We start from the raw sequence: 125,322 nt of genomic DNA on the forward strand, positions 1-125,322 counted from the left end.
TGGACTCCCAGTCATATGGGTATCAAGGGAAATGAAATTGCTGATCAAATAGCCAAAAATGCTATTGATAGTGATATCATAGTTAATGTAAAACTGTCGGTTGATGAGGCACTGAATGCAATTAAAACCCAAATAAAAGAAAAATGGTATACCGATTTTTTAGAATTTTCCAACTCGAAACCTAATTTATATGGTCGAATATTTACAAAGATTAAAAAAAGAACTTGGTTTCATAAATGCCCCCTTTCTCCTAAACAAATAAAGTTAATTAACAGAATCCTCACAGGCTTCACTTATGACAAAGCATATTTAATTAAGATTCAAGCTATTAATGACCAGTAATATTAGGAGAGATTTTGAAATCTTTCAAAGTAGCACAAATTTTTATGAAATATTACATGACCAAAGATGTAACAAAATAACTCAACTAGCAGAATTTTTGCAAAAAAATTGATGCTAAATTTTAATTTAAAAAATAACATATACAAATTAATTGTAATTTAAAATTTTATGCGGTTTTCTCATGGTGATAAACCGTCCACCACACTTAATTTTTTTTTTTTTTTTGACAAAATGACGAATCTATCCACGCATACATATGTATACATTTATAAGTACATACACGAAGAAATCTGACAGAAAAGGAACTGTCATCAACATAAAGAAGAACTGCAATTGGACAACCATTGCACCATTGCAGACAATTGACGAAAGCACACAAATTGAGGGATAACCTGGTGTTTTATAAGCTTAAGCTTTAACCATTAATTCTAAAGTTCAAAAAAAAAAAAAAAGAGTAGACTACAAAACTGCATATTCATGAAGTTTCTGAAAATCCGAAGTAAACACTTCCATTTTATTGAAAAAAAAATTCTGAAATTGGTTTGCAGAGTTTTCGTTTCGAAAATAATGCAAGGAAGGAAACAATTACAACAATTTGTTAATAGTTTTTGCTGGCATTTTCGTGTTATTGTTAAATGTATTATTAATGTGTTTAAATGACATATTTGTTTTAAAAATATATGCGCCAGAAATTCTTTTTATAAAGAAATTAATACATATTTTTGCTTGTTTTGTTTTTGCAGTCATTGAGAGGAACTCTTGCACCACAGATATGTATATAATAAGCTTCTGTTTTTGTGTTTTGTTTTATGTGATTCTTTATTGCTTCTTGTTTATAGTTTTTAGAATTAATTACAAAAAAAATGTGGTTATGCATATTTTACAGTATTGAGTTATTTCTTGATTTCTGATTATTGTGCTTGGGAATTTTTTTTGAATTTCGAACATTAAGGTTAGCGGCACTACTGAGTCACTTGATTCGAAAGCTGTATCTAAACGAATTTATTATAAAACTCAACTTATGCAAGCGTTCTGTAATCTTCTGGGATGTGCTTTTGATTTTTGGAAAATTTGAATTCGTTATTCGTTTTTTCAATTTTTCGAATTCGAATTTTTACTATTCGAAATAAGAAAGTGATAGAATATTTTTGTGTTGACTCAATTTGTCTTGGCCTGTTAGATTAGCATTATTTTTTATAAAAGAAAATAACGCTAAATTCTGTTTTTGAAAATCTTATGTAGATTTAGGTGTATAAGTTTTCTCGCTCAGTTGCAGCATACTTGTTCGTGTATTCAACTTAATTCTTTTTAACTTATGTGTGTTCTATTTCCTATTTTTTACAATCAAATTAAGTGTATAATATTATGTATATTAATGATTTGTGGCATATAGTCGTTTGCTTATTTGTGTTTATGCTATATTTATGAAGATATATACCGTTTTATAAATATTAAACTTTTCTGTTTGTGTGTTTATTTTTTGTTTTTGTGTTCTATTATTATATAAACGTATTTTTTTTTTTATTTTTGTTGTTTACGGCCTTTTTTTTAATGTAAAATGTTTTAATGCATATTTTTGTTTTTTTTTTGTAGCTTCATTGAAAATTAAAAAAAAATATTATCTACAATGACGAACAAAACTAAAGTACCTAACAGAAGCCCAAATTCCAAATTTTTCGGTTGTAAAACAAAAGCAAAATTATGAACGCATTTTAACAGATGTTTTCTTCTTATTTAATTTTTGGCATAAAATTTTATATTGGAGCCACGAAAACAACTCAAATCATAAAATCTTACATTATTACGACACTCTTGTTAAATGCCCAATTGTTTTATTATTTATTATTACCAAAAAATTAAAGCAATATATGTGACCCGGTCTATGAAAAGGTGGATTATGACTCAAAAAAAAAAAAACAGCTGTTTACAGCTGTTTCTCGCAAAAAAAAAAACATCTGTTTCTCGCAATTTCTTTTTTGAAGCATAAGCCACCTTTTCATGCTAGCTGAAAATTGCGCGCTTGCGCTTTTCTTTGCAAAATATGTCATTTTGAAATGCGTAAATAAACAATGGTCTCTTGCGATGTTGCTAATTTTACGAAATCTCATTTATTTTTCCCCCATTCCAATTTACGAATTTTCATAACAAATTTACGTTTTCTTATTATTTTGTTGAAAAGGTGTAGAATTTGTTTAGTGACATTTGAACAAGTTTTAGACAGACATACTGGCTGACTAGTTCGCTGGGTATTCAGATTCGTTGTTGGGCAGTTTAAAAGCCCCGACACATAGGCAGTTTTTCATATAGATGAGTTTAACACAAGCTTATGCATTATGAGTACATTGCACGTATTTTTATGGAGAACGGTAGAATGAGCGACACTGGCGCCATCTGATATTGAAAAGTAGCCAACTCCCAAATTTTTTTGCAAACAAATCATAAGAAGAAGAATTTGACATTTGCTTTGGCTAAGGGTGCTGGCACACTTTGCAAGTGAAATTATTTTTCCCACTGGTTGGTAAATTTTTTAACATTTTTCGCAATTAAAAACTGCAATATAACAATCGAATACGACGCAAAATATGTTAGCAAGTATTTTTGTTGTATAGGGAGAATGTTTATCAGTGCTTCGCGAAGTCTTGTATGTGAATGGGCAAGGCGTAATAAACTTCAATTGCCAAGTCTGAAGTTCCCTCTTATTTACAAACGCACCATCTTGGTTGATTGTGGCGATGTTATTGGAATGCATAAGCTTGTGTTAAACGCAGCTATATGAAAAATGTCCTTGTGCCGCGGCCTTAAAGCTAGTTGGTTTGACTGCAGGATATTCATCCGGAAAAAATATGGTCTGAAGGTAATTTCGGTACTTTAGTTTTGTTGATCGACGCTATAAGTCACAACAGAGCTGGTGGATAACGAGTATATATGTTATTGATTGTAGCTACAATAACGATTACTTTAAAGATGCTTTGAAAGTCGAATGACTCATTGTAAATGGAATCTTACAATAATTGAATAGCAAATTTAACCAATTAATCGGTTATCTAACGAGCTGCGATTATAGTAACAGTAAATCCGTTCTTTTAAGATTGCTATAATCGTATAATTGTCTTGTTCCTCTTTGTTTCCTTATCGGCCAGCTCTGGTTAACATTTTTTTTTTAAATATGTGTTTTATGTGTTTTTAAGAACCTCGTTGAAACTTTTAAAACTTGTGTTTAATTTCTGGCGACCTTTTTTTAAATTTAGTTTCCTACAAAAAACAGATTTATGAGAAATTAAATTAATCAATTTTGTGTTTAAAACTTTGGTATTTGACATGAAAGTTATTAAACATGTTTTTTATTAATCACAAGTCTCACCGAATTTGCTAATCACAAAGTGCATTAATTTTAACAAACCAACTGGGCGGTGGGAGTTTAGGGCGGGTAATGGTAATCTGAGATAAGCAGGGGCTGGATTCACTAACTGTGAGTTTTAAAGTATACACAAGAAATTGTGTTAACTTTGAAATTCTGATTCTGTAAAGCAAAACTGTGAACAAGAAAACTCACTGATAAAAACTTTGTTAGTTTTCTTGACGGCCAGTGTACACTATTGTGACATTCAAAACTCATGCGCACTTTTGCAGAATAACTTTTTTGTTTTCATAGCGTTTGATAAACATTTTCTCACTAACATATGACTTTTACATTCAGCGCCCATTCAGCAAAACAATGTGCGGAATACTTTACAGAATCGCATGAAAATGTAAGGTGTACATTTTGTATACAAATGAGTTTTCAATAAGTGTACATTTTTCAGTTTTTCACAGTTAGGGAATCTAACCGCAGTTTCAAGCGACCTCTAATGAAATCACACAATGAGCTAAGGTAATAAAAAAATAATTTATTAAAACACTATTTAAGAATAAGCGGCGGGATTGGTCGATGTTGATTGAAAAACTAATTCGAAGGCCTATTATCATGTGTTCGAAAAATGGAGCAATTTGAGATGTTGAGTTAGGCGCACAAGACTAAAATAGAAATAGTTTATCAATCAATGCGAAGCTTTTCGTGTAATTAAACAATTTTCGTTTTGATTTTAAACAAACAACCCAGCAAACACTCGGAGTCAACAATTTGGCTGAAAGGAGTCCAAACTTTTGATCGTTTGCACTCGCATTTGTTGTGATAAAAAAAACTCCCATGAGGATAAGATAGAAATGAAATAAGTATTAGTTGAATTAATTATTTATTTAGAATAAATTGTCGCAGAAAAATTTCTGAGTTTTTATTCCGGAGCTGTCTAGTTTACTGATTTTAATATTTTTGGTTTGTTCATAATTTCATCAAATTGGAGTCATAAAAGGCTCTAAGGTGATAGCATTTTTGAAGATGATATTTTTCGGACCCATATTGAACTCCAGAACTGTACGAGAATGTTTATAGGGTACACATATTTACGCAAACAAAGCTACCCCTCAAACATGCTCACGGCGCTCATAATTTAAGAATCCGAAACGAGTCCAAAATAAGTGGGCAATGTAGGAATCAGAAAAGCGTCGAAACGCGTAGGAGGGTAAAAGAAAATTTAATTTTTGCCTTTTATTTAACGGCCTCAAAGCTCCTAACCTAGCGTGCAAAAATTATCATTTATCAACTATTCGTCACAGCGAGTTTGGAACAAATTTTGAAACTGTGTTAATACAAAATTAATTACATTTGTACATTAATGTTACCCTTGCTATTCTTTTTTTGTATAAGCATTGATTTTTTTCCGCTCATGGACGCTTCTCGATATTTTTACTGTGACCGCAAAGCTGCCACGCTCTGTCCAGGTGCGTCGAACTATATATGACCCCAATAAGCGCTGACGATCCCTAATAAATAGGCCATATAGGTGTCAGGTAATCAGAGTTTATTAGAGTTAATTACATACAGGCCAAGCTATTAAGAGTGTTAAAAATGACGCCGGAGAGTCGCAGTGGAGTATAATATGAGCTGTTTAAACGCCTTTTAAGACTTACGTCGGACTCTTATTTATGCTCAAATGATATACGTTAAAAGGCTCATGTAGGACGACCATTGCAAGAATGGAAATGCATTGGTTTCGGCTTCGCAAATGAGCACATACCGACTGTAAACGCTCCAATTTAGATATTTTTCCAGATTCTTTTTTGACTTAAAATGTTTACTGGGTAAACTTAATTTTTTGCAACGGCATGCATTACTGGCTAAATATTTTTGAAAAACGCTGGATTACAGATTAAAATTAATTCAACCGATAGCGTGATGGATAACTACCCACCAATATAGGACAAATTGGGTACATTTTTGATTGAATTTGTGTGTTTGTTTCCCATATTTTTCAAAACATTATTTTTACCCTTCTTTTGGGTAAATATTTGGGTATTTACCCCTTTTTAACATATATGTATAACCAATTTACCGGGTATTTACCATTTGGGTATTTGCCCCTTTCCCATCTCTATCTATGATGTTTGCCCTGCGGGTTGGTTATGGAGGCTTAGAATATCCCCGCGGTATATATTGTAGTCTAAACAGCCAACAATTGCAATGCCAACCGGGTAAACAACTTAATGTGCCACCTTGTGACAAAATTAGTCTAAACTTTAATCAACACAAAGCGCCACATTTTCTAATTGTTGCTATTGTGTGATTTGTTGATTTTGTTTTTTTTTTTCTTGCAATGTATTTGTCAAACCGACTTCATTAATTTCTTCCCAATTATCTAGCATCTCATCACCATGGACATTTCTAGCTGGCTAAGGACGTAGATTTGTGTTTAACACCAACTTCCTTTGCTGTGACTCCTTTTGTATACCAATACACTGCAATATGCCTGTCGTAAAAGGTAACTTAAATCCAAATCACGTTCCTGGGTTGTGCACTAGGCTTTGGACCTGCGATGTAAAAATGATTTCGATTGAAAAATATGAATAAGCCTCGAAAAAGGATTTTTACCTTGCCGCCTGTAAACACTCTGTTAGCGCTATGTATTTTATCTATTTTTTTCATGAACAGTTGAGCCTCGTGTGAGTTAGACAAGCTTTTGTAGATATGGTGTGTTCCAGCTGCAGTCTTTGCAGCAGTGTTGCTGTTTATTACAGAGCATCACGTTTTTCGGCAAAGTTTGAGAAGCTCTGGCAGCGTTGCGCGTTCGTTGAATAAAATGTTGACAATGTATTGATCATCACTAGTAAATCAAAGGCAACATAAACGTTTTCACTGCGCTATTGCTGCAATTATCAACTGGAGTATCAGCAACATTCCAACAATTAAGCAGCACTTTAGCAATACTGTTGTTATTATTTGGCGGCTCCAACACAACCATAGGCAGAGCCCTTTTTCGGTTTGGTGAGTTCACGTTGTCGGCTTGAAGGGAATTTGCGAAGGTTCTTTGAGGAATTCTTTCCTAGAGCTGACTCAGTTACTTTCACTAGATGTCGAAAAGCTAGGATATACATTTTCCTGGTTAGCAGTTTTAATGGGTTGAACGAGCCGAGAGTTGTGGGAGTTCATCCCAGAATACTTGTAGCGATACTTCTCAAAAGAGTGGAAGTTAGGGTTGTTGTTCTGTTTCCACGGAAAGTGCTTCAAAAAGTAAAAGAATATTGATAAACTATTCCGATGTATATATCACGCCCATTTCTTGTAATATTCGTATTTTTTCTTTTTTTTTTTTAATTTTAATATAATCTTACATATGTTTAAGAAAAAATAATTAATTTAACTGTAATAGAAAACCAAAGTAGTGACTAGTAACAGCAATGACTAAAGCACTAGTTTTTTAAGAACAATTAATCAGAGAAAATAGGTAAGGCATGAACCAATAAACAGATCCCGCATTAAAAAATGAGAGCAAAAAATCATAGTTAGCTGTGAAATAAATTTTCTCGGCGTGACGTCACGCTTTTGACATGTTTCAGACTTTATTCCAATCGGAGTATTTTGCTCCGCTCTTACCTCCTACGACATTTTTTATCTCAAAGGTTAATTTGGGTCGAGTTGAAAACTAAATGGTATTCTATCTAATGTCTTTTGGTTGAAGTTTTTATTCTATACGTATGAAAAGCTGATTGTTTACAAGTGACGATTGGATGATATGACGTGAATTCATTGTTTGTGTCCTAAGACATGATTGTTCACATTTTACTCAGTTTTTGTAAAATGTAAGCAAAAAATGTGTTCGAGCGCGATCTGTAAATCCTGCCAAAATTCAACATACAGCACTCTTGAAATTTTATATAAAAAAATGACGTGCATTGAGTCAGTGAGGTCAGCTAACTCTGTTTTGCGATAACAGTGGCCAATTGTGGGCACCAAGCGAGGTCAAATCTTCCTCCAACTGTCTCTCCAAACTCAGTGAAAGTTTGCTCTCTTTCCTCTGTTTATAAACCTTCCGGAGAACTTTTCACTCGAATACTTCAGGAGCCATCTCATCTTCTCTCGACTGATGAGTGATTTGTAGAGCGAGAATTTTGTTCGTCGAAAGGCCTTTACTTTTCAATTGCCTAAAGAAGCACTTGTTGGCAAGAGTTATTCTCCATTTGATTTCTAGGCCGACATTATTTTTGCTTTTAATGCTGCTTCCGAAATGAATGAAATCCTTAACGGTCTCGAATATATATATATCCGTCAACAGTGACGTAGCTACAAAGGCCCCGATGACAGCAAGTACTTCGTCTTTGTCCAAGTTAACTGCAAGACGCACTTTTTTTTGCTTCTTTATCTTACCTTAATGTTTGAACAGCCCGGCGGATATCCCGTCATATTACCTTGTGATTTTTTAGCCGTGATTTTGTTTTTTCATCATCGGCGATCGGGGTATCGAGTTCGTCTTCCACCACACTCTGTATGTCAGTTACCAGGTCGCCATTATCGTTCCTACAGGAATCTACCACGGTCTTGGCACCTTCTGTCATCAAAAGAGCATGAAATATGTATGGTAAACCGAAAATAAAAATATTTTTCGCGATATTCGGGGAGATAGAATGTGGTATGTTAATGAGAGCATTAATTGGTCATCCTACTCGTTTTAGGCCGACTCCATGTGCATCTGATAAAGCAGATAACTTTTTTTCCGAGAAACATTTCATAAAAAAACACTATCGAAAGGTTTTCCAAGCCAGCAAATCAATTTGATGGTCCCGCTTTCAGAAAGGAAGAAAAAAAAATACTCCAAAAATTTAAATTTTACTCCGGCGTAGTCGTTTACTCAGGTAACAGTTTTAAATATTCCGAACAGTGGTAGCGAAACATGAGAGAAATGTAATAAATCGAAAATTTTCAAAAGCACTATGTCATCAAACTTTTTTTTCAAATTCGATTACAAATACAACAATTCCGGAATGCGGGATCTTGGCTCATTGGATTAGGCATGTAAGGAGCCGGAACTAACTGCTCATTGTTCAAAGGAGGTTGCTTTAGTTCGAAAATATGATACTGAAATGTTTACCTACATCAAAAAATATATATTTGCAACTAAAAAAAACTTAATTAATATTGTCAAGATTATGTAGATTATACGGGGCAAAATAGCCAAAAAAACATACTTTGTCGATTATCGTTCAATTTGTTAGAAGTAGGTATGTACATATACATTTATGTACCAGTGTAGCAATGATATATTTATTTTAATATTTTCAAAAATTCCTAGTTACACAAATAAAATAGATTGCTTACATGTTAACCCAAAGTTAGTATATGTATATGATTTTTTATTATATCCTATTTATATGTATGTATGTATATATTTATGTAAATGTGTTTTTTTTTTTTCTTGTTATAAGGAATTAAGCTTAGTTATTAAAAAAACGATTATTCACAATTGTAAATGTAAGTTGTAAAATTCTTTTAAGGTAAATAGTCTCGTTTTATTTGCTTCAAATTTGTTTGTTTCGCTTACTTATATATACATATATTATTACATATGTATATATTTAAAATTTTATGCATTTACACCCTACCTACATACTTTTTTCTAAAGATATCTCTTCAATACTATACAACATACAATATTTGCACAAACTTTGGTACAGACATACTTAGTATACATATGTATGTATGAATTTGTGAAGATGGGATCATACCACAGCAGAATGAAATTCCACAATTTAATTGACTAATTAATAATACGTAAAAGCTAACATTGCAAATGCAAAAAAAAAAACATAGGAAAACAAGATTGTATTTTAAATATGATTATACGAGTAGAAGAACATGAAGGTTTGTCGGACACTGACTTAAAAATTAATCACAAGCACAAAACTGAGAAAATTATTTTGTGATTTTATAAATATTTAAATTTTTTGTTTCTTTTGGTTGAATGGTTTTGGGTTAAAGAATCGAATCGATATTTATGGCTCTATACATCCACGAAGAGATTTAGGTTGACCACAGAGTGTAAGCTATATATATGCGATGCTAAATCTATATATATAAAAATCAAATTGTGTGTCTGTGTGTTCACTATGGAAACGTATTTCCCACACTTCAATCATAACCAAATTTTGGCTATAGGTTCCTTTAATCAACAGGAAGGTTTAGGCTAAACATAATTTGGATATATAAAAGGGGCGTGGCACCTCCCATAAAAATTGAATATATGATACTGCATATCTCTGGATGTAGTAATGGTAGGATAATGAAAATTGGTAAGGAGCTTTATGATGTTAAGTCCTAACACCTCCAGTAAAATGTGGAATTGGGAAAAAAGGGGCGTGGCACCTTCCCTACAAATGGGATTTTTCAGAACTATGGCTGCCGTACAATCTTAGGTTATTTTAACACCTAAAGTTTGACTGCATTGTTGAGTTTGGCTATTATTCCTTTTGGACGTTTAGTAATCTGCCGCCGTTAATAAAAACATTTCTTAGCTTCAGTCTATCTACATCTGTATATGTGACCCAGTCTATGAAAAGGTGGCTTATGACTCAAAAAAGAAATTGAGAGAAACAGATGTTAACAGCTGTTTTTTTTTTAGTCATAAGCCACCTTTTCATAGACTGGGTCACATATATAAAAATCAAATTCTGTGTTTGTGTGTTCGCTATGGAAACGTATTTCCCACACTTCAATCATCACCAAATTTTGGCTATAGGTTCCTTCGATCAAGACGAAAGCCTTTCATATTTCAGAATTAAGAATTTTAAATTTAATTTGTTTTTTCTTCTTTTTATTGCATTCAAAAAAAATTTTTTCTAATTGGGGGGAAACAATTATATGCAACCAATTTCAAAAACGTCTGCAAAAATTTAAGATATTTGAAAATTTTCAAAAAACCCCAAGCTTCATACCTGCGAATGCAGTTTTTTTGTTTCGGCAATTTCAATCTTATAAAGTATATGTTTGAGGTATATCGAAATTCGCATTGAATATTGAATGCATTCCAAATTTTCTTCCATATAACAAATTTAATTAATATACACATTACTATCTGTAAAAATGTGTTAAAACTTTTTTTTTCTCTATTTTTGTCCACAACAGTATGTATGATAAATTTTTGAAGTCAGTGTTACACCTCAATATTTAGAATTTAAAAAAATTCTCTTTGTAGGTTTTTTTTGAATTATTATATTCTTTGAATAAAGAACCAATATGATAGAAGATCCATGACCATGATCAATTTTCCTATTTATGCGTTTTTAGAGTTCAAATGTGTTTGGGATACATGGGTCAAGATGGAGCGCGGAAAAATGAGTAATTTGTGTAGTCAGTTCTAGCTACGCACTAAGCGCTTAATTGCATTAAAGGAATATATAATTAAGAGGTCAATACATTTTACAAACTATATGTGCTTATTTATAGGCACATATAACGTTAGTTTAGTTCGAAAATACCCTATAACCAACATATTTTTTGAAATTGCGTTTTTCAAAGATTTATAATGTATTAATATACCAACAGAGTTATTTCACTTTTGAAAAGCCAACTCTGCATGTAGAGAATATGAAATTAAAATGTTTTTTTTTTTTTTTTTGCTTCTCCTGCAAAATTTTAAATTGGTTGGTTGGGGTTTTTGTGAATTAAGCTAACATGTATTTCGCTTTTTCTTAAGTTTCGGGTATGCATACATATGTATATTTATGTGTATACTTTCTGAAAACCACTAAATAGTAAATCTTATTACACTACTTTTATTTAAAATATATATATATTTCTTTTATTTCAATAAAAAGGTAAAAGCACAGCAAAGTGACGTGTTTTGTCGATAATAAATTTTCCAGCACTAATTGAACAATTTATAGATAATTTAAAAATAAATGTTTTTTTATTTTTTATTACTTTTTGTAAACTAGTATTTGTGTAGATTTTGTAAAACTAAATTTTTGTATGTAAACTTGCATTGGAACGTGGAAAAAACGTTCCTACAAAAAACGAAAATAGCGTCAAGTACGAAAGTCTCACTAACACAACAAGGACATAATTAAAAGCGCATTATGTTGATTACTTAATATGTATGTATGTATATGATATATAAAATCCTAATGTGCTTAAAAAAATAATTAAAACTTTTCAGTGTAACATTAAATATATCTTAATCCTCTAAAAAAATATGTTTACATACATATATGCATATGTGTATAGACATTTATATTGAAAAATAAAAATAAAAGCAGGTTATTTAAAGCATAAACTAAACAGAAACAAGTTAAAATCGCCTAAATTTAATTACGCATTAAAAACATTGAAATTAAAAATAAAAAAACAACAAACCATTAACTTTTGTTTTGTAAATGTTGAGTGGATGTGAAAAAAAAAATAATATCAATACGTTTTTTTTTTTGGCATAGAGCGTACCGCTTTTTTTCTACTGTTTCTTTCTCGCCTCATGTTTTTGCTTTCACATGCACGCTTTTCTCACATAATTCAACAAAATTCGTAAACGCATACAACTCACAAAATTTGTATATTTAAAAATTGGTAAACAATAGCACAGTATTCCTAAAGTTTTTTTTAATTAAAGTAATGCTATTAAATGATAAAAAACAAAAGGTTTGTTTGACAAAACCATTTCGAAGTAATAAACACAGCAGCATATATTCAAAAGTTACAATTTAAAAATAAATGTGATATATATTGGATGCCTGTTTATATATTCTAACTAAAAGCTATGAAAATTCAAAGTTTTATAGTATGTACACATATGTAAAAATTTACGAAACATTAAAATTAAGCCACTCATTAAGAACGGTTGGGTCGTGGTTTTATATCCTAGCATGTTATGAAAATGAAGCGTATGCATTTCAATACAGTTGTAGACAAGAAAATAGCAGCAAAAATTATTAACACATTTTTTTTATTTTTTCTATTTATTGTTGTTAATTTAAATTAAACTTAAATGAATTATAAAAGGCAAATTATGCAACTTAGTTACAAAAATGTCTCCATTAATATTGTGAAAAGGAAGTATTAAAGATGTCTCATAAAAACTTCGCCATTTGTGTTAGGACTAGGGCTGGGACTATCCGCATATTCGAATATCCATACGGATATCCGTTGACACGGATAATATCCGGACGGCATGGATATCCGGTTAATATTCGCTTGTGAAACTATCCGGATTTATGAAGATCCGGTTAATAACCGTATTTTTGGATATCCAGTGAAAGCAAAAAATTGATGTACCATATATGTTTATTTAACATTAATAACAACAACAACAGGGACATTTAAATCAATTAACAGCGTTTTTTCACAATATAAACAAATGACACTATTCTTATTTTTGCTTGTTTGTAAAATTGTAGCTTTTTAATTTTTGACGTTAATTTAATAATCTACAAACACATGGCTCAATTATATGGTTGACTCATCTCATCAGCTGATTTTATTTTTATCATTGCATGGTCGATGGGATTGTCAAAAGGAGATGGCAAACTCAAAATGAAACCAACACATTGCCAACATTTTCTTAACACACACTAAAACTGTTATGTTTTATGTTTTCCCTTCATTTTATTCGCCTAATACCAATACACAGATTTTGACAATTTGAACAGACATAATTTGTTGCTGTACAGATGAGCCAACCATATAGTTGAACCATGCTACAAACATATTTTGTGAATAATTTTTCGATGTTTGCTTCATTTAATTCTGATATGCAGATATTCCACTTTTATATTCCAGTATCCAGACATAAAGATATCCGGATTTTCCGTTTACGTATCCGGATAGCCGAACAGCGGATATCCGGATTTCCCATTTATGAATCCGTATATCCGGATAGCCGAATTTTTATCTTAGCTACCCGGTTATTCGAATATCCGGTTTATCCGGATAGTTGAAAAATTCGGATGCAGTTCACAGCCCTGATTAGGACTTTTCAGCAACAATTTGAATGTTATGCCGTATTGTAGTCCAATCAATTTTAGACCAGCATATTACACGTTTAGGGTCAGTCAAAATTGCGTGTATACTTAAATTGAAAAGTTCTAGCTGCGCAATTCTAATGAGTTGACAACGCAAGTCAGATTTTTTATCATGATTTAAAGATATGCGCCGTCTTCTAATGCAGATTTCTAGACGTAAAACGCTTACAACCGTTAAGAATAAAGCATTTTGCTGTAAAAAGTTTGCACTATATATTAGATAATACATTCAAACAGGGTTCTTATTATGTAACTCGATTCGAATGCTAATGTAATATGAAAGCTGTCAAATCACATGTATTTATTTTCAAATCCGAAAGAAATTTCTTGCGAATCGATTTACATAATATGGCCCAAGGCAGTAAATACAAATTTGGCGCTTCTTTTCCCCTAGTAAATAAATAAACTGATAGAATGTGTTAGTAATTTTTGCTGCTATATTCGTGTTCTCAACAATTATTATACAAATCCATACGCATATATCTACGCACATATCATAGTCGCGGTAAATGCTGCAAACTTCATACTTCCCACTAAATACCAATTTGCTACATGCAAAAAAAATTGCATAAGGTGCTAAAGAAAATAATTCATTTAATATTTAGAACGCTTAAAATTGGCAATGAAATTTAGATTAGGGCGCAAACTTCTATCAATTTTCTTTATGTCTGCATTTGCGATGATATGAGCTTACGCTGTAAACTTAAATTGAAAACCACTAAGGCACATTTCACCACCTTCGGTTAACACTAACTGGAACTGAACAAATATTTCAAATAAATTGCCAGTTAGCTTTAACCAAAGATAGTAAAAATGGCCCTAAAATTATATTTGGCGCAAGGTGGCAAGTTTGTATGTGTGTGTGTTTGAGTATGCGAAAAGGCAAATCAACTGTGATTTTCAGTTTTGGTTTAAATCTTGTGTACATAATTATTATGTATAATCTTATATGATTTGTAAATTTAAAATTTTTGAATAAATTTTTTTTTATTATAATTTTAATTATGCTATTTTCCAAAGCTTTGCTTTGATTACCAAGTTCGCTATTTTCATTTTGGTCTTGTCTAAAAGTGAGTGTATACCACAATTGTTAAGTTTAAATAATTTCACATGTTCTTTATTTTAAAATTTTATTTGTTTTTTTTTCATATATATAGTATATGTATAATATATTTATATATATGCAAATATATAGGAATCTACACTTACAATTATTGTAAACATTTTTTAAGTCATCAATACTAAGGCTATTTATAATAGTAATAAAAAATATGTAAATAATAAAATTGAAAAATGACTTGAAAATATGCGATTATTGGTTGTGTTTGTTACTTTTATTATTTGTTAAATTGTTTTATATTTGTATTACTTTTTAGGTTTTTGTTGTGTTGCAATTGTTTATTTCTTATCGATAGCAACTACACACGACCTTAAATTTTGCCACATCATATATTATATATGAATAAACAGATATACTATCACTAAATACATATATGTATATATATATATTTTTTTTTTTTTTTTTTTTTTAATTCTTTTTTACTTCGGTTCATTTCACTTCAAAAAAAGTCTTATACATTTAAAATGTGTAAAATAAAAACAATAAAAATTTTTCAAATTAAAAGTTTAAAAAGGTATAATTAAAAATTGCAATTAAAGTTCTTAGGTAGCTTTTTATATATATATATATTTTTTTTAATTTTAACATATTTGTTATTATTTGTGTTTTACAAGTTTTTTTCGGTTTTATTTGTAAATATACAATAACTTCCAAAATTTATATTTTATCGTTAATACATGTGAAAATAAAATAAAATTAAAAATATTGATAATACAAAAAATGACGAGAAAATATTTGAAAAACACATGTTATGTTTTTAGTAATTAATTCTTTATAATTTAATACATTCATATTAACAATAAAATAACTGCGTAAAAGCTAAAAACAGCAGGGGAAAAGTAAAGTAATAATTATAATATCTAATAAAAATGGCGAGTGCAAAGACAAAAATTCCCAAGAAATTATTAAATTTTTTTTTTTGTTTCTAAAAATATAACTTTTTTCTGGAGTTTTCTCACAATATTTGTATACAAATTAAAAATGTGTGAATTTCATTAACTTTCCGAAACAAATTCGACTAAAAAAAATATTTAAGTGTCGCCTACAAAAAAAAAGTATGTTAATTTATTCGCTTTGTTTTAAAATGTAAAAAGTTACATATTTGTCAGTATAATAACTTATATTTCATTTGTAGATATACATATATATATGTATAATATAATAATAATGTCTTGGAAAACCAGCCTTTATTACATTTGCTTAGTTGTTGTTGATGAATTCGTAGCGATCTGTGTTGTTGTAGTATATAAACATAATATAATATATATATAGTATATATGATATACTGATGCGTATATAAGAAGTTGAATATTGCTTTTTCTCTGCTAAAACTGTTTGAAGAACAAAAAAAGTTTTATTCAAACAAAATACCATTTATGTAAAAAAAATCTTGCGCATCCCCTGCATAAATACAATATATGTACATTCAATTAGTGCATGTATAGCTATTTCTAGTACACAAGACTTTTGTTGAATTAGCGTTTGTGAGTTTGTATATATTTAAAGTCTTAGTTAATACAAGTTTTTTTAGATTATTTAAAATAAAATATGTCAGCGAAAAACGTAATAGTAAAAACTATTTAAAATTAATGTATGTAAACAGTCACAAATTTTACTTGTGGTCGAATAAAATTACATATATATATTTTAATTTTTTAATTTCAGAATTGAAAAATGACTAAAAAGCACCACATAAGGCTGGCACTGTACGCACGCACACTCTAACTGACTTGTTCACTTGTCATTATATCGTAAACGAAAAATAAATAAAAAGTGAAAAGAGCAAATTTTGCTAATTGTAAATGCTTTAATGTTTTATGCTTTTAAAGGTTTTATACTGAATATCATATCCGTTTATGTATTTGGCAAAATTGGCACCCTAACTGTTGCCATTTGATACAAGAAAAATGAATAAAATAATTACTAATTAAATTAATAAAAAAAAATTAAATAACAATAGCAGGTGATCGCTTTATATGCATTTTGTGTACTTATTTATATATATATATAATTTTTAATACGTAATTTTTGACCAACATAAAAACACGATCTCTTGAGTTTATGCAAATTAAAATCGATCGATCTTAAAATTTTATCACAGTATAATTATTGGCAAACATATATAAAATGGTATTTGTGATACTAATTTTTTATTTTCTTTTTTTCTTTTTAATTCATTTTAACACAGAAACTCTTTCGATTTCTAGCAAATATGCATCGGAATGTGATATAATTTCAACAAAAAGCGTGGCATATCAATTTAAACAAGATTAAATGCATATTTATTGCAATCACCTGCTGCTATTTTAGCTTTCCCCTTTTGAATAAAGTGCATCGTAGTAATCTATATGCAATGAATTCTCGTTATAATGATAATTTCTAGCTTTGAGACCAATGTTGCATTATGTCTATAGTATTCGCATTATAACGAGATTTAACTGCAGTTCGTTTTTATTGCCTAAACGTATACATTGCAACAGCTATAAACAAGCGGTATATTAATTGAAAAAGAAAACGAAATTTAGGTAACAGTAGTTGGGCCAAAAGCAACTTACATACAATATTATGTATATTTCATAAAAGTGAACTATGTAGAAGAAAATCGCAAATTAATTTTTTTTAAATAAAATTTGTTCATTCAATACTTGTATGTATATAAAAGCCGTATAGTTTTGAAAAAGCAATAAAACTTAGAGATCAAAAACGATATATAATTTAAGTTAAGGGTATGTTTTAATAAAATTGTTATTTTTTTCTTCTAGTTTTAAAGGCTTCAACAAGCTGTCTATCTTCTTGCTTTTTGGTGTGTTCATAATTTAGTTGTTCTAACTTTTTTTCGACAGTTAAATGTTTTTTTTTTATTTTTTTTTATTTTATTTTTTTTTTTTGAGATTTCAAATTGTCTATGCGCAGCGTGGTGTATTACATTTTTTTACAAGTATTTTTGTTAATATATATGTGTATATTAATATATATATTTTTATATATATACTTATTGTTTTGTTTTACTTGCTATGGTGTTTTTTCACAATTGCATTCATTCATAAAGCAAATATTTTTTTTATTAAGGGGCAACACTCATTTAGTGTAGTATGTAATTGGCATATCGTATTTATCAAATAATTCTTGTTCACTGGTTCATTTGTATAAATTTGTATAATCTTCTTTTATTATTTTAGCTCCTGTAAAGCCATTACCTGCTAAAAGCATTTTTGCAAACCTGCATAAGATGTTTCCATATTTTAATGTTGCACGTTCAACGTTGGTTGTGGAACTAGTGTTCTATCGGCACCAATACAACCATTATTAACTATGGTAACAGAGGTTGCACCACCGATACTATCAGCAGTAGCACCAGCTCCAGCAGCACTGCTATTCATTAATAACCAGAGATTTGATTTATTATCCGCTGAACGTTGTATTGCTACATTGGCAGCACTATAAATAGGATTGTTGCTGGTTTGATTGTTGTTTATGATGTTAGTAATGTTGTTGCTGCTGCTACTACTGATATCGACATTTAAATTGTTTTGTTGTATTTGCTGCTGCTGCTGATAATTCGTTGTAGTGTTATTATGTGGTGGTTGATGAGTATTTGAATGTTGCTGCGTATGATAGGAGTGATGCTGCTGATTGTTTATATTGTTATTATTGCTACTAATACCACATACGCTATTCGATGTGTATCTAATGTTGATGTTGTTTTTTACTATAATGCCAGAAGTGCCACTATCAATGGGGCTGCCACCAGCGCCACCAATGCTCTTAGAAACATTCATTGGGAAATTGTTTATATTGACGTTGGTGCTGTTCTTACTGATGTTGCTGTCGTTGCCAATTGTTGTTTTTATTTGCGATCAGTGAACGTAAAGCGTATTGAGTACTAAAACATGGTGATTATTCTTAGCCAAAGTGACAACATAACCTTCGGAGGTTATCTTCAAACCACAACAGCGTGAGACCTTTCAGTAGAGAAGCAACACAACAAGTTAAAATCAAAATTAACAAGCACAATAGGGCTTGCTTATTACTAACCTTAACATGTGGACACTCAAACTCTGATTGCAAAATTCCATCACGTGAATAGCAAGCAACATGAAAACGATTACCATGTGAATCGCCAATTAAAATATCGCCTGCATTTGATATGTCGATGCCATTAGGAAAGCATGTAACTTTCTCATTGCCAATACGATATTGGAAAGTACCATCCTCGCGAAAGACAGCAACGCAATGACCTTTGAAATCGCACACATAGAAGTCGTTATCTAAAGGTGTAACAAAAAAAAAAACGTTACTATAGATAACATATATATAAATTAATCGATGTATTATTACCTCTTATGGCAATGTCTGATGGCTCACGCATATAGTCACTACAATCGAACCAACGTACCAACTCACCATCTTCAGATATAACAAAAACAGTTGGCGAAACACTATCTACAGCAACAATATGACCCTTTGAGGTTACAGCCAAACCAGCGACTATGTCGATATACCTGAAATAATGATAAGTAAATAAAATTGAACTAAAAACGGCATCTTCGATCAGATGTCGAAAAAACTGGCAAGACTAATTTAACAGCATAGCTCATCAATGGGTGGGCCAGGAGCTGTTGCCATTATCGTTCAGTCATCGGCGTAGGAATTAATGTTTACTTATCTTGTTTGGTTGATTTTCCGACAGGGTGGATAAATGATGTATATTGGAACGATTTTCCGTCATCCCTTGTCAAATTTGGTTTTGAGACAAACCGGTTTCGGCGTTGTGCCATCGTCAGTGTCGATTTTCGTTCTGATCTGTTGTTGTCGTTTGTCCTGTATTTATAGTTCGTAGGTATATGAGCAGGTATTGTCAAATTGATGCTTGTGTATATTTTATGTGTATGTGCTGTGTGTTCATTTAGAACAGAGGGTGGTTTACTAATCGATTTGTGTGACTGACTGGGGTAGGTAGAAATCTGTGATTTTAGTCGTTTGACCTTCTTTGTCGGTTTTTTGTTTTGGTGTGTTAATTGTTTGGTGTTTATTTGTTGTTGTGTGTTTGTCTGTTGTACCTGTGTGATTAAGTTGTTTCCTGTAAACAAGTTTTAGAGGCTCGAATATTGTGTCAGAAATTGTGTTTATCTGTTCGTTTATTATTCTACCGTCGAATGTTTTCTGTTTGTAGATTTCCATGTTTTCGAGTACGTTGAGACGCCGGCCCTTTTCTTGTATGTTTACTCATTTGTGTAGGAAAGGGAGATTCGATATGTAAAGTTACACAAAAGTGGGGATAAGCAACTACGTTCCTGAACTGAACCGATGCCTGCCGAAATGATCCTAGGCCCCGAGATAATTAACGCCTATAATGCTTTTCTTCGCTTTGATGCTTTGACAGAGCCCTATAAGATAACAATGAAAATTTTTTCCGCTTTCTTAGCTTTCACACGACAGAGCTTTCAATTAGCTTTCAATCTGGCCTAAGGTAGTCGCAAATGATTCCAAAGTAATTGCGATACATTCACGAAAGCAACAGCGAAATGATCCGGAAACCCCGAAATGGTTACGAAATAATTGCGAAATTAAACCGAAAACATTATAGAAACTAATTCGATTTGCTTTGTTGATTTTCCGAAAAGGTGGATATATATATAACACTGACACTAAAAATTCCTGGGAAGGCTTACAATTTATCTAGTAGATCTTGAAGATCGCAGGATGACTACATACAAGATTTCCCCCTGACACACCTAAAATCGTGAGTTTCGGGTTTTCGTATCTTTAAACTCTTATGAACCTTTAACTTTGTTGACTAAAGATCGATTTTCAGTTTGTCTCCAGATCACATGAGATGATATACATATTGTAGCGAATTTCGGGGAATTCCGCTTATTTGCAACCTTCTACTAACGTTTGTATCGCTAAACTGTTGAATAAATAACTCCAATATTCAATAATGCAAAATGGTCTTTATTAGGCTACTTTGAAATACTTCACAATAACACTTATACTTCACAACTAATAGCGTGCTTGAACTAAACTGATTGCTGCTTACTCAGCTTTCGCTCCTTTTATACTCTCTGCTGTCTCGTTCGCATACTTTTAGGCGCTTCTTCTTCTAGAATTTACTACTTAGTTACCAGCTATACGCCACCAGGTATAAACTACAGATACACGTTTATAGCCTCTCGCATAGCCATATACGCGTGTATTTGTGAGTAATACTTCCACCGATGATTGCATACTTTTGTGAGTATCTCAGATATATGCATGTGAATTTGTAGTTTATAGTCTCTCGCATAGCCATATGCGCGTGTATATGTGAGTAATACTCCCAACGATTATTGCATACTTTTGTGAGTATATCCTTTATGTACATACATAACGATTGATTTGTTTGTGTACATACAAGTGGCTGCTTAGCATCGGCTTAGAGGTGATAGTATCCCTTAGTGATGATAATATTTGTCACAATATCAACTAGGAAAACATAACACAACTGTGGAAATTTTTCCAATAAACATTTTTTTTTTTTCACTTTTTCCGGATTTGTCAATTTTGGTGCTCTTGGCATACAAAGTTTGTTATCAATTTATTTGTTAAGACTTGGTTTCCTCGAAAGCGGTGCCGCTTTATAGCGGCCCCTACATAGCGTTAGAGTATGTTGTCAAAAATGTTTCAGTGTAAAAGTAATTATGTGGAAACTAAGAAGACCGTGAAGTTCACCGTAACGTAATATAGCAGCAGGGCATAAAATATTACGGCCGTCATGACGGTAGAAACTCGTTCATCACCGTTTTTAGCCACCGCTATTGTCGAAGCGTTGAACATTTTGTGAAATAGTAGTTAAAAAAAAAAAAAACAAGTAAGGAAGGCTAAGTTCGGGTGTAGCCGAACATTACATACTCAGCTGAGAGCTACGGATACAAAATAAGGGAAAATCACCATGTAGGAAAATGAACCTAGGGTAACCCTGGAATGTGTTTGTATGACATGTGTATCAAATGGAGGTATTAAAGAGTATTTTAAGAGGGAGTGGGCCATAGTTCTATAGGTGGACGCCATTTAGGGATATCGCCATAAAGGTGGAAGGGCTGACTCTAGAATTTGTTTGTACGATATGGGTATCAAATTAAAGGTGTTAATGAGTGTTTTAAAGGGCATGGGCTTAGTTCTATAGGTGAACTTCTTTTCGAGATATCGCCATAAAGGTGGACCGGGGGTGACTCTAGAATTAGTTTGTATGATATGGGTATCAAATGAAAGGTGTTAATGAGTATTTTAAAAGGGAGTGGGGCTCAGTTCTATGGGTGGACGCATTTTCGAGATATCGCCATAAAGGTGGACCAGGGGTGACTCTAGAATTTGTTTGTACGATATGGGTATCAAATGAAAGGTGTTAATGAGCATTTTAAAAGGGAGTGGCCTTAGTTCTATAGGTGGACGCCTTTTCGAGATATCGCCATAAAGGTGGACCAGGGTCACTCTAGAATTTGTTTGTACGATATGGGTATCAAATGAAAGGTGTTAATGAGCATTTTAAAAGGGAGTGGGCCTTAGTTCTATAGGTGGACGCCTTTTCGAGATATCGCCATAAGGGTGGACCAGGGGTGACTTTAGAATATGTTTGTACGATATGGGTATCAAATTAAACTTATTAATGAGGGTTTTAAAAGGGAGTGGCCCACAGTTGTATATGTGAAAGCGTTTTCGAGATATCGACCAAAATGTGTACCAGGGTGACCCAGAGCATCATTTGTCGGGTACCGCTAATTTATTTATATATATGCAATACCACGAACAGTATTCCTGCCAAGATTCCAAGGGCTTTTGATATCGCCCTGCAGAACTTTTTCATTTTCTTCTACTTAATATGGTAGGTGTCACACCCATTTTACAAAGTTTTTTTCTAAAGTTATATTTTGCGTCAATAAACCAATCCCATTAGCATGTTTCATTCCTTTTTTCGTATTTGGTATAGAATTATGGCATTTTTTTTCATTTTTCGTAATTTTCGATATCGAAAAAGTGAGCGTGGTCAGTCGGATTTCGGTCATTTTTTATACCAATACAAAGTGAGTTCAGATAAGTACGTGAACTGAGTTTAGTAAAGATATATCGATTTTTGTTCAAGTTATCGTGTTAACGGCCGAGCGGAAGGACAGACTGCCGACTGTGTATAAAAACTGCGCGTGGCTTCAACCGATTTAGCCCTTTTTCACAGAAAAGAGTTATCGTCCTATAATCTAAGCCCCTACCAAATTTCACAAGGATTGGTAAATTTTTGTTCGACTTATGGCATTAAAAAAAGTATCCTAGACAAATTAAATGAAAAAGGGCGGAGCCACGCCCATTTAGAATATTTCTTTTATTTTTGTATTTTGTTGCAACATATCATTACTGGAGTTGAATGTTGACATAATTTACTTATATACTGTAAAGATATTAACTTTTCTTTTAAAATTTCAATTAAAAAAAATTTTGTTTTAAAAAGTGGGCGTGGTCGTTCTCCGATTTTGCTAATTTTTATTAAGCAGACATATAGTAATAAGATTAACGTTCCTGCCAAATTTCATCATGATGTCTTCAACGACTGCCAAATTACAGCTTGCAAAACTTTTAAATAACCTTCTTTTAAAAGTGGGCGGTGCACCGCCCATTGTCCAAATTTTACTAATTTTCTATTCTGCGTCATAAGTTCAACGCACCTACTAAGTTTCATCGCTTTATCGGTCTTTGGTAATGAATTATTGCACTTTTTCGGTTTTTCGAAAATTTCGAAAAACCGAAAAAGTGGGCGTGGTTATAGTCCGATATCGTTCAATTTAAATAGCGATCTGAGACGAGTGCCCAGGAACCTACATACCAAATTTCATCAAGATACAAAATTTACTCAAGTTATCGTGTTTACGGACGGACGGACGGACATGGCTCAATCAAATTTTTTTTCGATACTGATGATTTTGATATATGGAAGTCTATATCTATCTCGATTCCTTTATAGCTGTACAACCAACCGTTATCCAATCAAAGTGAATATACTCTGTGAGCTCTGCTCAACTGAGTATAACAAGCAAAAATGCATAATTATATTTTTCGAATCGTCTGCCGTAACTGTTCGTAGTTTCCAACAAATCGGTGCCGCTGATAACGATGGGTATACCGGCCGCCTTTTAGCGGCCGCTTTTGGAGAAAACCAAACCTTTAGGTAAATGTTCAAAAATTTTCAAATATATCCTAAAATCGGTATGCCATTTTAAATAACGAAATTTTGTCTATCTAAAACTGGTAACAAGTTTAAAATGGGTTAAGAACTACATAAGTTACAGTCGTATTAGTATACAAACAGTGATTCTAATAATGGGCCAAGTTAACATGTCTAAGCCGTTTTGATACATTTTTTTTTTAATTACTTCACTGCGCGTATATAATAATACCGGATGAAGGTCGAATAATATTCGAATTATTTGGCCAGCTCGAAAGCTACAACGCCAACACCAATTCTTGAATGTACTATTATAATTGTAGTTTCAAATTCGTGAATTTCCTTCTATATAAATTGTATTGTTCTCCATATGTGGCTAGACGCCATGTTTTTCACTATCCCGTTTTGTTTAATTTCGAGAATTTTCTTTGTATAAATTTATATTGTGTTCCATATGTGGCTAGACGCCATGCTTTTCAACGAATTTTTGATTCCTGTTAGGAATGCAAGAATACCACCCTAACTCCGGTCAGGGAGGTATCGCATCTCCTAACTCCGCCTATACGCACCGAAACCAACCTTGAGGCCTATTTTAATTTTCCACTCAAGGCAAAAAAGCTCGAAAATTTACGTTGAGCCGAGGATGACGACGTACGACCGCTCGCGAGAAAAGATTGGAATGTGTGATACTTCATTTTGTCTTGGATTCCAAGCTAAAAAAAACTGACGAAACTTTATCGGAACTTCAAAATACAAAAACAATTTCTACCCTTGAGAAAACCAGACCCACTATTCCCCCCAAAATTAGTGAGTTTGACATGTTTTTGTTTATGCTTTAAATTTTATTTTTTAATTAACATTTTTATCAATAAAAACAATGCAAATAACAAGGGAAAATGATTTCGGTCTCTGACGGTTCCCCGTTTTTCACAAGAAAGTTGATTTTAGATGTGTTTTTATACACACAATTTTCAAACTAAAAACAAAATTTTCATTTGTCAGAAAAAATAAAGAAAAACGGCCGAATGTCAAAAAAATCTATCGAAATACAAACCGCGATAACATCCGAAGAGATTTAAGGCCGAGCTTCTCTTCCAATTTGCGTCGTGCTCCTTTTAATTTTTCCTACAAATTGGCGGGACGGGACCTACTTTTTTATGCCGACTCCGAACGGCATCTGCAAGGCTGATGAGTTTTCACAGAGAGCTTTTCATGGCAGAAATACACTCGGAGTGCTTGCCAAACACTGTCGAGGGGCGACCCCGCTTAGAAAACTGTACTTCTAATTGAAAAAACTTGCTTCTAAAATTTTGATGTTGCTTTGTCCGGGGCGTGAACCCAGGGTCTTCGGTGTGGTAGGCGGAGCACGCTACCATCACACCACGGCGGCCGCCATTTACACCAGTACTGAAACCGTATTATGAGGAATGGCGAAAAAAATATAAGAGTTTGTATTTCGATGGTTTCTTTGACATTCGGCCTTTTTTTCTTTATTTTTTCTGACAAATGAAAAATTGGTTTTTAGTTTGAAAATGTTGTGCATATACCATGGTATAAAAAAGAAGGTATTTCCACTAAAAAATTTTTGACGTATTGGGGGATTTTTGAAGTTTCATAATGTTTGATGTTTTGCTAAAAGCGTTGCCATACCGTTACTGTTTAAGGCGAAATTGTGGTTTTCCGGGATTGAAATTTCTTTCAGGATGAAAACGCAATGGTCATCTGAGACAATAATATTATACTTTAGCACGATTTATGTGCATAAATATCGATTGAGAATACAGTAAAACATGCAATTTTATTGAAAAATGGTGGATAATGACTTATATATTTATGGCAGCTTGACCCCTAAACAGAAAAAAATACACGAAAAATTCTGTTGTTCTAGCATGGCCCTATTTATTATCATGCCTCTATAGTGGATATTTCTCAAGGTATGTTGAGAAAAAGTCTACCTCCAAAGTCTGCAGTGAGTGGTAGGTGTTTAATTTGTTACGTTTGTGGGACGCCACATCCATGTTAATGCTAAAAAGGCACAGAATATGTATGGGTAGGGCTTGCCCCAAAGGTGCCCTTGGTACAACGGGCAAAAGAACTCTCATAACTAGTGACTAACCTGCAGAGATACAGGGCAATGTTCTCCTAAAAAAAAAGGTTTAACAGTTCCCTCCTCAAGAGCTACGCTTGAATTATACAATAAATAAAAAATGTGGACTTGTAGCCAATTTATCAAAATTCAATTTCATAAAAATTGCGTTTAAGTATGCTAAACTCTTTAGAAATTGCGGTGTCGGTTTATAAGGATCCCCTTTAGGCAAGCAATTGACAAACGTTTATGTTTTGTCAAAATATTCTGTGCAAACGTACTGTAACGAATTTACTGCAATTCCCCTTATTTGCAATCTTCTGCTAACGTTCGTATCGCTAAACTGTTGAATAAATAACCCCAATATTGAATAATGGAAAAATGGCCTTTATTAAAGTACTTGACAATAACACTTATACTTTGCAACTAGCTTGCTTAATAACCAAACTGACTGATAGCTTAAATGAAACTGATTTCTCGCCTCTACTGTTGTCGTCTTTTTATACTGTCTGATTTCCTCGTTGCATATTTCTAGGCTTTTCTAGAATTTACTTAGTTACTGCCGTATAATTATAACTACAGATGCACGTGAGTAACTTCTCATATGCGCGCGTAATTGTGAGCGATACTTCCACAATTACAATTGCATACTTTCGGCAGCATCTCAGATAAGATATATGCATGTGTTTGTGCACTGTTTCTCCCTGCGTGTAGGTACATATGTGTAGACATAATTTATTGATTCGATTGTGTAGATATATAATCACCCTTATCGCGAGTTTTAATTTCACCCGAAAATATTCAGTTTTTGTTCACCCTATCGCAGAGGGTGGCGAAAAAATAGTTCGTGTTCGAAAAAGATTTCACCTTATCGGCAACTCTTTGTTCGGGCGAAATGAACAGCGAGGAAACCCAAATTTGTTCACTTATATTTTACAGGCGAACGAGAGGAAAACAAAATGTAATTAATTTTTTGTTTTGAAATTTGATACTCTTATAATTATATGTACTTCTATTATTAGAAATAAATCATTAAATAATGCACAATCGGAAGCTGAGTGGAAAAAAGTGAAATTCCTGTATTGCTAAATATGTAAATTCTATTTTTTATGACAACGTATCAGTCAGCCAAGTTATCCATTGTCGGCAAATCAACGGTTCCAAAATGTTGAGCACCTCACTGAAACAAGATTTGCTAAGACCCACTTCATTGTCCTTTCCAACGCCTTTTCCCTATGCGAAAAAACGAAGACATGTACTCAACTTTACAATTGGTGGAACTCCAAATTCTTGCTTAAATGGTGACAAGGAGTTGGTAAGAATATCTAGCAAATATTAGAATGCCGGCTTGTTTAGCGAAGGCTAATTGAAAAAAAATTAACTTGTTATTCAAAAGTGCTGACAATAGTAATTTTTAGTTTACAGTGAATCACTTAGCTCCAAAGGGTTAGAACTGTCCCTTAATTGCCTCCGAATCGCTTTCACATTTATATTCTTATCGCGATCAATCAATACCAACCTAAGTGCTATACAAACATGCTTTTATAAATTTTTTATTTCTATTTTTGTTGTATTTTAAGGAAATATATGCTAGGTTACAAAATTTACAAATTGTAAGCAAATTATTTGTTCACTGCTAATTCACAATAGAGCATCAGCTGTTTCGAAGTGAACTTTTGTTCGCCCGAAATTGCCGATAGGCGGAAAAAGTTCACCGGAACAAAAGAAGTGAAGGCGAACACTTTTCCCCGTGAACTTCGCGATAAGAGTGAATGATTGATTTATGGATGTGCATGCAAGTAACTGTTTTAGCATCGGTTTAGAGATGGCAGTACCCCTTAGTGTTGCTAATATTCGTAACAGTACGAACACTTAAGAAGGCCATATTCCCTTGCTTTGTATACCTCGTCCATGTTTCTTCCACCAAAACAATTTCCGGGAGCTCGAAAAACTTATAAAAACCTTCTTTTCTAGGCTGATATTACGTATTAACTAAAATATTTCCAACACATGCGGCTCATTTTTTTTCTTTTATATTTAAAATAACTATGAAAGTAATTTAGTCCTATTCGTTAATATAAAATCCATCAAAATTAGAAAATTTCGTAACATTTTTCAATCTGGTAGCTTGTTTTTGGTGAAATTGTCATCGTCCCCGCAAAAGTCAAGTGGCTAATGTCACACAAAATGCACCTACCTCTATTTTTTGTATCATGACTAAAATCAACCTTCTTGTGAACCATCAGAGACCGAAATCGGGTTCCCGTGTTATTTGCATTGCTTTTATTGTTAAAAATGTTAATAAAACAAGTAAGGAAGGCTAAGTTCGGGTGTAACCGAACATTACATACTCAGTTGAGAGCTATGGAGACAAAATAAGGAAAATCACCATGTAGGAAAATGAACCTAGGGTAACCCTGGAATGTGGTTGTATGACATGTGTATCAAATGGAAGGTATTAAAGAGTATTTTAAGAGAGAGTAGGCCATAGTTCTATGGATGGACGCCATTTAGGGATATCGCGATAAAGGTGGACCAGGGGTGACTCTAGAATGTGTTTGTACGATATGGGTATCAAATGAAAGGTGTTACTGAGCATTTTAAGAGGGAGTGGGCCTTAGGTCTATCGGTGGACGCCTTTTCGAGATATCGCCATTAAGGTGGACCAGGGGTGACTCTAGAATGTGTTTGTACGATATGGGTATCAAATGAAAGGTGGTAATGAGTATTTTAAAAGGGAATGGGCTTTAGTTCTATAGGTGAACGGCTTTTCGAGAAATCGCCATAAAGGTGGACCAGGGGTGACTCTAGAATGTGTTTGTACGATATGGGTATCAAATGAAAGGTGGTAATGAGTATTTTAAAAGGGAATGGGCTTTAGTTCTATAGGTGAACGCCTTTTCGAGATATCGCCATAAAGGTGGACCAGGGGTGTCTCTAGAATGTGTTTGTACGATATGGGAATCAAATTAAAGGTGTTACTGAGCATTTTAAGAGGGAGTGGGCATTAGGTCTATAGGTGGACGCCTTTTCGAAATGTCGCCATTAGGGTGGGCCAGGGGTGACTCTAGAATGTGTTTGTACGATATGGGTATCAAGCGAAAGGTGTTACTGAGCATTTTAAGAGGGAGTGGGCATTAGGTCTATAGGTGGACGCCTTTACGAGATATCGCCATTAGGGTGGGCCATGGGTGACTCTAGAATGTTTGTACGATATGGGTATCAAACGAAAGGTGTTACTGAGCATTTTAAGAGGGAGTGGGCATTAGGTCTATAGGTGGACGCCTTTTCGAGATATCGCCATTAGGGTGGGCCAGGGGTGACTCTAGAATGTTTGTACGATATGGGTATCAAACGAAAGGTGTTACTGAGCATTTTAAGAGGGAGTGGGCATTAGGTCTATAGGTGGACGCCTTTTCGAGATATCGCCATTCGGGTGGGCCAGGGGTGACTCTAGAATGTGTTTGTACGAGTATCAAATGAAAGATGGTAATGACTATTTTAAAAGGGAGTAATCCTTAGTTCTATAGGTGGACGCCTTTTCGAAATGTCGCCATTAGGGTGGGCCAGGGGTGACTCTAGAATGTTTGTACGATAAGGGTATCAAATGAAAGGTGTTACTGAGCATTTTAAGAGGGAGTGGGCATTAGGTCTATAGGTGGACGCCTTTTCGAGATATCGCCATTAGGGTGGGCCAGGGGTGACTCTAGAATGATACGATATGGATATCAAATTAAAGGTATTAATGAGGGTTTTAAAAGCGAGTGTAGCGTATATGTGAAGGCGTTCTCGCGATATCGACCAAAATGTGGACCAGGTGATCCAGAAAATCATCTGTCGGGTACTGCTAATTTATTTATATATGCAATACCACTAACAGTATTCCTGCCAAGATTCCAAGGGCTGTTGATTTCGCCTTGTAGAACTTTTTCATTTTCTTCTACTTAATATGGTAAGTACGTGGGCTAAGTTTAGTAAAGATATATCGGTTTTTGCTCAAGTTATTGTGTTAACGGCCGAGCGGAAGGACAGACGGTGGTCTGTGTATAAAAATTGGGCGTTGCTTCAACCGATTTCGCCCATTTTCACAGAGAACAGTTACCGTCATAGAATCTATGCCCCTACCAAATTTGAGAAGGATTGGTAAATTTTTGTTCGACTTATGGCATTAAAAGTATTCTAAACAAACTAAATGAAAATGGGCGGAGCCACGCCCATTTTGAAATTTTCTTTTATTTTTGTATTTTGTTGCATCATATCATTACTGGAGTTGAATTTTGACTTAATTTACTTATATACAGTAAAGATATTAAATTTTTTGTTAAAATTTGAATTTAAACATTTTTTTTTTAAAAAAGTGGGCGTGTTCTTCATCAAATTTTACTAATTTTTATTTAGCACATACATAGTAATAGTAGTAACGTTCCTGCCAAATTTATCATGATATCTTCAACGACTGCCAAATTACAGCTTGCAAAACTTTTTAATTACCTTCTTGTAAAAGTGGGCGGTGCCACGCCCATTGTCCAAAATCTTACTAATTTTCTATTCTGCGTCATAACGTCAACCCATCTACCAAGTTTCATCGCTTTAACCGCCTTTGGCAATGAATTATCGCATTTTTTCGGTTTTTCGAAATTTTCGATATCGAAAAAGTGGGCGTGGTTATACTCCGATATCGTTCATTTTAAATAGCGATCTGAGATGAGTGCCCAGGAATCTACATACCAAATTTCATCAAGATACCCCAAAATTTACTCAAGTTATCGTGTTAACGGACAGACGGACGGACGGACGGACATGGCTCAATCAAATTTTTTTTCGATACTGATGATTTTGATATATGGAAGTCGCTTCCCAAGGCAGTCGGTTCTATGTACCGGAGCGACTCGGGATTTTTCCCGACCAAGGACTGTCATTTCAGTGTGACCCCATTTAATTTGTTTCGTCCCTCCCACAAATTGTCATCCTCCCAGCAGCTCCTTGCAGCAGGACTGCTACATATTCTCTTACTACGGGAAGGTATCGAACCCAATCCTGGTCCGTCTCCTGACCCCGGTCATGAGAAATGGTTTTGCTGCATTTGCCAGAAAAGAATCTTTTTAGGACGGTCATACTCTGTTCAGTTTGTCTCGTGCAAGGGATGGTTGCATCGGACAGGTTGTTCTGGGCTTGATCCCAAAACCCGACGTCCACGTAACTTTTATAAATCTTTTGTGGCTCCTTGCTGCTCACGCCCAAGGGCGTCCCGTAGTCTACGCCTAAGCGTATCCCCACTACCTTCCAGCAGCTTCGCTGCTCAGCAAGCCACAACAAGTACCCGCTGCTGCTCGCGCCCCACGGCGCCAACAACTCAAACAGCTGATACCACTCATAACTACTACCTTCGTAGTAGAGCTGGTTGCAATGCTGAGCATCAGCCCCTGCCCCCGTCTTCTTCTCCCCCCCTCTTTTCTGGCAGCAATCGTGCAGGTCAGGGAAACAGACTCTTAGTCCCTGCCTCCGTTTGCACCGTCTGCCAGCACAGAATATATAGGTTTACGACATCCGCTCAATGCAGCTCCTGCCTTGGGTGGTGCCACTTTCCTAGATGTTCTGGTCTCCGCGACGGCAACCCCCCGACGGGTTTCATCGCGCCATGTTGCCAGGTCGTAAACCCAAATCATCCGGGTACCGCAATGCTTGCCCAAGGGCGCCCAGTCCCAAGGCCACAACAGCAATTGCGTCCTGGCCTTCCACAACCTAGGCGTAGTCACCCCTCACTTACCCCTAGAGTGGCGGCGTCACCCCTCATGCACTTCAGAATTCTGCAGTTGAACTGTAATGGACTAACTGGGAAGATTACGGAGATAGTAGATTTCATGAAGCGGCACAACATCCGCATTGCTGCGATTCAAGAGACTAAACTCACAGCAGGATCTGCATTGCAGACCTGCTCTGGTTATAATGTCCACAGGAAAGACCGCGAGAGCGGAAATGGAGGCGGCCTCGCGTTTATTATACACCACTCTGTGCAATATCATATATTTGATCCTGGCATCGACCGCAGTGACAATGTCTTAGAACGTCAAGGCCTATCTGTCCGGTCAGGCGATGCAAATCTAGAAATCATCAACATCTACATCCCTCCTGTCACCTGTTGCGCCAGTGGATACCGCCCTAATATCGAGGCCTTACTCACTGGCAACAATCGCATTATCTTAGGCGATTTCAATGCCCATCACGACCTATGGCATTCAAACTTGCGGGCGGACAGTAGGGGTGAGATGTTGGCGGATCAAATAGACGAAACGACGTTCTGCACAATAAACGGAGACGCCCCCACACGTATGGTAGGAAGCTGTCATAGCTCGCCAGATATCTCAATCGTGAGCGCAGAACTCGTAAACTGCGTCAACTGGTAGCCGATGGTAACATTGGCATCCGACCACCTGCCCATACTTATTTCGTTCGAGCGTATCGCCGACTTTATCGTCACCGAAAAACGCACTTTCATAAACTTCAAAAAAGGAAAGTGGGAAGAATATAAATCTGCAACAGACAGCAGCTTTGCTGCCCTCCCTATCCCGACTGATGTCCTCCAAGGGGAGCGTGCCTTCCGTAAGGTCATTGAATCCGCCTCGGCACATTTCATTCCCGCCGGGAGAATTCCCGAAATCCGGCCCCACTTCCCGGCGGAGGCCGCGAGCTTAGCGAGGGAACGCGACCTTATAAGACAGCTTGATCCAGGCGACCCCCAAATAAGGGATATAAACCAACGCATCAGATTGCTTGTGGACGAACACAAGCGGGCGAAATGGGAAGAGCACCTAAGAGGTTGTAACCTCTCTACCGGTGTAGGTAAACTTTGGTCCACCGTAAAGTCCCTATCGAATCCGACTAAGCACAAAGACAAAGTTTCCATCGCCTTTGGCGATAAGGTGCTGTCGGATGCGAAAAAATGCGCGAGCGCTTTCTGCCGACAATATATAATGCATCCTACGGTCGACAAAGATAGACGGAGAGCCAATAGACACGCACATAAACACAAACTCAGCGCGTCACCAATTACCATCACCGCTAGAGAGGTTGAGGACGCCATTGGTCGCGCTAAACCATCCAAAGCAGTGGGCCCAGACGGCATAGCCATGCCGATGCTTAAAAACCTAGGGAAAGAGGGTTTCAAATATTTAGCGCATGTCTTCAACCTGTCTCTTTCCACCTTTGTCATACCCGAGAAATGGAAAATGGCCAAGGTGGTCCCGCTACTAAAGCCTGGGAAACCAGCTAACGTAGGTGAGTCATATCGTCCGATATCTCTCCTATCGCCAGTGGCAAAGACGCTTGAAGCTATTTTGCTCCCTTATTTCCAAGCACATTTGCAGCTAGCCCCTCATCAGCATGGCTTCAGAAAACTCCATAGCACTACCTCCGCGCTAAATGTCATTAGCACCCAGATAAATTGCGGTTTGAATCAATATCCCCACCATAGAACAGTACTCGTAGCGTTAGACCTATCAAACGCTTTTGATACGGTCAACCATGGCTCGTTACTGCAAGACCTGGAAGGGTCTACCCTTCCCCCATGTCTTAAAAGGTGGACCGCAAATTATCTGGGTGGTCGGCAGGCATCGGTGCAATTCAGAAACGAAACATCAAAACAAAGGAGAATTAAACAAGGGGTGCCACAGGGTGGTGTCCTATCCCCGCTTTTGTTTAATTTCTACATATCTAAGCTATCTTCACCACCGTAAGGAGTCACAATCGTTTCCTACGCCGATGACTGCACGATAATGGCCACAGGCCCAGGCCCAGAGATCGATGAGCTGTGCAATAAAATAAACGGCTATCTCCCTGATCTCTCCAGTTTTTTCGCCTCGCGAAACCTGGCATTGTCACCGACTAAATCTTCCGCGACCTTATTTACAACATGGACGCCCCAAATGTCGACCATATTGAACATCCACGTCGATGGCACTACGCTACCGACTGTCCTACACCCCAAAATCTTGAGTGTGACGTTTGATCAGGATCTACATTTTGGTGCGCACGCAACCGCAATTGTTCCAAGAATTCAGAGCCGTAATAAAATCCTCAAATCCCTTGCTGGCAGTACCTGGGGAAAAGATAAAGAAACGCTCTTGACCACATACAAAGCAATTAGCCAGCCGATTACGTGCTACGCGTCACCCATTTGGTCGCCAAGCCTAAAAACCACCCACTGGAAGAAACTAAAGGCCTGCCAAAATACTGCTCTCAGAATCGCCACGGGCTGTCTTTTTATGTCCCCAGAACACCATCTGCATAATGAGGCGAGAATACTCCCCATCAGGGAGAGAAATGAGATGCTGACCAAACAGTTTCTGTTGAATACCCAGAAACCTGGGCATCCCAACAGACATCTAATTGACGAACCAGTACCGCCTAGGGGCCTAAGGAGTCATCTCCGTAAGCATTTTGAGGAAATACGGCACCTGAGAACCCAGCCGTATGAAGCGAAAAAACACAAGCAGGTCCTTGGTGAACTCCATAGACAGGCGTCGGACCTTTATGTCGGGAATTGCCCGGTGAATCCAGTACTTGAAGAAAAATATCCAGAACTCGCGGAAGAGGAACACATACTCCCCAGGGAAACGCGTGTCACTCTTGCTCAACTTCGTTCTGGATACTGTAACAGGTTAAACTCTTACCTATCCAGAATCAACCCCGACATACAAAATGTATGCCCTGCTTGCAATGTGTCCCCACATGACACCAACCATCTCTTTAATTGTAATGTGGAACCAACGCCTCTAACACCCCTTTCCTTATGGTCCACCCCTGTTGAAACGGCAAGTTTCCTTGGACTCCCGTTAGAGGATATTGATGACAATTTGTGATCGGTCGCGACTATTAGGTGGGGCGAGCATTGCTACAACAACAACAACATATATGGAAGTCTATATCTATCTCGATTCCTTTATACCTGTACAACTAACCGTTATCCAATCAAAGTTAATATACTCTGTGAGCTCTGCTCAACTGAGTATAAAAATATATTCCAAACATAAACAAAAACATCTGAATCTCACTAATTTTGGGGGGAATTGTGGTCTCGTTTTGGTGTTTGTATTTTGAAGTTCCGACAAAGTTTCGTCAGTTTTTCTAGCTTGCAATCCAAGACAAAATAAAGTAGTGTCATATTACGTTAACACAATTGGAAATTATTTAGGCAATTCACAAGGTATCGTATCGTTTTGTCTTACTGAGTATTTTTTTAAACACTACCCTTGCCGTAGTCAGTAAAAAGCATTTAAAATTCTAAATCTATGCAATCATCGTACTTCTATTTTTACCTACCCTGTTTTCTTTGTTTTTTTACATCTTGTAAAAAACGAAAATTCTTTGAAATTTTAAAAATTAATAAATATTTTTTTTGACAATAACTTAGGACGCCCGATATACATAGGCTGCCGAATTATAATTTTGTATACAAATTTTATATGAGAAACAACAACAAAGCATTAATGACAGGTTTAAAATCATAACACATATGTATGTATGTACATTGCGTACAACATGATGAAATAATAAAGGTGATGGCTACAACATGACCTCACTTTTTCGGCAGCTCCATTTGCCAGTATTTACTTGTACTACAAAAGTACTAAATTTTTATACTCAGCGTGCTTTGCACAATGGGCGTGGCACCGCCCACTTGTGATAAAATAAATTTTACAAATATTATTAATCACAAATTAGAAATGGTTAAACCTAAAAAATAAATATAAGGCGCGATAACCTCCGAAGAGATATAACGTCGAGCTTCTCTTCCAATTTGCGTCGTGCTCCTCTTGATTTTCCCTACAGATTGGCCGGATGAGACCTACATACATGTTTTTTTATGCCGACTCCGAACGGCATCTTCAAGGCTGAGTTTTCACTGAGATATTTTCATGGCAAAAATACACTGGGAGCGCTTGCCAAACACTGCCGAGGGGCGACCCCGCTTAGAAAATTTTTTTTCTAATTGAAAAACCTTACTTCTAAAATTTTGATGTTGCTTTGCCCGGGGTGTGAACCCAGAGCATACGGTGTGGTAGGCGGAGCACGCTACCATCACACCACGGTGGTCGCCATCGTTAAACCTATCGTAACAAAATTCAGCAGAGAGGTTGCCTTTACTATAAGGAATGCTTTGAAGAAAAATTAACGAAATCGGTTAAGGACCACTCCCACTTTTATATAAAATATTTTTAAAAGGGTCGTGGGCCAATAAAATAAGCTATATCTTTGCAAAAAAGGGCTTTATATAAATGGTATTTCATTTCCCAAGTGGATTTATAACAATAAATAGGAAAAATTTCAAATTTAAAAAATGGGCGTGGAACCGCCCCTTTTACAACTAAGCAATTTTCTATGTTTCGGGAGCCATGACTCGAAAAATTAACGAATCGTAACAAGATTGGGTGCACATATTTTCCTTATAGCAGAAAACATTTCTAGTAAAAGTGGACGGGATCGGTTAAAGACCACGGCAACTTAGATATAAAAGAAGTTTAAAAGGGTCGTAGACTAGAATAAGCTATAACTTAGCAAAAAATAGTTTTGAATCAATAATACTTCACTTATCATTATTGTAAGAGGAAATGGGGAGACATTTTTATCTTAAACGGGCGGTGCCACGTGTTATGTAGAAAAGTAATTTATCTGAAATTAAATGTACAATTGAAGCTCACTCTGAGTATATAATGTTCGGTTACACCCGAACATAAACACCTTTACTTGTTATTGCTAATTTTTTCGTACAAATTTCCTCAAGAATTAAGTTTTATGGAAAATTTTGTCTATAATCTTTTGGGGAATAAAAAGTTACGTTTATGTTATATTTCTAAACGTATAGTTAGATCTACTACGATCGTAGTAAAATTCAAAGGCAGTTATGTATGATAGACAACCCTCTAAATTATGCATGCCGAACTTGTCAAAATAAGGGAAAACGTCAACGGGATGAGAACACCTGAATATTCATTTCATCATGGCATGCAACAGCTTGTAAATTGTCTAATTAATTCGTATGTAAGAAAGTGAATACTCATTGAACTCATGTTCAAATAAATTAGTGCATGTGATCCGGAGAGAAACTGAAAATTGGTTTATAGCAAACCAAATTATAGGCTCTAGTAAGTGCCCAAAAGAACGAAAAATCGGTGTTTACCCGTAACTCACGATTTTTTGTGTCCGGAGAAAATCTTGTATGCATTATTTCTTAGAATTTCAAGATCTAGTTGAAAAAATTGTATGACTTCCCAGGTATTTTCACTTTTGTCTTTTTTGTAACACTGTAAATGATGTATATTGGAACATTTTTTTTTTTGTATTCCTTTGTCACATTTGGTGTGGAGACAAACCGGTTTCGGCGTTACTCCATTATTAGTGTCAGAACGAAAAATGAAAGATAATGGCGCAATGCCGAAACCAAATTTGATAGGGGAAACTGTTCAAAATAGTCCTGAAAAAGTGCCAAACACATTTCCGAAGCTGCACCTGAATCGTTCTAAAAAATTAGTCCCCAAATAGTGCATTATGATACCAAAATTATATCGAAATGTGCTAAAATAATATTGCAATGATCCCGAAATAGTTCCGAAATTATCTTGATATGTTTCCGAAATTTTACCAAAGTGGGTTTTAAATTAAGGTAAAATGGTCCCAAAGTGTACCGATAGCGAACACCAAATGATTCTAAGTTAATCATTAGGTTGGCACTATCCTGTTGTTTTAGCAATGCGCTCTCATTTTCAACATTGTTAAACTTATTTAAAACCAAATTTGATAGGGGAAACTGTTCAAAATAGTCCTGAAAAAGTGCCAACACATTTCCGAAGCTGCACCTGAATCGTTCTAAAAAATTTGTCCCAAATAGTGCATTATGATACCAAAAATAATCCCAAAATTATATCGAAATGTGCTAAAATAATATTGCAATGATCCCGAAATAGTTCCGAAATTATCTTGATATGTTTCCGAAATTATACCAAAATGGGCCTGAAATTATCGTAAAATGATCCCAAAGTGTACCGATAGCAAACACCAAATGATTTTAAGTTAATCATTAGGTTGGCACTATCCTGTTGTTTTAGCAGTGCGCTCTCATTTTCAACATTGTTAAACTTATTTTAATGTATGTATTTGCTTTAGAAACTTACCTGATAGCAATCTTGCGCATAAAGTGTCCACACTTTGAGAATATTTGCATACGTGAACGTTCATTGCCGCGATCACATACAACGAATTTTCCATTGGTATGCATAACGGCAACTTTGCGTGGATACCATAATTGACCTTCCTCTTTACCAGGTACACCGAATTGAAATTTGAGAGTGCCAGTTTTGTCGAATACTTCGATGCGATGATTATTTGTATCGGCAACAATAATCTCTTCATCAACGCCCAAACAAAAACCGTGTGGTGAATTAAATTGACCTTTTGATGTGCCAAGGGACCCAAATTTACAACGAATTTGCATTGGTGTCGCCTTGTTGCGTCCAGTAACGATATTAGTTGTACCAGGGGCTGTACCAGCATGGAAATTAGCAAGTGACATATCATCGACAGGTCCAGCACCAAGTGGACCACCAAGTGTTGGGTGGCTGGGCGAGGTGGCTGCGGGTAGGCAGAAATCTGGTAATATACAATCAATTCCGGGTGAAGCTCCGCTCGATAAAAGCTGATTCATGTCTGTGTGAAAATCTACTTGTATTATGCCAACAACAAAAAACGAAACGCGCGGTAAATTACGACGTGGTGTGGTGGGTTGGCAAACACAAAGGCGTTTGTATGTTTGCAGTTTTTTTTTTTGGATTTGTGTGGATTTTATGATTATTAGGCAGAGCGAAATCAAGCGGAGCGATGTACAAGGACATTTGACAAATTTGAAGGTTTTGGTGGTAATCATAACAATGGTAGTAGTAATTGTGATAGTGTTTGGTGGTGATGGTGGTTGATGTAAGGCCATTATAAAACAACACATAAAAACAGGTCGCAAAAGATAAAAACGATAAATATAATGTAAATTAAGAAAACATGAGCATAAAAATAACGAATAAATGAATTCTTAATAACTTAAGGTTAATAAACAAAATATTTTAACTGAAACTGGGGAATACAGTCAAATTCTTCCTAACGAATCTAAATTTCGATGAAATTGCATTTGAAGGTCGTTATTATTCCTGCTCTAGGTTCTAAAAATGAAATACTTCACCTGAGAATAAAAACACAGTTTAGCAAAGTTTAGTTCAGTGTGGCTGTCGACGCAGTATGGCTCACCGACCCGGCTGTGATAGTATTTCTGTTGCGGATCAATAACAAGCAAATCACTAAGCGAGAATTGTGTAAAAAATGTAGATGCAGTGTTCATCTCAAGCAGAAAGAAGGCAGGGCAAGTCCTTGTAAAAATAGGCAACCATAGAATCGACACGCGACCAGTTTCCCCTGAGGGTTAGGGTAATTAGAATATACCCGCGGCAGGTATGTCTATCGTAAGAGGCGACTAAAATACCAAATTGATTCAAGAGGTTGTCAGCGCAATATATAGCTTCTCCAACCCAATTGTCAACCTAGCCTATGCGTGGCGAATCCTGTTTCTTTAACAGCCGAGGCTCTGGCTCCTCATGGAACTTGGGGGTTGGGAGGGAGGGATGGCCTGAAGGTTTAATGTGGCCATATAAATCGTTCCCAAAATGGTCGGGCTAGCACCTTAATGGTGCTGTGTTACCGGAGCGTACCGGATCTGTATCCGGCAAAGGACCATCACATCGATAACACTCCCCAAAGCCTTCGGGGAGAAACCTTATCGCTACAACGGAAAAAAAAATTTTTTTTTGATATTTGCTGTTAGGCATTGTTGTGCAGAACTTTGTCTTAACTCACTTATGTACAACTTGCAAAGCAACGATGGATCAGAGGTGAGTATCCCGATTAGAGCTAATGATACTTGGGTATAAAGTATACACGGGTAGTAGAGTACCCGTGAAGGTTACGTGGGTAATAGGGAACCCGGGTACTTCTTACAGTTACTCAAGTATCGCTTGATCACAGCGCGAAAAAAATCGGTAAACTTAAACGAAAACAAAAATTAAGTGAGTATCATCCATGTTATCTTTCGTCAGCCCATCCGCCCTAAGAGTCATCCTCACGCATATTTTTGCAATAACTTTCATTAAATAAAGGCATCGCAATGAAAATTGGCACACAATTTTTTCTCACTATGTATCAAAGATTCCCTAGATATATAATTCCTTGATATCTTAATAACAAATAGAGCTATTCCCTTTAACTCCCCTTTTATTGGCACATTGGTTGGTTCCCAGTATAGAGGACTCGAAATGCATAAAAAAAATTAAAAATGGCCGTGGTAACGCCATTTTATTAAAGGCTTACGATATCGATATCTTGAAAATTGTTTAATGGTACAGCGATGAATGTAAGAACGATTCCTCTGAATCGGTTGATGAACACGCCCCTTTCTATACCAAAATACAAAACCGGGGGAACTATCTCGCCAGGACGACTAAAAATACGGGTATAACAATTTCGAAAATGGGCGTGACTTATGAACCTGGGATTCAAGGGGTTGATAAGCGCAATACAAAGCTTTATAGCTTCAAAGCTTCCGCAACCGAATGGTCAGACTCACCTACGCGAGGGGAATCCTTTTAAAAATATGAATGTATCATACACATATTTAGAAGGCGAGGCTATGGCGGCGCCAAGTTCCTCATGGAACTAGGGCGTGGGGGCGGTATGGCCGAGAAGGTTTGATGTTGTCATATTAATCGTTCCCGAGATGGTCGGGCTAGTACCTTAATGGCGCTTGTTACCGGATCGTACCGGATCTATATCCGGCAAAGGACCGTCAACATCGATAACACTCCCCTTCATCGGTAATACAACAACAACAACACCAACAACAACAACAACTTATGAATCTAAAATACGGTTAAGGCTATAGTGATGAAAGCTTTTCTGACTCTTAGGACAGAAGACTGACGGAAGATAACATAGAAGGTGAAAAATTGTAACGTTTTTTGTTTCGGTCACCGCCTAAGAGCTTAACTTCATACACATTTCCTGGGTAATACCCAGACACCTACCACCCGGATAAAATTATCAGCCCTAGTCCCGATGCAATAACAACAACAAAAACAAGAAGCGACAACAAACACTTTAAGACCGACAAAAAAACCAAAGGTACAAAAACAAGAACACCACTATGCTACATCAGCTCCAACGACAAAAGCAAGAAAAAATGTCAAGTTCTGCATAACAATTCCCATCAGAGCAAGTGCCGATATTTTTTTTTTTTTGCTCCCACTTCATTACAAACAGCATTTCGATTGGAATTTTTATTCTGCTACTTGTTCCGCTATAAAATACAATGACATTTGCAACTACAGATCGATTGTTAAACAGAGTACTCTGGCAAAAATATTCGAACATGTACTTCAACGTAAATTGTTCGATTATATAGGCAAAGCTATAGTGTAGTGTCAGCATGGATTTTTCCCAGATAGGTCTACTTCCACAAATTCAGCTTTAGTCACTAATCAAATTGTCCGTGCTTTAGAGAACTCTGAGCAACTCGACGTCATATACACTGACTTCTCGAAAGCATTTGGCAAGGTTGATCATACTATTCTAGTACGCAAGTTAGCCAAGTATGGAATCAATGGAAACTTGTTGAAATTCTTCACGAGTTTTCTATCGAACCGAAAGCTGTATGTGGCAATTGGAGCCGACAAGTCATCTCTACATATTAACGCCTGGTCAGGTATTCCGCAGGGCACCCATTGTGGTAAATGATTATCCCAGCAATTCAAATTCGCAAAATGTTTGATGTTTGCGGACGATGTCCGTAAAAGCTCTGACTGCACTAACTTGCAATCTGATCTGGACTCTTGCCGGATGGTGCGCAGACAATAATTTATTTTTAAATACAAACAAATGCTGCATTGTGTCTCATTCCAAAAAGACAACTGCGACATATTTTAACTGCAAACTAAATGCTAAACCTTAATCGTTGTCGAGATTAAAGATTTCGGTGTCATTTTTGACTCCAAACACTCTTTTTCCAGTCATATTGACTTCATTGTTGCAGTCTTTTGCAATGGTTGGGTTCAGTAGACGTAACATCAGTGACTTTAAGGACCCTATGACGTTGAAGGCACTTTATATATCCTTGGTCAGAAGTGGTCTTGAATGTTGCTCAATAATATGGAATCCTTTCTATGAATCTAACTCCTATAAAATTGAGAGAGTTCAAAAAATGTTTACGAAAATTGCTTTACGGATGCTTCACTGGCCAGACGGCCTCCCATCATATACCAGCAGGCACAAATTGCTTGGTCTTAAGGCTTTGCATGGCAGAAGAACTTTTATCTCACTCATGCTTGCCTATAATGTAATAGACTTTAACACGAATTGCTCTGATTTATCTAATTTGTTCATTCCATATATTCCACTACGTGATCTTCGGCATACTAAACTATTTATCGAAATAACTCATAAAACGAATTATGCTATGAATAAAGCTATAACTAGGACTATACATCAGCAAACCGATTCAGAAGTGTTCTTAACTTTAATAACAGCTTATAAAGTTTAAGCTTGAATTGTTTTCAATTTTTAACTAGTCTGTAAGAAAGCATTTACTTTTAGACTGAATGAATTAAATAAATGAAAATACGACTTAGCTCGTAGCAGAGCATATTAAATGCTATCACTCTTTTATGTTACAGCTCTGCTCTACGCAAGGCTCATATTCAAAGCCGGAGCAGTAGCAGAGCATATTTTTTGTCGCTGTTGCTGCTCTGGAGTAGCAAATGCAAACACTGCGAAGAATAATAAAGGTTCAACCAGCTTTTTTAATTACGATTCCCTTAAATAATGAAAAATTCGAATATAAATAAAAAATGTTCATTTCGATTTTAAATTCCTTTCATAGCTATTCTAGAAGAAGTTTAAAGTTTTCTGTGAATGAAAAATATAGGCTCTTCGACTAAAATAATGTTAACGAAATTAATTATACATGAAAACATAATATTGGCATAAAGCCTTTCGCTGTTAAAATTAACTTAAATTAACTTAAAATTAACCGAATTTAGATTACATATTATGCCTTATCGAGAATTTTGCGTGAACAAATGTTTCAAAAATCGTTTTTGCTTAACTTTGTTTCCTTAAATCTCCTTCTTAAACATACATATTTTATGTTCGAATTTTAATCTCTAGAATTATAATACACATATGGGCAAATCCCAAAAACTTTTACTTTTTTGGATACTCGGGTTTTACACACGGGCAAAAAACTTAAGGCCAGAAAAAAGTACAAGGACATTAAGTTTGACCTTTTGACTATCCGATGTGATGATTTTAAAAATCAAGAAAGTTGATAGTAAGTTGATATAAGTAAAAAACGTCGATTTTTACACTTTTTCAAGCGATACCCTTCATGTTTTTTTTTTTTTGAATTTTTTCGATAAAGTTTTAAGGCATCGCTGAAACAATATGGAATTTAAACTAAATGTAGTGTTTGAGACGGAGATTCTAAAAGTATGAGCAAAATTAATGCGCCCCTGCAATACTCAAAACTATCATCAATCAAAGTAGCGATACTTTTTTTTGTCATTTTCAATATTGGCAGTTTTTTGTTTACAGATTTTTGGGGCAACTGAGTATTGAAATTTAGATTATGCACGATAATAGCCTGTCAGAGACTAAAAATACCTAGGGCTTCAAATTCGATGTGCCCCTTTCAGTTTTGTTGAAGGTAGAGGCAGAAAATTGGAACCGCTTGGTTGCGTAATTTTTTTTCAGGTGCATGTTTTTTTGTGGGCACAGCTACAATTTTACTTTTATCACTTCATACCCGTTTGGTAATTTTTTCTCTACACCACAATAGTATACCATCAATTGTCTCATCTTGGAGTATTCACGCAAGGAAAGTTATTCATGTTTTAATGAAGTTCTGTGCTTACATTACTTTTTTCATGTAATATCCTTAAGATGTGGGAATATCGATATGACAACTACAGTAAGTTAAATGTTATTTGACGGTTACCCGGTTTCATATTTTTGCCGATATCTCTAAAACCGGGTTTCGGGTATTAAAACTTTTTTACTAAACATACTTCGTTCACATATCTATATGTTTTTAAAGTTTCAAACGAATCGGTAGAAAGGTGTTAAAATAAATTTGTTGCAAACTTTGTAGTAAAAAATATTTGGCGGTTATTCGGTTTTATATTTTTACCGATATCTACAAAACCGGGTCTCGTGTATCAAAAAAATTTTACATAGCTAACAGCTGCATATATCTCCATATTTTGTTAAAATTTTGATATAATCGGTACAGAAGTGTTGAAATAAATGTATTTTTAACATTGCGACCTCAATTTATATATATTTTGCTCGATCTTTTGACTATATCTTTTTGGGGTATTATGTAAGACGAGTAACGGCGATGCACTATAGCTCCAATTTACCCCTCAATGTTTATAACAAAAAGATATTTGCGTGTTACTATGTTTCAAAAAAAAATTTTTTTCTCCAACAAAAAAAAACCAAAGTTTGGCGGATTTCCCCATATGTATTCTCACTATGTACCCAACCGAATATTTTCAATACTTCTCAAACATGATATTGGTATTCGTGTAAACAATACCCCCTTATGAGGCACATACAAGTTTATACGAACTGCCATATAATTTTCTTTGGCAAATTTAAAACTGAATTTTATAAAATTTTTGTAAGCTTTCGTTGGCTTAGGTGGCTACATAGATGCATAATGTATAAAATAAGCTGTGAGCCAATGAATGTGATGTCTAGATCTAGATTATGATGACATTGCAGAATATTTAATTTGACTCGAATTGCATTTGATATTAGTAACACAGAAATTATGTCGAGCGCCTTATTTCGACAAATGTTCCAGTACAAAAAATTACTTACCGTTGTTGAGTCCCATTTTGGCAAGAGCCTGCAAATTATTGAATGCACGCTGGTCACCCGATAATATATCAGCCAAAGAAATTTGTTGATTTTGTGTTGATGCTGACGGTACAACTGACTGATGGTGACTACCTGCGCCAGCGCCAGGAGCCACCAATGCATCATTTAATGTAACATCTGGAGTTGCCTCAGTGAGACTGGCAAGACGTGATAAATTATACTCAAGAATACTGTTGTAAGCACCTGGTGGAGGTGCTGCACCGCCAACAGCGGTGCTGCCATTCGATTGACCATTAAGTGCAGCGTTAAGTGTACCACTGATCCCGCTACCACCGCTGGCTAATCCATTTAGACCTTGGCCGAGGGAAGCATTTAAGCCGTTATTCAATGCACCACCGACATTTATATTATTTCCAGTACCACCGTTAAGTGGATTGGCGCCAGCAGGATTATGACCATGACCATGGCTATGGCTATGAGCATGTCCACCACCTGTAAGAGCATTTAAACTGCCTGCAATTCCTGTAACTGGCAAACCAACTCCATTGACACAATTAACGCCATCAAAGCCTCTTACGCCATTTACTACTGCACCTCCATGCATTGGTGGTTGCACTGCTGGTGGCTGCGGTTGTTGGTGTTGTGAGATTTGATGATGCAATGTTGGCGGTTGATGTGGTGGAGAATCAGGTGTCAAAACATTGGGCATAAGAAAGCCATTCCCCAATACCGAAAAGTCACCATCGAAAGAACTTTGCATAGATGTAGGCAATGATATTGGACTGCTGGCAGTAACTGAACTACCACCACCTGCCAATTGACCTTGTGAGCCGCAATTATTCATACCTCCTCCATTGCGGCTGCCCATCATAGTGGGCGGCATACCGGGCAACGTAGGTGGTGGTGTACTCTCTTTTGGTGACGGTGGTGTTGATTCGGTACGGAATTTTCCAAACGTTTCCCGTGCGACTTGCTCAAATTTTTCAGTTTTTGTGTCAAAAGTAAGCGAGTAATTGATGTCACATTTTGGAGTGCTGTTAATTAGATTTATAAATTGGGAGCTTATTAACTTTTTCATGGAGAGAAATTCAGCTGCGTTGGCTTGCTCGAGAACACGCATTGTAAACTTGCATGTACTATCAATTTTTCCCATAGTATTTTCGATATTTTGTAATAAATCCATAACTTTCAGTTCACGTTCTGAATGAAGTTTGCCCAATTCAGTTAATGATTGATCGCGACACTTTTCTAAAATTTTCTTGTAATTCTGGTAAGTTTCTTCTATTCGTGCACGTGCAGAATCGTGTTGGGTTTGAAGCTCAGTTAAAGCGCTGGAGAGATTTGAGGCAGCAGCATCACAATATTGCACCTAAAATGCAAAAAATTTCATATATCCTGCTTGTCAAAAACATAATAATAGTAAGCATACCTTAGATCTGGCTTCCTTCATCAAGTTTTCAACATCCACACGCACTGACTTCTCAGCCAAAGCGATCACATCGTAATGATGTTCACTACCCTTATGATCGGCAATCAAACAATCATTACAAACTGGAATTTGGCAATTAAAGCAATAATATTTCAAATTTTCAGCGGTATGAACATTGCAAAAAAGGGGTTTATGAATAGTTAATGGCTTATCCGCTGTAGACTTTTGCAAATCTTCGAGCTTTACAACTTCATGATTCTCAAAGCAGCGCATATACTTATGGGCATTATCACAACCGCCGCACAAGAAATTAGCACAATCGCTGCAACGTGAAATAGCATGTTCCTTGCTTTTGCACGAAGTGCACGATAACTGTTCCGACTCGATGGTTGAGAGATCGAGAATATTAGTCAATATGTAATCGCAAGTCAACGATTCGACACCTTTTGAACCAATCTGAAACAAGAAGCTGAATTAGTATAAAAAAAGTAAAAAATACATAAATGAAATATGTAGAACTACTGTTTCCGAATTCGTTGGATTTATAAAGAAATTTCAACGACGAATGTTGAAAGTCTTGAGAATATTGGATTAACTACGGTTCTAACTAGGAATCTGAATATCTTGTTCAGTAAAGATATAAATAAAGACAACAGCGCAGATAGTAATCTGCTTACTGAATATTCGATACTCGAATAAGTAGATAGTCCCTAAGTAACATTCTACATATGGGATCCATCAATCGTCGCTCAATTCTTTCACTCTAATTACTCTGCTGTGGTTGATTCATCACCTACAAATTATCCATATGAGCTCCATTCTAGTAACTCAATATATGCTATATGCAATACGGTCCCGATTTGATCCCGACATGGTTTCTTAAAAAATGTGCGGAATACATTACCAGCCCCTTACTGATCTGTTTAACCTCTCTTTAAAAAATGGCATTTTCCCGACGGCTTGGAAGGAATCTTTTCTTATCCCACTCCATAAAAAAGGAAGCAAGTCTATTGAAAACTATCGTGGAATAGCAAAACTCTCCGCTATCCCTAAGCTTTTCGAAGCTAATCACCTTATATTTTCGATTTCTACATTGATAAATAGTTCTCAGCATGGCTTTTGTACAGCCAAATCAACCACAACCAATTTACAATTCACGTCTTTAATGGGGTTAGAAACAATCATCATACCGACGTTATATACACTGATTTCAGCAAAGCATTCGACAAAGTACGCCACTCATTACTTGTTTATAAACTCCAATTTCTTGGCTTTCAACGTGGCCTAACTCACAGGAGCTCCTCCTATCTTTGCGGTAGAACTCAAAGAGTAATTTTTAAAAACATTTGTTCGAATGTCATCGATGTTCCCTCCTGTGTGCCTCAGGGCAGCCATCTCGGTCTTATTCTGTTTTTGCTCTTTATAAACGATATTTCCACAACTATAAAATATTATAAAATTTTAATGTATGCCGACGACGTAAAACTTTTTAAGTCATACGCGTGGGTTGAAGAACGTTCTGTACTCCAGGCGGATTTAAATTGTTTAGTTACTTGGTGTAATGCGAATTTTATGCCGCTCAACATAGAAAAATGTAAATTCATGCATTTTCACGTGAGAACGTACATCCAACATCTTACACAATTAATGGCCAAACTCTGAAAAGCGTTGATGTTTTTGTAGACTTGGGAGTTACAATGAAATGCAAACTTAGTTTCAACCCTCATATTAATGCCACAGTCAATAAAGCAAGAGTAGTTTTAGCATTTCACCAATAGAGAGTGTATTTATCCGAGGCTTGTTGTTATATTTCATTGGAGTATGGTTTTACGTGGCGGGTCCCAAGCCCAGCGCACAACCCGCTCAGCGGGGGTGAAAATATTACTTGGCACGTTTATATAGCGAACCGCTTGCTCCAAGACAGACGCCCGCTTGCAGCCGCACCTAGAGGTGTACAGACGCTGCCGATGAGATCTCCCCCGGCTAGCCCTTAAACCGATTATGTCAGAGTGGCCTAGCCAGGTTGTCGCCTTCTCACATTAGCTCACCGTTAAACGGGTGTTTAGCGGCTAACCAGAGGATACTTGGCCGCAAGCGACCGGCAGTAGTGAGCTGCTTGAACCGCATGCAAAAGAATCGCTCTGGCCATTCCCAGGTGAATGGCGGTCAGAAGCTTTCCCCACTTTCGTGGACTTCTACACACGGCCCCACCCTCCTGGGAACCAGCATGAACACTAGCAACAACATCAGCACTGAAATCCAGCGAAGAATCAATCTTGCCAATAAATGCTACTTTGGACTAGGTAGGCAACTGAAAAGTAAAGTCCTCTCTCGGCGAACGAAAATCGTACTCTACAAGTCACTTATCGTACCCGTCCTGCTATATGGGGCAGAAGCATGGACCATGACAACAGCAGATGAAGCGGCTTTGGGAGTGTTCGAGAGAAAAGTTCTTCGAAAGATTTATGGACCTCTACGCGTTGGCGATGGCGAGTACCGAAGAAGATTTAATGATGCGCTGTACGAGCTATACGCAGACATCAACATAGTCAAGCGAATTAAAGCGCAGCGGCTGCGCTGGCTAGGCCATGTTATGCGAATGAAAGATGATGCTCCGGCCAAGAAAGTGTTTCTATCGGAACCCGCCTATGGAAGCAGAGGTAGAGGGCGGCCCCCACTCCGTTGGAAGGACCAGGTGGAAAACGATTTAAACTCCCTTGGTGTGACCAATTGGCGCCGGTTGGCGGAGCGAAGGAGCGACTGGCGCGCCTTGTTGGACGGCCATAACCGTTTAGACGGTTAAGCGCCAATTAAGTAAGTAAGTAAGTTTTAGCATTTGCGCAAAGATGGACAAAAGAGTTTAGTGATCCTTACGTTACAAAACCCCTTTTTACATCATTGGTGAGGCCGATTCTAGAATATGGATCGATAATTTGGAATCCGCGTTATCAAGTTAATGTGGATAGACTAGAATCAATTCAAAAACAGTTTTTACTTTTCGCCTTGAGAAATCTTCAAAGGGACTCTCCGTATAATCTTCCTCCTTACACTAATCGGTTAAAACTAATAAATCTTTCTACCCTTGCAAGTCGTAGAGAAATGCTAGGTACTATTTATGGCTAGCCTTTTAAATGGATCGATTTCAAGCCCATTTCTTTTGAACGAAGTAAACTTGAATGTTCCATGCCGAATTTCAAGGCATTTTAAACCTATAATTCTTGAACAATGCAGAAGCAATTTCCAACTAAAAGAACCTCTTCTATGTTTGTGTGAGGATTATAACACTCACTCGAGAATAATTGATGTTTCGGACTCGCTCTATGTCATAAGAAAACGGTTCTATCTTCTCTTAATAATTAAAAAATTATATTTATACTTTTATATCTATTGTATTTTGTGAATCTATATTTCTCAGCTGATGAGTTTCTCTCTAGCTGACCGGTTTTAGATCTCGGCGTTTAAGAAGCCACTGCCTCTCGAAGAATAAGAATTAGCATACATACCAAAAGAAAAAAACTATGTATGAATTAAAAAAAACAAAAACAAAAAAAATAACAGGATTAGCCTGGTTTCATCGGGCCACTTGAGGGCAGTGCGCTGCCACAACGTCCGAGAAAAAAAATTATAACATTATAAGCACTTATTTTAGGCCCATCTACAACGATGGGTTATTATTTTAGCTCAGTTAATTTCAATTGTTTCAATTGTCAAACATGTATGAGTTCAACACCACATGTCAGGTTAACTCTGAGTTAACTTGTCGTTCTGCAAGTGAGCCTAACGACTTTAGTTTACTTCGTTGACTAACTCACTTTGTTACATTCTAACCACAAATAAGAACATAAAGGATTATGATTACAGTTATTTCGACTACGCTAGCTAACCACTGAGAGCACACGCCACTGCATTCTCAATACACTTTGTGTTCTCTTCTCAAATTTTTTTTTTTCGATATGAAAATATGCCTAGAAAAATTAATATATTTTTAGGCGCGTTTTTTTCCAGGAAAAAAAAACTATTAGGAAATTTGGAGGAAGCAGCTTACTTGTGAAAGATTAATTATAAATTATTTTATTGCCATAAAAAACGCGTAAAGGATTAATGAAGCTACCAAGCCAAAGTACTTACCATTGTTACTTGCTTGCAAGTAGGACACTCAATAACCGATTTCAATGGTGGCATTAGCTCCCCAGCAGTTGAAGTGGTAGACGAAGCGGATGATGTGTTACCGCCATTATTCGGCTCATCCGTTAACAATTTAAACAAACAAGATTCGCAAAATACATGTAAACATGAGAGCACACGAGGTGTTACCAAACGTGAACTATGATGCAAACAAATAGAAGAGAAAGCAAACGTAAATAATTTGAAGTTTAACAATCTATTTGTAATAACACAAAAGTTATGCTTACCTGCAAATCTTACAATTCCTATCCATGCCATCAGAGCCTAACGAGCCACATGAGTCTTCAAGCGAACCCGATTCCAATTCGTTTCCTTTATTTTCGAATACCTCACTAAACATATTGCCCGCCAAAGAGGATGCACGTGATGAAACGCTCTTATGTTCTATAGCAGCAATGCCGTTGCCACTATTAAACTCACGTGACATTGTTGAGTTGCCAATAGCGCCGCTACCAACAATAATTGGTGGTTCGATATCCACGTCAAGTGTCAAAGAGCTTACAATATTCTCAACAATCGAATCAACAGCACTATTAGTTGCACTTGCAGTACCAGTAGTTGTAGCGTTAATATTTAGGTTGGATAGTGTACCGTTGGTGTTGCCAACACCAGCTTTAACGCTACCACCACCACCTAAAAAGGCAGTGGCAGAGCTCAATAATTGCTTATCAGCAGCACAGGCAAAATCTCCTTCTAACGATGCCAAATTAACAGCAAGTGCTGCTGAAGTAATATTAGATGCAGTTGTGCTATAGGTGAGATCAACAGCAGTCGAGTTATTGGTGGTGACAGGATCAAAGGTGGAAATGTTGTTGTTATTGGGTGTGGTAGTGGTGAGATTGGTAGAAGATATTGTTTGTTGTTCCTCGCGTGATGCCATAAGTGGCGTTTACTTTTGCACTGATCGACGTTATATATGAAAACAATGAACAACTCGAGCTTAGAGCGTGGTATAGCTTAAAATTTTTGTGAGCGCCCTTTCCTTATGCCTCAGTTGAATAAGCCGTGCTTGGCGCTTGGATAGCGTTGTAAGCGCAAAATTTTATTTCAAATTTATGGTTGAGTGTCAGTTAAAGCTCGTGCAACTAAATTGTTGTTTTAATTTGTAAATATTTGAATATACGGCGGCAGAAAAAACGGAAGTTTAAATTTTCGGTAATAGGTTTGTTTGTTTGTATTAGGCAAATGCGGCTAATGCCGTTTACTCACAAATTTATATAAACCCAGTGGTTTGTTCGTTTTTTTTTAATGATTTTCTTTTATTATTTTAAATTTGCTTGTAATTTGATTTATGTTTGTTCAGGCATTTATATCCTTCTTGTAGAATTTATGAGTGTTAGAAGTTTTCGAAATTCTTTTGTTTAAAGGACTTGCTAGCTTTGGTTTTGAATTTGTGTTTTATTATTATTTTTTTATATTAATTTGTTAAAATAATACAAATATGGCGCTAGTATCTTTCCAATTTATGCGTATATGTATATATATGCAATAGTGTAAATGACCAGTTCGACACGATCTCATAAACTAAAACGATGTATATATAGATATATATATACGTATATAAATTTGTTGGTAAGTAGTAAAAGCGTGATTAACAAGAGTAATGTGCGGCAAAACTTTCGATTCCTTCGTGAGAACAAATAATGCTTCTAAACGGCTTTTTTGCTGAACAAAGAATAAATGTAAAATAACGCTGGAAAAATATTTAACGTAGTTTATAAGTATGTAGTATGTGTATATCGTCAATTAGTAAAAATGGCTTGTTTTGCGAGTAAAGTCTTAATATAAGAATAGCAGAGTTTGATGTATTTTAGTTCACGCTTGCTGGATACGTTGAATGCGTCGAATAGGCGCCAAAGAAGTTATTGCGAAATTCCACTTGATCTTTTGATTTTTGTTTATTTTTTTCCAACTGAGCACTTGGCAATGTTCTTACTGTTTTTTTTTTTTATTTTTATTTAAAAAATGGCGCCTCTTCAGACTTCTTTGTAGCAACCACTGGTGGCACTCGGTTAGTAGTCTGGGTCGGTATGTACGTAAATCCAAAAGCAGATTTAAGCAAAAATTTGAAGCCTCTTATGGGGTGTCGTTGAATTTGAGAATTTTATTTTCAATACGCAGCGCTGGGGTTTTTAACTCACAACTGAATTCACTAATCTCGTTTTACGGCCTTTGCTGGGTGCAAACTTTTCTATGCTTTTTGTTTTAATTTTCTCCAAAAAAAAAAAAAAACGTTAATAAACAAATGTTTGCTTTTTTTCGAGTTTGAACTTATTAGTGTCTTTGTAAATATATATATATGTATATATGATTTAAAATAAAATATTGTAATGTATATTATTTTTAAGTGTATAATTAAAATATTTATTATTTATGTTTAAAACTGGTTTGAATTTGCTTGATTTTTTGTATGTTTTTTTAATTTTTGCGCGCCCCTTTCAACGTCGCACAAAAATTCCCCCTTCGTCGCACTTCTAAATTGCATTCGCCGTCTTTTCTTCCTGATTCAATTTGTTCTATGTTATTTCTAGTTATTATTGATGAATACTATTTCAGTTATTATTGTGTATAAAGAATTGTAGAATTACAATGAGTGTTCTCACACTTAATAATTTTTTTTTGTGGATTTTAGTGTTTGCAGCTGAGCGCTGTTTATCGTTGCACGTTCTTTCGAAGTGGATTTCAAAACAGTTTTTGTATAGATCACTGCTTATAACTTGGTTGATTTATAATGAGAGTCGTTGAAGATATGTGTAGGACCGTAATTTGGGTTGGATGCGCGCTCGTCTGTTTTCAATTTAACTTATTATTGGTAGTATAGAGCTTTACTCACTGCGTCACCAATAAACTCTTTGTGGTCTTCCTTGAAACTTCTCCTTTCACTCCTTTCCTTCTCGCCTGTTCGTATAATAAATACTATCAGTTTTGTTTAGCCAGTTCTGTTTTCGATTTAGAGCTGGGGTCTTTAATGAACAGTCTATTAAACACCCAACTTCTGCAAAAAATATTCAAAAAGAAGGGAAATGCACATTTTTTTAGTTTATCACTCGATTTCAATTGTATTTTATTTATAATTTTCAAAAATTTTATGTAAGTATTAATCTCTTTGTGCTCTATAATATTTTACATTGACTACAGCGTTGGTTAAAATTAATCTTTGCCAAATTAAAATGGCGTATTCGACACACTTGGGGAAAATTTTTTGGATTTTTTAGTGAGTTTCATTGTCAATGTGACAGTTTACTTAATGCTTGCTATGTTTGTTTTACGAATGTTGGAAAATGTTAAGTAACTTTATAGGCGAGTGGAAAATACACGTCAAAAATATAGAGTGGGTGTCAAAAGCCATGTTTAGGATGCTTTTTAATTGATAAGGTGGTAAAAGTCTAGAACAGGGTTGGACTGCTAATACACGTCTAAGAATATCAAGAGAGGTGTCAAAACGCGCGTATTGACCTCGACAACAATAATGCTCTGTCCACAGATATTGCAGTTAAAGGTTGCATTTTCAATTTTAAATAACAACTTTTGACTTTTTTTGGCAGGTGGGACAAGTTAACACTATTCGATAGATTTATTAATAATATAAAATAATTTTGAAAAAATGTTAAGTTAAACGGATTTATTGAAAACAATACTTACCTCAAGTAATAGTAATACTAAAAGCTAGAAAATAATTAGGTAGGTCCTAGGTACTAGTCATAACACTCCTCATCAATCTAGGGCGTTGATCATACAATTAAATAAAATCGTTGGACGCGTAAAATTTCTATTGATAGTCATATATAAGACGAACTGAACCTTAATCAGTTATGGTACGCCTCACATTTTTAGAAAATTCACGCGCCCAACGCCTTTATTTAATTGTCTGATCAACACCCTACATTTATGAGGAGTGTGGTGACTAGTACATAGGACCTTACTTACTTACTTAATTGGCGCTTAATCGTCTAAACTGTTATGGCCGTCCAACAAGGCGCGCCAGTCGCTACTTAGCTCCGCCAACCGGCGCCAATAGTCACACCAAGGGAGTTTAAATCGTTTTCCACCTGGTCCTTCCAACGGAGTGGGGGCCGCCCTCTACCTCTGCTTCCATAGGCGGGTTCCGATAGAAACACTTTCTTAGCCGGAGCATCATCTTTCATTCGTATAACATGGCCTAGCCAGCGCAGCTGCTGCGTTTTAATTCGCTGGACTATGTTGATGTCTGCGTATAGCTCGTACAGCTCATCATTAAATCTTCTTTGGTACTCGCCATCGCCAACGCGTAGGGGTCTATAAATCTTTCGAAGAACTTTTCTCTCGAACACTCCGAAAGCCGCTTCATCTGCTGTTGTCATGGTTCATGCTTCTGCCCCATATAGCAGGACGGGTACGATAAGTGACTTGTAGAGTAAGATTTTCGTTCGCCGAGAGAGGACTTTACTTTTCAATTGCCTACCTAGTCCAAAGTAGCATTTATTGGCAAGATTGATTCTTCGCTGGATTTCAGTGCTGATGTTGTTGCTAGTGTGGATGCTGGAACCAACCAGTACCTAGGACCTACCTAATTATTTTCTAGCTTTTAGTATTACTATTACTTGAGGTAAGTATTGTTTTCAAAAAACCGTTAAACTAAATTTTTTTTTAATTATTTTTTTTTTCAAGTTTTTAGACTAAATTGCCTATTATTTCTCATTCTATTTAGCTCATTTAGTGACTCATTATTACAAGAACTTTTTCCTGACAATTTGTTACAATCTAAGTCCTGGAACTCCAAAGTATTTTGATGTGACTTCTAACGGACTGTATGTAATATTTGTTCCAAATATGAGCCAAATCGGACCACAGATACGATTTTTTGAAATATTTTGATCCAGGCGCCACCTATCGGATTTTTTCTTATTATTGCATTGTCATCGGGTTGTGAACTATATTCCAAGTTTGAAGCTTGCAACTTATCGGGAAGTTACTTAAATTTTAATTACAAAATTCGTGCCGGCCGGCCGGCCTGTCAAGTCAAGCCAAATAAAACCATTTAAAAATAGGGCTTATATAGTTTGGTATTTTAATCAGCTCCATTAAACAATGATGAGTTAGTGCAGTTATTTTTCTTATTAATGTTAAATCACCAAAAATTTTGAGAGCTTTTTCAAATCAAGTTTTACACTTTACTTTAAGAGGAAAGAAAGGTGTTGAAAATACATTTCAAGAATAAATTTAATATTTTTTGGTTAATAGAAGGTTCTAACAACACTTGTTTGTAAGAAAAATTATCTCCGCACCTGGGTCAACGTTCCCGCGGAACCTTCCTTTAGTAGTAATTCTCTACTTTAGCTCACAACTGTTAAAACTCTACAAAAAAATTTAAAAAAAATTTTATTTCTGTCGAGAGATATTTGCAAAAGAATATTCTTTTTGCAGGGAAATTTTAAACTTTCATGCTGTAATTGTCATCATTTCGTAGTACCCACCAAAAAATTTGTGAAGAAAAGTGTTTTGCACGGATATAGTATTGATCTCCAAAGCGATGTTGGACCCAGGGTAATTTTTTTATAACCCAAATAAAATTTTTAATTTCCGCTTTCAGGTTCAAATAGATGTAATTAATTTCTGTTTTTTTAAGACGACCTATTTAATCTTAATATATAAAAAACACGTGTCACAAGTTTGAGGTCAATGGACTCCTAAACTACTGAACCGATTTTGAATTTGTTTTGCACCCCGTGTGTAGTTTGATCTAACTTGAAATATAGGATAGGTTATATCTCAGTTTATAGTCGCAATATTATTTTATTGCAATTTTTTTATTTGTTTATACGTATACGTACGTTACGTATACGCAGTGTCACTAATATTTTCAGGTGGTGCGGCTATACTTCCGTGTAATTGCTTGGTGTTTAATTAAACAACCTTCTTATCAATAAAAAATATTATAGCGAATGATATCAAGTATAGCACATCACCAGGCCCGCCGAGAGGGGGGTTTCTGAGGGGGTCCACGATTTAGAGGTACTATGCCTTTTTTTTTTTAATACAGGAGAGTCTTTAGTTGTTCCATGTGCAATTTTTAAGCCGAATTTCAAAAGCAACGAAAATCTGCATTTCGTTTTAATATTATAGTGAAGTGTGAAAAATAAAAATCTATATATATAAAAAGAAAGGCTAAAATGTGTGTTAGTTGGTCGCCGGTTTGTTCAAACTTTCACACAAGTTGCGTAAACCTCACGCGGTGGTTACTACAGGTACAGGGTCTCGAGATATAGGCCAAAACATGGGCCAGTGAATGCCTAGACAGTGTTTATACAATATGGATATCAAAGGAAAGCTGTTGATGAGTGCTTTGGTACAGAGTAATATATTATCCAGAGGCGGACTGGGACTGAGACTCGGAGTGGGACTGGGACTGAGACTCGGAGTGAGACTGGGACTGGAATAAAATATATACCACCCTCTGGGACAGACAATAAGGGATGCATAAGAGTGAGAAGGAATTGAGAGATAGAATGAGACGTAGATGGAGATAGATGAAGCGAAAAAGACGGAGGGAGGAGTGAATAAAAGGATTAGGAAAAAGTGAAGAGGGGGGAGGGCAGAGTCAGACGGAAAAAGCTTATTAAAATGTATTCAGATAGGCCAAATTTAGGGCAGGACGTCTGCCGGGTCTTCTAGTATTACAATAAAAATTAAGCGGCATTATATACCAAAAGGCAGTAAAGTGTAAAAAGTGCGCTTCCCAAGGCAGTATGTTCTATGTACCAGAGCGACTCGGGATTTTTCCCGACCAAGGGCTGTCATTTCAGTGTAACACCATTTAACCCCAATTTGTAAAAAGTGAAATCAGCGAAATATGAAATGCGAGTTTGACGTTTGAACTAAATAAATTTGGTACACTATGCTAATTAATGAATATCATTGTGGATATGACAAGTGTGATATATTCTGCATAGACGTCAAAATCACAAATAAAATGGATCACCTGATTTTTAAAGTGACCCGCTGAGGATAGCCGACCGTGTGCGTCGCCATATTGAACATCCTGTTAAAACGCTGCCAAAAACGCTTAAAAGTAGCCATCTGAAACATCCTGTCAGGCAGTTGACGAATAAGATGTTACATTTGTTTTGTACACAATGATCAAATTACGTATTAAATGATTTTATGTCGAACCATTATTACTCGGCGTACGTTGTAACGCCCGGGATCGAATGAATGTTGCGTTATTTTTTCTGTTTTGTTTGTAGATAATTTAGTTTATTGTTCTGTAAATTGAATTGAATTGCGTAAGCATATTTAGTGAAATTTTCGTTTGAAACATTTTATTATTGTAGGTAGTATCTTATTATAATGCAAGTGGGTACACAATATTTTTGGTTTTTTCGGTCGGTGCAATGATAAACATATTTTTTAGCGTTCCAACTCGAAAGCAAGCTACATATAGCTGGCCATGGGAAAAGCACCGACTCTCTAAATTTAATGCTGCAACAGTAGGCGGTTGTCCTTGTGCTTTGTTGATTGTAGTTGCAAAAGCAAGGCGTACAGGAAACTGTAAGCGCTTAAAATTGAATGGCAAATCTGTAGGAATCATTCGCATCCGTGGCATCTTCACCTTTGCTTTTACCGCTTTTGATTGTTGCTTCGATTACATTCGGCCTTAATTTCTTAACGCAAAGTCTGGTTCCATTGCACAATTTTGGTGGGTATAAATTCCGAAGAAGCATGGTTGGTGAGCCAATTTTCAAAGTTAATATATACGCAGGCATTCTAGGTGGTTCTATAGAGTTTAGAAATTCAATTGGATAATTCAGAATTTGATCTTCATCTGTAACTGATGATTGAAGTGTGGGAATTACGTTTCCATAGGGAACACACACACTGAATTTGATTTTTATAGAAGATGTAGTTAGACTGAAGCTAACAAATTTTTTTAACGGCGGCAGAAACGTCCAAAAGGAATAACAGCCAAACTCAACAATGCAGTCAAACTTTAGGTGTTAAAATAACCTAAGTTTGTACGGCAGCCATAGTTCTGAAAAATCCCATTTGTAGGGAAGGCTCCACGCCCCTTTTTTCCTAATTCCACACACATTTTACTGGAGGTGTTAGGACTTAACGTCATATAGCTCCTTACAAATTTTTATTATCCTACCATTACTACATCCAGAGATATGCAGTATGATATATTCTATTTGTATAGGAGGTGCCACGCCCCCTTTTTCCCAATTCCACATTTTCTTGGTGGTGTTAGGGACTGACCTCATATAACTCCTTACTGAATTTCAATGTTCTGGCATGTATACCTGGCATGGTTACCTTCAGCGTTATGCAGTACCAAATATTCCATTTGTATGGGAGGTGTCACGCCACTTTTATAATATATCGAACTTATTTTTAGCCTAAAACCTTCCTGTTGATCGAAGGAACCTATAGCCAAAATTTGGTGATGATTGAAGTGTGCGAAATACGTTTCCATAGCGAGCACACACACACACACACACACACACGCACACACACACGCACGCACGCAGAATTTAATTTTTATATATATAGATTTCCCATATACATTTTTCCATCGATTATCGATAATTATGATCAAAATTTAGAGTTTTGGATTTTTTATAGAAAAGTTCAACCTCAAGAGTTTAATCTCTAATTGGAAACACGTAATAAAAAACAAACGACAGATAATAATCTAGTTCCTAGGGATGGAACACATGTAGACACGTAGGTTATCTATTGACAATTTATATGTTTTTGCCGGCTCCAGGTAAAATTTTTTGAATAAAAACACGTAAGTATTTTTCTTTTTTACCAATATATTTCGGTTGCTCTATCTCAATCTAACGGCCACTCACTGAACTTCAACGCAACTCACCGAACATAAAAACACCAACTAACATCAGACTGAACTACAAAACGGACCCAGTAAATTATGCTCACTTGTACAAACATTTATTAACAAACAGACAGTACAGAACTCCACGTCACACGGTACAGACGTGTAAATAAACGTACGTACAGAATATTTATTTTTGTTTGTAAATTAATTGATTTTTGATATATTGTCGAATTTTTGTCAACAGTCGCCTTGAAGACGGTTACCGTTGAGTAACCGAAATATATTGGCAAAAAAGAGAAATACTTACGTGTTTTTATTCAAAAAATGTTACCTTGGAACCGGCAAAAACAGAATTATATGACACAAAAAGGTCGCAAAACACTTTAATTATTGACGATTTATTGTAGATTAGGCCGTATGTAAACGTGGTCTAACACTGTGTTTATGCTTTGAAATCATTCTTACAGTCATATTTTCTTATAATGTTATTTTCATATTGAAATATAACATTTCTATTTAAAACCACAGTTTAATACACGGCAAAGTACGGCACAATGTGCGATCGAACCTTGTTTCCGCCAAGGTGGCCCAAAATTTGTCTGCGCTACGAATAGTGGCATCCAACTCGGAAACAATATCCGGCAATGGACCATCAACATCTATAAAACTCTCCAAAGGTTCCTTATCGCTACAAGAAGATGACCTGTCACTTCTCAATATCATTCTCTTGCTCTGATAGGTCGCACTGTTAACTCCAAAGAAATGGAGAACAAATGCAAGGGGAGACCACGCGAAGGATTCAGCGGTCTAAAAACGTGTTTCTGCGGTAATCATTGTTAAAAAGAATTTCATATCCGCCAAAGGACTGCTATCACCAATAAGTCACATTTGTTCGAACTTGTGAAATATGTATCTAATCCATTAGAATTTATTCCATCAGGTTGAGAGAATGATATCGCCCAAGTAGCCGCCGAGAGTTGATAACCTAGGGTATAATTTTATGGAATTCTCCAAGACTCTTGGCAGCGCTTCAGGCGACAGGTCCTCGAATTCTTGGCGAATATTCATCTCAAGGACTTTTCGAGTCTGGGGCTTGTTGACGGCAGGCAGTGACTTCAAAGACGTGATAGGAAGAAGTATGGAACGGTTAAATCGGGTGATATCGTCCGACAGTGCAATTACCAAAAAAAAACCAAGTCAGGAAGGCTAAGTTCGGGTGTAACCGAAATTTACATACTCAGCTGCCAAATTACAGTTTGCAAAACTTTTAAATTACCTTGTTTTAAAAGTGGGCGGTGCCACGCCCATTGTCCAAAATTTTACTAGTTCTCTATTCTGCGTCATAAGGTCAACCCACCTACCAATTTTCATCGCTTTATCCGTCTTTGCTAATGAATTGTCGCACTTTTTCGGTTTTTCGAAATTTTCGATATCGAAAAAGTGGGCGTGGTTATATTCCGATTTCGTTCATTTTAAAAAGCGATCTGAGATGAGTGCCCAGGAACCTACATACCAAATTTCATCAAGATACCTCAAAATTTAAGTTATCGTGTTTACTGACAGACGGACAGACGGACGGACATGACTAAATGAATTTCTTTTTCGCCCAGATCATTTTGATATATAAAAGTCTATATCTGTCTCGATTTTTTTATGCCGTTACGGGGTACCGTTATGCGAACAAAATTAATATACTCTGTGAGCTCTGCTCAGCTGAGTATAAAAAGACCCGCGAACGATTCCTTCAGAGTATCCGCGTTCTCAAGAAGAAAATCGATTCGTGGCTTGTCGATTTGTATTATGTGTTTATTTACTTTATAAATTTCAAACCCGAACTGACACTTAGCCCATTTTCAAACGTTTTAGCGAATTTCAATAGCGTGATTACTTTTGGTCCGCCCTGTCCAAACATTAAAATTGCACTCAATGTCTTAGAAACTAAAGCAGATATCTAAAAACAGGTAACAAAATTTAAGGGATTGGTTTATTTATAATAGCTGCACTATTGATTGAAATTGGTTTAATTATGACGTACAAAATGTTCCTATCTGAGCAACGCATTCTCTTAAAATATGAGTTTTTATGTACCAATGCAAAAGAAACAAAATTATTGAGATGGTTTGGACAACTAAAAAGTGGCTGCACTCAAAACTTCAATTAAAAATATCTAACGCGTGAAACTTTAATATGTTAAATGTAAATTTAAAAATCTGCACGCAACCAAGGCCACGCAAAGAATTCAAAGTGTATGCACGTTGTACAAAAAATATCACACATGGGCAGTTTTCATTACCATAATCTCTTCAAAAAAAGTTCTGTTTTCAAATATATACGTTGTGTGGGACTAATAAACGTGTAAATAACTTCTATGATACAAAGCTCTTTTTCGCTAAGATATAGCTTATTATTTTCGAACGATTTTCCGTCATCCCTTGTCAAATTTGGTTTCGAGACAAACTGGTTTGTCTCGAAACCAAATTTGACAAGGGATGACGGAAAATCGTTCCAATATACATCATTTATCCACCCAGTCGGAAAATCAACAAAACAAAATAAAGCTTATTATTTTCGTCTAAGACCCTTTTAAAAATCTTTTATATAAAAGTGGGCGTGGTCTTTAAGCGATCGCGTAATTTTTTCCAGAAATATTTCCTGCTATAGGGAAAATTTGTGTACCCAATTTTATTACGATCCGTTAATTTTTCTTCGAGTTATAGCTCCCGAAACATAGAAAATTGCTTAGTCATAGAAGGGGCGGTAGCCACGGCCATTTTTTCAAATTTGAAATTTTTCCTATTTATTGTTATAAATCCGCTTGTAAAATGAAATACCATTGATATAAAGCTCTTTTTTGCAAAGATATAGCTTATTTTATTCGTCCACGACCCTTTTAAAAATCTTTTATATAAAAGTGGTCCTTAACCGATTTCGATAATTTTTCTTCAAAGCATTCCTTGTAGTAAAGACAACCTCTCTGTCGAATTTTGTCACGATAGTTTACCGATTTTTGATTAATGATTAATATTTGTAAAATTGATATTATCACAAGTGGGCGGTGCCACGCCCATTTAAAAAAAGTTTTTCAAATTTTTATCAAGAGTCTCAATATCAGTCCGCATGTCAAATTTCAAAATTATAGGTGTAATTTACTAAATAATCAGGTTTTCCAAAATGTTATATATGTATATAAAAAGTGGGCGTGGTTATCATCCGGTTTTCGCCCATTTTCAATACCAATCTATTCTGGGTCCAGATAAGCTCATGTAACAAATTTGGTGAAGATATCTCAATATTTACTCAAGTTATCGTGTTAAAGGACGGACGGACGGACGAATATGGCTCAATCAATTTTTTTTTTCGATACTGATGATTTTGATATATGGAAGTCTATATCTATCTCGATTCCTTTATACCTGTACAACCAACCGTTATCCAATCAAAGTTATAATACCCTGTGTACAAGTACAGGAGAGTATAAAAATAGCTGTAAATCCATTGCAAGCAGCCTTGAAAAGAACGCTGGGTAGGTTATGAAATTACACATGAAGCATAGAAAAATAAGCTACCCAATTGACATTAGCGATTTGAGCTGAACGCGCTTAAACAATTAGCAACCAGATGTTTTGGGTTGTGCAGCGTTTCAAAGCATAGAATTAGTGTTATTGAGAATTTGGCGCTGGAAAGAGCTTTAAAAATTCCCACTATGCAACAAAACATGAAACATTCCCGCTAAAAGTCAAATCACTGGAAACTTCAGTCAAACAGAAAGTAAAAAATAAAACAAAACAAAATAAATATAGTTTAAAAAAAGTAAGGAAGGCTAAGTTCGGGTGTAACCGAACATTACATACTCAGCTAAGAGCTTATCTGCGTTGCTTTCGTAGATGGTTTATAAGTGGTTTTCAATTCTATATCACATACGTTTGGGTAATATCGACCAAATTGTAGACCAAGGGTGACGTTTTTTGGAAAATCGCCATGTAGGAAAAAGAACTTATCAAATAAAAGGTGTTAATAAATATTTTAAGAGGGAGTGGGCCTTAGCTCTACAGGTCGACGCCTTTTCGAGATATCGCCATAAAGGTGGACCATGGGTGACTCTAGAATTTGTTTGTACGATATGGGTATCAAATGAAAAGTGTTAATTAGTATTTTAAAAGGAAGTCGGCCTTAGTTCTGTAGGTGGACGCCTTTTCGAGATATCGCCATAAAGGTGGACCGGGGGTGACTCTAGAATGTGTTTGTACGATATTGGTATCAAATTAAAGGTATTAATGAGGGTTTTAAAAGGGAGTGGCCCTTGGATGTATGTGTTATCGACCGAAATGTGAACCAGGGTGACCCAGAACATCATCTGTCGGGTACCGCAAATTTATTTATATATGTAATACCACGAACAGTATTCCTGCCATGATTCCAAAGGCTTTTGATTTCGCCCTGCAGAACTTTTTCATTTTCTTCTACTTAATATGGTAGGTGTCACACCCATTTTACAAAGTTTTTGTATTTTGCGTAAAAAAAACCAATCCAATCACCATGTTTCATCCTTTTTTCGTATTTTGTATAGAATTATGGCATTTTTTTAATTTTTCGAAATTTTCGATAACGAAAAAGTGGGCGTGGACATAGTCGGATTTCGGCCATTTTTAATACCAAGATAAAGTGAGTTCAGATAAGTACTTGCACTAAGATTATTAAGGATATATCGATTTTTGCTCAAGTTATCGTGTTAACGGCCGAGCGGAAGGACAGACGGTCGACTGTGTATAAAAAATGGGAGTTGCTTCAACCCATTTCGCCCATTTTCACAAAACACAGCTATCGTCATAGAAGTTATGCCCTTGCCAAATTTCACAAAGGATTGGTAAATTTTTGTTCGACTTATGGCATTAAAAGTATTCTAGACAAATTAAATTAAATTAAAAATGGCGGAGCCAGGCTCATTTTGAAATTTTCTTTTATTTTTGTATTTTGTTGCACCATATCACCAAATTTTTCTAAGCGGGGTCGCCCCTTGGCCGTGTTTAGTAAGCTTTCCGAGTGTATTTCTGCCATGAAAAGGTCTCCGTGAAAACTCATCTGCCTTGCAGATGCCGTTCGGAGTCGGCATAAAACATGTACGTCCCGTCCGGCCAATTTGTAGGGAAAATCAAGAGGAGCACGACGAAAATTGGAAGAGAAGCTCGGGTTTAGATCTCTTCTGAGGTTATCGCGCCTTACATTTATTTTATTTTATATCATTATTGGAGTTGAATGTTGCATTAATTTACTTATATACTTTAAAAATATTTAATTTTTGTTAAAATTAGACTTAAAACAATTTTTTTTTAAGTGGTCGTGTTCTTCATCCGATTTTGCTATTTTGTATTTAACACACATACAGTAATAGGAGTAACGTTCCTGCCAAATTTCATCTTGATATCTTCCACGACTGCCAAATTACAGGTTGTAAAACTTTTAAATTACCTTCTTTTAAAATTGTGCCGTACCACGCCCATTGTCCAAAATTTTACTAATTTTCTATTCTGCATCAACCTACCTACCAAGCTTCATCCCTTTATCCGTCTTTGGTAATGAATTATCGCACTTTTTGGGTTTTTCAAAATTTTCGATATCGAAAAAGTGGGCGTGGTTATAGTCCGATTTCGTTCATTTTAAAAAGCGATCTGATATAAGTGCCCAGGAACCTACATACCAAATTTCATCAAGATACCTCAAAATTTAAGTTATCGTGTTTACGGACAGACGGACGGAATTTCTTTTTTCGCCCAGATCATTTGGATATATAGAAGTCTATATCTATCTCGATTAGTTTATGCCGTTACGGATTACCGTTATGCGAACAAAATTAATATAATCTGTGAGGTCTGCTCAGCTGAGTATAAAAATGAGGTGTTCCAAACCAAAACGCAATAAGTGACTCACAACAAGTTCCTAGATAAATAAACAAAAAGTGCCAAGTCTCAAATGAAGGCACATTTTCAAACTATAAAAAAAAAAAAAAAAAAGAGCACACAATCAGCCAAAAAATCACATTTACCGATCAACTTTATTCGAAGTGAAGACAGATAGTTGTTTGTAATTACTGCGTTTTGGTGTGACAAAAAATTATTTATTGCGTTTTGGTTTGGAAGTTATTGGAGTTTCATCATTTTGGTGTAAATAGTATAGTTGCTATTTATAGAACAGAAGATTTGGTGCCATTATTTCCGGAACCTGAAAAAAATAGTTGGTTCATGTGCATAAAAAAATCCACTAATTCTCTTAAATTTGCGTCGTGCTCCTCTTGATTTTCCCTACAAATTGGCCGTACGGGACCTACATGTTTTATGCCAACTCCGAACGGCATCTGCAAGGCAGATGAGTTTTCACTGAGAGCTTTTCATGGCAGAAATACACCCGGAGCGCTTGCCAAACACTGCCGAGGGGCGACCCCGCTTAGAAAAATTTTCTTCTAATTGAAAAACCTTATTTCTAAAATTTTGATGTTGCTTTGCTAATTCTCTTAAATCTTGTTAGTTTGAACAAATAAATAAAGATAAGAATTTTCACTTAGGAATTACTTAAATTACTAATCAAAGTTGCAATTGCCTTTTTGTGAGCAGTACTAAAAAATTGAAAATAAAAAGATGATAAAAAAAATTTTAAGGACTATCTTTATATAAATGGACCAAAAAATAGAAGGCAATTTTACTTTAATACAGACATAGTCTTGTTGAATTTTGACTAAAAAACTTTAACAATAGCTCTTGTAAAAAAACTGTGGTAATTAAAATTATAAAGGTAGAGCGCGTGTTTAAATTTTAAATAATTAATTAGTTAAGATACTTGGCTTGGATATCATACGTGGTTCCAGGCTCTGGATCAGGGACTGGTATCAGTCTTAGACCGGCCATAGTGACGAATTGTCACACGTGATTGGTTGTCACGTCCTGCACGAGGTGCCCCTGCTTCTACTGATAATGGCGGATCTAGAGAGGACAACTCGATAAAACCCGCACCCCTGAGTCATTGTGCCGAGCTCAGGGGAGGGAGGATCCTGTTAAGGGTCAAGATCGGTACTCAACGGTGACGAACCGGATTGTTAGGGACTTGATTTTGACTATGGATAGGAATTGATGACTTTGGGCTGGTAGGTGCAGTATTCTGCCACCTTAGTAGGTCGGGGTGAAACCCTATCGAAATGGCTGGTAGGCTAATGCTGCACCTGCCCACGTCCCGTTAAAACCGTGGCGGGCCTCAAGGTACGTTCCGGCTCCGTCGCCGTTAAGTTGGTGGTGTAGGTGCGGTTGAAGATTTTCCCGCTTTGCGTCCGGTCTGGCTCTGAACGCATTACTCATAAGGTAATGCGTCAACCCTCGCGTGGCCTCCCTGCGCAGCATAGATAACCACGGGACCGTTGAAGGGCGACTACACAATCGGCTCCGGATAGCGGCCTTGAGGGGGGACTTCTTAGAATGGACACGAAGACGAATAAAAAGGAGGGTAGGAGTGACGGCGAAAGTCGTCATGGTGCGAGGGACGCGACAGGTGCGGAGAGTGCTCCGAAGCAGGTCGCCGCCAGCCGGGAAAGCTCCCGGCGGGTCAAAAGGGCTGATCAGACGGATCAGCGCAGGGGTTTGGTTTCAAACCCCGTAGGTACGGGTAGTTCGGGTAGTGGAGGGGTGTCGAAACCGACACCCAATGTAGGCCCATATGGGGCTGTGACAGGGAAAGGCAGAGGTCCGGCGAATGCGACGGACCAGCCCAGTACTAGTAAGGAACCCTGTCGCGAGGAGCTTTCCCAACGGGAGCCCTGGGGTCGAAGCCTGCCGGGAAAGGTAGGCGATCGACGCCGCGTAGGAAAGCTCTGGGTGATCGGCGCCTAGCTGAGAAGATCTTGGAGCGCTACGGCGGAAGGGATGCAGCTCAGATGTCGAAGAAGCATTCCCGGACGCTGGAGTGGGCCAGGAGCGTCGTAGCTTGCGACGACCACACACCGGTGTCGAACGATGCGGGTGAGCAGCAGGGTTTGGGGGCTATGAAGCGGCAAAGGTCGGATGAGCGGAATGTCTCAACGACAAAAAGGGCCCGAGGTGGGGACGCAATTTCGTTTAGCGAAATCGCTAAACGTGCAGGCTCCATCACCCTCGGGGTCCTGGATAGGAGTAGGGAGGATGGTGCCATCTCCCGAGAGGAGTGGCCGTGGGTCGCCAGCGCCATATCAGCGGCCTATATGACCGCTGTTATGGAGAGCCCAGGTACGCGGCCATGCTTCGAATACTCGGGGTGGTATCATGGTTTTAGACTGATTACTTGTGCTGACGAGCGGTCGGCCTGTATCTTTAAGAAAATAATTTCTTTGGTAGGGGAGGTCTGGAGGGGGCCAGACTCGAGGCCGTGGAACGGAGGGATCTCCCCCTTCGACCGAGGGCTCGGGTGGGGTTGCCTGCCGGGCCATCTCAGCCGGAGAAAATACTCGAATTAATGCGTTACTGCAACCCGAATCTTCCGACGCATAACTGGAGGGTCCTCAGAGTAGAGGAGGCTGTTGGGCCACGTCGGCAAGTGCTGATTCTGCTAAACGCAGAGTCCACCGGTCCTCTCTCTGACACGAGGGGGGTTATCTCCTATGGCCTCGAGCGTGTGGTTCTCAAAATCTACCACACCGATTCCAGGGGAGATGGTTCCTCTCCCACAGAGACTGTTCGGGAGGTGGAGGCGTCCGCAGGGGAGCCAGTACCCATGGTTGTGGATGCTGACTCCGCTAATTTGGACAGCGAAAGCACTGTTGACGTCCCGTCAATAGCGGGATCTGTCATCAGTGCTAGTCGTCTGGCTGATAGGGCCGAGGAGGAGCTCCTGGCCTCCGAGGGCGAATCATCGATGGCGGGATCCGTCATCAGTGTAAGTCGTCTGTTGGGGGAGGAGGATCTCCTAGTCTCCGAGGGCGAAGCCGCCAAGGATGGGGTGCAGAAGAAGAAGAGTGGTGTTGATGGAAATCCGTCAAATCAATCTTCAGCATTCTAAGGCGGCTTCCGCAAACTTGTTGCTCTGTCTTGAGAAAGGCGGAGTGGATATTGTCCTTGTCCAGGAGCTGTGGCTGAGTAGTAACGGCGGAAAAATTTCTGGATTAAGGACGGGAAAATTCAACACCTTGGTGCATGGGGAGGCAGGTAGGCCTAGATCCTGTGTGCTTATTAAAAAGGAATTTAAAGCTTTTATTCTCTCTAATTTCAGCAATGCTGACGTAACCACGGTCTGCCTCGAGCGAGGCAGTAGCGAATTGTGGGTGGTCTCAGCGTATATGCCCCATGGGGACGTAACGGGACCACCGCCTGTGATACTGGGCGAAATCACCGCTGAAGCAAGGCGGAGAGGTGTTGGCGTAATCATAGGTGCCGATGCTAATGCACACCATAGCATATGGGGGAGCTCGGATACGAACACCAGAGGTGAGTCTTTATTTACTTTTATTGTAGATGAGGGACTTTGTATATGTAATAGGGGGAATGACCCGACTTTTATTACTGCGGTAAGGGAGGAGGTCCTGGACCTCACCCTGGTTAGCAGAGAACTGGAAGATCGGATATCTGGATGGAGGGTTCTCAACGAGCACTCTTTCTCTGATCACCGATATATTCAGTTCTCGGTGAATGAAGAACGTCCCGGTAAAATATCTTTTAGGAACCCTAAAAGTACCAACTGGGACTTGTATTGTAGGAAGTTGGGAGAGCTATTGCCTGAGGCGCCTATCGTTGGTTCGGACCTGTCCGAATCTGAAATAGACCGTCTGGTGGAAAACTTCACCTTGGCAAGCAATAGCGCCTTTCAACAGTCCTGCCCACTGAAAACTTACAGGGGGAAGGGCAAGCCGCCCTGGTGGTCTGATTCCCTTGACGACCTAAGAGCGTCCAGTAGGCGGCTCTTTAATAGAGCCAGGAGGAGTAAACTACCCTCGGACTGGGAGCTCTATAAGGTGAGTCTGGGGATTTATAAATATGAAATAAGGTTAGCCAAGCGAGATTCATGGCGAAGCTTCAGCGAAAACGTAGAGGGCTGCAATGAATCCGCGAGGCTTAGAAAAATACTCTCTAGGAATCCCGCCCCTCGGGGGTATCTGAGAGATGATGGTGGGGACTGGTCGATGAGTAGCGAGGAGTCCCTGAGACTTTTACTGGACAATCATTTTCCCGATGTCCCAGTTGCGCAGGGATCTTCGCTTGCGTGGTCGGCGGTTGCTGGCCATGCAGAAATGCCTGCCATCCCACTACGGGAAAGTCAAATATCCTGGGCTATAAATTCGTTCAAGCCCTATAAGTCACCCGGTCCGGATGGCATCATTCCTGCGCAACTTCAAAGGTCTTTAGGGATTTCCTGCCGCTGGTTGGCCATCATCTACACTAACTGCCTCAGGCTTAACTATATCCCTAAGTCGTGGCACACGGTTAGGGTCATCTTCATTCCGAAGGCCGGCAGGGGCTCTCATGTGTCACCTAAGGATTTCAGGCCAATCAGTCTCTCGTCGTTTCTTCTTAAGACGTTTGAGCGGCTGATTGACCTGTACCTACGAGAAAGGATACCTGGGGGGTTACTGTCGGCTTCACAGCATGCGTACTGCAAAGGCAGATCGACGGAAACGGCTCTCCATTCGATTGTAAAGCAAATAGAGGGGTCTCTAGAACATAAAGAGTCTGCTCTGGGTGCCTTTCTAGACATCGAGGGGGCTTTTAACAATGTTCTACCGGGGGCAATCGAAAGAGCTCTGGTGGGTTTAGGAGTCGAAGCGGCTCTGGTTGAATTTATTAGCAAACTTCTATGCGGCAGAATTGTCGCAGCCTAGTGGGGAGGAGCCATAATAAGAAGGAAGGTGTGCAGGGGCATGCCACAGGGAGGTGTCCTATCTCCTCTGCTCTGGGTTGTGGTAGTCAACGAGCTTCTTGTGGAGCTGGAAGCCAATGGCTGTCGGGTGGTTGCCTATGCAGATGACCTATCCTAGTCAGGGGCAAATTTCTGGGCACCCTGCGCGATGTTCTGCAGGGATACCTGGATACTGTGGCTAGGTGGGCTGAATCATGTGGAGTGGCGGTCAACCCGGGAAAAACAGAATTGGTTCTTTTTACAAGGAGATATAAGATACCCGACTTCAGAACTCCTTCGATTGGAGGGGTACCGTTGGTACTTACTGACAGGGTTAAATATTTGGGAATTGTTCTGGACAAGAAGCTGTCCTGGAGGCCCAATGTGGAAGATAGGGCCAGGAAGGCCGCGGTTGCCTTGTACTGCTGCAGGGGGGCTATCGGAAAGAGATGGGGGCTCTCGCCAGGAGTAGTACACTGGCTTTATGAGATGGTGGTCAAACCGATTCTGCTATATGGGGTGCTGGTCTGGTGGAAAGCACTGGACACGGCGAGCACCTCCAAAATGCTAGTGTCAGTGCAACGGACGGCGCTTATCGGTATCAGTGGCGCTATGAGAACAACACCAACCTTGGCACTGAATGTCATGCTGAATATACATCCAATAGATATTGCGGGAAAGGCAGCCGCGGCCCGGTCGTTGGTCAGGCTTCGTGATATGGGTTATATGCTTTCTGATTTCGGACACTCTAGCCTTCTTACTAGTTTCGACTTTATCCCGGACAGGACGGACTATTGCATGCCGGTGGCCGCTCCCTATACAACCTTCACCCCAGTCATTCCCCCGAGGGAGGAGTGGAGAAGAGGAATTATCTGGGGCATGGGACCGGTTAACTTGTTCACGGATGGGTCGAAGTTGGACGGAAAGGTTGGCGGGGGGGGTCTTTTGTCAAGAGCTAAATGTAAGCCGCAAGTTTAAGTTGGCTGATCACTGCAGTGTATTCCAAGCGGAAGTTGCTGCGATTAAGGATGCGGTGGATGAAATGCTATCCAGCGCTACTACGGTTAGGGAATTTAACATCTACTCTGATAGCCAAGCGGCTATAAAGGCCTTGAGCTCAACTACAGTGCGATCGAGGGTGGTCTGGGAGTGCCTGACCACACTTGCGATTGCATCGAATTATTTTACAATTAAGATTATCTGGGTCCCGGGCCATAGTGATATTCCGGGTAACTGTCAAGCGGATCTCTTAGCCCGAATCGGTACAACTGAACCGGATGAAGATGGCTGTAGGGATTTCGGGATTCCGCTAGCCACCTGTGGATTGCTCTTCCATAGCTGGGCCTCGAGTCAGCTCAGCAAACGTTGGGCGGACACTACGTCTTGTAGGATATCAAGATCTTTCTGGCCGAAAGTGGATGGCAGGAGGTCTGCTGAAATAATTGGGTTCACTAAGGCTCACCTATCAACGGTCATTGGGGTTTTGACAGGGCACTGTCCCATGGGTATCCATGCGGTACGTCTCAATATATTGGAAACTCCATCCTGCTGCAGCTGTATGGAGGATGATGAGGTGGAATCACCAAATCACTTTATGCTTGACTGCCCAGCTTTTGCCAGAACTAGGCGAAAGTATTTCGGTCGTGACTCACTTGGATCTCCCGAGGAGCTATCCAAGGTTGAGATCGGGATCATTCGGAACTTTATCGTTGCTACCCAACGATTCTCTAAGTAGTTATATCTACGTCACCGTTAGTTTAGTTTATTATATGTGGTATCACAACGGACCGTCATGTTGTCCAAGTGAGCTTCCTCTATCAGGGAAGCTACCACCCAACCTAACCTAACCTAACCTAATCCCAAGTACATGGTTTGCCTTAAATTGAAAGATTGCGCTCCATCTTTATAGTTTTAAATCCCAAAATTCTTTTACAAGAGCTATTGTTAAATTTTTTAGTCAAAGTTCAACAAGACTAGGTCTGTATTAAAGCAAAATTGACTTCTATTTTGTGGTCCATTTATATAAAGGTAGTCCTTAAAATTTCTTTATCATCTTTTTATTTGTTTATGAATCGTTTAGAAATATGCGTCAAATAATCGAAACGGCTCCTTGCTTGTAAGCTTATAAATGTAAGCTTTGTAAAATAAAGCTTATTATAAATATTTTTCTAATGCTTTTTTAAACTATAGTTTTTATTTCAATAATTTATACGTATAACTAGCAGACCCTGCAGACGTTGTTCTGCCCTAAATTTGGTCTATCTGCATACATTTTAATATGCTTTTTCCGTCTAACTCTGCCCTCGCCACTCTACACTTTTTCCTAATCTTTGTATTCACTCCTCCCTCCGTCTTTTTCGCTTCATCTATCCCCATCTTCGTCTCATTCTATCTCTTTCTCAGTCTTCTTCTCCTTCTCTCTTTTCTCTTCTCTCAAGTTTTTCTCATTCTTCTTCATATCTTATTGCCAGTCCCAGAGGGTGGTATTTATTTTGTTCCAGTCCTATTCCGAGTCTCAGTCCCAGTCCCACTCCGAGTCACAGTCTCAGTCCCAGTCCTAGTCCTAATCCAAGTCCCAGTCCGTCTCTGGTCTACTTTCCGGAAAAAAGCATCGTAAATACTAATATAGGCAAATTTATATACCAAATTTCAGGCAAATCGAATAGGACGTATGTTAATAGGTACGTGGGTATTATTAATTCATGTCTTTATATCGGCTTCGCATGCATATTTATCAGTTTTGCCAGGTTGATGCGAATAAATCGATTATCACAATGAAACTTTAAAGCTCTCAGCAACAGCTTTCGTTTGATATCCATAATACACACACAATCTAGGGGTATCCGGGTCCATGTTTTGGCCTATATCTCGCGACCCTAGTCACCCAGCGGTGTAAAACTTACTCTGTAATAAAGAATACATCAACATCTTCAATTTGATACCCATAATGTAAAAACACATTCTAGGTGTATCCGGGTCCATCTTTTGGCCTATATCTCGAGACCCTATTCACCCAGCGGCATAAAACTTACTCTGTGCTAAAGCACACATCAACAGCTTCAATTTGATACCCATAATGTAAAAACACATTCTAGGTGTATTCGGGTCCATGTTTTGGCCTATATTTCGAGACCCTATTCACCCAGCGGCATAAAACTTACCCTGTACTAAAGCACTCATCAGCAGCTTCAATTTGATACCCATACTGTAAAAACACTATCTACGCGTTCACGGACCCACGTTTTGGTCTATATCTCGAGACACTAATCACCGAGGGGTATAAAAATTACCCTCTATTAAAGCACTCATCAACAGCTTTCATTTGATATCCATAACACACACATTCTAGGGGTACCCGGGTCCACGTTTTGGCCTATATCTCGAGACCCTAGTCTCCCAGGGGTATGAAAATTACCATATACTAAAGGACTCATCAACAGCTTTCCTTTGATATCCATATTCTATAAACACATTCTAGGGGTACCAGGATCCACGTTTTGGCCTATATCTCGAGACCCTGTGCGTCGATCCAGAATTTTCTTTGCTATAAACCTCAAGAAGGCTGAGACCTTTCCAACGAATGCAAAACCGTGGTAATCGGTTGGTGCGTTCGGAATTATAGCGTCAAGAAGGAAAACCCGACTTATTTTTTTTTAATTTAGAATGTTTTCTAAAAAAAATCATAACTCAAGAATTGCTAAACCGATTTGGGATTTAAAAATCAGCTAACCATCATCTCTCCTTCCTGTATCTTTTCTAAAAATTTCATGGCAATCTTTCTATCCGTTCTCGAGTTATGGAGTGACAATCAAAATGTACACTTCTTTTTATATATATAGATATCTGTGCACACATAAATAATTTCCTAATTTCACACATACATACATTAAATCTAGTTTAGCTGCAATTCTAACGCATTCTTGGAGAATTCAAGAAGCGGTTCAAAGCATCCATTCGCTTTCATATACATACAAACGTTTATGAAAATAATTGAAAAATTTCCAAGATGAAAAAAGTTGACAAATAAATGTTTCGTGTTTTTTTTTGTAGAGCTTACGATTTCTTCTCGAACACAAGCGAGATTTTCGAGACCCGAGAAATCGAGAACTCGACTTCTCGCGAGATTCTCGTGCCTCGAAGTACTCGTAAATCTCGCGAGTTTCTCGACATAAACTTAATTGCTGTATGGACACTATTTATACACTTGATTTTTTTTACTTGTAAATTTGTTGTTGATTATATTACTTTCCAATGACATTTAACTCAAAACATTTATTATACATATAATTTTGTTCACAATATTTTATTTTTTTAACGAGACATTGAGAACAATGCTTTTCGCGAGATTCTCGAATCTCGACATAATCGTAATACTCGCGAGCCTCTCGACTTTCAATTCAGTCGCTGCATTGACAGTATTCTATACATTTCGGTGTTTTTAGTTGTGGGTTTGTGGAAATTTTCGCTTGTGCTCCAGAAGAAATAATAAGCTCTATATAAAACAGCCGATGAATCGACTAAATTGAGTGTCGAGAAGCTCGCGAGCCGTATGAACCATACGAGTCATTCGAGATTCGAGAATCTCGCGAGAAGGCGAGACTCGCAGACATCTCTTCTCGAACAAGTTCGTAAGCTCTATTTTTTTGTAAACATTTACAATTTACTTTCACATATAAAATATTTATAAACCTTTACCCTCAACACTTACAAAATGTTTTTTGAAAAACACTAAAATATATTTATTATCGTTTAAAACAGCAAGTTTACTTTAAATTACTTTTAAAAACATTTACAGAAATGCCTGTTGAGATTCATATTGTAACGAATGTTAGCAGCACTGAGCGATGCTATCGTCTCTAAGCCGATGCTAACCAGTGACGTGAATGCACATCAATAATTCATCATTATGTATCTACATAAACGAATAAATAATTGCGTCTACACATATGTACGTATACGAACATCTGAGCGGCAATGCACAAATACATGCATATATCTTATCTGAGTTGTCACAAGAGAGAGCAATAATTTGTGCACGTAGTTGTGGCTGGCGATTTTGTAGCCGAAACAACTAGTAACTTCTGGAAATCGAAGAGCCTAGAAGTATGCAGCGTAAACTATAAAAGCAGTGCCAGCGAGTAAGAAGGAATTCAGTTTGATTTGAATTGTCAAGCAGTTACGAGTAAGACGATATCTAGCGAGCAATAGCACTATTATTTTGAAAGTCAGTTTCCTTTAAGCTATCAGTTTGGTTATTAAGCTATTCGTTGTACAGTTGGAGTGTTATTGTGAAGTACTTTAATAAAGGCCATTTTGCATTACTACAAATTGGAGTTATTTATTCAACAGTTTAGTGATTCGAACTTAGCAGAGGATTGCAAATAAGAGGATTTGCAAGTAAATTCGTTACAATTGGTGTCAGAAGAGGAATTGTTGAATAAATTCTAGAGGACAACAAGGACATGGCAAAGTTAAGTGAATTGAAGATCCCGCAACTGAAGAAGGAGTTGGAGAGCCGTGGATTGAATACAAGCGGCGTTAAACTCGAACTTCAGGCACGGCTACGAGAAGCAATGGAAGCAGAAGGAATTGATGTGGAAGAGCATGTCTTTCATCTTGATGGCGAGGAGACAACAAAAATTGAAGAGAAGAACGAAACATCGCAGACGGTTACCAGTACAGACTTGAACATGATTTTAGCTGCAATATCTGCTCAAACATCGACAGTGTCATCTCAACTGGCAGAACAGCAGACATATATGGAATCGCAGGAGAACCGTATAACATCCAAGATGGAAGAACAGAAGACATATATGGCATCACAACTAGAATCGCAGGAGACACGTATAACATCCAAGATGGAAGAACAGAAGACATATTTGGCATCTCAACTGGAAGCGCAAGAGGCACGTATATCTGAAATGTCGGCACAAATTTCGGAACAGGTATCAGCGCAGCTCTTTGTGAAACTGGAAGAGCAGGATGCAAAAATTTTACAACTCGAGGACAAAATTGATGCCGAAATAGAAGCGTTAAAAGGTCGTATGGAGCAGTTACAACTAAACCGCCCAGCTGTTTCAGCGAGTAATCCAAAGGTAAAGACACCATCCTTTGACGGTTCTGTTCCTTTTCAGGTCTTTAAGCTACAGTTTGAGAAGACCGCAGCAGTGAACCAATGGAATGTGGAAGATAAAGTTGCTGCACTATTCGTGGCATTGAAGGGGCCAGCAGCGGAAATTCTACAGACGATTCCCGAAGGAGAGCGGAACAATTATGAAGCATTGATGGCTGCTGTAGAACGACGTTATGGAAGCGAGCATAGGAAACAGATATTCCAAATTGAGTTGCAAAACCGCTACCAAAAAGCAAATGAGACATTGCAGGAGTTTGCTTTAGATGTTGAAAGGTTGGCTCATCTCGCAAATGCAGACGCACCCGTGGAATACACCGAGAGGGTAAAAATCCAGAGTTTTATAAATGGCATACGAAACGTCGAAACAAAGCGAGCTACATACGCAAACCCAAAGCCAACATTCGCAGAAACGGTGTCACAAGCCCTGATTCAGGAAACAGCGTCGCTTCTGTGTAAGCCAGTTTTCAAAGCACGCCGTGTGGAAGTAGAAAGGCCAGAGTGGGTAGACGCAATATTGGAGGCGCTGAAAGGATCGCAAAAGCGGAGTGAAAAAGTTATCAAATGCTTCAAATGCGGGAAGTCCGGTCACATTGCACGTCATTGCGATCTTGGCATTAATAGTTCCAACAATTTGGGTGGGCGTAAACGCAAAGCTGGAGGAGATGAGCAAGAGCGTGTCGAATGTAAAGAACGAAAACTTGCCCCGGCTATTGAATGTCCTATGATATCTGTGTTGCAAATTGGTAGAAAATCGAGCAGTCTTACCGTCAGAGGCAATGTCGATGGCGAGGAGCGTGTACTGACTGTAGATACGGGCGCATCTCATTCCTTGATTCGATCTGAATTAGTCAACAGGAGAGTTAAACCGTTACCTGGAGCAAGGTTGCGTACGGTCACAGGCGAGTATAACCAAGTCCAGGGAGAAGTGATATGTGAAGTACTGATTGGGAAGGTCATGGTTTTACACAAATTCGTTGTGGCGGAGATCGTTGATGAAGTCATATTGGGAGTGGACTTCTTGGTTGACCATGACATCAAGATCGATATGCAGAAAAGGGTGATGCTTTATAAGAACCAGGATGTGCCAATTAACTTCAGTTTGGAAAAAGGTTTCAGCAGTAATCGAGTACTGGTGGAGAAAAGTCGACAAAGGCCACGAAAGTCAAAGGTAAAGGTTGATGAAACGAATGGGCCAAACAAAGCGAAATCAAAAGTACCTGCGACAAAAACACCGGCATTGACAAACCCTAATGGACGCACTAAAACGACTGCAAGAATTTTGCAGGAAGCATGCAAGGGTGGTTTCAAGCCATCGCACACTTCTGTTGGGAAACGGCGGAACGATACTGTCAAGCCAATCCGTCAAGCGCAAGCTCTGCGAAGTAGTTCATTGGTCAAACAACAGAGTGTGAGGAAACGACTAAGGATAATGAGTAGTAAGATCAAACGCAGGTACAATGAGAACAATAATTCGGAAGGGTTCTTGGAGGGAGATTTGGTACTGTTAAACAACCCTCTCCGGCGGAAAGGTGTTCCAGCCAAAATTCGGTGCATTTGGGAAGGCCCGCACAAGGTTGTGAAGAAGATCAGTAATTCCATCTACCGCATACAAACCATTGGGAAACCACGAAATAGAAAGGTGGTTCATTTGGAGATGCTAGCGGCGTTTAGATCGAGAGATTTGTCTGATCGGGACGATCAGACTTAGGTGGAGGGCAGTGTAACGAATGTTAGCAGCACTGAGCGATGCTATCGTCTCTAAGCCGATGCTAACCAGTGACGTGAATGCACATCAATAATTCATCATTATGTATCTACATAAACGAATAAATAATTGCGTCTACACATATGTACGTATACGAACATCTGAGCGGCAATGCACAAATACATGCATATATCTTATCTGAGTTGTCACAAGAGAGAGCAATAATTTGTGCACGTAGTTGTGGCTGGCGATTTTGTAGCCGAAACAACTAGTAACTTCTGGAAATCGAAGAGCCTAGAAGTATGCAGCGTAAACTATAAAAGCAGTGCCAGCGAGTAAGAAGGAATTCAGTTTGATTTGAATTGTCAAGCAGTTACGAGTAAGACGATATCTAGCGAGCAATAGCACTATTATTTTGAAAGTCAGTTTCCTTTAAGCTATCAGTTTGGTTATTAAGCTATTCGTTGTACAGTTGGAGTGTTATTGTGAAGTACTTTAATAAAGGCCATTTTGCATTACTACAAATTGGAGTTATTTATTCAACAGTTTAGTGATTCGAACTTAGCAGAGGATTGCAAATAAGAGGATTTGCAAGTAAATTCGTTACAATATAAACAGCAAAATTTTCAGCTCAACATACATATGTATGTAAAAATTGTATGAAATTATTGCATTTTTCTATGAAAATTTATTTTTGGAATGTTCCAGAATGGCTAAATTTTCTGTTTTTCAGAAAGTGAAGTTAAATCCCATCAAAATCTCGAAAAATGTTACGGGTGCGCTTATTGCGTTTTGGTTTGAAACTCCTCAAATATAGCGAACCTTTTTTTATAAACTTAATGCAGTTCACAAATTTATGCACATTTCAATTGCATTTATTTTGATTTATTAGAAGATTTGCAATTCCAAATAAATGCAAATAGAGTTAATGCACGCTTCTTGTGCTTCGAACAAAGTGAATGGCGAGTGTGGACTTTGCTAGCAGTTCGTAAAAACTACATTAGGAAATAAATGAAATCCAAAACTATATTCTGGCTATGTACTCAAAAAATAAAATAGTTATGGATATTTTGACTGATGTGAGTATAATTATTCTTTTAAAAAAAGAATAACAGATAAATGTCAATCGATTATGATGTCTACGTCATTGTTGAGACTTGGCTTAATGATGACTTCTCTGACTCAGCATTTTTTGATCAAAATCTGTTTCATACTTTTCGTAAAGTTCGAGACCCTATCAAAATAGGACGTCTCAGAGGCGGTGGGGTGTTAATTTCTGTAAGGCGTTCTCTTCTCTCTTCTTTTGTTCCGCTCTCTAATTGTGACTCTCTATTGGATCAGCTTAGTGTCTGTATTACTAAGCCATCTGGCAATTTATTCATCTGTGTCTCTTACATGCCGCCTTGCAACACAGATTCGCTGTACTGTGCTCATGTCAATAATATATTTGACCTATATGAAAATAATGGTGATAGTTCGAACTTCAAGCACGGCTACGAGAGGTAATAGAGTCGCAAGGAATTGATGTGGACGAGTATGTCTTTTATCCTGACGTGGAAGAGCCAGCGACTAGAATGGAGAAGATAGAGACTCCGAATTCATTGGCAAGTGTTGACACTAACGCGATACTAGCAGTGTTGAAGCAAATGCCGTCACAAATATCAACCAAAATGTCACCTCAACTGGAACCGCAGAAGACATATGGCATCCAAGATGGAATCACAGGAGACACGTATTGCAGAAATGTTGTCAGAAATAACATCGAAGATTGAAGCCCAGGAAAGACAGATGTCATCCCAACTGGAAGAACAGAAGACATACATATATGGCATCACAACTGGAAGAACAGAAGACATATATGACATCTCAGTTGGCTGAGCAGTTGAAAGCACAAGAGGATCGCTCATCATTAGTAATGTTCATCATCCCCACGAAATTAATTTCTTAGACACCCTTTTTAGTGGCAACCTATTTCAGATTAATAACTTCGCGAACCAGTTAAACAATATTTTGGATCTAATTTTTGTCGATGAGAATCTAATAACTTGACTGAATGTGTGTTTCCTATATATTGTGACGAATATTAGCAACACTAAGGGATACTATCATCTCTAAGCCTATACTGAGCAGTGACTTGCATGCACATAACCAAATTAATCATTGTCTACACATATGTCCATACAAGCAGCGGAGAGCAACGCACAAACACATGCATATATCTGAGATACTCCCAAAAGTAGGCAATTATTTGTGCAACTATCACTCGCATATACACGCGCATATGAGAAGCTATACACGTGCATCTGTAGTTACAATTTTATAGCTGGTAACTAAGTAAACTCTGGAAACGCCTAGAAGTATGGAACGAGGAAATCGAAGAGTATAAAAGAGCGCAATCTGAGCAATCATAGTCAGTTTGATTTAAGCACGCTATCTGTCGAGTAGTAGAAGTGTTATTGTGAAGTATTTTAATGAAGGCCATTTTGCATTATTGAATAGGGGAGTTATTTATTCAACAGTTTAGTGATTCGACCGTTAGCAGAAGGTTGCAAATAAGCGGAGTTTCCCCAAATTCGTTACAATTGGTGTCAGAAGAGGAATTGTTGAATAAATTCCGAAGATTGCGAATACAACTTGGATATGGCAAAGTTGAGTGAATTGAGGATCCAGCAATTGAAAAAGGAGTTGGAGAACCGTGGATTGAATACAACCGGCAATAAGATCGAACTTCAAGTACGGCTACGAGAGGTAATGGAGTCGCAAGGAATTGATGTGGACGAGTATGTCTTTTATCCTGATGTGGAAGAGCCAGCGACTGAAATGGAGGAGAAGATAGAGATTCCGAATGCATTGGCAAATGTTGACACTAATGCGATATCGCAGTGTTGAAGCAAATGTCATCACAAATATCAACCGAAATGGCATCTCAACTGGAATCGCAGAAGACATATATGGCATCCAAGATGGAATCACAGGATTGTATTGCAGAATGTCGTCCGAAATAACATCGAAGATTGAAGCCCAGGAAAGACAGATGTCATCCCAACTGGAAGAACAGAAGACATATGTGGAATCACAACTAGAAGAACAGAAGACATATATGACATCTCAGTTGGCTGAGCAGTTGAAATCACAAGAGGATCGCATATCCTCGCAGCTGGAAGCACAGGAAACAAAATTCTCATCGCAGCTGGAGGGTTTTAGTGAAAGGCAAGATAAAATGGAGGCCGAGATGGATGCTTTGAAAGATCGGATTCAAGAGTTACAATTGAACCGTCCAATCACTTTAACGTCTACTCTGAAGGTAAAATCACCAACGTTTGATAGTTCTGTTCCTTTCCAGGTATTTAAGCTCCAATTTGAGAAGACGTCAGCAGCGAACAACTGGAATGCCGAAGATAAAGTTGCTGCATTGTTCGTGGCTTTAAAAGGACCAGCTGCTGAGATATTACAGACCATCCCAGAGTACGAACGTAACAGTTTGAAGCACTGATGGCCGCTGTAGAGCGACGGTACGGAAGCGAACACAGGAAACAGATCTACTAAATAGAATAGAATTGCCAAAAAGCTAACGAGACTTTGCAGGAGTTTGCCTCGGATGTTGAAAGATTGGCTCATCTAGCAAATGCGGACGCACCCGTTGAATACACCGAGAGGGTAAAAATCCAGAGCTTTATAAATGGCATACGAGACGTGGAAACGAAGCGAGCTACATACGCAAACCCAAAGTTAACATTCGCTGAAACAGTATCCCATGCACTTACTCAGGAAACTGCCTCACTATTGAGTAAACCAGCGTACAAAGCCCATCGCGTGGAAGTGGAAAGGCCAGACTGGGTAGACACAATTTTTGGAAGCTTTGAAAGGAACGCAGCAGAAAAACGATGGTGCCGTCAAATGCATTAGGGCATATTGCACGTTATTGCCGTAAACGCAGAGCTGAAGGAGATGAGCAAATCTCCAAGTCCACTCAATCGTTAAACTAAAGCGAGTCGGCCGCAAGGGGCGACATCTGGCTCCCTCAATTGAATGCTCCATAATCTCTATATCGCAAATGGAAGGTCAAGCAATCTTACTATCGGAGGACATGTGGATGGAAAGGAACGTTTACTGACTGTAGATACGGGGCATCTCATTCCATCATTCGAGCGGATATAGTCAACAAGAAGATAAGATCATTGCATGGAGTAAGATTGCGTACAGCCACTGGAGAAGACACCATGGTTCTAGGAGAAGTAGCATGTGAAGTCGCAATTGGGAACGTCACGGTAGTACACAATTTTATATTGGCAGAGATTGTTGATGAAATCATAATTGGAGTGGACTTCTTAATCGACCAGGGCAAAAAGATGCGATATGAGAACATGGATGTACCATTTAATTGCGGCTACGAGAGACTACAGCAGTAAACGAGTGCTGGTGGAAGAGAGTCAACAAATACCACCAAAATCAGAAGCAGTCATCTGCGCAAAGGTTGATGGAGATTGTGGGACAAACAAATTGTGGGTTGTCGAAACAGCAAGCAAATCAGCACCGAACATACTTGTAGGAAAAACCCTGGCTATGACAAAACAAGATGGACGTGTTCCGGTAAGAGTACTCAATGAATTCAAGTACCCACTCAAACTGATCAAAGGAGCTATTTTGGGAAGATGCCAAGAGGCTGAAGTAGTTATTAACTGTGAACTGTTCCAGGAACACGTTTCATCTAGTAATACTGATATTTGAAATGACATCACGGCATGGACGGAGGGGTTAGAGGAAGGCTATCAGAGTAAGGCAAAACAACTGCTCTTAAAGTATGCGAATATGTTTGACCAAGATGGCTCCAAACCAGGCCGCACCAACGTTGTGAAACATCAAATTGACACTGGAGATGCGAAGCCGATCCGTCAAGCTCCACGTAGTGTTCCACTGGCGAAGCTGGAAGTTGTGAGTCAAATCGTACAAGAAATGAGCGACAGCGGCGTCATCGAACCATCAGCTAGTCCATGGAGCTCACCGGTGGTATTTATGAAGAAGAAGGATGGGAAAATGAGGTTTTGCGTGGACAACCGCAAGTTGAACGACGTCACGAAAAAGGATAGCTACCTATTGCCAAGAATTGACGACACTCTGGACTCGCTCTCTGGTACGAAATGGTTTTCCACACTGGACTTGAAAAGTGGTTACTGGCAAGTGGAGGTGAAGGAGGAAGACAAAGAGAAAATAGCCTTCAGCGTCGGAGATGGTCTTTGGCAATTTACAGTAATGCCTTTTGGGCTTTGTAATGCACCAGCTAATTTTGAGAGACTCATGGATCAGGTACTGAAAGGACTACATTGGAAAACATGCTTAGTGTACCTAGACGACATCATCGTATTGGGAAAGAACTTCGAAGAACATCTGAAGAACTTGGAGGAGGTTTTCCAAAGAATAGCTGGTGCTGGTCTTTAGTCCCAAAAAGTGTTCTCTGTTCAAGAAGCAAGTTAGTTACTTGGGTTATAAAGTAACGACGAAGGGAATCTGCAACGCGAATGAAACGATATAAGCAGTGAAGGATTGGCCAAGACCACAGAACCTGCATGAATTGAGTAGTTTCTTTGTGCTGTGCACATATTACCGCCGATTTGTACCAAATTTTTCCAGCGTAGCCCCCCCCCCCCCCCCCGAGTTAACAAGAAAAAATAAAGCTTTTGAATGGAAGAAGGAGCAAGAAGTGGCTTTCCAAATAGCGTTTGTGCACTGCCACAAGGTTGGCATATCCGATTCCAGGAGCAACATTTATTCTATATACAGATGCGAGTGGATATGCTATAGGTGTTTTATCAGAACTGGTCTATGAACAGGAGAAGGTAGTTGCATATTACAGCCGTTCAATTGGAAAACCAGAGAGGAACTACTGCTTACACGGAGAGCTGTTGGCATTGGTAGAGTGCATTAAACATTTTCGCAAATACCTCTACGGCCAGCGATTCCGCGTCAGGACAGATCACGCAGCGTTGAAATGGCTTCTGCAGTTCCGTAATCCGGAAGGACAATTGGCACGGTGGATCGAGCGATTACAAAGCTATGATTTTTCCATTGAGCATCGAAAAGGTAGTACCCATGGAAATGCTGATGCAATGTCACGAAGACCATGTAGTTTGGAATGCAAGCACTGTTCAAAGGCCGAGGCTAAAGAAGACATTATAGATGTCCGGCTAATGACTATAACATGTACGGATGAATGGGACAAGGAACAACTAAGGAAGTGTCAGCTAGAAGATACTGATCTGTCACATGTTATGCAAGGGCTCGAACGAAACGAAAGACCAAATAGATAGGAGATGTCAGCAGAGAGTCCCATTGCGAAGTCATATTGGGCACAGTGGAACAGTTTAGAATTGATATCCTGTTGCTTGCATCGCGTATGGGAGAGTGAGGATGGTCAATGCAAGAAGAAACTAATAGTTGTTCCCAGAAAGAGGATTCCTGACGTGCTTAGTGAGTTCCATAATTGTCCAAGCGGAGGTCATCTTGGAATCACGAAGACGCTCAAGAAGATTAAACAGAGATTCTATTGGGTTGATTGCCGTCAGTCGGTCACTGAGTGGATTGCGAACTGCGAGGTTTGCAGCAGAGCCAAAGGGCCCAAACACGAAGTCATGGCCAGATGAAGCAGTATATTTCAGGTGCATCATTTGAAAGGATCGCCATGGATGTCGCAGGTCTATTTCCTACTAGTAACCGCGGAAACAAATACGTACTGGTGGTTATGGATTATTTCAGTAAATGGCCAGAGGTATACCCAATCCCAAACCAAGAAGCGGAAACAGTAGCAGAAGTGGTTACAAACGATTGGGTTGCAAGGTATGGTGTACCAATGGAGTTACATTCTGACCAAGGCAGGAATTTTGAATCAGCTGTGTTCCAAGAAACGTGTAAGAAGTTGGGCATTCGAAAAACACGGACAACTGCATTGCATCCTCAGTCCGATGGTATGGTGGAACGTTTCAATAGAACCTTGGAGGAGCATTTAAGGAAAGTAGTAGACAAGTATCATAAGGAGTGGGATACACACATATCATTATTCTTGATGGCTTACCGATCGGCAGTGCATGAGACAACGGGCCAAACTCCCGCAAAGGTAATTTTTGGCAATGATTTTCGACTGCCAGCTGATTTGGGATAGATGCCGATGCGGAGAGCAATGCCAAGAAATCCACTTGTGTCTTCGAAGCAGTGCTGAGAGAGATACACGATCTTGTAAGGCAAAGAGCAAAGATTATGAGTGACAAGATGAAAGCCAGATACGATAAAGCAATTAATTCGGAAGGTTTTCAGGAAGGAGATTTGGTGCTGTTATACAACCCACAACGGAAAAAACGTTTGTCCCCGAAATTGCAGTGTAATTGGGAAGGCCCATACAAAGTTGTAAAACGGATCGACGATGTAGTGTACCGCATACAAACCATTGGCAAACCACGAACCAAATGAGTGGTTCATTTGGAAAGGCAGGCAGCGTTTAGATCGAAGTATCACTCACATATACACGCGCATATGAGAAGCTATACACCTGCATCTGTAGTTATAATTTTATAGCTGGTAACTAAGTAAACACTGGAAACGCCTAGAAGTATGGAACGAGGAAATCGAAGAGAAAATAGTACTTTAAGTACTTTAAATTATACTAGACAACCAGCGATACTGCTTTTAAATATCTGTATACTTCTTATATGACGCAGTTCAATGTTCTTGATAAGTTTTTGTACAATAAATACGTTTCTCAAGTTGAAGATGAGTTGAAAGTTAATCCTAAATCTTTTTGGAACCAGTGTTAAATTTAATGACACTTGCTCTAATAGCTTGGTCGATTCGGCAAATCTTTTTGCTGATTTTTTTAAATCTACGTTTGTTGTTGAGGCGGATAACTTTGATAACAGGTATCGTATTGATAGCCCTAAACCTTTAGATTTTGGGTCTTTGTCCGTATCTGAAACCGATTTATCTTGGGTATATCCTCCTCACAGTCTTCAATTAAAAATGATATAGATGGATTATCCTCTTTCTTATTTAAGAAGTGTAGTATTTCTCTTTGTGTTCCATTGTGCCACATTTTCGATATTTCGCTATCGTCCGGAGTTTTTGTTGATCGCTGGAAGCTGATGTCTATCACCCCTATCTTCAAGTCTGGCAATAAAAATGAAGTAAAGAATTACAGGCCAATATCCAAACTGTCAACATGTTCAAATCTTTTTGAAAAGGTTGTTAAAAACAATTTATCATTCGCTACCAATAGAATAGTCGATCCATATCAGCATAGCTTTATTTATTGCGAAACGTTCGACTGTCACAAATCTGGCTGTTTTCTCTCAGTTTTGTGTCTCTGCATTTAAGGATGGATGTCAAGTTGTCACCATATATGCGGATTTTTCTAAGGCTTTTGACACAATTTCTCACAAACTACTTCTATGGAAACTTGAAAACATGGGCCTTCACTCAAGCTTTCTGTCGTGGCTGAAGTCCTATTTGGAAAATAGAATCTCTTTTGTTGAAATCGAGAAAACTAAGTCTTATGAACTTAGCAACCTCGGGTGTACCACAAGGTAGCATACTTGGTCCTATTTTGTTCTTAATGTTTATTAATGATGTTGGCTCTTGCATAAACAATTCGAATTATTTGCTTTATGCCGACGAATTTCGGAGGATCTCTTGTACCTCTGATGCATTGTGTCTGCAAGAAGATCTAAATGCTATTAACAATTGGGCCATTCAAAATAATCTACGACTCAATATTAGTAAATGCTGCCACATAACGTATACAAAGTTTATGAATGTGCTTTCTTTCGTGTATTCGATTTCAAATGTAACTCTTGCTTCAGTTAATGAGTTTCGCGATCTTGGTGTAATTTTTGACTCAACTTTTACCTTTGGTAATCATGTAAACTTTCTCATACCAAAAGCTTATACCAACTTGGCTTTCTTGCGACGATATGTTAAAGATTTCAAGGACCCATATACCAGGAAAATCCTATACAATTCCTTAGTGCGTTCAAAGCTAGAGTATGCTTCAGTCATCTGGAATCCGATATACTCTTCACACTCTAAGAATTGAAAGAATTCAGCCCAAGTTCATACGATTTGCTCTTCAACCGCTACACTCTGATAATCCCCTGCTATCCTACAATGCTAGATGCATGCTTATCAATGCCTTGCCACTTGAAGTTAGGCGTTTTGTTCAAACCGTAATGTTTATTTTTGACATAATATCCGGTGCCATTGAATGCTCAGAACTACTTGGGCAATTGACTTCCAATGTCCCTAACAGAGCTCTCCGGTTCCACAGTACATTCCGCGTTGAAGTGCTGCGTTCGAATTACTTCAGTTTCGCACCTCTTCTAAGAGGTATTGTAGAATTTAAGCGCCTATCCAGAAGCCTTGATCTGGACTTTGCCATGCCAAGGTCTCTGCTTAAGGCACGCATTGAGTTTTATTACTTTTCTCAGTAAACCTCATTTTAAAATTGTTAAACTAGTAATAAGTAATCTAGTCAGTAAGGTTGTTACCATTTGACTTAATAAAGCTATATGAAATATGAAATATATGAAATATGAAAATGTCAATCTTTTTCTCACAAAAGTCCAGTCTAAACTGCCGGTATTATCCGGTCAAAGATAGTAACTTCGGTAAGTCTTCTTAAAATTTTCGGGAAATGTTGGGCTTACTAGGTTAGGTTAGGTTGAACCAATGATGTATTGTAACGTTAATTTTAACAGTTACCAAAAACATCAATCGCTTGTGTTTAAACGATTCAGATTTTAAGGTTTAGGTAATAAACGAAAACCCAACAAACATTTAAGTTAGAGAACGATTAGAATACGTATCGAATTCTAATGTATGTATTTCTCTAAGGTAGAAGAATAGAAGGCGACTTGCGAAACTGTCAAGAATTATAGCATGCTGGATAAAACTGGACTTTGTTCTCGATATCCAGAAACGGGTTAGATTTCTAATCAAATGCTAACGTCAATTTTTAATTGGTTTCTAAGGAGAATTTTCAACTGAAGCGCAATTAAATGCAATTATTTAAAATCAATTCAATTTTCATGGATTATATCAAAACCTTATAATGGGTTATGAGTAGAGATGGGAAAGGGGTAAATACCCGGTAAATTTGTTATATATGGTAAAAATGGGTAAATACCCAAATATTTACCCAAAAGAAGGGTAAAAATAACATTTGGAAAATATGGCAAACAAACACACAAATTCAATCCAAAATGTACCCAATTTGTCCTATATTGGTGGGTAGTTATCCATTACTCTATCGGTAGAATTAGTTCTAATCTGTAATACAGCGTTTTTCAAAAATATTTAGCCAATAATGCATGCCATTGCAAAAATTTAAGTTTACCGAGTAAACATTTTAAGTCAAAAAAAGAGTCGGAAAAATATCTAAATTGGAGCGTTTACAGTCGGTATGTGCTCTTTGGGAGGCCGAAACCAATGTATTTCCTTCTTGCAATGATCGTCCTATATGAGCCTATCAACGTATATCATTTGAGCCTAAATAAGAGTCCGACATAAGTCTTAAAAGGTTTGAACAGCTTATATATTATACTCTACTGGAACTCTCCGGAGTAATTTTTATACTCAGCTGAGCAGAGCTCACAGAGTATATTAACTTTGTTCGCAATACGGTAATCCGTAACGGCATAAACTAATCGATATAGATATAGACTTCTATATATCAAAATGATCTGGGTGAAAAAAGAAATTCATTTAGCCATGTCCGTCCGTCCGTCTGTAAACACGATAACTTGAGTAAATTTTGAGGTATCTTGATATGAAGGTTCCTGGGCGCTCATCTCAGATCGCTATTAAAAATGAACGAAATCGGACTACAACCACGCCCACTTTTTCGATATCGAAAACTTCGAAAAACCGAAAAAGTGCGATAATTCATTACCAAAGACGGATAATTGATGTTGTTTTTATTGAAATCGAAATATCGACAAAATAAATAAATACAACATATATGGTATAATTAATTGATTTTTTATTATTAATATATACATATGTGTGGCCTAGAGCTCGGAAATTCTTCTTGATATAAAGACGGATAAAGCGATGAAACTTGGTAGGTGCGTTGACCTTATGACGCAAAATAGAAAATTAGAAAATTTTGGACAATGGGCGTGGCACCGCCCACTTTTAAAAGGTAATTTAAAAGTTTTGCAAGCTATAATTTGGCAGTCGTTGAAGATATCATGATGAAATTTGGCAGGAACGTTACCCCTATTACTATATGTGCTAAATAAAAATTACCGAAATCGGATGACGAACACGCCCACTTTAAAAAAAAATTTTTTTTGTAGTCAAATTTTTACAAAAAATGTAATATCTTTACATATAAAAGTAAATTATGTCAACATTCCACTTCAGTAATGATATGGTGCAACAAAATACAAAGATAAAAGAAAATTTCAAAATGGGCGTAACTCCGCCCTTTTTCATTTAATTCGTCTAGAAATGAAATGAAAAAATGAAAATGGGCGAAATCGGTTGAAGCCACGCCCAGTTTTTATACACAGTCGACCGTCTGTCCTTCCGCTCGACCGTTAACACGATAACTTGCACAAAAAACGATATATCTTAACTAAACTTAGTTCACGTACTTATCTGAAGTCACTTTATCTTGGTATAAAATATGGCCGAAATCCGACTATGACCACGTCCACTTTTCCGATATCGAAAATTACTAAAAATGAAAAAAAGCCATAATTCTGTACCAAATATCAAAAAAGAGATGAAACATGGTAATTGGATTGGTTTATTGGCGCAAAATATAACTTTAGAAAAAACTTTGTAAAATGGGTGTTACACCTACCATATTAAGTAGAAGAAAATAAAAAAGTTCTGCAGGGCGAAATCAAAAGCCCTTGGAATCTTGGCAGGAATACTGTTCGTGGTATGACATATATAAATAAATTAGCGGTACCCGACAGAAGATGCTCTGGGTCACCCTGGTCCACATTTTGGTCGATATATCGAAAACGCCTTCACATATACAACTAAGGGCTACTCCCTTTTAAACCCCTCATTAATACTTTTAATTTGATACCCATATCGTACAAACACATTCTAGAGTCACCCCTGGTCCACCCTTATTGCGATATCTCGTCCACCTATAGAACTAAGGCCCACTACGTTTTAAATAATCATTAACACCTTTCATTTGATACACATGTCATACAAACACATTCCAGGGTTACCCTAGGTTCATTTTGCTAAATGGTGATTTTTCCTTATTTTGTCTCCAAAGCTCTCAGTTGAGTATGTAATATTCGGTTACTCCCGAACTTAGCCTTCCTTACTTGTTAACTCTAATAAACTCTGATTATCTGACACCTATATGGCCTATTTATTAGGCATCGTCAGCGCTTATTGGGGTTCCTAGGGAGATGCTTGGCGTTTTATTTATGGTAAAACTATTAAGGGGGATGATAAACAGTCCATTTCTGCTTGGCGAGGTGATGTTTAATGTCCCTTTTAGACCCTCTCGGTATTTCCAACCGCTATATTTAAATACATGTAGATCGAATTTTCAAATGCATGAACCTCTTCGTTGTCTGTGTCAAGATTTCAATAATCACTGTAATAATATTGATACTTGCGACACACTTTACAGTATAAAAAAATATATACTCACTGCCTTGAACTCATATCTGTTTCAAAATCATATGTTAAACTAAATGTGTTACCTGTTCCAGTTACTTTGGGCGGGTGGCTTGGAATCACGTCCTTTCCAACCTCCCACACATTGCAGCCCTACTCATTGTGTGTTAAATATACATCAGCTGCTCGAAATCACGTCCATTCCGACAGCAGTAATAATCAATAAATACTTTGGGCGGGTGGCTTGGAATCACGTCCTTTCCAACCTCCCACACATCACAGCCCTACTCATTGTGTGTTAAATATACATCAGCTGCTGGAAATCACGTCCCTTCCGACAGCACTAATAATCAATAATTACTTTGGGCGGGTGGCTTGGAATCACGTCCTTTCCAACCTCCCACACATCGCAGCCCTACTAATTGTGTGTTAAATATACATCAGCTGCTCGAAATCACGTCCATTCCGACAGCACTGATAATCAATTCCGTTGCTCGGCATCACAGTCCATCCCGACAACGGATTCAATAATATATGTATATATATATTTTATAATATAATTTTGCTCACTATGTATGCTTGTTAATTTTACACTGTAATCCGCATTTATATTCATTCATTCATTCATATTTAGTCTGATTAATGGTAAAATTTGTAGACTAACAAATAAATAAATAGATAAATAAATATCAACAGACCGGCTGAAACCAGCATTCACCGAATTTGAACAATCACACGCGCAACCAAAAACAACATCGCCACAAGACTGTAGTGATTCATATATAGCACCACAACCAGTAGACTAAACGAAGGTGTGAACCAACATCGCCTCAACAAGGTCCAACACCATCGTCATTGAGCACGTCACGATCACAACAAACAACTACGCCGGAGCCACAAACAAACCGTTCCGGACGCAGAATAAGACTCCCCGTCCGCTTCAGGACCTGAAGGTCTGGGGGGAGCAATGTGGCAACCGGCTCAGACATAACTGGGGTGGCAACCCCACATACGACAGAACAAACCAAAAGCAATCACCAATAATGGAAATGCAAGTGCACTTAACGGCTTACTAAAAAGTTAGATATACTCGAAGAGCGAATCGATCAACATACCGGTGAAGACGTGAAATATCATTTTACCTTAATACATTTTCATTTGTAATATTTAGTATAAGTTTTTCTGTATAACATAAAAGTTACGTTAATTAAAGTTTTTACTAAAATTAAACGGGTTTGACTACAGTAATAACCACAGCCCTATTCACACAAGATTCAATATGAAATTTAAAATCCAGTTTTGGGTCCATTGTAATGCCTAAATCAATAGTCAGTGACTTGCTTGATTAATTATTTTTTTAAATTGCGGCCGAAGGCCGCCAACGCAGAAAGGTGTTCTGTGCAAAAAAAAAACTATGGATCGGGCCCCATACTTCGGAACTTTTTGGGGTCATTTTAAGGTTTTTTTAAATAACTTTTGACAGAAATAAAATTTTTGATTTCCGCTTTCGGTATCTTAAAACGGAGGTCGAGACGCGTCTTTAATAAAAATTAGGTGGTACACCGTCTTGTAAAACGTTACCAAAAGGTTTTTTACACATGCGTGTATAAATTTGTATGGGCTTTTTTTTCCAACTGGCATTGTTTTGTTATAAAACGTGGTCTCACTATTTCATCGGGTCCAATTATGTTAATCCTGCAACGTTAACTGTGCCTGCACGCTTCAAAGTTGTATGGCACGGCAACCCTCCGTTGATTTTGTTCCTCACGTAGTTACACGAATGTTAGTATTATTGGAATTTGCCTGTATTGATGGGTTTGCTGTATATACTTCAGACACATGTGTTCTTGTATGTACATCATTGATATATATATATATATATATATATATATATATATATACATAGAAATGTATAATTAATAACTTGAGTAGTGAATATTTGTTAATCTGTCCTTTTACATCTGCAGTCTGGTTCGTTTTTTGGTAGTTTGGAGAAGCCTAGGTAATTTATGAATTTATAAATTTATTTTCTTTTTTTTTTCTTTAAGTGTTCGCAATTATTTTTCCTGAGTATACCTAACTGAACCAACTATATATCAATAAGTAAGATTTACTACTCCTGAAAATTCAGCCAATAGTAATAGTAAAGTCTACATTTATTACAACCTACTATGTAGCTATTTACGGCGACCTCGCCTGTTGTAGCACGAACACATTGTCGACCCTGGACAGACAATCAGTGCAAGGTACGTTTGGTAACACTCCGCCACATTCCTCTTAGCCTACCTATGAAACGAGTGTATGTATGTTACACATTCGAGTTCGTGCTCCGGAAGGCCCTCTGGCCTACTCTATAACAGCAAGCAAGAAAGCGAGCAAGCCCACCACCACCCAACGACTACTACATACATAAATATGTGATCCTATGGCACGCGTACAAATACATTCACGAAAAATGGACCCTCGTACCCCCTTAGACAGCAATCATCCAAAAACCTTTTTACTAGTACATACTCTACTCATTGCCAATGTGTCCTTGAACAAAATTTTCACATTTTCCCTATAAGAGATATGTGCTTCGACATAAAAATCTTAACATTCAATAAGATAAAGTGTATTTAATAATTCCAAATAAATTTTTTCAATGAATCAAACACATTTTTCACGCGGTTTCTAGATTTTTTCGCGACAACCCCTTACCACACCACATGAAAGAATTTTTCAATTGCCCATTGGTGTGGTTAACGAATCTCAGACTTTTTTAGACGCTTAAATTCCGTAATCCTCGAAAGTTTTTCAATTAACTTTCAATCGCAAATGATTCACCACATATTTAAGTGTAAATATAAGTAATTTTTATTAAATTTAAACACTCACCTTAGCCATCACAAGATTTTTTCACTATTATAACGGAATGGCGCAGGCTGCAAGATAAAACTATGTGCGGTGTGAAAAAATTTCATGAGCATTTTGCGCCGGTTCAGTAGGGGGCATTGTTGGTTTGCAATTTGGGGTATTATTATCATGACAGCTGTCAGAACTCGATGCTGCCACTGAGCCATCACACATTTAAGCTGGAGTCATTGGTGCCGTTTGTCGTATCGCTGTAGTCGTATCCCTAATGTAATCAGCTGTTTATCGTTACGACGGTAAACCAAAACCCAATTGGTTGGCTACGATACGATTACGACCAAGGCGAATCTATACTAGGTGGTGGCAAAGCGAATTCAACCAATTCGCCGTGCGGAAGAATGTCAAGTCAAAAGAAAATTATCATTGATTTCGATTAACTGACATTTTGTAGTACAAGGCGCTGTATGGAAAATTATCAAGAAGAAGCAATCAGCTGATGGGATAACACCACCTGTAATGAATTCGCCTTGGTTACGACCTTAGCGGCACCAATAATCGATTGCATTGATTCTCATAAGATTGGTCGAATCAGCTGTTATAAGGTTACCGATACGGTTACCGATAAAGCACCAATGTCTCCAGCTTTAGGTTAATGCGGCAGTTACCCACGAACGTACGTAGAAAAAACGTGTCAGCTGACACGACCTATCTTATGAGTGTGCAATGTAAACGAAAACTCACCGACGTGCAACGCCCGTACGTACGTAGCCCGGAACGTAGAAATCAAAACAATTTTGATTTTTTCCGTAAGAACGTGTCAGCTGATCGCTCTCTCACTAGATAGAGTTGCCTAGTAAACTTTTGTGCGCTAATTTTTGACCGTTTGCAATTTTATGCAAAAAAGCCTAATTAAAGTTTGAAAAATTGTGGAAATAATTCGAAATAATTATGTAAAAGTGCTGATTATAAATATTTAATCTATTTATACTTATTTAATATGTATTCCGGCCTTTTACAATATCAAAAATTAAATTGGAAAAAGTTGATGTTTCCATAAGCATACATGCAAAATGGTCAATGGCAACAGTGCTTATCTGTAAACAATACACACACAAATATGTTATGTACATGTACACAGACGCACACATTGATTCCTACGGGCTTGAGAGTTCGGTCAAACGTGCTTCGTAAGACAAACGTCCTTACGTACGGCACACGTCGGTGGGTAACTGCCGCATAAAGGTTGAGGTTAAGGTTCACTACAAGAATACTGACTATCATCCCTACAAGAATACTGACTATCATATGACTATCATCTGATTGTCAGCAATGTCAACCTAACGATCAGCGCCTCATACAAACTTTCTATCACAAACTTAAGGGGACTTGCGCAAATGTGATGTAAACAACTGTGTACGTGTGAGTTTTTGTCTCCTTCTTATACACCAACATCGCCTACTGATTAAGTATATAGCCGTACTGCTCACTCTCATTCCTTTTCCTCGATCAGTGCTGACACTCTAACTACAAAAAGTGCCATAAATGATAGTTTACTGTAGATATCAGGTTTGACTGTTATACTATCATAAATGACAATTGTTATATTCCGCCAAAAATGAAACAATGCTTTTTGCTTTTTATTTACTTTATTTCATTACGTTTTTAATTGTGTACGTGATAAAGGCATGCGCGTTTCTTATTTGTTTAAAATAAATAGTTTTATAAGAATTCGACTTCAGAATGTTCAATTTAAATTCAGAAAATAACAAAACAACAGAATAGCGCTTTCCTCAAGCGGAAACACATTTAAAAATGAATCACCACTAACCACTATTATTTTTCGCGTATCAATTTTTTGAGTGAGCCCCATACATTCCGACAGCTTTTGGTATTTTCTAATATTATTTTCGATTTTTTTTCTTTTAGCATGGAGCTTTGAAATGCTCTCTTTTTCATTTTTTAAACTTATTTTTTATATGGTTTTCGTCGGTTGAAAATGGCGGAATTTAAAAAATAACAAAACAGCCGTGATAATCATTTGATTGTCATATGACAGTCAGTAGTGACAACATGATTAAATCGGATAAACTGTTCTCGCATACATAAAATTCCGTTGAGGATTAGGTATCTGTCTCACATGCATAATGGTATCTGCTGTATGTTCTTTTGTTCTGTACCAGGTGTCCGAAGCTGTCCCAGTTTGAGTCCTTATTCATGATTATAAGCTGTCGTTGGGAACATGCGGACATGCGTGAGCGAACAAAGGAACATACATAAATTTGAGTATCAATGTTTTCGTCATCACAGGATCAGCATTGTCAATTACAAATGTGAGTGTATTAGCAAAACTATCAGTGTTTCTTGTAGGGATATGACTATCATCTGATTGTCAGCAATGTCAACCTAACGATCAGCGCCTCATACAAACTTTCTATCACAAACTTAAGGGGACTTGCGCAAATGTGATGTAAACAACTGTGTACGTGTGAGTTTTTGTCTCCTTCTTATACACCAACATCGCCTACTGATTAAGTATATAGCCGTACTGCTCACTCTCATTCCTTTTCCTTGATCAGTGCTGACACTCTAACTATCAAAAAGTGCCATAAATGATAGTTTACTGTAGATATCAGGTTTGACTGTTATACTATCATAAATGACAATTGTTATATTCCGCCAGAAATGAAGCAATGCTTTTTGCTTTTTATTTACTTTATTTCACTACGTTTTTAATTTTGTACGTGATAAAGGCATACGCGTTTCTTATTTGTTTAAAATAAATAGTTTTATAAGAATTCGACTTCAGAATGTTCAATTTAAATTCAGAAAATAACAAAACAACAGAATAGCGCTTTCCTCAAGCGGAAACACATTTAAAAATGAATCACCACTAACCACTATTATTTTTCGCGTATCAATTTTTTGAGTGAGCCCCATACATTCCGACAGCTTTTGGTATTTTCTAATATTATTTTCAATTTTTTTTCTTTTAGCATGGAGCTTTGAAATGCTCTCTTTTTCATTTTTTAAACTTATTTTTTATATGGTTTTCGTCGGTTGAAAATGGCGGAATTTAAAAAATAACAAAACAACCGTGATAATCATTTGATTGTCATATGCCAGTCAGTAGTGACAACATGATTAAATCGGATAAACTGTTCTCGCGTACATAAAATTCCGTTGAGAATTAGGTATCTGTCTCACATGCATAATGGTATCTGCTGTATGTTCTTTTGTTCTGTACCAGGTGTCCGAAGCTGTCCCAGTTTGAGTCCTTTTTCATGATTATAAGCTGTCGTTGGGAACATGCGGACATGCGTGAGCGAACAAAGGAACATACATAAATTTGAGTATCAATGTTTTCGTCATCACAGGATCAGCATTGTCAATTACAAGTGTGAGTGTATTAGCAAAACTATCAGCGTTTCTTGTAGGGTTGTTACATAGCGGAATGATACAAGGTGGCAGCATGGTGACATACCTACAAACATAAATAAAAATTCCATGTACTTTGTTTTTGTAAGTTCGATGGACAAATGTCAAAATCGTACTGCACCGGAAGTTGATTTATCAAATCAAATAAAACAAGTTTATAATCAGCTGTTCCATGCTGCCACCTTGTATCGTTACGCCATGGGTTGTATTCATGGCGGAACGATACAAGGTGGCAGCACGGGACAGCTGATTAAAAACTTTTTTTATTCGAGTTGATACATCAACTTCCGGCGCAGCACGATTTTGACATTTGTCCATCGAATTTGCAAAAACAAAGTACATGGAACTTTTATTTATGTTTGCAGGTATGTCACAATGCTGCCACCTTGTATAGTTCCGCCATGGTTGTATTTTGCTGGTGTTTACACATTACACGAATGCTTAAGACCTTAGGGCGCATTAGGAGGGAGGCCGACATGAAATTGAAGAGAAAATATAGGAAAAATATAACGAAATAAAGTAGTGTCATATATGTATTAGATAAACATGTAAATCCGTTTTCAATTTATAACTGCTTAAGGCCCCCTCAAGCAACCAGTTTTTCATATTGATGCGTTAAGGGCTAATTAAACTTCCTTAACCCTAACGCCATAGTCGTAATCATAACCATTTCCAGTGTGCTCGATTAATGGGTGCCTTAACTTAAAAATCGTGAGAATTTCATAAAAATTAAGAAAACGCAAAAAATTACAAACATATTCTACAAAAAATTAGTCTCTTAGTAATAACGTATCCAAACCAATGACTAAAATCTACAAAAAGTTATTAAATTCACCAATTCAAATATTTTTAGGTTATGGATATGGCGAAAAACCAAAAACCAATTGGTTGGCTATGGTATGGTTATGGCGTTAGCGTTAGTGTTATGGTATGGCACCATTAATCGATTACATTGATTTCCATAAGGTAGGTTCGATCAGATGTTTTATCTGGTTATGGATAAGTCACCATTAATTGGCCCTTTACTTTGGTTTCGATTAACTGACATATTAAAGTACAAGGCGCCGTATGTAAAATAATCAAGAAGGTACGGTACACCTAGTTCTTATCCCAACAGCTGATTGCTTCTTCTTGATAATTTTCCATACAAAACCTTGTATAATAATATGTCAGGTAATCGAAATCCAAGTCGAATTCAGTACCAGGTGGTGTTATCCCATCAACTGATTTCTTCTTCTTGATCATTTTCCATACAAAGCCTTGCACAACAAAATGTCAGCTAATCGAAATCTATGAAAATTTTCTTTTGACTTGACAATCATCTGCACGGCGAATTGATTGAATTCCCGTTACCACCACCTGGTATAGATTCACCTTGATCGAAATCTATGAAAATTTTCATTTGACTTTACATTCTTCTGGCGAAGAGAATCTCATCGAAAAGTTTCTGTACGGACAAAGAGTTCTAACAAAGGGAAATATAGTCCAGGGACTAATAGAGAAAGAGAACGAGGAATGGTCACGTAAGCGGGAGCGGGTAGTGCCGGGCTTGGTGACCGATACCAAGATCGAGTTGGCAGAGAACAAGTTTAAATCGCCGGGCCCCGATGGTATATTCCCGGCCATGCTACAAGTCTCAAGTAAGGCGGTTGCGGAATGGCTTAAAATAATATTCGATGGGTGCATAAGACTGAATCATGTACCGCACTCTTGGAAAACTACTCGTTTAGCTTTCCTACCAAAGGCGGGAAAGATCGGTCACGTGTTTGCCAAAGATTATAGACCCGTTAGCTCAACATTATTTCGGCTCAAAACCTTTGAGAGGCTGATAGAAGTGTACATAAAGTCCAACGTGGGTGAAAAGCTGCTCTCCACAACACAACATGCGTACACCAAAGGCAAGTCGGTAGACACCGCATTGCTAGGGTGGTAATAAGCGTAGAAAAAGTCCTGGAATATAAGGAATATGCTCTAGGAGTCTTCTTAGACATTGCCGGGGCTTTCAATAATGTCTCTAAATGGGCGATTATGGATGGTCTTAATTACATTAAAGTACATCCAGCCTTAACCAGATGGATCGGCTGCATGTTAAATTGCAGGAAGATTGCATCACAATGGGGATTGTAGGAGGCCACGAGGGGTGCTATCACCTCTGCTGTGGACGCTGGTCATCAACCAACTGCTCAGGCGATTTGATGAGGGACCCGTAAAACTTACGGCTTACGCGGATGACGTTGCAATTGTCATAAGTGGAAAGTGCCTTCCAACTATTAGCTTTTTGATGGATCGGGCGCTTCGGGATATGCATACCTGGGCATCAAATGTCGGGTTGAAAGTCAACGCGGATAAGACGGATATGGTCTTGTTTACAAAGAGGTACAAGGTCCCAAATTGGATCAGGCCTAAGTTAGGAGGGGTAATCCTACAGGAGAAACCTTGCACAAAGTATCTAGGAATCATCCTAGACAGTGAGCTGTCATGGAAGCTCAACGTGGAGGAGAGGGCGAAGAAGGCTTCAACGGCACTTTATGCATGTAACAGAATGCTGGGGTGTACGTGGGGGCTTATCGCCCTCCCTTTCTCATTGGGTTTTTACAGCGATTGTAAGCCCTATCCTATACTATGGAGTTCTTGTTTGGTGGAAAGCCGCACAAAAAGCAACCTACCTCAAAAAATGAGAAGGGGTATGCAGACTATCTATGCTTAGCATTACGGGAGCGCTGAAAACAACCCCGACAGCTGCACTGTATGCCATTCTGCACATTCCACCTGTAGACCCTGGTAGCAAAGAACCTAGCGTTAACAACTGCAACCAGGCTCGGTGCCTCGGTGCAGCTTGAGCGCCGACCATACGGCCATAGTAGTATAGCGTCATCAATCACAAGACGAGCAGACTACCTGATTCCCTATCTGCGCTTCGAGGGCGATCTTAAGGCCACAATAGAGGTGAACGATTGGCGCCAGGATGCTCAAATGGCGGACGAGGCGATACATGTGTACACAGATGGTTCCAAAGTAGTGGAAGGAGTAGGGTCTGCGGTATACTGTGTTGATTCGGAAATAGACAGATCATACAGGCTGCCGGATTACTGTAGCGTTTTCCAAGCGGAAATAGTAGCCGCAACCAAAGCAGTAGAAACCCTGGAAGAAAATAGCCCAAGCTGCAATCGTGTTAACTTTTATATTGACAGTCAAGCAGCAATTAAGGCAATAATCTCGCATAGCACAGCATCTAAATGCGTGTTAGAGTGTAAGCAGTCCCTGGAGAGAATCGGAACAGGGAGAAGCATACTACATCTATATTGGGTCCCAGGGCATATGGGAATAGATGGGAATGAAAAAGCGGATGAATTAGCTAAAAAGGGCGCACCCCTTGAAGCTTGCTCCGTAGACGTCCCAATTAGACTGGGCGAAATTAAGCGAAGGCGAGAGGTGCACATGATCGACCAAGCAGGAAAGGCGTGGGTTCAAGCGCGGGGCTGTAAAGTGTCGAAGATTATATGCGGTTGTAAGACCTGCAACAACACCACTAACAAAGTTGCTTCTATCATTAAAAAGAGAGGACTGTATACTCATGATGGGTATTCTGACTGGACACTGCCTGCTGGCGTCACACGCTTTTAAATTAGGCTTGGTCAGTGACAGCAGATGTAGGAAGTGCGGGCTGGAGGAGGAAACGATCGAGCACGTTCTGTGCTCTTGCCCTGTGCTTGTCAGGCTAAGACCCCAGCTATTAGGAGTGATACAGCTGTCAGATCTAAAAGCAACAAGTGTCTTAAATCCTATGAAGCTTGTAGTATTTGCCAAGAGGACGGAGTTATTTTATAACATAGATCCTGGTTTTTGATAGGGGTTTTCAGTTTGGTCATTAAAACAAACCTCTGGTAACACAACGGACTTATTCAGTCTATGTGAGGTCCTCATGGACCGGCCAGTTCAACCTAACCCAAGGCGAATCCATTACAGGTGGTGTTATCCCATCAGCTGATTGCTTCTTCTTGATAATTTTCCATACAAAGCCTTGTACAACAACATGTCAGTTAATCGAAATCTATGAAAATTTTCTTTTGACTTGACATTCATCTGCACCGCGAATTGATTGAATTCGCTTTGCCACCACCTGGTACATGGTGGAATAACCAGGTGAAGTAAGCCGTCAATTGTCTCGCTCTAAATTCTTCTTTGTTCTGTCATTCGGCTATCTGAAAATTTTTCACCAATGTTGTCCCCGAAAAAGTGTTGTTTTTTTTGCATTTTTCAGGAGTAAAATATGGCAGTTTTAGTACTTTTTTCATCTAACCATAGGTGAATATCGATGGACCTTTACCAAATTTAATTACAGAAATTCATATTTGGGTATCTTTGGTGTGGGCTTCCATAAGTAAGGTCGTGCTTAACTATTGCGTTCACATTATTGATGTTTCCATTATATAAGTATTTTTAATTTGTTCCAAAAAAAACTGAAACAGGTCTTTGTTAAAACAAACTATTTGAATTCGCGTCATATCCAACAAGGATTTTCGCCTGTGCAGCGCTACTGAAGACTTTCGAGAAATGTGCAAGAACACCACAACTGTCGTATTACACTTTATATATGTAAACACTTCGCTAAAGCAATGGATTTCTAATTACAGTTACAAAAAATTGTTACTCACTATTGTTGTTTTGGTCTAAAAATTAGACCACTAAGATAACAGGAATGTTACAGTTATAGATTTTAATTTAGAATATATGAATCCGGCTCGATCGGATTAGCACCTTCTGATTCTAGGCCGACTCCTATTATATCCCCTGACATATTTTAGTAAATAATAACTTGTGAACATTAGTAAAACATCATGAATTAACTGTTAAGAGCTTATGGGAGATCTTCTGATCAAGTTTGTATGATATATTAGAAGGTCATATGTTTTACTTCCGACTCTCAATGTCAAATCTACAGAGCAGATGGAATGAACAATGGATTTTTAGAGATCGAAACACATTTAAAAGTACTAGTATCGCCTGTGGTCGAAATTCGACCAACGTGTATTTTTTTCAACTCAGTCTATGCATCAAGTGTTGGAAATATAGCAAACTGGTCTAACTTACTTAACTTTTTCTTTAAAATTTTGAATTTGATCAACGACCTTGTACTTTTTGATTGTATTTTCTTAAATTTTCTACAAACTTTTCACGTGTAATTATAACGTTTTGGTATGGAGCTCCTTAAACAAAAATATAAAAATTATGTAAAATCAACTGAAATTGGCATAGAATTATGGTGAAATTACTTGAAATTGAATTGAAAAATAGGTTTTTCCACACCACACCACCGGAAGTTCCCCGTTGGCGCGCTACCGAAGTCAGTTTTGGGAGCTCGGTTCCCCAGTAGGCCTATATAACCCATATATGTATGTACATATATCGCCCATTTACTTCAATTGTGTCATAATTAAAAAAAAACCAACTTTTAGTTAAAAACGAAGAAATTTGCTAAAGGAATTTAGCCTATTTCACGCCACCCGTTTAATTTTGTATAAATACATATATAATATTGTAACGAATTTTCTTGCAAATTCCTCTTATTTGCCCTTTTGCTAGGTTCGTATCGCTAAACTGTTGAATAAATAACTCCAATATTGAATAATGGAAAAATGGCCTTTATTAAAATACTTCACAATAACACTCAAACTGTGCAACGAATAGCTTAATAACCAAACTGATAGCTTAAAGGAAACTGACTTTCAAAATAATAGTGCTATTGCTCGCTAGATATCGTCTTACTCGTAACTGCTTGACAATTCAAATCAAACTGAATTACTTCTTACTCGCCTGCATCGCTTTTATAGTTTACGCTGCATACTTCTAGGCTCTTCGATTTCCAGAAGTTACTAGTTGTTTCGGCTACAAAATCGCCAGCCACAACTACGTGCACAAATTATTGCTCTCTCTTGTGACAACTCAGATAAGGTATATGCATGTGTTTGTAGTTTACAGTCTCCCGCACACACATAAGCGTATAAGTAAATTCATCGGTGTGTGACATCTCATCTCTCGCTGCCTTGTATGTAAATGTTGCTCGTCGGAATGTGTACATATGTGTAGACGCAATTATTGATTCGTTTATGTAGATACATAATGATTGAATTATTGATGTGCATTCACGTCACTGCTTAGATCGGCTTAGAGCTGGCAGCACTCCTTAGTTTTGCTAATATTCGTAACACTGCCCTCCACCTAAGTCTGATCGTCCCGATCAGACAAATCTCTCGATCTAAACGTTGCTAGCCTTTCCAAATGGACCACCTTCATTTTGGTTCGTGGTTTACCGATGGTTTGTATGCGGTACACTACATCGTTGATCCGTTTTACAACTTTGTATGGGCCTTCCCAATTACACTGCAATTTCGGGGACAAACCTTTTTTACGTTGTGGGTTGTATAACAGCACCAAATCTCCTTCCTGAAAACCTTCTGAATTAATTGCTTTATCATATCTGGCTTTCATCTTGTCACTCATAATCTTTGTTCGTTGCCTTATCAGATCATGTATTTCTCTTAGCTCTTCTTCCAAATCACTAGTGGATTTCCTGACATTTCTCTCCGCATTGGCATCTATCCCAAACTTCAAATCAGCTGGCAGTCTAAGGTCATTGCCAAAAATTACTTTTGCAGGGGTTTGGCCCGTTGTCTCATGCACTGCTGATCGGTAAGCCATCAAGAATAATGGTATGCGGGTATCCCATTCTTTATGGTACTTGTCCACTACTTTCCTTAAGTGCTCCTCCAATGTTCTATTGAATCGTTCTACCATACCATCGGATTGAGGATGCAATGAAGTTGTCCGTGTTTTTCGAATGCCCAATGACTTACACATTTCCTGGAACACAGCTGATTCGAAATTCCTGCCTTGGTCAGAATGTAACTCCATTGGTACACCATACCTTGCAACCCAATTGTTTATAAAAACTTCTGCTAACGTTTCCGCTTCTTGATTTGGGATTGGGTATACCTCTGGCCATTTGCTGAAATAATCCATAACTACCAGTACGTATTTGTTTCCGCCGTTGCTAGTAGGAAATGGACCGGCGACATCCATAGCGATCCTTTCAAATGGCGCACCTGAGTTATATTGCTTCATCTGGCCATGACTTCGTGTTCTGGGCCCTTTCGCTCTGCTGCAAACCTCGCAGTTCGCAATCCACTCAGTGACCGACTGACGGCAACCAACCCAATAGAATCTCTGTTTAATCTTCTCGAGCGTCTTCGTGATTCCCAGATGACCTCCGCTTGGACCATTATGCAGCTCGCTGAGCACATCAGGAATCCTCTTTCTGGTAACAACTATCAGTTTATTCTTGTATTTACCATCCTCACTCTCCCATACTCGATGAAGGCAACCGGATATCAATTCCAAACTGTTCCACTGTGCCCAATATGACTTCGCAATGGGACTCTCTGCTGACATCTCTTCTCTGTTTGGTCTTTCATTTCGTTCGAGCCCTTGCATAACACGTGACAGATCTGCATCTTCTAGCTGGCACTTTCTTAGCTGTTCCTTGACCCATTCATCTGTACATGTTATAGTCATTAGCCGGACATCTATAATGTCTTCTTTAGCCTCGGCTTTTGAACAGTGCTTGCATTCCAAACTACATGGTCTTCGTGACATTGCATCGGCATTTCCATGGGTACTACCTTTTCGATGCTCAATGGAAAAGTCATAGCTTTGTAGCCGCTCGATCCACCGTGCCAATTGTCCTTCTGGATTACGGAACTGCAGTAGCCATTTTAAAGCTGCGTGATCTGTCCTGACACGGAATCGCTGGCCGTAGAAGTATTTGTGAAAATGTTTAACGCACTCTACCAATGCCAACAGCTCTCTCCGCGTAACGCAGTAGTTCCTCTCTGGTTTTCCAATCGAACGACTGTAATATGCAACTACCTTCTCCTGTCCATCGACCAGTTGTGATAAAACGCCTCCTATAGCATATCCACTCGCATCTGTATCTAGAATAAATGTTGCTCCTGGAATCGGATATGCTAACATTGGGGCAGTGCACAAACGCTCCTTCAATGTTTGGAAAGCCACTTCTTGCTCCTTCTTCCATTCAAAAGCTTTATTTTTTCTTGTAAGCTCATGGAGGCTATGGGCTACGCTGGAAAAATTTTGTACAAATCGGCGGTAATATGTGCACAGCCCAAGGAAACTTCTTAATTCATGTAGGTTCTGTGGTCTTGGCCTATCCTTTACAGCCTCTATCTTTTCGTTCGCAGTGCAGATGCCCTCTGTCGTTACCTTGCGACCCAAATAATTTACTTCCTTTTAAAACAGCGCACACTTTTTGGGACTTAACTTCAGACCAGCGCCAGCTATTCTTTGGAAAACTTCCTCCAAGTTCTTAAGATGTTCATCGAAATTCTTGCCCAATACGATGATGTCGTCCAGGTACACCAAGCATGTTTTCCAATGTAGTCCTTTCAATACCTGATCCATGAGTCTCTCGAAAGTAGGTGGTGCATTACATAGTCCAAAGGGCATTACTGTAAATTGCCAAAGACCATCTCCGACGCTGAAGGCTGTTTTCTCTTTGTCTTCCTCATTTACCTCCACTTGCCAGTAGCCGCTTTTCAAGTCCAGTGTGGAAAACCATTTCGTACCAGAGAGCGAGTCCAGAGTGTCGTCAATTCTTGGCAATGGGTAGCTATCCTTTTTCGTAACGTCATTCAACTTCCACGCAAAACCTCATTTTTCCATCCTTCTTCTTTACAAGTACTACCGGTGAGCTCCAGGGACTAGCTGCTGGTTCGATGACGCCGCTGTCGCTCATTTCTTGTATAATTTGACTCACAACTTGCCGCTTCGCCAGTGGAACACTACGTGGAGCTTGACGGATCGGCCTCGCATCTCCAGTGTCAATTTGATGTTTCACAACGTTGGTGCGGCCTGGTTTAGAACCATCCTGGTCAAATATGTTCGCGTACTTTAGGAGCAGTTGTTTTGCCTTACTCTGATATGCTTCCTCTAGCCCCTGCGTCCATGCCGTGATGTCATTTGAAAGATTAGTATTACTAGCTGAAACGTGTTCCTGGAGCTGTTCACAGTTAATAACTACTTCAGCCTCTTGGCATCTTCCCAAAATAGCTCCTTTAGTTAGTTTGAGTGGTGAATTGAACTCATTGAGTACTCTTACTGGAACACGTCCATCTTGTTTTGTCATAGCCAGGGTTTTTCCTACAAGTATGTTCAGTGCTGATTTGTTTGCTGCTTCGACAACCCACAATTTGTTTGTCCCACAATCTCCATCAACCTTTGCCCAGATGACTGCTTCGGATTTTGGTGGTATTCGCTGACTTTCTTCCACCAGCACTCGTTTACTGCAGTAGCCTCTCTCGTAGCCGAAATTAAGTGGTACATCCATGTTCTTATATCGCATCGTCTTGCTTTGCATGTCGATCTTGATGCCCTGGTCGATTAAGAAGTCCACTCCAATTATAATTTCATCAACAATCTCTGCCACTATAAAATTGTGTACTACCGTGACGTTCCCAATTGCGACTTCACATGATACTTCTCCTAGAACCGTGCTGTCTTCTCCAGTGGCTGTACGCAATCTTGCTCCATGCAATGGTGTTATCTTCTTGTTGGCTAAATCCGCTCGAATGATGGAATGAGATGCACCCGTATCTACAGTCAGTAAACGTTCCTTTCCATCCACATGTCCTCCGACAGTAAGATTGCTTGACCTTCTTCCAATTTGCGAGATAGAGATTATGGGGCATTCAATTGAGGGAGCCAGCTGTCGCCCCTTGCGGCTGACTCGCTTTAGTTTAACGATTGAGTGGATTTGGAGATTTGCTCGTCTCCTTCAGCTCTGCGTTTACGGCCACCCACATTGTTGGAACTATTGGAATTGCTACTGCAATGACGTGCAATGTGACCTGGGTTACCGCACTTGAAACATTTCATAACTCCGGCATTTTTCTGTTGTGATCCCTTCAGAGCTTCCAAAATTGTATCTACCCACTCTGGCCTTTCTACTTCCACACGATGAGCTTTGTATGTTGGTTTACTCAATAATGACGCCGTTTCCTGAGTCAATGCATGGGATACCGTTTCAGAAAATGTTTGTTTTGGGTTCGCGTATGTGGCTCGCTTCGTTTCGACGTCCCTTATGCCATTTATAAAGCTCTGGATCTTCACTCTTTCCGTGTATTCCACGGGTGCATCCGCATTTGCAAGATGAGCCAATCTTTCAATGTCCGAAGCAAACTCCTGCAAAGTCTCGTTAGCTTTTTGGTAGCGGTTTTGCAATTCTATTTGAAATATCTGTTTCCTGTGTTCGCTTCCGTATCGCCGTTCTACAGCAGCCATCAATGCGTCATAACTGTTCCGTTCGTACTCTGGAATAGTCTGTAAGATTTCGGCAGCTGGTCCTTTCAATGCTACGAAGAGTGCGGCAACTTTATCTTCCACATTCCAGTTGTTCACTGCTGCGGTCTTCTCAAACTGTAGCTTAAAGACCTGGAAAGGAACAGAACCGTCAAAGGATGGTGTTTTTACCTTTGAATTACTAGTTGAGACTGCTGGGCGATTCAGTTGCAACTGCTCGATACGTCCTCTCAAAGCATCCACCTCGGCCTCGATTTTTTCTTCAAACTGTAAAATTTTTGTATCTTGCGCCTCCAACTTCGAGGAAATACGTCCTTCTTGCTCTTCCAGTTGAGCAGAGATTTGCGATGATATCTGTGCTGAAATTTGAGCCGACATTTCGGATATCCGTGCCTCTTGTGCTTCAATCTTCGCTGTTATACGGTTCTCCTGCGATTCCAGCTGAGATGACATTTGCGACGACATTTCGGATATACGCGTTTCTTGTGCTTCCATCTGGGATACCATATACGTCTTCTGTTCTTCTAGTTGTGATGACATATTTGTGGATATTTGTGATGACATTTCTGTTATACGTGCCTCTTGTGCTTCCAGTTGAGATGCCAGTTGCGACGACATTGATGCTACTGTCGATGTTTGTGCAGATATTGCAGCCAATATCATGTTCAAGTCTGTGCTGCTAACCGTCTGCGATGTTTCGTTTTTCTCTTCAATTTTCGTTGTCTCCTCGCCATCAAGATGAAAGACATACTCTTCCACATCAATTCCTTCTGCTTCCATTGCCTCTCGAAGCCGTGCCTGAAGTTCAAGTTTAACGCCGCTTGTATTCAATCCACGGCTCTCCAACTCCTTCTTCAGCTGCTGGATCCTCAATTCACTGAACTTTGCCATGTCCTTGTTGTCCTCTAGAATTTATCCAACAATTCCTCTTCTGACACCAATTGTAACGAATTTTCTTGCAAATTCCTCTTATTTGCCCTTTTGCTAGGTTCGTATCGCTAAACTGTTGAATAAATAACTCCAATATTGAATAATGGAAAAATGGCCTTTATTAAAATACTTCACAATAACACTCAAACTGTGCAACGAATAGCTTAATAACCAAACTGATAGCTTAAAGGAAACTGACTTTCAAAATAATAGTGCTATTGCTCGCTAGATATCGTCTTACTCGTAACTGCTTGACAATTCAAATCAAACTGAATTACTTCTTACTCGCCTGCATCGCTTTTATAGTTTACGCTGCATACTTCTAGGCTCTTCGATTTCCAGAAGTTACTAGTTGTTTCGGCTACAAAATCGCCAGCCACAACTACGTGCACAAATTATTGCTCTCTCTTGTGACAACTCAGATAAGGTATATGCATGTGTTTGTAGTTTACAGTCTCCCGCACACACATAAGCGTATAAGTAAATTCATCGGTGTGTGACATCTCATCTCTCGCTGCCTTGTATGTAAATGTTGCTCGTCGGAATGTGTACATATGTGTAGACGCAATTATTGATTCGTTTATGTAGATACATAATGATTGAATTATTGATGTGCATTCACGTCACTGCTTAGATCGGCTTAGAGCTGGCAGCACTCCTTAGTTTTGCTAATATTCGTAACAATATGTAAGTGTGACACAAAACGAAAATTTCGAGTAGAATAGGGGGTACCTTCATAAAAAATAAAATTAAAAGATACAAAAATTTTGTAATGAGAAAGAAAGCAGAGTTTACTAAAAAATGTTTAATTAAAGAAAAAAATAAAGTACTTAAATTGCGAAAAAATTAAGTGAAGTGAACAAACGGTTCCATATAAAAACGCAATAAGTGCACTTAGACTTTTTCCGGGGTTTAATGTGATCATTGTGGAAATATGAAGATTCTAATGTTCGGATATTTAATGTTGGGATTCCCATTGAGATCTATGTACGTAATTAATTTGTATTAAATTTGTAAACACTCCATTTCATGAATATATGTGACCATATCTACGATAAAATATCGTCTGTGAACAATACAATACTAAGATATAACAAAGCAGAATAAATTAGAAAGAAAAGAAAAACAAACAAAAACATTAAAGTTATTCACGCAAACATATTTACTAAAATAAAATTGATTTCATAAATTTAGGCGACATAAAAAAATTTGGGTGATGGGATCTAAGCATCCGATTAATGGATATATAATCCAACAAAGTTAGCCTAATAATAAATATAGTGGGTAATATACTGACTATGCACGCTATGATGCCGGTTGCCGTTTTGACCTGAGACGTTTTTATACTCAGTTGAGCAGAGCTCACAGAGTATATTAACTTTGATTGGATAACGGTTGGTTGTACAGGTATAAAGGAATCGAGATAGATATAGACTTCCATATATCAAAATCATCAGTATCGAAAAAAAATTCGATTGAGCCATGTCCGTCCGTTCGTCCGTCCGTCTGTCCGTTAACACGATAGCTTGAGTAAATTTTGAGGTATCTTGATGAAATTTGGTATGTAGGTTCCTGGGCACTCATCTCAGATCGCTATTTAAAATGACCGATATCGGACAAATACCCACGCCCACTTTTTCGATATTGAAAATTTCGAAAAATCGAAAAAGTGCGATAATTCATTACCAAATACGGATTAAACGATGAAACTGGGTAGGTGAGTTGAACTTATGACGCAGAATATAAAACTAGTAAAATTTTGGACAATGGGCGTGGCACCGCCCACTTTTAAAAGAAGGTAATTTAGAAGTTTTGCAAGCTGTAATTTGGCAGTCGTTGAAGACATCATGATGAAATTTGGCAGGAACGTTAATCTTATTACTATATGTCTGCTTAATAAAAATTAGCAAAATCGGAGAACGACCACGCCCACTTTTTAAAACAAAATTTTTTTTAATTGAAATTTTAAAAGAAAAGTTAATATCTTTACAGTATATAAGTAAATTATGTCAACATTCAACTCCAGTAATGATATATTGCAACAAAATACAAAAATAAAAGGAAATTTCAAAATGGACGTGGCTCCGCCCTTTTTCATTTAATTTGTCTAGGCTACTTTTAATGCCATAAGTCGAACAAAAATTTACTAATCCTTGTGAAATTTGGTATAGGCTTAGATTCTAGGACGATAACTGTTTTCTGTGAAAAAGGGCGAAATCGGTTGAAGCCACGCCCAGTTTTTATACAAGTCGACCGTCTGTCCTTCCGCTCGGCCGTTAACACGATAACTTGAGCAAAAATCGATATATCTTTACTAAACTCAGTTCACGTACTTATCTGAACTCACTTTGTATTGGTGTAAAAAATGGCCGAAATCCGACTATGACCACGCCCACTTTTTCAATATCGAAAATTACGAAAAATGAAAAAAATGCCATAATTATATACCAAATACGAAAAAAGGGATGACGCATGGTAATTGTATTGGTCTATTGACGCAAAATACAACTTTAGAAAAAAACTTGGTAAAATGGGTGTGACTCCTACCATATTAAGTAGAAGAAAAGGAAAAAGTTTTGCAGGGCGAAATCAAAAGCCCTTGGAATCTTGGAAGGAATATTGTTTGTGGTATTACATATATAAATAAATTAGCGGTACCCGACAGATGATGTTCTGGATCACCCTGGTCCACATTTTGGTCGATATCTCGAAAACGCCTTCACATATACAACTAAGGGCCACTCCCTTTTAAAACCCTCATTAATACCTTTAATTTGATACCCATATCGTACAAGCACATTCTAGAGTCACCCCTGGTCCACGTTTATGGCGATATATCGAAAAGGCGTCCACATATAGAACTAAGGCCCACTCCTTTTTAAAATACTCATTAACACCTTTCATTTGATACCCATATCGTACAAAAAAATTCTAGAGTCACCTCTGGCCCACCTTTATGGCGATATCTCGAAAAGGCATCCACCTATAGAACTAAGGCCCACTCCCTTTTAAAATACTCATTAACACCTTTCATTTGATACCCATATCGTACAAACAAATTCTAGAGTCACCCCTGGCCCACTTTTATGGCGATATCTTGAAAAGGCGTCCACCTATAGAAAAAGGCACACGCCCTTTTAAAATACCCATTAACACCTTTCATTTGATACCCATATCGTACAAACAAATTCTAGAGTCACCCCTGGTCCACCTTTATGGCGATATCTCGAAAAGGCGTCCACCTATAGAACTAAGGTCCGCGCCCTTTTAAAATACTCATTAACACCTTTCATTTGATACCCATATTGTACAAACGCATTCTAGAGTCACCCCTGGTCCACGTTTATGGCCATATCTCGAAAAGGCGTCCACCCATAGAACTAAGGCCCACTCCCTTTTAAAACACTTATTAACACCTTTCGTTTGATACCCATATTGTACAAACAAATTCTAGAGTCACCCCTGGTCCACCTTTATGGCGATATCTCGAAAAGGCGTCCACCTATGGAACTAAGGCTCACTCCCTTTTAAAATACTCATTAACACCTTTCATTTGATAGCCATATAGTACAAACAAATTCTAGAGTCACCCCTGGTCCACCTTTATGGCGATATCTCGAAAAGGCATCCACCTATAGAACTAAGGCCCACTCCCTTTTAAAATTATCATTAACACATTTCATTTGATACCCGTATAGTACAAACAAATTCTAGAGTCACCCCTGGTCCACCTTTATGGCGATATCTCGAAAAGGCGTCCACATATAGAACTAAGGCCCACGCCCTCTTAAAATACTCATTAACACCTTTCATTTGATACTCATATCGTACAAACAAAGTCTAGAGTAACCCCTGGTCCACCTTTATGACGATATCTCGAAAATGCATCCACCTATAGAACTTAGGCCCACTCCCTTTTAAAATTACCATTAACACCTTTCATTTGATACCCATATCGTACAAACAAATTCTAGAGTCACCCCTGGTCCACTTTTATGGCGATATCTTGAAAAGGCGTCCACCTATAGAACTAAGGGCCACGCCCTTTTAAAATACTCATTAACACCTTTCATTTGATACCCATATTGTACAAACGCATTCTAGAGTCACCCCTGGTCCACCTTTATGGCGATATCTCGAAAAGGCGTCCATCTATAGAACTATAGCCCACTTCCTCTTAAAATACTCTTTAATACCTTTCATTTGATACACATGCCATACAAACACATTCCAGGGTTACCCTAAGTTCTTTTTACAACATGGTGATTTTCCCTTACTTTGTCTCCACAGCTCTCAACTGAGTATGTAATGTTCGGTTACACCCGAACTTAGCCTTCCTTACTTGTTTTGTTTCGTTTAATATACAATGTGAAATTTTCCGATTCAGTCAAGTTGCAGTTAAATAATAATAAACCAATTTGAAATAAGAGAATATATAATAAAATAAAATAAGAAGTAAAATAAATTAGCATAAAAGGCAATATAAAAAATTTAATGTTATATTTTTGTAACTTTTTTTTTCGTTCAGTATAAGACGTACTTTATCTAAAATGAGGATTAAATCTGCAAATGCAAAAACATTTTTGGGCAAATTTGCCATTAATTGTTATAAATAAATTAGTTAGTTTCAACTAAAGTTAACCCAATATTTGCGATTTCATGTTTTTTTGAAAACAACTAAAATAAAAACAAAGAATCTGTTAAATAAAGACTTATGTATTTACGTGTAAGTGAAATTTGCCACAAAAAATGGGCCGGTCAAAAATAAATTCTATTTAAGGTTTTTGGTACGCTACAAATTATTTTGGAACAATTTTTTAGGATTTTGGTAGAGGCTATTATAGGTAAGTGGCAACAATGGGAAACCATGTTTTGATCTTTCACCGTGTAGCGCGTACGCTTATGTAGGTTTGTGTCTTACAGCACTTACATAATTTGTCCAAAGATGGCGCGCTTTTGTGCAAGAAACTAAATATCCATATTTGGAGAGATTGTTGGATTTACGAAAAAGTTTTTCTATTAATTATAAACAAATAGAGTAATATTTGTTAACAAAAATAGGTCTATGCACTGCGGCTGATCTATACGAATCGATTCATATCACTTTTATATGATTTTACGTTTTTTTTTTTATAACTATGCGAAACCGCCTGTCAATTGTTTGTATGGAAATTTTGTTAGCGTATTAATATATAGATAGTGGGTAATATACTGCCTATGCAATACGGCCGCTATGATGCCGGTAACCGCTTTGACCTAAAATGAAAAACGGTTTTGGGACGTTTTTTTGCTTCGTTTAATATATAACGTGAAATTTTCCGATTCAGTCAAGTTGCATTTAAATAATAACAAACCAATTTGAAATAAGAGAATATATAATACAATAAAACAGGAACTAAAATAAATTAGCATAAAAGGCAATATAAAATATTTTATGTTATATTTTTGGTACTTTTTTTTTGTTCAGTATACGACGTACTAACGAAAGTAAGGATTAAATCTGCAAATGCAAAATGGGCCGGTCAAAAATTAATTCTATTTAAGATTTTTTGGTACGCTAAAAATAATTTGGAACAATTTTTTAGGATTTTTGTAGAGACTATTATAGGTAAGCGGCAACAATGGGGAACCATATTTGAATGTAGGAAAAACATTTGTGCTTTCGAATTTAGCGAGTATACATAAAATTTGAAATTCACATTAGAAAACTTAGATAATTGTTCCCAAAGACGGCGCGCTTGTGCATAAAGGTTTAGGTCTTTGAAATTCGCATTAGAACACTTAGATACTTGTTCCCAAAGATGGCGCGCTTGTGCACGAAAATGACTTACGATATTTCTATGAATTGTTCGAATTTACAAAAAACTTTTTCTATTAATTGTAAAAAAATAGAGTAATATTTGTTACCAAAAATAGGCCTATGCACTGCGGCTGATCAAAACGAATCGATTCATATAATGTTTATATGATTTTATGTATGCTAAGTATGCGAAACAGCCTGTCAATTGATTGTATGGAAATTTTGTTAGCGTATTAATATATAGATTACGATCACTTCCAAGTGTGACTGTAAAACTTTTCATCAAACTCGAAACCCATTTAAGTGCGCAAAGTTCCTACAGTTCAACTATATAATGGATAACACCTCTCCCACTTATGTCCGGTTTTTCGATAAAAGCTTCAACTGCAGTTGAAGTTGAGGTCAGTTTACTTTAGACGCATTATTGAATTTTACTACTCATCGCAGTTTCAGTTTTTAATTTTATTCGATGCCTAAAGTAATATAAGCTTGCATTGGTCCTTTGTATTGGCTTTAGGTTGCACTGATATGCTGAAAAAAAGTCTGTAATGGCCTTCGTAGCAAAACATTTATTTTTCTACTCCAACTTTTCCAAAGCGGGTAAACAATTTACCCTTCTGACCGTTGAAAATACATCCCTACCGTTTCAGATAGCGTACATCTTCTCTTTTTATTTACTTCACCTGGTGATTCCATCATGCACTTGGTATATATCAGGGATGCACCTTAACGTTAAGCTAATCGTTTATCAAAAAATTTCCACCGTTTCCGTTGAAACACTTCGAAATATTATCGATAAAGAAATTATCAAGAAAAATTGTATCTCGTTTTTAACCGAAACGAAAAGCTTTCGTTAACGTTAAAAACGTTAACGAAAACGTGATACTTTATGTTTGAATTGTGCTGGCAATGCTATAGCCATGGTGAAGCCGTAAGGTGGCAAGAACGAGCGCACATACACACACAAACTCTATGTAATTTGTTTGTGTAATTCGTTGGTGGTAATGTCAAAAATACTCTGAGAAATGTTCGTACTGTCAAAATTCATGAGAAAAGTTGCAATCAGCTTGGATAATGCTTTCACCTTTAATGACTCCGCCATCAATCAGCTTTGCCAGCATAGTTTGAAATTAATAATCAACATAAACGATTTGATTTCGTTTTGATATGGCAGAAAACGAAACGAAATCATTTCGTTAATTTGACGATCTTAACGTTAATAAACGAAACGAAATGACTTCGTTTCGTTTATTAACGTTGATTATCGTAACGAAATGATATCGTTTCGTTGGTTAAGCATGCCTGGTATATATTCGCCTTGACCTAACCTACATTCTTCTGCACGGCGAATTGGTTAAATTTGCTTTGCCACCACCTGGTAATGATTCGCCAGGCCTTGCTTCAACTAACAATAAACTGTCAAATTATCTCTTTTGTTTTGTTCGGGCTTGTTGACGTTGTCATTTCCAATATTTTACGACGGTGGGCATAGATGAAACGGTCGGCCGCAATTTCAACTGTTTGCATACGGAAAAAATTTGTTTCTTTTTTATTTATGTGCTAAAGTAGGAGGATGCAATTTTATATAAAAATTTTGCTGCTTTGCAGCCTCTGCATTGAGACAACATATGCATGGGACTCAGAGGAATTGGAAATATTCGATTTAGTCGAAGAGGTCAATCAAAATTTCTACGAATTTATGAATATATCACAGGAAGCTACAAATAATGAGATCAAACGTGCGTTTCGTGGACTCTCAATTATATTGCATCCAGACAAGAATCCATCTGAAGATGCGAATATACAATTTCGAAATTTGGTATCCATCTATGAAGTGCTAAAAGAAACTTCAAAACGTGAGAAATACAATAGGGTTTTACGTGAGGGTTTGCCAAATTGGAAATCTGCATTATACTATTATCGACGTATGCGGAAGATTGGATTGTACGAAGGAGCAGCCATATTATTTGTAATAATAACAATTGGCCAGTATTTATTTGCTTGGGCAGCTTATTTGGAGAAGAAGTATACTGCGGTGAGTTTGCTGGCATTGCCTTATAACACATTCTACCTATAATTATTTGTTGTTATAATTGCAATAACCTTGTAGGAACAAGTATTTGGTTCTAAATTAAAAAAGTGGCAGAAGAAGAATAAAAACATTGATATGGATATAATACTGAAAGAAATACCATCACCATCAATTTTTGTAAGACCTCACTGCACCATTGTTAGCGATTCTATGATCAAATGTTTTTATTTTAATCATATTTACGTTTTTCAGAATACTTTACCTTTTCAAATACCGCTATTCATTTGGCATTTGCCAGGTACAGTTAAAGAGGTATTTAGCAAAGCGAATGAGCTCAAGGATATCGCACTCGAAAAGCGACGACTGTGAGTTAACTCATGTTATAAATTGAAATTGGTGTAATTTTAATTGTTTTTCACAGTGAGATTGAAGAAGCCAAACGACAAGCAGAAAATGAACGAGAAATGGAAGAACAAGCGCGTTTGCGTAAAGAAAAGAAAGAAAACCTACGAAAACGTCGACAAAACGCCACCGCTCCCGAGAAGACTGACGAAGAACTACGTGGCTATTCACAAATACATGCGCGCGAATTGACCGAGGATGATGCAGTAAAACCTGTACAACAAAAAGTAAGAGAACGAATGTTGAATAATTAATAATTTATAAATATAACCTTTATACTACGCTTCCCTATTCACATGAAGACATCATTAAGCGGTGGCTTTTGGACTGATGAAGATCTTACGGAATTAATACGCTTAGTTAAAAAATATCCAGGAGGTTCCAGTGCACGTTGGAACATTATAGCTGAAACAATGAATCGATCTGTACAGGAAGTAACATTTATGGCAGCAAAAATGAAAGAGAATGGTTACCGCCTTCCCGGTCAAAGTGCTGACGTTAATAACGATTTAATGCCTCATGCACAAGAAATTTCGGCTGTAAAGAAGGAAAAGGTGAAGAAAACTGCTGCAGCTGATAAAAATATACTTATACCGGAAACAAATTGGTCGCAAGAGCAACAACGCGCATTAGAATCTGCCATTACAAAGTATCGCAAAAATGCTACTGGTGATCGTTGGCAAAAAATAGCGAATTGTGTGCCGGAGAAATCAAAAGAAGAATGTTTAACCCGCTACAAATATTTATGTGAGTTGATTAAATCGCAAAAGAAAAGTGAAGAGGAAGCAGCGGCGGCTGTAGCTGAAGAGGCCAACAATGAAAAGATAGAGGATGACGCGGTCAAGGACGAAACGCCAGCACACAACCCTAATGTAGACAATAATAAGGATGAAGCTGATGCTTCGCCCCAAGAGAAGTTAGGTAAAAAGCGCAGTAAAAGGAAAGAGCGGCGACGTAAACGCGATATGTCGAGTGATGAGGATTCCGATGATGCATATCAATATAGATGAATTAGACGCCCGAGTGGTGTTTGGCTTTTTTGTGTTAGATATTTTTTGAATACTAATTTTCTAGTTGGCCCAGTAATCGTAATCTTACTTTACGTTTTTTGAGTAGCAGCATATTTTAGTTAGCATTTAATTATGTAGGTCTGTAATTTTATGTAGGTATATGTATATTGTTTTAAAAACGCGTTGTTTGATTTACGTTAATTGCACACTTAAGTGTTGATTTCCAATGTAAAATATAATGCCTTTGCCAAAAGATGTTACTATAAAATACCACTACTATTTTTCTAAACGGAAAAAGACTAAATAAAATACCATAAGTAATATAGACAAAATACTTGTTCTTGTTGTTTTTGTGAAAAATACCGCCCGGGGTTTGTTTTGTTGTTGTAGCGACAAGGTTAATCCCCTAAGGCTTTGGGAAGTGTTATCGATGTGTTGGTCTTTTTCCGGATACAGATCCGGTACGCTCCGGTAACACAGCACCATTAAGGTGCTAGCCCGATCATCTCGGGAACGATTTATATGGCCACATTGAACCTTCAGGCTATCCCTCCCTCCCACCCTCAAATTCTAGTTTTTTTTTTGTTCTTTTAGCTCTTTATTCATTTGATGAGGTCGCTGATTCTTTACTTATTTCTAATAACGAATTTTGTGACATTTCAGTCTCATCCTCATCGTCTTCGATTTCCATTTCGAAAATAGTCATTTTGCGCCTCTGATCCGAAAGCACAGTGACAACCTGAAAAAAGCAAATAAGAATTGTTGTTCAATGTAATATTTAAATAAGCTGCTGGCTGCTTACCTTCCTACTACCAGACACAGCTAAATGTGTACATTCGCCTTCAAGCGGTTTCAAGTTATTACCCTCTATTAAATCGGGTACATGGCATGGTTGCGTTACGTTCATCAAGTCAATACTATTAGAAATTGAATGCTGTGTTTGTTTGCCATTTGCCAACTCTAAAACAAATTGTAAAAAAAAGCTTTGCTTATCATTCGTTGGTACTTTGCTGTGTAACAATAAGGAGAGTACACTTTCATTATAAAATCCTAAATCCACAAATCTTAATGTTTCAAAAACATCATCGCGTAACGTATTATTGGTAAATGGTCCAGGACGTAAATCGAGGCGCGTACATTTCAACATAGTAAATTGTTTATCAAATTCTAATAATAAAGCTTCATGGCGATTAATTGTTATTACCAACAAATCAGTATTTGCTTCATCATTTACGAAAAATGAACTATGTATTAAAGCATCATCTGGCGACAATGAAGCGCATTTGATGCTTGAGTTTTGCACAAAACTAGCACTAATACTTTCATTGGGTTGTTCGAATACATTCTCAATAGCTTTTAATAATTTATCACGCTGTTGTAGAAGCGATGTTTCTTTTTCATGGGGAAACAGTAAGCTACATTCGCGTAAACATTCATTTTCTTCTAATAAACGATGCCACAAATGATGCGGATCCGATTTAACAATTTGTTGTAAGTTTCTATTTTCCAGGTATTGACCAACTTTTTCTAAATTGAATTTACGTTTTGTTACTGTACCATCCTCTGAAATAATGATGGAAATTTGAGTATGACTTAAACAAAAAACTTTTAAATACATCTTACCATTTCCAACAACACTATCCTCAAAACTGTTAAGATATTCTGCGAGATACATTGTATCCTCCGGTGTTATTTGATACATTTCTTCAGGTATATCATGCTGATGTAAACGCAAAATTACTACGCAAAGCCAAGAGAAGAACAATTTCATATCATTAACGCATTGATCGATGACCTGCTGTACTTCTGAAACTTTCATTAGGAATGCACCGCATGCACGTATGGCCTCTTGTGTCGCATCGCAGTTAAGTAGGGGCTGTAAAGAAGCAAGACGTTTGAAACTTTTCAATAAAAAAAAAAAAGGTTGAGTAAAAAGTACTCGTGAAGCTTAGTGTTTAAACTGGGCCTATATCGTGTTATAGATCGCGGATTAAATTCACTCAAATAATAAGTATGAATCTGACAAACTATTTATAAAAATTGTCACTAGTAAACATTTGTCATTCAAGGGATTTCAGAGCTATTGTGACTTAAAAAAATGGATTTCGATCACGAATCGTATAACAGTATAGGCTACTATTTGAATTTGTGTAATCAGTATCCCATTCAAATAAGGAACTATTACCGCAAAAACAAGGAAACCGTCAGGGGACCGTCACTGAACACAAAAACTGGCATTTTACGTAGCTATAATCCTCACAGGAGCGGTAAGGTTAAACCAAGGATATTCTAACCCCAACACTAATCGTAGCCAAAGTATATGCGTCATTATTATCGGTGTCACAGCTAACATTTTTATTGTTGTTGTTGTTGTAGCAGGCGCTACATATTGTCATCAATATCCTCTAACGGGAATCCAAGGAAACTTGCAGTTTCAACAGGGGTGGACCATACTGAGAGGCGTTGGTTTGACATTACAATTGAAGAGATGGTTGGTGTAATGTGAGGACGCATTGCAAGCGATAATACATTTTATATGTTGTTGTTGTTGTAGCGATAAAGTTGCTCCCCGAAGGTTTTGGGGTGTGTTATCGATGTGATGGTGCTTTGCCGGGTACAGATCCTGCACGCTCCGGTAACAGCACCATTAAGGTGCTAGCCCGACCATCTCGGGAACGATTTATATGGCCACATTAAACCTTCAGGCCATCCCTCGCTCCCACCCCCCAAGTTCCATGAGGAGCTTGGGGTCGCCAGAGCCTCGTCTGTTAGTGAAACAGGATTCGCCGCGGATAGGTGAGGTTGACAATTGGGTTTGGAGAAGCTGTATATTGCGCTGGCAACCTGAAGCGTTGCGCCACACAGCCCCTTGAATCTGGTATTTTAGCCGCCCCTTACGACAGGCATACCTACCGCGGGTGCATTCTGACCCCCTAACCCGCTGGGAGAACATTTTATATGTCGGGTTGATTCTGGATAGGTAAGAGATTAACCTGTTACAGTACCCAGATCGAAGTTGAGCTAGAGTGACGCACATTTGCCTAGGGAGAGTGCGTTCCCCTTCTCGCATTCTGGGTATTTTTCTGTAAGAACTGGATTCGCCGAGCAATTCCTGGCATAAAGGTCCGACGCCTGTTTGTGGTTATCCCTGAGGACCTGTTTGTGCTTTTTTGCTTCATACGGCTGTGTTCTCAGGTGCCGTATTTCCTCATAATATTTACGGAGATGACTCCTTAATCCCCTGGGAGGTGTGTCTTCATCAATCAGATGTCTGTTGGGATGCCCAGGTTTCTGGGTATTCAATAGAAACTGTTTGTTCAGCATTTCATTTCTCTCCCTAATGGGGAGTACACTAGCCTGATTGTGTAGGTTGTGTTCTGCGGACATTAGCAGCAGTGTCATCATCATCATCATCATAACCACCATCCCCGAAAATGTTTGGGAGAACAAATGCTGAATGTTTTCCAAGGTGTCCTGTTTGTGCAAAAGGAACCCATACTTGGGCATAGTTAAAATCATAATGGAGACAAAGCGTCTTACTGAACAAGCTACAGCGAGCTTCTGCAAATTCGTAACTATTTCGTCCGGCAACACAATGCAAAAGTATGTATATCTTATTATTACACAGACGACATTAATAAGATCTTTAAGATGGATCATTTCCACAGATGACGTTAATAAGATTTTTAAGATGGATCATTTCCACAGATGGCATTAATAAGATGTTTAAGATGGATCATTTCCACCAAAACAATACAACTGACTTTCATAAAACAGAGGTTCAACGACAACAGAATGCTTTGGATGGGACCGACCTCAAACCCGATATGTAGTTTAAAAGGTAAAGAATTTTATCTTAGGTGAATATATGCCTTATAAGACCACACAAGATTTTTTAAAAAAAGCAAGATCAGAACGCTCCTACAAAATAATGAATATAATAAATGAAGTAAGGCAGTAGAGATAAGACAATAGCTATTTGGCCTACAGAAAGATATCTCAATAATTATTTTATACAAGATCTGATGGAATAATCTGACTTTCTAGAATATGGATTTGTGTACGCAATAAGAGTCAAAAAGAATTCTATATATCTATATTATTTTGAGCTAAACAAATATCACTTTAAAATAATAATAATAATTAATGTCAATATGCGCCCATACCTCAAAGAAAAATGTAATACGACTTAGTCCTTTTAAGGCATTCAGAAAATAAAACATGTTAACACCGCTGCTTTGTAGCTGCTTAGTCACAAGACTTGCTACAGTGGAGTAACTTAAATCAATTGAATTTGCCAACTTTTTCAGACCTTTTTCAGTTAAGTCGCTGAGATTGAGAAAACAAATTTGTTAATATACATATAAAACAGAAAATGAAAAGAAATTTTTAACATACTCCCTAAGAAAATCCTCAATTTCATGCGTAGCATAGCCGAATACTAATAATTCTAAAAAATCTGCTGATATCGAGCCTTCGGGTTGCTGATTTGCATATTTCGTTAATTTATTATCCATTTCTAAAATCACAGTTTCCCAAGCTTCCATGATGCACTGAATCGTTTCATTTATATAGCTAAACTCAACAATAAAATAATAAAACACTGTAGAAAAATTTTAAATATTTTGCTCACCTAGAACTGGGCATGCACTATTTATATGGTAAATGAAAAAACAAAACTTTATCTTACTTTTTCGTCTCCAGCACATTTGCGCAATGCACTGCCAAATGTAGCATTGGTGATATATACTCCTGAAGCACCGCATTATGAAAATGTAATACCCTCAAATCCGAACCATCTGTTACCAGAGTATAGATGGCATTAAATTCACCACTTAAACGAACATCATGTACAATAAAATCTTGTTGATTTGCGACATGTTGTTTCAAATCAATATAACCAGCACGCAGAGCTCCAAGCAGCAACAAATGTACCTTACCAGTTACAGTTATAATAACTAAGAAACATGGTGAACCTTTAGCGAATGATCTTTGCTCCTCGTTGGATTTAGGTAAAGAACCAATGCCGCTAAGAGGTGGCAAAGGCGGTAGAAAAAATTCGAAAGTATGCTGGAAATTATTGTATTTAATTTTTAAAATTTTTGTAAACCAGAAAACCTAAAATTAGTAATACCTCTGTACGATTACGATATGTGCTGCGATAGTCTATTGTTTTAATAGCTTTGCTAAAGTATACACGTTTGATATCTTCTTCAAAATTCAATGCCGAAATTTGATCTTCACGTTCTGCGTCAAGTAATGTAACACGTCCATTGCTGTAGCCTTAAATTGAGTGGATGCTGTTTAAATAGCTAAACATAATTAAGTCGTTTTATTTTACCAACGGCCAATACAGTTTCATCCAATTGCCAACCGAGTGAACGTACCGCAATATCTTCACCCAGTGATGGAAATGTTACAATTTTCTGCCAATTCAATCGCTGTATAATGACTTCTCCTATGTATAAGGACGACATTTTGTTTGAATTTAGTTTAAATATTGGTCTAGCCCGCAGTTTTTGCTAAAGTAACAGTATTTCGCCTTGCCTGATTGTCGCAACTATGGTGAAAGACATGGCCCCCTAAAAGTACAGGCCCAGCGTGTTAGCGGGTTAGAATATACCCGCGGTAGGTATGCCTGTCGTAAGAGACGACTAAAATACTAAATAGATTTTAAGGGTTGTGTAGCGCAACCCTTTCAGGTTGCCAGCGCAATATATAGCTTTTCCAAACCCGATTGTCAACCTCACCTATCCATGGAGAATCCTGTTTCATTAACAGCCGAGGCTCTGGCGGCCTTGAGCACCGCACTGATCTAGGTGGGAGGTATGGCCTAGAAGGTCGCATATGGTCATAACAAATCGTTCCAGAGATGGTCGGGCTTGGTACCGGAACGTACCGGATCAGCATCCGGCAAAGGACTATCAACTTCGATAACACGCCTCAAGGCCTTCAGATAGTGTCCTTATCGCTACAACAACAACATCAGCTCGATGACTTCATCATCATCTTTCACTTCACTATTAATTTGACTGCTTTCATTCATTTTATTATTATTATTATTATTATTTATTTAATATAGTAATCTTTGAAATACAATGTTTCTTACAGACTACATAATGAATTAGATAAATTTACAAATTAGATAAATTTACATTACAGAGTAGTGTACAGAAGATTTAAGAAAGCCTGTTTTGTCATTGTAAAATCAATGACAGTAGTTTCTGACAAAGTATTAAATTCTCTCAAAGAGCGCACTAAAGGTGCATTTCCAGCAAATGTCGTTTTTACTTTGGGTAGATAAAATGGATAAGATACACGAAGATTACGTCTAGGGATATTGAAACATATTTTATGCAAGAGATATGGGCAATCAACGATGCCTTGAATCATGTTAAACGTAAACGTTAAAGACAAGATAGATCTACGGCTTTCCAGAGATTGCAAGTTTATCAGTTGAAGACGAGCTGTGTAGGCCGGAACCGGGTTTTCAAAATTCAGAAACCGTAGGGCAAATTTAAGGAAAACCTTTTGTACACGCTCAATCCTTTGAATCGGAAGTTGATTATAGGGCCTCCACACGAAGACAGCATACTCAAGATGCGAGCGCACAAAGCTTGTAAATAAAAGTTTCAAGGTATATGGGTCTGAGAAATTAGTGCTGTTACGACGTACAAACCCCAGAACTGAGTAAGCTTTCGCGATAATGAAATTAATGTGGCTATTGAAAGAGAGTTTTGTGTCAAATATAACTCCTAAGTCTTTAACTTCATTAACATTTAGCAGAGTAACATTTGAAATGCTGTAAGACGTACTACGTACATTAAAAATTTTCGCAAAAGTCATTTTAAAACACTTCTTTATATTTAAAGATAAATGTGATTTACTACACCATAGATAAAGAGCATTAACATCCTGCTGTAGCCTTGCTTCATCGAGAGAGTCTTTGACTACAGCAAATAACTTAAGATCGTCTGCATAAAGCAAACGTGGCGCCTTTAGCTCTAAAAATGTAACAAATTCGTTCCATGGGAGTTGAGCAAGTACAAATTTCTTAGTCGGGAAATCCAGCAAAGAATCACTTTTGTCAAATAAGTGCTACATTCGATTAAATAGGAAATTGAAAATTCAAGGCCCTTTTCGGCATAGAAACACATTATTAGCAGTAGGGATTCAAGGGGTTGTGTAGCGCAATATATAGCTTCTCCAACCCAATTGTCAACTTCACCTTCGAGCGGCGAATCCCGTTTCACTAACAGACGAGGCTCTGGCGACCCCAAGCTCCTCATGGAACTTGGGGGTGGGGAGGGAGGGATGGCCTGAAGGTTTAATGTGGCCATATAAATCGTTCCCGAGATGGTCGGGCCAGCACCTTAATGGTGCTGTGTTACCGGAACGTATCGGATCTGTATCCGACAAAGGACCATCACATCGATAACACTCCCCAAAGCCTTCGGGGAGTAACCTAATCGCTACAACACCAACAACAACATTAGCAGTACGATTTTTACGCAGACATCAACTTGTCCAGCGAACAGTGCTAAGCTGCCCAGGACGTGCTAAGCGAATGAAGGACGATGCTCCAGTCAAGAAGGTATTTTGAGCGGAATCCGCATACGGCAGCAGAGAAAGAGGGCGGCCCCAACACCGCTGA

The 125,322-nt window shown here is 37.8% G+C and overlaps 3 protein-coding genes and 1 long non-coding RNA gene across 7 annotated transcripts in view; 1 reads left to right on the plus strand and 3 right to left on the minus strand.

Moving 5' to 3' along the window:
* Nucleotides 1-1,129: 1,129 nt before the first annotated feature.
* Nucleotides 1,130-10,316, minus strand: LOC137250890 (uncharacterized). Its single transcript, XR_010953112.1, has 2 exons — nt 6,308-10,316; nt 1,130-6,246 (listed from the first exon to the last, which is right to left on the minus strand). It is a non-coding gene; the product is annotated as an uncharacterized lncRNA (long non-coding RNA).
* A 6,063-nt stretch (nt 10,317-16,379) lies between these two features.
* On the minus strand, nt 16,380-93,833 carry mei-P26 (meiotic P26). 4 transcript variants are annotated; one of them, XM_067784556.1, is made up of 9 exons: nt 93,710-93,833; nt 50,926-53,693; nt 50,642-50,837; nt 46,514-46,969; nt 45,085-46,453; nt 38,283-38,739; nt 19,178-19,341; nt 18,875-19,107; nt 16,380-18,801 (listed from the first exon to the last, which is right to left on the minus strand). In XM_067784556.1, exons 2-9 carry the CDS (start codon nt 51,576-51,578, stop codon nt 18,697-18,699), a joined length of 3,633 nt encoding a protein of 1,210 aa, XP_067640657.1. In that variant the 5' UTR covers nt 51,579-53,693; nt 93,710-93,833; the 3' UTR covers nt 16,380-18,696. The 4 variants fall into 4 exon arrangements, with proteins under 4 accessions (XP_067640657.1, XP_067640656.1, XP_067640655.1 ...); XM_067784555.1 differs by having other exon boundaries at nt 38,283-38,814; XM_067784554.1 differs by having other exon boundaries at nt 38,283-38,826.
* Nucleotides 93,834-115,654: 21,821 nt separating this feature from the next.
* LOC137250892 (uncharacterized protein F54F2.9) lies at nt 115,655-118,002 on the plus strand. The gene is made up of 5 exons (XM_067784559.1): nt 115,655-116,259; nt 116,335-116,433; nt 116,509-116,621; nt 116,678-116,885; nt 116,961-118,002. Exons 1-5 carry the CDS (start codon nt 115,798-115,800, stop codon nt 117,666-117,668), a joined length of 1,590 nt encoding a protein of 529 aa, XP_067640660.1. The 5' UTR covers nt 115,655-115,797; the 3' UTR covers nt 117,669-118,002.
* Nucleotides 118,003-118,242: 240 nt separating this feature from the next.
* APC4 (anaphase-promoting complex subunit 4) overlaps nt 118,243-125,322 on the minus strand; it is an 8,155-nt gene continuing 1,075 nt past the window's right edge. The window contains exons 2-9 of the mRNA XM_067784558.1: nt 123,010-123,126; nt 122,803-122,951; nt 122,359-122,738; nt 122,067-122,243; nt 121,835-121,997; nt 119,292-119,544; nt 118,471-119,231; nt 118,243-118,407 (exon numbers count right to left, since the gene is read on the minus strand). Coding sequence (XP_067640659.1) covers nt 118,267-118,407; nt 118,471-119,231; nt 119,292-119,544; nt 121,835-121,997; nt 122,067-122,243; nt 122,359-122,738; nt 122,803-122,951; nt 123,010-123,126 — 2,141 coding nt within the window. The 3' untranslated portion in view covers nt 118,243-118,266. The remainder of the gene's footprint in view (nt 118,408-118,470; nt 119,232-119,291; nt 119,545-121,834; nt 121,998-122,066; nt 122,244-122,358; nt 122,739-122,802; nt 122,952-123,009; nt 123,127-125,322) is intronic.

This window comes from Eurosta solidaginis, chromosome 4 (assembly GCF_040869045.1).
Source record: "Eurosta solidaginis isolate ZX-2024a chromosome 4, ASM4086904v1, whole genome shotgun sequence".
Classification (NCBI taxonomy): Eukaryota; Metazoa; Arthropoda; class Insecta; order Diptera; family Tephritidae; genus Eurosta; species Eurosta solidaginis.

What these genes read in the sequence shown, in the direction of transcription:
- LOC137250892 (XM_067784559.1), top strand. Translation starts at nt 115,798, where the DNA reads ATGCAATTTTATATAAAAATTTTGCTGCTTTGCAGCCTCTGCATTGAG. An exon ending in TACCATCACCATCAATTTTT is followed by an intron (nt 116,434 to 116,508) that starts GTAAGACCTCAC and finishes TACGTTTTTCAG; the next exon opens with AATACTTTACCTTTTCAAAT. An exon ending in TAAAACCTGTACAACAAAAA is followed by an intron (nt 116,886 to 116,960) that starts GTAAGAGAACGA and finishes ATTCACATGAAG; the next exon opens with ACATCATTAAGCGGTGGCTT.
- mei-P26 (XM_067784553.1), bottom strand. Translation starts at nt 51,578, where the DNA reads ATGGCATCACGCGAGGAACAACAAACAATATCTTCTACCAATCTCACC. An exon ending in AGGAATTGTAAGATTTGCAG is followed by an intron (nt 50,838 to 50,925) that starts GTAAGCATAACT and finishes TTTGCATCATAG; the next exon opens with TTCACGTTTGGTAACACCTC. An exon ending in CAAAATGGGACTCAACAACG is followed by an intron (nt 38,830 to 45,084) that starts GTAAGTAATTTT and finishes GCATAATACAAG; the next exon opens with TAGATTTTCACACAGACATG.